Source organism: Halichoerus grypus, chromosome 6, assembly GCF_964656455.1.
Source record: "Halichoerus grypus chromosome 6, mHalGry1.hap1.1, whole genome shotgun sequence".
Classification (NCBI taxonomy): Eukaryota; Metazoa; Chordata; class Mammalia; order Carnivora; family Phocidae; genus Halichoerus; species Halichoerus grypus.
This window is the reverse complement of record NC_135717.1, coordinates 25,191,607-25,335,077: the sequence shown is the minus strand read 5'-3', so window position 1 is coordinate 25,335,077 and position 143,471 is coordinate 25,191,607. Positions and strand designations below refer to the sequence as shown.

The following is a 143,471-nucleotide window of genomic DNA, read 5'->3' as shown; positions in this document are numbered from 1 at the left end:
ATGATATGCATCCCTGCATCATCCCCATATGTCCCCAACTCACGCATAGGAATGTGTGCCTCCCCCACTTGCTGACATTTCTCAACACATTGCCCTCCTCCTACTGGTCTCACCAGTGATGTTGAAGTCCTGTTTGCACTGGCAGCTCCATGTGCCATCATCCGACTTGCAGTCCTCGTCTATACTGCACTCCTCACATGTCCCCAACACGGAGCTGGGGTCTGCAGGATCACAGACACTGTCAGTCAACAGGGATGCTCCCCGGTCTCCCGTGGGGCCCACCCAGGTCTGGAGTGGGGGGTAGGGGGAGACGCCCACTCACCTGTGCAGTAGGCCAGATAGCACTCGGTGGGCGCGCTCAGGTTGTAGACAAAGTAGCCACCAGCACAGGCCTTCACTTGGACAGGTGCGTCCCACAGGCAGCAGTGGCCACTCCAGTGCGCGCAGGCTGTGCGGCTCACTATGCCCTCGTCACTGGACGGGTGCGTGCCGTTGAGCCACATGGGCGCGGCCGTGTTACAGTGCAGGACCGGCACACAGGTCTCCGCCAGGCGCACACCGCCCGGCCCCATGAAGCGGTACCAGCCGCTCAGGCCCACGTCGCAGGTGTAACCCGCCCCGTGCTCGGCACTGCGCCAGTACTCATCCAGGATGCGGTACTCTTGGCATGGGTCCGCGCATACCAGCGTGTCGCCCTCGGGCACGCAGTCCAGTCCCGGCCCACAGGAGCCCGGGGAGCACTCGCAGTGTTTCCCGTCCCCCAGATAGCCCTCAGGACAGACACACGAGTAATTGCCCTTGCTATTGACACAGGTGGCCAGGGCGTGGCAGTGGCTGAGCCCGGGCTCAGCGCACTCATCCACGTCGGTGCAGCCCAGCCCGGGCGTCAGTCGGAAGCCGTCAGGGCAGGTGCACAAGTAGGAGCCCGGCATGTTCACGCAGCTGCTGTCCTCGGAGCAGTTGTGGGCCCCAGGGATGACACATTCATCCAGGTCCACGCACACAAGGCCGTTACCAGTGAAACCCACCTGGCAGGAGCATGTTGTGACAGTCCCGTCCTCCATGCAGGTGGCATTGCTGTGACATTCAGAGCAGTTTCCTGTGGACAGAAGAGTCTGGCCTCAGAGTGGGGGCAGCTGGGCCAGTGGTCACTCAGAGAGTCCTCCTGCATCCATTAGGGCACCATGTTCTTTTAAGACTTGGTCCCTGGATGACTCCCTCCAAAACAACTAAACAAAACTCCCCCGATACTTCCACTGTGCATTCTTCTCTGTTAAGCATTGCTTTCAAAGTATGTCTTCTTTTAAAATATCCACGCTTCCACATCCAGAGGAATAATAAAGAGTTCTTGACACTTTGGTAGGATTTAGGTGACCCTGTCGCCCCTTCCCCACCTTTGAACATTTAATGCCTTTTGCTCAGATCTTCCCTGCCTCCCCTCTGAAGACTTCCCCAACTCTCCCTGACAGTAGCACTTTGTGTGACATCCTCCACGACAATAAACACAGTGAAGATAACGAGCTGTCGTTTATTAAGCACTTACAATATGCCAGACACTGGGATGTATGCTTTTCACTCATTATCTCATTGAATCCTCCCCAATGGCCCTGTGGGATCGCTTTTGTATTTACCCTTATTATAAAGATAAGCAAACTGAGGTTCAGAGGGTTTAAGCCACTTGCTCTGTTGGTAAGCAGCAGAGCCAGGACAGAAACCTAGGTGGCAGGACCACAGAGTATATGCTCTTAACCTCTTTACCATGACACTGAAATGGCATTTACTGTGCCCCAAAGTACTCCAGCTCAGGGGAGACGCCCAGCTCCCTTCCCCAGGGAGAAGCTGAAAGCTAGATGAGGATAATGCAAGACCCAATGGAATGACCTCTTAAGAATGCAGGGGGAGGTGTTTGGGAGCCACTTTGGTGTGTTCAGATCTTGACCTTCCAGTAAATTGCCAGGGGACCTAGTGGTAGTCTCTTGCCTCCAATGTGTGATCCAAGGACCACAGCATCAGTATTACCTGAGAGCTTGTCAGAAACGCAGAATTTCAGGCCCTATGCAGGGCCTACTGAATCAGAATCTGCATTTTAGCAAAACTCCCATGTGAATCCTGTATACGTTAAAGTATAAAAAATGGATTTAGAGGAGCGCCTGGGTGGCTCAGTTGTTAAGCGTCTGCCTTTGGCTCAGGTCGTGATCCCAGGGTCCTGGGATTGAACCCCACATCGGGCTCCCTACTCGGCGGGAAGCCTGCTTCTCCCTCTCCCACTCTCCCTGCTTGTGTTCCCTCTCTTGCTGTGTCTCTCTCTCTGTCAAATAAATAAATAAAATCTTTAAAAAAAAAATAAATTCTAAGCATGATAGGAGAGGAAGCCAGACCTCCTCTGTTAACAGCAGCATTGTTCCCTGCACACACACACACACACACACACACAAACACACAAACACACAAACACCCCCCTCCCCCCCACTTACTTGCTTCCAAGGTGTCAGTGGATGCAGCTGTGATGACCCAAGAGGTTACCATGACTACCATCCACACCGAGATCAGAGAGGAAAGCTGCCCCATTCTTTCTGCTCTTCACAGCTTCTTCTGGTCTGGGAAGAACCTGCCCAAAGGCAAGGACAGATTGACCCCTTGGGATTTCCTCCCTGTCTGTGATGCCTGGAGTCCTGTGGAACAGAGATGGATGGGATAAATGCATGATCTAACTCACTTCCCCAGTTGGGAGGAGTGCTTTGGTCCTGCACTGCACAACTCCAGAAGATGCCATTTATATGAACTACAAGAAGTGTACAGTGTTGTGGCCCTTGCTTTGTTGTTTTTCCCTTCTGTGACCCCACCCATCCTCCCACCCCCATATTAGCCTCTGCTCCCCCAGTCTCAGCGAATCTGGAAGAATGGAGTCTCCTTTGGAACAGGAAGCAGCAAGATGGGGTAGTGTGTTCTGGACTCCTCATCTTACTGGAGGCAGCTTTAGGTTTTCACAGCCACTCCTGATCCCCTGCTGGGATACTTTCAACTTGCCCAGATCCATTTATCCATTCAACAAACATTTACTGAGTAGCTACCATGTGCCAAACAGGGAGCTACACACCGAGGAAGGCCATGAATAGGACAGGCAAGATCCCTGACTTCATGCAACCCATATTGTAAAGAAGTTGCTTTAGATAAGCAACTCCAGAGATGATTAACCTTCACAATGGATTTTGGTGTTTCCAGAGCAGTCACTTATTATTTCACTCAATTGGTGAAATAATCCTAGGTGGGTATTACTATTGCCTCAATTTTTACAGCAGCAAACTAGGGTAGTAAGTGGTGGTTAAATGTGTGGGACCTGGAGCCTGCCACCAGGATCCAAATCCCTGTTTTATTAATCACTGACAGTGTAACACTGGGCAAGGTATTTCAACTTGCTAATAATTAGTTTCCTTATCTATGAAATATGGATCATTGCTTTCACAAACTGAGTGCCTATGATGTGCCAGGCTCAGTTTGAAGTCCCTGTGATCAGAGAACTAGTGTTCTGGAGCTGTGTTTTCCAAGCCTTTATGATCACGATCTGCTATAAGGAAAATACTTTTTGCCATAACCTGGTGTAGTTGCTTGTGTATGTGCATGGGTACACACATGCACGCACACATGCACACACACACACACAAAATATAAGTTTTATAAAAATCTTAGTATTGTATGCATTGCTTACTGACATAGTCTCTAACATTTAATTAAAAGAAAATTTTGGATATAACCCACAAACGATTTCATGATCTACTAATGGGTCGTGAAAACACTGTGGCAGATGATAACTGACTGCATATTGTCATGGGGATTAACTAAGATGATATAAGCAAAGCAGGGCCTGGCACACAGCAAATGCTATTGTTCACTGCTATATCCCCAGTGCCTAGTACACAGTAGGCACTTTGCTAATATTTGTTGAATGAGTGAAGAAATAGTAGTCATTGTTATTAGTAAAGCGCAGCCTCGAAGGGAGGGAGATTGACCAACTGAAGATAATGAAGCCAATAGTCAGCAGAGGAATGACCCAATCTAGGTCTGACCCAGGTGTCCAATCTCTTCATTTCCTTCCCCCCCTCTCCCAAACAGAATGGGAATTAGCAGAGAACTAGGTGGGGGAGAAGTGGCTAGGAGAAGAGAGAGCCATAGATAGCCTTACCTGAAGCCAGAGAGGTAGAATTAGTCCATTTCCAAGTGTGTGCCTCCTATATATACATCTGCCCCTGGCTGGCAGTCTTTCCTCCAATTATTCTCTGGTTCTGTTTCTTGAGATTGTTTTCTTGAGGGTAGAATATTTTCCCCTGTGGGCACAGTGTTTTCCTTTCCTAGGCTGTCAGATTATTGTTCTTTTTCCTAATATGTGGACGCCCCAAATGACTGACAATGGGGGTCAAACTTGTGCCCGCAAATATAAGGCCTCTGTTTTGCACCTTTTGATATAAAGAGATTCCTTAGTTAGAAATTAACCGGAAAAGCAGTGCCAAGGTACTAGGCGTTTTCTTGGTCATTGAGAAGGACAAGGTGGACCTAAGGAGCCAGGCAGAGGCCAGTATCTGAAGCCAGGCTGCGCTGGGGCAAAAGGGGGTTTTTATTGCCCCCATTAGGACATGCACCTGTGGCCATTTGGGTTTCCTGCCCTGGGGAGGGCACCCTGCTGAAGCACACTCCATCCTCATGGGCTCAGCAAGCTCCTCTATGGTCCGGACATGAGCAGGAGAGGAGGTGACAATGATTGAAAGTCAAAGCCTGAAGATAACTGAGACATCACCAGACCAGACCCACTCTGTGAAACAAAGAATCTGAGTTCCCATGAGGATAGGCCCCCTTGGGAGGTGGGTAACTTTGTGACTGAGTAGACTGACTTTTGAGTCCGTCCGCCTGGCTCCTGATCAGCCATTTATTGTGTGCGAGAGGACTCATTTCTTTAATAATCTTCCTGAGGTCATTTTTGTTGTCTGTAAAAGGAAAGCACCCATCTCTTAGAGTTGTTATGGTGGTTAAAGGAGAAGGTGCAAGAACAGAGGTGATGTAACAATTCTACCCGTGGAAGTCACTGTCAGTGCTGCTTTGCTGATGTACGGTCACAGGGGTCGAAATGGCAGAGACTGGGCTCAACCCCATGGCTCCTGACCCAGTCCCATGTAGATGGCAATCCAGTCTAAGAGTCAGTCCCATAGAGAAAAATTGAGTATGTGTAAACTTGGGCTGAGCAGGAAATAGAACAATGACCCATTGCATTTACTTTTTCAGGATCTTTCTTATCCTGTCTCATTTAGTGGTAGGGTAACCATCAGCACTATGCAGTCATCTCCTCAGGATAATTTTGTAGGAGTAAAATTTCTGGGTCAAAGAGGTGGTGCAGTTTTAAGAAGTTTGATACCTCTTCCCAAACAGCACCCCCAGAGAGAGATTTTTTTTTTAAATAAACTAGTTTAGGGGCGCCTGGGTGTCTCAGTCAATTAAGCATCTGACTTCGGCTCAGGCCATGATATTGGGGTCCTGAGATGGAGCTCTGTGTTGGGCTCCCTGCTCAGCGGGGAGTCTGCTTCTCCCTCTCCTTATGCCCCTCCCCCCACTCGTGCTCTCTCTCTCTCTCTCTCTCTCTCTCTCTCTCAAATAAATAAATAAAATCTTAAAAAAAATAAACTAGTTTACAATCCCATAGTACCAATCCTGAGCGTTGTACATTTTCCTTCATCTTTGTCAAAAAAAGAGGTGAGAAATCTCATTGCTTACTTTTGTAATTCTTCAGTGAAAAGGGAAATCATTATCTTTTCATGTGTGTTACTTATTCTTCTTTTCTGAATTGGCTGTGTCCTTTCTTTCTTTCTTTTTTTCCCCCTACTGCTTAAGAAGAAAATAAAAGTTCTTAATATTCTTTTTCTCCATTTTTGGATGGTGAATATAATTTCTGGTTGGTGCATATGAGGCCCTGTCTAAACCCGAGTTCGGGTGTCTTTAAAGGATTAAAATGGAGGCTCCGGGTGGCTCCTGGAGTTGTCTGGGCAAAGGCCATAGGCAGGAATATGGGGCATTTGTGTTATAGATTACTCATAAGTCTAATAACCACATTTTTCCAGTTTCTGTATTTGATGCTTGTACATCTTGGGGCTTTGCTGACCCTGGAGGGATTGCCCCTCCCAGGCTAACTAATTCCTAGAGATTGCCAACAGCTGGCTAGAGATCTGCCTTCTGTATGCAAACCGACCACCCAGAGGGCCCCCCCCCCCCCACCAGCCCTCCTTTGCTGGGGGCTCTCACACTCAGGGCCACTATTCCCCTGCCTTCATCACCCCAGGGCCAGGCACCAGACAACCGGGAACGGTCCCTCATCCCAAGACCTGCTGAAATTATTCAAACTATCCAGTCCTCAACCTGCTTCCCTGCCTCTCCTGTTCCTTCCCATGGGAACCACAAGAAAGGCTCTTGCTCATGTTTCCCCTATCCCTTGGCCTCCTGACTGACCCTGGTACTTCGTGTGCCCCCTCCTCTTGTGATCTGGGAATCTAATCAACTATGTTTTCAATGGCATTCATCTTCTCATCTGTTAGCCTTGTCATATAATAATAACAAAACTTACATTTTAAAACAGTAAGCGTCACCTGCCCTCAACACAGCTGGAGCATCCTGTGGTGTTCCTCTAGTTGGTTGTTTTTCCATTCTTTCTTCAAAATTCCTACCGTCGCCCAGCCCCACACATTTAATGACATCATGGCATTCTCACTGGAGTCACTAAGCATTGCCTCCCTCAACTTCTCTGTCTTCCTGTCTCTGGATTCATCTTCCACTTCTCCTCGCCCCTGATGGAAGCAGCATCCTTCTTCCTGGGCTGATAACCTTTTTTCCTCACCTTCACCTACCCCTTCCTCCTGTAACTTCCTCTTCTCATAAGCACTTGGAGTATTCTCATCTGCTAGTCCTTTCTTTCTTTTTCTTTCTTTCTTTCTTTCTTTCTTTCTTTCCTTTTTCTTTCTTTCTTTCTTTTCTTCTTTCTTTCTTTTTCTTTCTTTTCCTTTCTTTCTCTTTTTCTTTCTTTCTTTCTTCTTTCCTTTTTTAATTATTTTTTTCTGCTAGTCCCTTCTGTAGAAAGCTTCCTTTGACCCCACACTCCCTCCAGCCACCATCGTGTTTTCCATCCTTTCATAGCCGAACTTCACAAAAGATTTATCTGCACACTTTCCACTCACATTCATGCTGGTAAGCTTCCTGAACTGCCAGCTCCGTTGACCTTGCTCATCAGGATCACGAAAGACATCCACGTTGCCAAATTCAATAGCTGTTTTTTTTTCTTTAGCTTACTTCCAGAAAAGTAGCCAAAAAATATTTGTTTCTGAACAAACCTTACTCAGTTTATCAAAAGTTCCCATCTTCTTGGAATGCTCTTCCCCTCTTAACTTTTAAACATGGGTAAGAAACTTGATCTTAATAATCTTGACAGTTGTCACTTACTGAGTGCCTCTCTTGGGTCAGAGACTATGTTGAATGCTTTTACATTTACTGTCTCAGATAATGAGCCACAACACACGTTACCAAGAAGATTGTAGTTCAGAAATATTGAGTAGCTTCCATGAGATTACCCAGCTAGCCCGTGGTAAATCTATACTATAGCCCTTATCTTATTCAGATTTACTTCTATGATGCGTTGCACTCGTTGGGGTAAAAAGCATTCTGTGCTCAGCCATGAGGGATAAATGGTTTCAGGTCTTTTTTTGAGGGAGTGAAGCTAAGGTGTGGAGAAATTTGCTCAACAGAATAGAAAGGATTTTTGTGAGAGTAGTGTGTGTTGGGGCGGGGCGGGGCGGGGGGGGGGTCAAAAATGAGCCAAGGGAGACAACTCTCCCAACAGAAGGGTCATCATTGGCCTTACTTACCTATAACTGCTTATCCCAACCTGAGCCCCCATTTCCTGAGGCCCTAGATACATATGGGGGACCTGCAGGTAGCACATGCATTCTCTGGCTGGTGGCCAGTCAGGGACTCTGTTCCGCGTGATTTATTCTTAACAGTCCCCATGAACCCCTCCTTTGACTAGCAGCCACATAGCCTGAAGGCTGAGGCAGGTGAGCCTCACACCATGTCCTGAATACTAACACCTGCCCCTGTTGGGGCAGTCTGGCTCAGGTGAGTTCCAGCGCCCCAGGGCTTCATCTGGATGTGGTCAGGCCAGGTTTAGGGGGGGAAGAGGGAGGCCCAGGAGCTGGGTCAGGAGGCCTGAAGGAGTACAAACAGCCTTTCTCTTACATGACGGGTGGAAAGTAGAAAGGCCCAGACGGTTTGTAGAGACCTTGGTCTGTAAAATAATAGGCCCCTCTTTTCCCAAGAGGAGCCCTATTATCACTTGGCCAAAATGATTATCACAAATCAGCAGCATGAAATCTGTGGTCAGCTGAATGATGACTTCCCAGTACGTCTACGTCCTAATCCCCAGCAGCTGTGAATGGTACCTGACATGACAAAAGGGGCCTTGCAGTAGGATTTAAGTTCAGGATCGTGATGTAAGGTTGTCTGGGCAGGCCTGTGAACTAAGGAATGCAGGCAGTCTCCAGAGCTAGAAAAGGCAAGTCAAGGGATTCTTCCATAGGGGACCAACCCTGATGACACCTTGACTTTAGCTCAGTGAAATTGGCTTCTGATTTCTGGCCTTCAGAGCTGTAAGAAAGTTGGTACTTCTTCGAGCCACTAAATTTGTGGCAATTTATCAGAGCAATAATAGGAAACTAATACAGAATCTAATTTGTGTCTCCAGGCAACACTGTCAGCACCGCCCCCTTTTGGGATGACAGTGAAATCATGTATCTCAGAGGTGGGGTGCTGCCTGATATGAAATTTCATTTGATCTATGGATACTTATTTACTGAGCATCTAGTGTGTCTAAGCAGTGTTCTAGGCATTGGAAATACAGTGGAATAAAATAGATATGTCTGCTCTCCAGGGACTTACCCACCAGTGGGGGAAGCAAGCAGTATATTAGTGCACAGCAAAATAAGATGCTTTCAAATATTGGTATCTAGGAAGGCCTCTTTAGGTGGTGACATTTGAACTGAGGTTTGAAGGATGAAAAATACATCTGCATGAAGATCTGTGGGAGTGTATTGCGTGTGCATTTAGGCAGAAGTAACAACCATGAGGAGAGAGAGCACTTGAACTGTTCAAAGAATAGACAGGAAGCATGGCTGAAGCCTAGAAAATGAGAGGGAGAGAAGAAAAAGGAGAAGAGATCTGTGGGGCCAGAACTTTCCAGGCCTTGAAGGCATGGTAAAACAGACTGGATCTTATTCTAAAAGCGATCAAGATTCCATTATAGAGTTAAAACAGGTGGTGTTGCAAGCCTTCAAGACTATGGCTTTTTAAAAGATCATTTCAGCAACTTTATGGAATATGGATGGGTGTTAGGCAGGGAGGTACAGAATGGCAGTAGAAGCACACAATTCGGGAGACTTCCAGGGCTGAGAATGGTGGGAGGAGGTGGAAGGAAGTGAGTGGAGTCACATGGAAAGAAGTGGGTGGAGTCATGCGGAGATGCGTGGGGCACGTCACTGGATGGAAGGGGGTGGAGTCAGTGCAAGTGGGTGGAGTCACCTTTATGGTAGTAAACGAAGGGACTTGAGCATTATGCTAGCACGTTGCTGCTTAAGAGAGTGCGTCACTTACTGAGATATAGAAGACTGGGGACATGTTTGGGGCTGGATCTCTTTCTTACTGTGTCAAAATGCAGCATAAATAAATCAGTCCCCACCCTGGGGACTCCAACCTAGTGGAGATGGTGTGTGCATAGTGGTTAAATGCAGTCTCTGGGGTGAGAGTGCCTAGGATCATATCTCAAGGGCTTCCTAACTTGTGTGATCCTGACAAGTTGCTTAACCTCTCTGCCTCAGTTTCCCCATATGTAAAATGGGGGTAATGAAAGTGATGTTGTGAGAATTGCATGACTGAGCAGCATGCTGTAAATACTCATTAATTGTTGCAGTTATGGCTTTGCTTGCAACCCTGTATGAATTCCAGACCAAACGGCTCTTCTAAGGTAGCTCCAACCAGGAAAAAGGCAATGAGCAGAACAGGGCCAAAGACATTCAGGAGTTTTTAATCATCTAGCCTCCATCCACCACAACGATATATAATTTTTCTGGAGTAGATTCCCCTTAGAAAATGATACCAGCATCTGGGAAATGGCTCTTGGCTTTGAAGAAGCTACAGTTCTTCCTTCACTTTTGGTTTCTTCCCTTGTTTTGGAGGTCCCTTTGGCTTAGCCACCTTCTCCTTCTCCTCCTCGGCTGTTTCCTTCTGTCCAGCTGGCTCTTCCAGCACAGTCACATTCTCTAGCTCAGGCAACTTCTGGTCAGGTAACTCTTCCTTGATAAAAGGTACCTTCTTTTCCTTAGCTAATGCCTCCTCTTCTGTCACTTCACTTTGCTCAACAGACAACAGCTATTCAAGAAAAGAAGGGAAGGAGGGAAGAAATAGGATAAAGAAATAAAGAGGCAAGAAATATGTGATAATTGTGATTGTAATTACCAAGTCTTCTTTTACGGGAAATGCCCAGAGAGAGGCACTTGGAGGATCCTCATAGATGCAAAGGCCCATTTGGCTTAGGTGAAGAAGTTCCCAACCATGGTTTTGCCCCTCCAGAAATAGGGCCTTTGGAAAACCCCATTCCTCCACTCGAAGGCCACACGTGTGGCTGCCCCAGGTCTAGCTCCAGGGCTGGATGTGTGACCCAGGCCTCTCATGAAATCCCTATCCAGGACATTTGTTAGGACTACGAAGAAGTAGGTGCTTGCTTTCTTTTCTTTTTCTTTCTCTATTTTTTTTTTTTTTTTTACAGAGAGAGGGAGAGAGAGAGAGACCACCACCCACAAGCACGGGGAGAGGCAGGCAGAGGGAGAAGTAGGCTCTCCGATGAGCAGGGAGCCCGAAGCGGGGCTTGATCCCAGGACCCTGGGATTATGACCCAAACAGAAGGCAGACACTTAGCCGACTGACCCACCCAGGCACCCCAGGTGCTTGCTTTCTAAGCTGGGAGGGTATTAGCTTAAAACTGTGGGGCCATCTTTGATCATCCGTGGGGAAGTGACTGCTTGGGAATAAAGCCAACATACAGGAAAGCAGAGATGGATAGACAGAAAATGAGTTTGAGCTCCTGGATCCACCTGTGCCTGATGTTCTTACCAGTTATGTGGATGAAGTTCCCATTATTGCTTAAACCAAAGAGTATTGTTTCTGACATTTGCAACTGAAAGGGTCCTAACTAATATAGATGGCACCTTCCTGCAGATGGCCTCACTGAGGCATGAATGGGATTGGGGATTCGGAGAGAATGGGGATGGTTATCCCATCCATCAGGAAAATAATGCCAAAGAGCTGGATCCATCAAGACATCTGGTTACCAACTCGGGAACAGTGGACCCAGGGAAGCAGCCTTAGGAGACCTTACAGTCTTTCCGTCTGTTTCTAAAGTCTGCTATTTCTGCTTCCTTGTAGTAAGTGCCCTTGAAATAAAGTCATTCAGTATAGGTCATTGTTCACCCATCGTCAGAGAGCTCCAGAGAGCACAAGATTATGGGACTCTTGGCACACTCTTCCCTAGTTGTTTGAGTTCTTGATGATTCTTTGTGGAACAGAATAATCCTGGGTACTGCCGTTTTTGCCTTACCTCATCCTCATCCTCAATCCTGATCTTGATTTGACTTTCCAGGAAATCAGAAAAGCCCATCAGGGTGTGTTCTCCTGTATACAGTACAGCCTAGGAAGAAAACAGAACAAGGTCAAAATGGTAGCTTCTTCCTGCAAAATATTCAGGGATTGCTACATAAGATAAATCCAGGGTCAAATTCCTAACAACCTGAGTACAATGAGCAGATTCCTTAGCCTCTCCGAGCCTCCATTAGCATGGCTCTAACATAAGGGTAATAAAAATTCCTCCATCATAGGTTCAGAGCATGGACCTCAGAGCCACACTGTCAGGGCTCAAACCCTGTGTAACCTCTCTATGACTCAGTTTCGCTACTGGAATGTAAAGATGATAACATTACCTACGACATATGTTATTATGAGAATTTAATGAGTTACTATATGAAAAGCACTTAAAACAGTACCTGACTCACAGTGAGCACTACATATAGTTATTATTATTATTATGACTAGTTATTATTTTACAAAGCTTCTGATACATGATCATTGCTTAGCCATCCCTAGTTCCCTTTCATCTTTCAGTCTTTAAGAAGATTATGAAGCTGCTTACCACCCACTGGTTCTCTACACTCCTTTTCAGATAATGGGAGATCTGTGACAGCTCCACCCTCTCAACCCAGCCTCATTTTCCACAACTCCCCCACATGCATGTTTTGTACCAGAAGGATGGCCTCTCCTTCACAGTGCTGTGGCCACCCTTCTGCCCACCTTCTCATGTCTATTATACTTCCTGCCTATAGTTCACACCCCTCTGCTAATCTGATTTAAATCTTCAGCATTCTTTAAAATTCCATGTCTGCATGGAATATCTGCGCTCCAGAATCTATCCCCTTCAATTCCAGTTGCAAGTGGAAGTGGGCCCACATCATGACTTCTCTTCCACTCTCAGTCATACTCTTCTTGGGGCAGGAACCTTTGCTTGCAGTGCTTTGATGGACACCCTTCCCCAGGTGCCAAAGCAGCACAGAGAGTATGTTCCATGACACTGGCAAAGCTTGGTGATTGTGATACTGGTATGTAAAAGACATTGACCTGTTTTTCTATCATGTGTTCTTCCTTCTTCTCATAGCACCCCACCCCCAAGATTCACGTGGAGTTCCCCCCACCCCCATCTTATTCCATAGTCTGGGTAGAGCTCAGCCCTAGTACCAGAGGGAACCAGGCCTGACTTATCAAGACACCCACATCTTCCTGATAACAATGACTGGGTCAGGGAAGAACAGCTGACCCAAGCTGGACCCAATTCTAGGAAGTCTTGGGACTTTGGGGGAAGCTAATGGAAAACACTCTTCAAATTGAACACGAGAGGATAATGGGGGCTGGAGCTGAGAATGAAGCTGATTTGGTAGAAGGCAGAGCTGGAGATCAGGAGAAACTGGGTCCATGATAATGACATAATGATATTTTCAGGTATGTGGGTCCCAAGAGCCCCTCACTTGTTGAGAGTCAGTGGGGAAGAGCCTGAAGAAGGGGTACCGGTCTAGGTACATCAGCTGAATGTCATTTGCCGTGATGTCCATCTTGGCAATGGTGACTGTCGAGTGGTTTTGATACTTTTTGCCCAATTCCTCCAACACTGGGAATAGTGCCTTACACTTTTCCGACCAGGGTGCATCTGGAAGAGAAGGGATGTTGTGCAAGCTCACACTAATAAAGACTGAAAGCCAGCGCTACCCCAGAAACACTGTCACCGTGTTCTACTAATGGTCCTGCTATTTTGCAAATTGCATTCCGTCTTTCTTTGAATAGTATATTACCTTATTTTACATTTCAACCACAGTACCTGGTCATTATTAAATAAATTAGAAAAAAAAATAATCTTGTCCCCGCTACCCAGCCACTAACACTTTGAGCATGCTGGGACGTTTTCTTCTGTTTTTTTTTTAACATGGCTTTCCACTCCAGTTGAAGGAAAAAACATTACACTAGACAATTCCTCATGTTCTGCCAGAAATCGTGTGTGTGTGTGTGTGTGTGAGAGAGAGAGAGAGAGAGAGAACACAAGAGTTTTTCAACAGAGGTTAAGCTCACAGCCCAAGGTCACCCAGGTAGTTAAGCAGAGGAAGTGGGATTTGAAGTCAGGCTGCTTTGACTGGTGACCATTATACCACACTGCCTTTTAGTCTTTAGGGGCCATTCCTTTAGCTTTGAGTCAGGCCCAGGCACCTAGGCCTCTGGAGAGAATCAGGGACCAGCTCTAACCTTCCCTGCTCATCATCCTCTTAAAGTTTCTGGCTCTATGGGAGGGGTGGCCTCAAGGGCCCCGACACTCTACATTTGGATGATCATCCCTCCATTTAGAAACCAAGTGCTTCCATGACCATCTGTTCTCCCCACAGCTCCCTTGGAGCCGGATGGGCCTGGGTTGGAGCAGGAGGGGGCATAATGGTCGCAGTCCCAGGGGGCCAATCTGACAAGCCTACTTTCAAGAAAATGAGGCTCCTTTTGCCTTTTACCAGAACCAAATGGGCATTCTCCTAGCTCTGGTGTCAGTTAAGTATAGAAAAGCTGCCCTGCCTCTCACTTAAAGGCAACAGATCATGGTTATTCAACCACATGGACTTTAAACACCTCGCCCTGTAGATGAGAGTCCATTTCAATGAGATTTTTAAAGGCCTGCATGATGCAGTGCAGCCCTCAGGAAGGAATGACATCAGAGCTTGATTTGAACTTTTGCCTTCAAGTTATTTACTGTGTGACTTGAGGTAAGGTAATTAATCTTTCCGAGGCTAAGTTCCTTGATTTGTATCATGGGGAAATACACTGGACCTTCCTAAGAGGCTTGTTTTGAGGAGGAAATAAAAGCAGGTGTGTACACAGCCAACTCATGCCCGGCTTAATGTCAGTGCTCGATAAATGGTAAAATACAAGAGATGTCTGAAGTAACTTCAGCATTATCCTTCTCTGTGTCTCAGGGTGGGAAAGAGGTCCCTGGCTATGACTCTCATGGGCAAATCAGAAACAGCAGAGAAAGGGCAATAGTTCTTAGGCAAGTACTGGAAATAATTACAACAATAGGAATAATAATAGCTGTCATTTATCAAGTACTTGCAATATGCCAGACACTGCTAAGCCCTTTACCTGCATGATTTGAGTCTCCGGCTTGGCCACACCAACTCAGGTAGGTTAAATATGGGCCATTTGATAAGTTACATAAAGCCAGAACTGCTGTTCTTTACAGCAGTGACCAGCCGAAGCACTGGGGTTAGGCTGCCCAGGATCCAATCCCAGTTGCAGCACTTACTTGCTGCCTGACTTTGGAAGTTTCTTCACCTCCCTGAGACTCTGTTTAGTCCTGTGCAAAGTGGGAGCAATAATAGTAGCTACTTTCAAAAGCATGTTGTGAGGATTAAATGAGATAAAGTATAGAATGGCTTAGCAAAAGGCCTGGTATACCATAGCATCGAATCATTGTTAGCCATCAGCATTATTATTGCTATAAAAGCCACAGGACCTGATTATATGGAAGGTATGTTCCAAGAATTAGATTTTCGGGGAGAGTTGCATTGTAGCTGATAGCATCTTGATCCAAACTCTTTGGATGTTTGAAGACCATCCTTGGCATGATGCTTTGATAGATTTTGGAGATTTGGAGGCCCCAGAATTCAGGAGCAGCACTTGAAGAGTAATGTCTGGGCCATTGCCTTCTATGGCCTCTGCAGAGATACTTACAGAACATCACAAATACATCCCTTTCCTTGTCAAAGACCACTATGTTGAAGTTCTTCCCAACGAGCTGCTTAACTGGCCCCTGGTCCCAATATTTTGGAATGTCTTCACTGGATTGATGTTTCTAGGAAGCAAATTTGAGAGGTCTAACAGTCTCCAGAAAGGGGTTGGCATTTGGGGCTCTCTGCCCTGACAGGAAACAATGGAAAATTTTCTCTTGTTCTTATAACCACCTTGGGAAAGAGTTTGAAATGCTTGATGTCCAGACTGGATTATTCAGGGCAAATTGAGATCAGAGGGTTGGGGAGGAGGCAGGGCTTCAAACTGGGATGAATTCTAGAGTGGGGTTCATGTCTTCGACATCTTAACTGGTTTGTCCCTCCCTCCCCCCAAAATTTAGCTGTTCCCAATTACTCCCAGAATCAATTCCAAGATAATTTACATGACCTATAAAGCCTTTATCACACTTTGACTCCTACCAGCCTCACCAAGCTCATTACCATTCTTTCCTTGCTTTCTTCAACCATACTGATCTTCTATTTACCCAAAGGGCTAGCCTTCTTCCACCTCAGGCTTTTGTTTATGCCATTCCTCTGCCTGGAGGGCCTTCCCCACTCCTCATTCCTGCTCTCTGTTCTTTATCCAGTTAACTCAGATTTACAATACTTCCCTCATCCCCACACCAGCCTTTAGAAGGGAAGATTCTTTCTGAGGGAGCATAAAGGAGGGTGGAGGCTGGGCATGGGAGATGGGAAATGATGAAAAAGATGGAAATTAGAAATGGGCCAGATCAGGCATGTGACATCTTGTAAGTCATGTGAAGGGTCATCTCTATTGCAAGAGCATGGGAGGAGGAGACAGACACCTCCTGAGGTAGAGCTCCAGGTAGGTTTGTAGATGTGGTGATGGAAAATGAGGGGCCCCTGTCTTAATGATACATGGTCTTGTACTCAGCTGAGACTGGAATAGGAATGGGGTATGAGGACAAAGACTCGGAGATTCAGAGAATGAACACACTAAGAGAAATTTATACAGAGATGTCAGGACATTTCAGAGAGCCCATGGGAGGTTTGTGATTCTATGAGGCCAGCCTGCCTCATGGTGGTGTTCTTTTTCTCCAGCATTGGCCTGGAAGAAATAGGGACATTAAGTCAGTTCAACCAGAGTTGTGGTTTTGCCTTGTAAATTCTACAGGGTGTAAAGAAGGTAGAAGGTGGATAAAGGAATAAGGAAGTTAAGGGAATCATCAGCAGAGCTGTGAACCGTGGAATCCCAAGTTCATGAAGGAAGGCAGAAAAGAGATTGTGAAAGGGGATCAGGAGATTGGAGGCCATGAGAAGCGCAAAGAATTGTAGCGATGTGGATATTAGAAAAAAGAATTAAGAAGATGGGAAGCTTAAAATCAGATTTTCAGAGGGGCTGCCATCTCTAGTGTGTGGCCACAGAGCAGGTGGCTGGGATGGCATGGACACACCAATTATGAGAAAAGAGAGAAACCAGGGTTTTGGATACTGGCATCTCTGGAAATGATGGCAGAGAAGAGATGGAGGGCAAGTCTGCAATGAGGAACTTAAGTCCCCTGACAGTGAAAGGGACATGACTAGAGGACAGAAATGGAGGGAGGGAGCAGGCGATCTAAAGTCCAAATGCATGGGATCTGGGGTTTTGAAGGGAGGAGGAGGAGAAATGACATGGAAGATACCAGCCTCACCACTTGGCCTGTGATGATGTTGTGCATCAGAGAAAAAACGGCTTTCACTTGAGAAGGAGTATCTGTACAGGAATGGGCAGAAGGTAATGGGAATCCTCAGAGGGAAGGTGACCAAATATTCTGATTTGCTTGGAAAGTTCCAATTTATTCCTGTTGTTCCAGAATACTTTTAAAGAATGCACCCCCCCCCCCCATTAGTCTCAAAAGTGGTCCCATTTGGAAAATAAAAAATATGGTCATCTAATTCAGCAGGGTGGCTGGGGGACATTATAAGTGCTACATAAACAGGAGATACTGTGTTATGTCTGATCCTTCTACAGCCTCTCCTCCCTTTTAGCAAAACAGGCTCCTTTCTAATCTCCCAATAAGAGGTACATGAAACCTTTGAGGCTAAATCCTGATTGCTTAATACCTCGCCACCCTATCTCCTCTCCCCAAAAATCTATCTATCCTTCAAAGGAAGGAGGAAAAGTGTCTTCTTTCAGAGAATGTTGGCCCTGGGAGCTCCTGCATTTCAGTTGGGAGTTCCTGCAAAGGAAATGCCTTTCAAAATAAAGAATTAATGGTAGAATTATAGGGTCAAGAGAGGTCAAAAGTTGAAAAGATTGGCGATGGAGAGATATAGGTATTTCCCCACTTTGAACCATGAGATTCTGCCTCCCCATTCAGATGACCAAAGCCAGCAAAATTACGAAATTTTGAGGTTCTGAGTAAACTTTGTCTAAAAACAAACGTACCTTGGCACTTCTATTCAGGAAGCTGCGGCCAAATTTCTTGAGATTTTCATAGGTTATCTCCTCAGAAGGCATTTTGTACCTTGCATCAGAGCTTAAGTTTAGGATTTGGACACATGGCATATTAACCTCTGTAATCCTGAAGTATTTGAAGATATTTCCATTTCTGCGTTCATCTGCATCCACAAGGATGAAAAGGATCTACCAAATAAAATAAAACCTGAGTCTCTCTGGGATTGGAGGTCATGAAAAGGGTAAAGATTGAAATTAGCTAAGGAATCCCTTACTGAGGGAGAGAAACTTGGGAAACCTTGGGAGAGCACTAAGGGAATGCGAATAGCAGGGTCTATGGCTATTTGCATCTGAAAGACAGAACAAAGAGGCTCCTTTCCATCAGGCAGGGGCAGCCCTGTGCCCCAGGGCACAGACAGGGATTGGCCACCAGCCTGGTTTCACCATCCTTGTGCAGGGTACCATCCACACAACCATAGGAAGTCAGGAGGTGTCCTGAGCTTTCATCAAGGTCCTTGGGCAAAACAGTCACTGACCCTCTCTATGCCTGTTTCCTTACCTGTAATGTGGTGATTATAAGAGTATCCACCTTATAGGGTTGCTGAGAGAATTAAACAGGACAATGTGTATAAAGGCTTGGTTCAGTAACTGGGAGGTAAAAATGCTCAATACATGTCAGCTCATTATTATTCTAGATTATTCTTCTGTCAAGGAAATTCATGACTTCATTCACTCATCATTCAACAAATATTCGCAGAGTGCCTACTAGGCATTTTGCTAAGCACTGGGGATATAAACTGCCCAAGGCAGATAAGATCTGCCCTCATGGAGTTTATGTTCTAGTGGAAAAGACAGGCAACAAAGGAGTAAAAAATTAATAAATTCAGATAGCAATGAGTGTCAATTAGACAGTAAAACAGAGCACCATGATAGAGAATGACCATACAGGTGGAGTGAGGTCAGAGCCTGTTGTTAGGTAGGAAGGTCAGGGGTATCTGAGGAGGTGACATTTTAGCTGGGACCTGGGTGATGAGTTAACAAGTCAGGGGAACATGAATCAGGCAGTGGAAACTGTCAATGCAAAGGCCTAGGGTCGGGGAGCTTAGAATGTTCTAGAATAGAAAGGAAAGGCCAGTGTGGCTTCAGCACCATGAGGGAGAGTCAAGGGAGACAAAGTTAGAGATGTGTGAGATGAGATCAGAGCTCCAGTAAGGAGGCTGGCTTTTATCTGAATAAAATGGAAAACCACTAAAGAATAGTGAGAGCCAGAAAGTGCTACGATAATTTTTAAAAGATGACTCTGGTTGCAGAGAAGAAGTAAGAGAGGAAGCAGGGAGGCCACAGCAAACACTGATACCCTCAGGTCATTCATCAAAATATTAAGGGCCCTATTATGTGCCCAATGCTCTTCCCTCTGCTGTGGAGTGGAAAACAAAGCAAAGCATTAGAACCATCCTTGTATACTTTCAACTAATATTGACTAGCCATGAACAGGATAAGATATGGGGGAATGACCTGTCTGAATAATATTCATCCATTTATCTTTGGCTCTAAAATTGATTACAATCAAATGGCATTCAGGAAGGTAGATAGCTGGGGTAAAGGCTATTTTAGAACCTTATCTCACAATATATGCCCAAACAAACTCCACCTAGATTAAAGAGTTAAATAAAAAAATAATAATCTGGAAGAAATATGTCTACATATTGACTACTATAAGAGAAATAGATGGAAGCAATCAGATCGTGATCAGCTGAATTACATCAAAAATTTAAAATTGAATAAACCAGGAAATTTATTTACAAGAGGTATTTCTGTAATTGGAACAAACTCCCTAGAGAATAGTGTGGTGGGATGTAGCATGAACATTAACTATGTTCACACCCTAGTGGCTTTACTGTGTGTTTATTTTGGGTTTCAAAGTTTTTAATTGTTTCATTTGAATTTTAGAGTAATTTTCATCAAAAGGAAAATAATCTGCCATTACTGTACTTTTTACAAAAAATAAAGAGAAAAGTGAAGTAAATTCCCCCCATAGTCCAGGTGGTGGTACATATAGGTATGGTGCTTGAGAAAAACAGACTTGTTTCTAACGATGATAGCACTGTTCACTGTACATTTGCTCATTGCTTTACCTGTGACACCTCTACTTCTTCCATGAAGTTCTCCATTTTACATTGAAACTCAGTGGCTAAGAAACTCACGAACAAAATGGCTTCTAAGAGGAAGAGAATTTGAACCAGGTCTGTGCAATGCTAAAGCCTTTTGTCTCAGCAGTTACTATCAGACAACCTGTGCTGCTTCACACCTGTAGGCTGTTCATACTCCCTGACCTCAGGCAGGGGTGTTCTCACCTCCCCCTCACGTCCAGGCCAAAGACCACCCACACTACAGCCCCTCACTCCTGCTAGAGCATCGTCCATCAAAAAAGCAGCCAAACTATCCATGTTCCCATAGTAGACTTTTCAAAAAGACGAGGAAAGGGGCGCTTGGGTGGCTCAGTCGTTAAGCGTCTGCCTTTGGTTCAGGTCATAATCCCAGGGTCCTGGGATCGAGCCCCGCATCGGGCTCCCTACTCGGCGGGAAGCCTGCTTCTCCCTCTCCCACTCCCCCTGCTTGTGTTCCCTCTCTCGCTGTGTCTCTCTCTGTCAAATAAATAAAATCTTAAAAAACAAACAAAAAAACCCAAAGAGATGAGGAAAGAAGAAGCATAGGTATGGCAAAAAAAAGGAAGAGACACTGGGCAGGAAGAAGGGAGGGAGCCTGGTTTAAAATTAAGTAGGAAATAATATGTAGCATCAATATGCAAATAAGGAAACTGGTATGCAAATGGATATACAAATCATCCTGGGCTCAATTTACAATCAGCAGGGCAGGCAAATGACATTAGCGTCTCTGGGTCCTGGATACCCATCCAACAAGGGCAATAGCACTTTCTACAAACCTTGTTTGTAAATTCCTTTGATGCCAACTTATAATGCTGCATTATCATACCAAATGACTCTGAGCTTTTGGAGGCGAAGAGCAGCATGTGATTCAGGATGTGCAATTCATAAATCAGGTCCTTGTTCTGAAATTACCAGGGAAACAGGTCATCTATGCACACAGCTGCCCCACCCTACCCTTCTCCCAGGAACCCTTTGGCTCACTGACCTCGGTGTTGTATTCAATAACAAAATCTGTGAGGTGCTCTTTTATGACTTGATTGAGGACATGTTTGTTGGTAATGTCATTAATAAGCTCCTCACGTTTCACAATTTTTCCCTTGGACAAAAGGAGAAAAGTATTGGAGGGTAGTAGCTTCCATAATGTAGGCACTTAATAAATATAAATAGCACAATTTTCCCCATGGACAAAAGGAGAACACCATAGTGACGAGTGTAATCCATAATCTAGGTACTTGGTAAATATGAACGGCCTGGCGGATTAGCCTGTCAGTGGAATATGGGTCTGTGGCGGCTGTGAAAATCTCCAATCTACAAAGCAGGGAGTGTGGTCAATGGGTAGCCAGTTGCTTCGTTTTGAAATCCATCCAAATAGTTGTGCTGATGCAGTTTCTTACACACTGCTCCTAACCAATGACCCTGTGTCAGTGATACTAAGGCAAGCCCATTTCTGGGAGATGCAGGACTTCTCTGGTAGGTGACGTTGACCAGCTTTCTTAGAACTTCTCTGCAGGCAGGGGACCTTCCTTCCTTCCAAAGGGTCAGACCTACATAGTGGCCTGATGAGTCTCCCCCAGCTCCCTCTGTTTCCTTTCACAGGCATTCCCCCTAATCTTTTGCATGTCTAATCCTGCTTGATGACTGCTTCTCAGAAGGACTGGGATTAACACAGGGAAGGAAATAATTCTCTGTAGCTCGGGATCAAAATCTGTGGGGGAAGGAGAAGGAGGGAATCTGTGGGGGAAGGAGCTCTCTCCGGCTGATTTCTCCCTATGCTGTCTCTTTCTCTTCACCTTCACAGAGCCTACCCTCTAGTCCAAACCTCTTTCCTGGACTCCTGCAAAATCTGCCTAATGGTCTTCCAGTTTCTCCCCTTGTTTCCCTCCAACCCACCCCCCACCTTTAGCCAGAGTGATGCTCTTAGAAAGCAACTCATGTCATTGTCTTGCTCAAATACTTCACAGCCCCTGTTGTCCTTTGGACAAAGCTGAAACTCTTTTCTGGTCATGACAATAGTCTGATAATGTTAATCCGACTTATGGAGAGCTCATATTTTACCAACCACAGTTCTAAATATGTTATATGCAAGAACTCATTTAATCCTCATAATATTCCACTGAGTTATGAATCATTATTTCTCGCATTATACAGTTGAGGACATCAAGGCACAGAAAAGTGAAGTGACTTGCCCAAGGTTGCTAAGTGAGTGAGAGGGGGAGCCAAGATTCCAACCCAGTGGTCTGACTCTAGAGCTCATGCTCTTAACCATTAAAATAGACTGACTCTGTCCTAAGTGCATTTTTCAAGTTTGCTCTTTGGTTTTTGATACTGTGATGAGGTTTATTCTGTGGAACTTTTAACTTTTTATGTGGTCCAAATTTATCAGTATTTCTTTTCATAGTTGCTGGGGTTTTTGTCATGCTTTATAAAAGGACTTTCCAGCTCCAAGTTTAGAAAGCAAAGTCTCCTGTTGTTTCTTTGTTATATTTTTAAATCGGAAATCAGTCTTCGATTTAACTCTGTGGAAGGAGGATATACTGATTTAGCTTTATTTTTTTTTTTTTCTAGATGGCTACCCAATCCTCTCAACACTAGTCATTGAATAACATATTTTCCCTACTGATCTAAAATATCATCTTTATCATAGACTAGATTTCCATATGTATTTGGATCTCCTTTGGGACTCTATGCTGTCCCATTCCCAGACACAAATCAGGTTAATTTATTCTCAACTTAAAACCTTGTAATTAATTCTAAGAGCCCAAGTAAAAATGAAGTGGCTCACAGTCTTAAGCAGGTCTGGGTATCACTTTACCCACCTCCTATGTGGCCCTGGGCAAGTAACCTAACCTCTCTAAGCCATATCTATAAATAACATGATTATTGTAAGGATTTGGCTTTGTGTGGTGAGGGAGTAAGGCATGTTCCAGGAACCAGCCTACAGTTTCTAGAGTACACTGTTCAATAGAACTTTCTGTGATGATGGAAATGCTCTGTAAATCTATGCTGTCCAATACAGTAGCCACTATCCACATGTAGCTAGTTTGATTGAGGAGCTAAAATGTTGATTTAATTAGTTTTAATGTAAATAGTCATATGTGACTAGTAGCTGCCCTATTAGACAGCTCGGATGATCTATTCTCAGATCCCAGAGAGGGAGAGAAGGAAGAAGTGTAATAGAGGCTAGACTGAGGAAGGCCTTGTGGGCCTTATTAGGGACTTGAGTCTTTATCCTAAGAATAATAGGAAGCCATTAAAGGGCTTTTGGTGGGAAGGAGGTAGGTGGCCATCACTTTTGAGTTTTGGAAAGATTACTCTTTAGGGGATAAGAGAGAATGTGGTAGACCAGTTGGGTGGATGTTGCATTAAGCTATGGGAGATGATGGTCACTTGACTTAGGATGGTAGCAGGAGAAATAGACTCAAGGGATAGTTTGGATTTAAAACCAATAGGTTTGGGGTGATGGACTGGTTGTGAAGGATGGAGAAGAGGGAGGGGTTAGAATAATGCCTGGGTATTCTGGCTTTGCTCAGATGGGACATTGGAGAAATGGTGACACCATTCATTGAGAGAAAAAGAAAAAACACTGAAAGAGGATTTGGAGGGGAGATTATAATGTTAGGCTTGGTCATGTGGAGACATCTGGTAATGGATATGAAAGTCTGGAGATAGAGCAGTCTGGCTGGAAATGGGAGATTTGTAAGTCATGGGTGTATGGGTGGTAATTGCTGATGGAGGGTGGGTGAGAGAGCAGGGACCAGAAGAAAACACAGGGCAGAGGACTGAGCCTTAATGAATGGCATTTACTGGCTCAGAAAAGAGGAGGAGCTAACAATGGAAGATGTCTAGAAAGGCCAGAGAAACTCTGGGAGACTGTGATCTCACAAAAGCTGCCTAGTCCAATGCCACTTAGCTCACAAGTGGCAGAACCAGAATTTGTACCCAAAGCCTGTAGATACATGCATAGTCCACTATTTTGAGCTGGAGACCCTTCACTAGCAATAAAATCCAAGTCTTACCTTTTTGAACACCAGAACACTGTCAAGGATGACGTGGAAACGTCCAATAGCATTGCTAATTGATATCACTCCAAACGTTAGTTCTGGGAAGTCTTTGATCATATCATAGAACAACTCTGCTACTTCGTCCTCTAAATCCTGTTTGGGGAAGGATGTTTGGTGAGGTTTTGGTAGAAAGCAAAACGTCTGGCTTATTTAAGGTCAAGGTGGAAATGGTGACCAATTTATCTCCTCACCTTTCCAAGTTCTAGGGTTTTCCTGGGTTCCCTAAGTCCCCTTTCATGAATGTTACATACTCAGAATACTTCTGTGGCTATGACTAAAGCCAAAATAGGCAAATCCACAGAGATTAATGAAAAGAATTGATAAATCCAACTTTTTCCAAGTATCTAGAGTAAGGCTGTTCTAACACAGGTTGAGACTTTTAAACATTTATTCCTTAATTGCTTTCAGAAAAGGCAGCTGGTTTGACCACATGGATCACCAAATATAAACTTGGTATCAAGATATGGCTGTAGTCACAGCCTTCATTCTATAACTTGAAAGAAAATTGGGGCTGTCAAAAAGTGAGATGAGACAGAAAGAGGTACATACACTCCCTGTGTAAAAATATAATGCCAAAGTTCTGACTTCTGCTGGGGGAAGGGAGGAGCCATCCAAGTTACAGGAAATGAGTAAAGATGTATAAGAAACTCATTCTCCACAAGGAAAAGCGCTTTGCAAATTATTTATTATTCAGCGATATTTTAAATGGACCTCCACAAGATCAGTTATACTATCAAAACCAATTTAATAAACGTCAATCTCCTCTCCTCTCTCTGCATTCCTGTCCACCTTTCTGGTTAGCTTCTCCTACCACGTCACCTTCCATTCTTTCCTTCTTCATTTTAACACTGCATTTACTTGGAAAACCAGCTCATTGGAAAAGGAAAAATGGGTATGGTATTAACCCAAATGGAAGACCTCTCCTTACCCCACCCCCACGCAGACACAGGACTCCTCACCAGTCAAAAAGCCACCTCCCACCTCTTGACCCCAGTACCTGGAAGAAGCCAATGATGACCAAAGGCCTAGATTTCACAAACTCTACCACCTGCTGGGTGTTATTGAACAAAAATGCTTTCTGGCTAATTTGTCTTCTCAGCCAAACGACCAAGGCAGTAGATTCAACCACTCCTAGAGAGAGAGACAGTTAAATGGATCCCATAGCAGTTTCCTCTTGAATTGGACCAAGGCCTGTTTTCTCCAAGTTTAATGAGCAGAAGCCTCTGGTCTTGGGTTCCCACCCATTGAAGGCCAAGGTCAGTCCTTCCACTCCTTCCCGCTCCAGCCCCAAGGCATGAACATTAACAGCAGCAGCTAACTTCACGGACCACTTACCAAGGACAAGGCATTGTGCTAAGCCATTTGCATATATTACATCCCCGCAACAACCCTACCCTATGGGATATTCTTACTCTCCCCATTTTGCAGATGAGGAAATTGAGGTTAGACTTGCCAATAGCCACCCACTAGTGAACCTCGGAATTAAACCCAGAAGGAAGCATGCTCAGTCTTCTTATCTACCCCTTCCAAAGTGACAGGAAGGTGGATTTATTTTAAGAAATATAAATGGATGAAATGTAAATAAAAATACCAGCTAGCTCTGTGACCTTGGGGAAATTACATTATCGCCTGTTATTATCCTGCTTCCAGTTCCTCAGCTGAGATGCAGATGTCCACTAAGGTCATAGATCCTGACTTCCATTTCTCAGGTATCATATGGGAGGTGCCAAGCACACAAAAATCTTAGCTTTTAAAATTGGGAAACATATACCATATCTGGGGAGATGTAACAGTGTGCTAGAATTACATTAGGCTACAGATGGACATGTGTTTGTTAGGATCATCAATTCCACATGATGGTAGATAATGTAAAATATTATTTTCTATCAAAGACTGCTATAGAATAGAATGGAGGATTTAAACTGAATTTTTGAGATAAAGCAATGTTTATTGTGAGTAGCTTTGGACTTCATCTATAGGACTTTATTCCTTCATTCATCATTCATTCCTTCACTCATTCACTCATTTGACAAATGTACTGAGTGCCTATTATGTTATCAAGTACTGTGCTTGGTCCTGGGGATATAATGGTAAGCAGAAGCAAACACAGTCCCACTGTTTTGCAGCTCTCATTCTTTTGAGTAGGACAGTTGTCAAGTAATTACACAAACAAGTATATAATCACACCCAAAGTAAGTATTCAAAAGCAAAGTTCAATGAGCCTGTAGCAAAGATACGTGACCTAGACTGTGAAGTCAAGGAGGGCTTCCTGGAGGAGATCACTTATGAGCTGAATACTGAAGGATGCATAGGAGTTAATAAGTAGGCAACAATAAGAAGAACGGAATTGAAGAAGGAAGGAGAGCGAAAGGCTTCCAGGCAGAGCAAGCAGCCTGTGCAGGACAAATTGCTGCATGGGGCTTGATGAATGAGAGTGGGTAAATCAACTGCAAAGGACTCTATTTTCAGTGTCTTTGCTTACACTTCCTAAGAACTTAATAAGGCCATTTAAAAAACTTATAATGAGGGGCGCCTGGGTGACTCAGTTAGTTAAGCGTCTGCCTTCAGCTCAGGTCATGACCCCAGGGCCCTGGGATCGAGCCCCACATTGTGCTCCCTGCTCAGTGGGGAGTCTGCTTCTCCCTCTGCCTGCCGCTCCCCCCGCTTGTGCTCGCTCTCTCTCTCACTCTCGCTCTCTATCTCAAATAAATAAATAAATAAAATCTTTTAAAAATAAAAAACTTACAATGAAGTATATTTGCATACAGAAAGGTGTACAAATTATAATGTATAGTTTGGTGAATTTTTGCAGAATGAACACACCTGAGTACCAACCAGATCAAGAGAGACCATTACCAGGCTCTTAGAAGTCCCCTTGTGCCCCCTGCCAGCCCCTCACCCACCCCTACCTGAGTGTAACCACTCTTCTGACTTCTAACAGCAGGCATTAGTCTGCCTGCTCTTGAACTTCACACAAGTGGAATCACACAGTATGTGTTTTGGGGTCTGGCTTTGTTACGTTTGTGAGATTCATCCATATTGTTGCATGTGCTGTGTAGCATTTTGTCGTGTGAATATTCTATAATTTACTTATCCATCCTCTGTTGGTGAGCATTTGGGTTGTTTCCAGTTTGGGACTATTAAGAATTAATTTTCGTGCATGTCTCTGGGGGCACGTTGGATGCATTTCTGTTGGGTACATGCCCAGGAGTAGAATTTCTGGTCATAGGGGATGCTGCATTCAGCTTTAGTAGATACCGATCAGGCCATCTTAAAAGCCACAATGAGTCAGGCCCATAGAAGTTCATAGAAGGATGATGTCCTGGCCTCAAGGGACAGAGAGGGGTGGGGGAGGCTTCATGCCACCCCCAGACCACAGCACTCCACCCTGCTGCAGTCCCCCTCTCCTCCTGGATTCAGCCCCAAAGCTGAGTTTCTATTTTCAGTGTTCCCAGCCATCTTTCAGGAAGAAACAAGCACATAGCAGGGAAACAGTTTCTCTTGTAGGCATTTGTCTGAAAAAAAAATTATAAGTGTTCTGGAAGGAACAGGTTCCAAAGTCCTGAAAATACTAAAAAAGGTGAACAAAACTCCTCCAAATGCATTTGAATTTCAGGTCATCAGAACCATCACTCTGATCTCATTTTGTGCCACTTCTCCTGCGGTCCACAATGCAGCCACACCCCCATCCTCCAGCACACCGGGCTTTGGTGTCCGCCAGGCCCTCTGCCTGAGCTACCTTTTCCTCAGTGGTCAGGGCAACTCCTCTGGCTTATTTCGTTTGAGGTTTGGACTTTTCTTACCACCACCACCCCCCTCCCATCAATCCTATCATTCTCTAGTTTATGACCTGTTGCATTTTCTTCACTGAATCTTTTTCTGAAATTATGATTTTTGGCTCGCTTGTTCACTAGCTCCTGTAATGTCTGGCTCATACTAGATGCTCAAGAAATAATTATAGGATGAATGAGGTGGATGAATCATATCATAAGCTGGCTTGAAGGAACTTGATCTTGGGCCATCTTCTCTGGAATGTCTGAGCTCTCTTTGCCCCTCTGAACCCCGTGGGGCTGAGGTAGCTCTGAATTTGACAAATAATTTGTTCCTGAATGCCTGCAGATTGGTCACTGCCCCCGTTGGGCAGGTGTCTCCCCTGGCACTTGGCTCTGAGCCAGAGGACGCGGTAACAACTGAGGTGTGAACGCTATGTCAATGATTGACTGGGGCTGTCTCTCCACTGCATATTTCCAAGCACAAGCTGGGAATGCATCATTAACTGAGGCCCTGGAGCCAACCTGAGTTTCCCTCGCTCCAGAGAGAGGGGCATGACCAAGTTTCCCATCATCAATCCTTGGGAGACTAGAGGAGAATCAGAACTCTAGCTTTGACCCAACAAGGACTAAACCCTACTTGCCTCCTGGGAAGGTTTTCATAAAAGCTGGTGCAGGGGACCAGTAAAGCTCTGTCGCCCCTCTTAGCTCAGGGAAGCCCTGTCAAGTTGGCAGAACTGGCATTATTCATCCTGTTTAGGAAATGAGAAATTGGAAGGCTGGCTCAAATTCTCATAACTAGTGTTTGTCCTAAATCCAGGCCCTGGCTCCCTCCCAGCACCCCATTGCCTCTCTCCCTGGTTGGAGGTAACACTGAAGAGGAGGAGGGATGGGCAAGCCTAGTAGAAATATGGGCTGGTTCCTTACCCCAAGTCTGCCTGCAGTGGGTCCTTGCAGTTCCATCCCATTCAAACTCAAAAACTATTCATGAAGAACCTAAGTGTTCCAGGCACTGCACAAGGGTCAGAAAACTAATAGTTTGATAATAACAAGAGCCACATTGGCCATTTATTTTGAGTGCAGCACAACGTAGAGCAGGGGTTGGTCAATGACAGCCCATGGGCCAATTTTGACCTGACAGTTGACCTTATAAATAAAGTTTTATTGACACCCATTGGTTTATGTGGGACTGCTTTTCCACTGTATCAGCAGAGTTAAGTAGTTGGGAAAGAGATTGCTTGGCCTTAAGCCCTAAAATATTTATTATCTGGCCCTTCGCAGAAAACACTTGTGGGTCGCAGTGCTTATTAGCTGGGGGGCCTCGAGGAAGTCGTTCCATCTCTCTCTGCAGGTTCCCATCTGTAAAAGCACCTGCCACGCTGGGTTGTTGTGACATGTAAAGGGGCCCAGAAGAGTGATGGAGCACAGTGAATGGTTTAGATCCGTGTCAGGGCTTGTGCCTTACAGACTGGTTTCACCTCATCAGTAAGCCTAGGAGGGAGATACTTCCACCATCTCCATTTCACAGAGGAGAAAAGTAAGATTTGACAAGAGGGAAGCGATGGTCCTTCCTTCAGGCATGTGGTAAGGATATAAAGCCAGGTGGTGTCTGCCAGTTTGGGCAGCCTCTTCCGAGGACCCAGGAGAAGAAGTGACATTGGCTCCTGCCCTGTGCTCTTGCTAGACAACGAAGAACAGAATCAGTTCTGTGAAATGAGGGCCTTGAGGGGGAAGCATAGGTGCTGTGGGACTCCAGAGGAGGGCTGGCACCCTGATCCGGGCAGTCAAAGGGGACTTCCTGGAGGAGGCGGTGATGCAGCTTTCCTGCATTGCAGAGGTGGTCCCGGGCACTGGCTCCTACCAAAAGGGGCTCAGACAGTCTGGAAGTTGCCACATTGTCACCTTTATTGCCTCAAAGAGGAGTCAGACCTCACGTCCCCCCCCCCCGCACCCCCACCCCCCAGGCCACCATTGTCCCACAAGCCCCTTGGGAGCCACTGCACTGCCTGGTTTTGTACCTAATCCGCCTTGAAGTTGGCGCTTTTGCGGCTCCTTCCCCTGCAAGTCTGGCCTGTGTCTCATGCCCCCTTGTGTCCGCTATGAGAACTGCAGCCCCTGCAGGTGGTAGCTCTCTCTCGGCCCTTTAGTTTTTTTTTTTTTTTTTTTAATTTTTTTTATTGTTATGTTAATCCCCATACATTACATCATTAGTTTTAGATATAGTGTTCCATGATTCATTGTTTGTGCATAACACCCAGTGCTCCATGCAGAACGTGCCCTCCTCAATACCCATCACCAGGCTAACCCATCCTCCCAACCCCCTCCCCTCTAGAACCCTCAGTTTGTTTTTCAGAGTCCATCGTCTCTCATGGTTCTTCTCCCCCTCCGATTTCCCCCCCTTCATTCTTCCCCTCCTGCTACATTCTTCTTCTTCTTTTTTTCTTTCTTAACATATATTGCATTATTTGTTTCAGAGGTACAGATCTGAGATTCAACAGTCTTGCACAATTCACAGCGCTTACCAGAACACATACCCTCCCCAGTGTCCATCACCCAGTCACCCCATCCCTCCCACCCCACCCCCCTCTCCAGCAACCCTCAGTTTGTTTCCTGAGATTAAGAATTCCTCATATCAGTGAGGTCATATGATACATGTCTTTCTCTGTTTGACTTATTTCGCTCAGCATAATACCCTCCAGTTCCATCCATGTCGTTGCAAATGGCAAGATCTTATTCCTTTTGATGGCTGCATAATATTCCATTGGCCCTTTAGTTTTTGCAACAAAACTCAAACAGGCTTATTGCAGACTTGCTAAATGCCAGACCCTGCAAAAGACTATCTGTTTCCTGATTCAATCATTCACACATATAATGGGAACATTCTACTAGCATAGAACAGGTTGTAATAGGCACATTGGCATTTGTCAGTTTCGTTCTATCCGTGCATCAGTTTTACACACATTTATGCATTTGTATACTTAGCATTTTTAAAAATTAGGACCTACCATGTGCCACACTGAGTCACATAATTCTTCAAGCATTCTTGACACCGAGATAGGGCCTGACACAGGGTAGTTTCTCAATAAAAGCATTGAATAAGTGAATGAATGAGTTAATGAATGAAATGGATGATGATAAAGCTCAAGTGTTTGGTAGTCACCCTGTCCCAAATCTGTTTCATCATCTCCCAGTGTCCCTTTTCTTGGCCCGCGACCCTGTCAAAACCATTCTAAAGTAGAAGATTGGGGCGGGAGGTAGGAGGTGGAGTTAGGAACTTACTCTCTGGTCTCTGGCAGTTTGTGAGGCATGCATCTCACTTTCCCACCTCATGGTGTTTCTGAGGCCCACCAGCTGAGACGCAAGCTGTGGTGGAGGCAGCTGTGTGTTCACCAAAATTTTATTTTCCTTATGGACACAGATCAGGGCCATATTGCTCAGCCTTTCAGTTGAGTGGGGCCATGTAACAGAATTTTGGTCATTGGAATGAGATGTGATGTTTGCCACTTCCAAGCCTGGGTCATGAGCACCACCAGTGGTGATCCTCTACCTCCTTGACCCAACTGCTGGCTAGATACAGAGAAAATGGCAGGGGGCTCAGAGGCCCTAAGGGAAGGCAGAGCCACAAGCTGGAAGGAACCTGGGTCCTTGAAAGATTGTGTGGAGCTGAGCCACCCACCTCCACCCTCTGGCTGCCAGCTGGGCTCTACATGAGCAAGAAATAATCTCGTAATTCTATTACACCACTGAAATGCTGGTGTTTGTGTTTCCAGAGCTAGCACTGCCTTGACACACAAGGGCTGTTACCTTTGCAACTGATGGGTTCCGACCTGTTGCCCTCAAAAAACAGCTTCAACTCTGGGGCCTTCTTAACGTCAAACTCCTTCTGAAGTTCCTTCTCCACCGTGATGTCCACTTTGCCAAAGCCAAGCCCGTTCTTGCCTTTGCCCACGACTTCCACAGCTTTGCCCAGTTCCTCAGCCAGGTTCCTGGATTGCTTGGAGGATGGGTTGTCTGAAAGAGCCAGTATAAATCAGAACTTGGTAGAGCCTCTCCCGCTCCCCATCTCCTGAGAAGGAGGCTAGGTTTCACCTTCTTAGCTCCCGGGCCTTCTTTGTGCTCTGCTGTACTAGGTAGATTTTCAGAAATGTGGCAGGATGGGAGGCACATGTTTCATGAAATTTGCCATTTGGGAGGCACATCAGGGTTCTTTGGGCTCAGGAACACTGGAAGCAATACAACTTTGGGCAACTCACTCCAACACTGTGAGTCCCACTTTCGTCATGGGTAAAATGAGAAAAATAGTATCTACTATCCCATAGAGTTCTCAGCCAAGTAAGACTTATTTAACAATCAGTTATACAGTGCTTATTAATTTCTAAGACTTTCCATGGATTGAGCCATCTAATCCTCTCAGCACCCCTATGGGGTAGGTATGGTTATTATCTCAATTTTATAGATGAGGAAACTGATGGGAAGCAAAATGTCCTACTTGCCCAGGGTCCTGTGGCAGTGAGAGATAATAGCCAGGATCTGGAACCACTCAGTCGGCTCTCTACCCAGCACTGGTGTGTCAAACCCTCAGCACAGTGCCTGGCACATGATAAGGACATAATGCGTTCTTATTACTGCTGTTATTATTATTGTACAATTTCTATGGTCAGAAGTCAGAGGAGAAGGAATGAGGGAGTATGCGCGCCATCTGGTGGAAAGTTCCGGAGTTACAGGCCAAATTGAGCCACTCCCGTTGCCCTTAGCATGAACACATGAGGGGACTCTCAAGTAAGGAAGGTCAGGTGTGAGAAGCGGTTACGATGCCCCCCACTGTGAGCCTGGCCCCCCTTGGGGTAACTGGTGTCAAAGAGACCTCACACACTCGATTAGGATTCATTGGCCCCTCATATTGCTGGGCAGTGAGGTGGGGGTTACGAGTGGGGAGCCCCTATCTGGAAAACGGCCTCAGGGAGCTGGCGTGGGATTCCTGGCCTAAATGAGAGAGGACTAAAAGGCACTCACATTTGCCTTCCTTTTTCCTGATAACACTGAGAGATTGCAGGCCCCTCACCGCCCTGATGTCTGCAGCAGGTGGGCCAAGCCAGGGCCAGGGGTCACTGATTCCCTTTCAAGTCAGAACGCATGCCCTGTGCCAGTCCCCACCCCTCCGCCCTGTCCATCTGGAGTGCACTTGGAGAAGGTACAAATCACTTCCCCTTCCTGGGCAAGTTCCAAGTTCCAACAGAGAGGGCTTTTGTAAAGCAAAAGCCAGAAAGCCAGCTCCAGGACAGCTGGTACATGCCCCACTGCCAGTCAGCACACCTGCTCCTGCGATGGAGCCCAAAAGTGAATGATTGTTTTCATTAAATTCCCAACCAATGCACAGGAAGTGGGACTTTTTGCCTCCCCACCGCCTGCTTTGTCACCATCATTGTCTTTGATACCGCCAACCCATCACGGCCAGCAGCTGCTGGCCCGGTGCCCCTGCTCCAGCCCTCAGGCCTCTCCCCGGGCTTCCTTGTGGATCTGGCCCTGCCTGGCTTAGGGGGTGGCTGATTGACATGGTGTCCAAATCTGAGTCTCTAAGGGAAGCAGCTCCGGGCAAGAAAAACACATGGAATGATTGTCTAAATGATGGAGCTTGAAGAGGTCCCACACACAGCCCAGTGCTCCTGGGTATCTGGAAAGGACGTGAGAGAAACAGTCTGTGATAACAGGAATGCTGGGCTCCTAAAGCTAGCTGGATAGGATCTAACGATAATAGTAATGGCAATTTATCCACGCATCCGTCCATCCATCCATCCATTCATCCGATCATTCATCATTCATTCGACAAATCTTTTCTAGGATCTGCCACGTGCCAGACACGGTTCTGGGTACTGGGGAGTTAACAATCAATGGACAAAAATCCCTGCTCTTGTTAGAGAGGACAGAAAGTGAACAAGTATATGCTATCTTAGATGCTAAGTGCTACGGAGACAAAAGAAGCAGAGCTGGATGTTAGGAGTGTCAGGGGGATTGAGTTTAAGTAGGGAGGCTGAAGGAAGCCTCACCAAGAAGAAACATTTTAATAAAGACTGAAGGAGGTGAGGGAGCAGGTTATGTGGGTATGTGGAGGAACAGAGTTTCCAGGCAGGGGAACCATAAGTGCAAAGGCCCCCGAGGTGGGAGTATGTGCAGCATGTTTGAGGAATGACAAGAAGTGGAGCAGAATGAGGGGCCTAGGGGTCAGATGACATAGGGCCTTGTCGGCCACTGAATAGATTTTGGCCCCTCTCTGAGGAGTGTGGAAAGATACTGGAGGGTTTGGGGCAGAGTTAGATATGATCCTACTTACTTTTTTTTTTTTTTTTTAAGATTTTATTCATTTTTTGACAGAGAGAGACACAGTGAGAGAGGGAACACAAGCAAGGGGAGTGGGAGAGGGAGAAGCAGGCTTCCTGTGGAGCAAGGAGCCCGGTGCGGGGCTCGGTCCCAGGACCCTGGGATCATGACCTGAGCCGAAGGCAGACGCTTAACGACTGAGCCACCCAGGTGACCCGATCCTACTTACTTTTTAACTGGACTGTACTAAATGTTACATGAACATTAGACCAAAGGGGAAAGAGAGTGGATCCAGGGAGACCAGTTGGAGGCCTCTGTAATAATCCAGGTGAGAGATGGTAATGGCTTGAGCCAGGGTAGTGGCAGTGGAGGGAGTGAGAAGTGGTCAGGGTCTGAGAAATTTTGAAGGAGGAGATGACTGGTGATAGATTGGCTAGATGGGAGGAGATGATAGATTGGATGGGGAGTATGAATGAATGAGAGGAGTCAAGGATGACTCTGAGGTTTTGACCAGAGCAGCTGGATGGCTCCTGCAGCTGATGGTGATGATGGTGGTGGTGACAGTAATGATAACAAGGTAACAACAGTGACAAGTTATTGAGCACTTACTGTGCCAACCCCATTGCTATCCTGGTTAATCCTCAGAACAGCCTCTGAGTTATCTACCATTCCAGGTGAGGAATGTTACGGACAAGAAACAGAAGCCCAGAGGTCTTACAGCTAATATGCGGTTAGGCTGAGATTCAACTCCAAGGCTGACTGACTCCCAGATTCACGCTCTAACTGACCATATGGGTGAGCTGGTCTAAAAAAGTTTCCTTTTTCCTGGAAGGGGGGGATGGGGGTGGGTTTTCCATCTCCCCTGCTCTGGGGTGGTTTCCATCAGAGCAGAGAGAATCTGTAGAGGCAAATTCACTCTTTATGATTTACAGTCCTGTCTTCTGGTTTCTTTTTAAAATTTGCAAATTGGTTTTACCGCTGGGGCTCTGCAAACCCAAGTTTGCAAAGGTGAAATGAATGCATACGCCTCTCAGGTCTTGGTGCCTATGTCCTGCCCTGGCCAACCGGAAATGCCAGTTTGGCTGGGGTGTGGAAACAATTCCGATGTACACTGTTGCTTGGGCAGAGTGGAGCCCAGTGGGTTGTGGATGGGCCGGGAGCCCTCTGCTGGGAGGCGAGAGCTCCTGCAAGTACAGCCTTCCTTGGGTCCTAAGTTCTATCTAGGTAGAGCTCATTGTCTGACTGCCATATGGTATTCAGTGAACTTCATTAGGTTGTCTCATAAAACAGAGGCAGTTATGTGGTTTACAGCACCTGTGGCCTAGGCAGCTTGTTTTTTAAACATCTCTGTACCTCTGTTTCCTCATCTGCTGAATGGGGATACTAATTGATCCCACACCTTAAGATGATCCTACATAGTAAGACAGGGTGTGCAAAGCTCTGGCACAGAAGTGCCCCCAAACCATTAACCATTATGATGGCATAGGTGGAGAACCCTTGATCTTGCCCTGACCAGGTTCTCTCTGTGAAGGGAGGGTCTTAATGGAAATGTCAGGATCCTCTGCAGATATTCTGGTTCTTGGGGAAAGAGAGACAAGGGTGACTAACACCAAGTCATCCAACACAAGCCTGGGCCTATTGTGTGGCTCTCATGTGGGTTTTGGGGTGAGCAAATGGGACCCAGGGTCATATTAGAAGAGGGAATGACTCTCTGAATGTCTACCTGATGTGTAGATGTGTTAATGGCTAACAGACCTAGAATCAATGTTTGCCTGCATCTTTAGTAGATAACCTCACGTTCCCTCTTCTAAGCAGCCAGTGTGAGTCAGGGGAGGGGCTGGTGGACGGGAAAGTGAGACTGTAGGGATTGGAAATTAGCTCTCAGCACAGGGAGCTGGAGTATGCCTTTCTTTAGACATTGTTTCTCAATGGGGGGCATTTGGCCATATCTGGAGACATTTCTGATTGTCACAACTAGAGTGCTACTGACATCTAATGGGTAGAGGTCAGGGATGCCACTAAACATTCTATAATGCATCACACAAGAAAGAATTATCCATCCGGCCAAAGTGTTAATAGCTCTGAGGCTGAGAAACCCTACTTTAGACCAAGCTCTAGATCAGGCTTGGAAGAATATTCTGAGAATAATCCTCTCCCCATCCCATAGGGCCATTATAGTGTATAGAGGTGCTCGCAGATGATAGGAGCTTTAGGATGGTAACCAATCCCTTCTAGTTCCTCAAGCGCCAGCCAACAAATTCCTCTGATCATCGTAATGGCCAGTAAGGCCCTAAAGGACTGTACCTCCTTTCGGATCTTATCTCCCACTTCTCTTCAGCACCTCAGCTTTAGCCATCCTGGCACATTCCCACCCCAGGGCCTTTGCACTTGCTCTTCCCTTTGCCTGAAATGCTCTCCTCCCAGCTATCTGCATAGGTTGCTGCCTTCCTGCCCTCAGGTCCTTGCTGAATTGTCACCTTCCCAGACAACCCTATATAAATTTGCAGCCCCACTTCCACTAACTCTTTGCTCTCTCTGTTGCTCTTCTTTGTTTTTCTCCATAGTGCTTTTAACCCGAAGACATACTACATTCTTTACTTATTTGTTTACCTCAATCTCCCCTCTTTAGGACGTAAGTTCTGTGAAGCAAGGATGTCCATCTGTTTTGTGCCTAGAAGTCTATCTGACACATAAGAGGTATTCAATAAATATTGAGTGAATGAATGAATAAATGATGAATAAATAAATAACTATTCCAGTTATCAGCACAGTCTTGTAAGATGGATTAAATACCAGTCTTGGTGTCAGACCTGGTCTAAAATTCAGCAAATTTTCCAACCTTTCTGAGAAGTCTTTGCCTCATATGTAAGATGGGGACAGTGAGACCAAGTACAGTGCCTGGAATACAGATGCTCAATAAATGGCCACCACCATCATCATCTTCATCACCATCCTCATCCATATCACCATCTTCATCATCACCATGATCATCATGTAACCTGCTCCCTGGACTCTTGCTGTCTCTTCTTTAGGGTACTTCTTAAATGACCCTAGAGACAGCTTCTGATATACCTCATTTTGATTTCTCCCACTAAAGGTAGCTTACTCTTTTCTGCTTGCCTCATTCATGCAGAACATTATGGGCCAAAAGAAAGCTCATTCCATTCCGTCATTCATTCAACATCTCATGCATGCCTACCAAGCACAATGCCAGATGTTAGTAATCAAGAGGTGAATGAGATTTGGCCCCTGTCCCCCATGAAGCCCACAAGTTAGAAAGCAGTTTCAATACAGTGTGAGAAGTGCTATGAAAGGGAGGGTACAGAGGGTTGCGTCATCATGGAAGGGCCTGCTAGCTACTGTAGGTGGGAGTAAGGGTGGACACAGCCTCCTGACAAGGTGGCTTCATGAGCTTAAACCTCACAATCGAGGCAAGGAAATGGAGGAGGACACAATGGTCAGAGGGAATTGTAAGTGCAAAGGCCCTGGGGCTTGAGCCAGTGTGACCTATCCAGCAACTACAAATTACTCAGAAGCTAAAGCATAGCTCTCAAGTGAAGTGGGGAAGCTGGCTGAGGCTAGTCCAAGCAGAGGACACTGTAGCCATGTTAAGGAGTTTGGGGTCTTAGAGAATCACTGAGGGTTTTTAATCAGGAAGTGACCCAATCAGACTTGCATTTTAGGAAAAAAATATCTGGGGCGCCTGGGTGGCTCAGTCGGTTAGGCGGCTGCCTTCGACTCAGGTCATGATCCTGGGGTCCTGGGATTGAGCCCTGCGTCGGGCTCCCTGCTCTGCGGAGAGCCTGCTTCTCCCTCTCCCACTCCCTCTGCCTGCCACTCTGCCTATCTGTGCCCTCTATCTCTCTGTCAAATAAATAAAAAAAAAAGAAAAAATATCTCTGGGTGTGCTGTAAGGACAGCACTGGAGGGGGTGGGCAGATGCTCTAGGAGGCTGCTGCTGTGTTTCAGGTGGGGGCACTGGCTGGAATGAAGGCAGTGGCGAGGGGGTGGGAAGACTGAAGATTGCAGAGGGCTTTAGGAGGTGGTTTAAACAAGGACCTGGTGATAGGTTACATGGGACAATAGAGAGGAGTCAAGAATGACCTTGAGATTTCTGATTTTGACATTGGGTAGAGAGAGGAGCTGTTGGTTAAGGCAGGGCATGAGAAAAAGCAAGTTGTAGGGAGCAAATAAAAAATGCTGAGTTCTGTTTTGAACACATGTGGCATTGGAGACACGTGAGGAACATGCAAGAGGAAAGGTCCCATCGACCATTGACTCTTGAGCCTGGAGTCCTCAGAGAGCTAAGAAAGTGGGCAGCAGCTAAGGATTTGAGAGTTACTATACAGTGTGTTCCTGGGACAATATTGGAAAAATCCTTTTTGTAAAGAGCCTATTTATTCCTAGAAAAAAGAAAACATTTAAAATGCTTTCCCCAAGTGATTAGTTTTTCCAAAGGTCACTTTAGAAGGCCTGCCAGTTTTTGAGAACTCATTTTGATTTAAACATGTATTGGAAGGAATCAGATATTCAAATGTAATGAGCCTGAGTGTCTCTTTTAGATAACAAAATCTCTGCTGGTGTTTACTGCTTTGAAATACCATCAAGTGGGAATGCTTTAAGTTTCAAGTATTCAAATTCGTTGTCATTTAATGTCATTAAAGAATGTAAAATTGGGGGCGCCTGGGTGGCTCAGTTGGTTAAGCGACTGCCTTCGGCTCAGGTCATGATCCTGGAGTCCCTGGATCGAGTCCCGCATCGGGCTCCCTGCTGGGTGGGGAGTCTGCTTCTCCCTCTGACCCTCCTCCCTCTCATATGCTCTCTCTCATTCTCTCTCTCTCTAAAAAAAAAAAAAAAAAAAAAGAATGTAAAATTGGTTGGCTCTCTATGTAGCCCCAGATTCAGCGTCAATCCCCAAGTTATGTCAGTTAAAGCCCTAAAGAGCCATGGACTCCCCCTTCTGCCCTGATTAAAACAGTCACTGGGCAGAGATTTGCATTCTCATGCAAACAGGACAGGTTCCTCTGCCTTGTCCACCTGCTGTGCCATTTTTGGAAGGGTAAATGTGTGTTGAGATGTACCTTGTGTCATGCAAAGCGTGTGGCTCTAGTTCCTTCAACATCGAGGGTCCAGGATCAGAGATTAGGACCGCAGCAAAAAAAAGAAGACGGATGTCTTCTTCTTGGATGTCTGACCTGTGCTAACCATTAGCTTACAGTTCTACAGCAGGTAGAGTAGAGCTGCAGGGTTCTCAGTTCTTCCCTGAAGGGGAGACCATGAAACAGATGTGTAAGTGGTGGCCCACGTCCTGGGGTGGATGAGGGATGTGGGGAATCGGCTGGAGGAGTCAATCAGCAAAGCAGAAGTGCCTGCCCTGGTCACAGGCTTGTATTAAGAAAATGGCCCAAACCAGATCACCCCTATAAGGTCTTGTTCCATAGGCTTGAAGTAAAATCCAGCATGCGCCCTGGCACAATGAAAGAAACCATTAACAGCCTGGGCTAGATGGAGGTCAGAAGCTTGGAACTATTTTGATGGAATTTTATGCATCAGGCATGCTCTATGTTGGATGGAAGCAAAAATGACCCAATCAGATTTTCCCTTCTGGGAACCATCAAGGTTAAGGGCACAAAAAGAATGTTTTTGTTCCACGTTGCTATGAAGAGGCTGCACAAGCCAGCTGAGGAGGCTCTGGGACCCAGGGCAACCGAGCTGCTGAGGCGGTCACATACCCAAACTCCCCCACTGAAGTGACACCACTCGGAGAGACTGCACTAAGAAGAGACTAGGAGACCTGAATTTCAGATGGGGGACACAGACTCAAATGCTACAGGGGCGAGGCAGGGTGTGACTGTGGGGGTTGGCTGGGTAGGGATGTGGCAAACTGACAGGCATGTTTTCTGATCAAAAGAAAAAATCATTACTCAGCTCCAGCTGCTTGTCACATTGCAAGAATGTGGGCCCGTGCCTCTAGATCTTCTGTTTCTTCAAGAGCAGATGTAAATTCAATTTTAATTGTGAAATGTCTCAATTTTTAAAACAGTGCGCGGCCCAAACATAACCACCCTGCTGGCTGTCGTCAGTCCATGGGCTGCCTGTTACATCCTTGATTTCAGGGTTATGGGAAAGAAGAGGAGCCATAAAGACCTGAGAAGTGAGCCAGAGAGATCAAAGGGAACCAGAAGAGAATGGGCTCATGGGCACCAAAGGGCAAAGGGTCTCAGGTTGGGGCTACAAAGAGGTCAAGGAAGGTGAGGACTGACAAGTGCCTATTGGATTTGGGAACCAGGTGTCCTTGGAACGTTAACCTGAGCAAACAGTTCATAAAGTCAGCCTCATGCAGGAAATCGTTGTTGACATTGCTGCCCAGAAGAGAAGCCTATTCCTGGTGGTTTAGTGTCTGGAAGAGCTTACACAGCCCAGCCGCCTCTCAGCCAGCCCAGCTTCAGGTTGTGTTTGAATCAAAGGCCGTGTCAAGGTTCCTTTAAGGTGCGGTGTGATTAAGGCAGAAAATGCCATGTGTTCCCCAAACCCTGCTTCTTTTTCCTTTTCATTCACACTGCCGGACTGAGTTTCCCAGCCTCCCCTGCAGAGCTGCGGCCCATGGAACATGGGCACAAGTTACACATACTCCTCACCCTGTAATGTCCGTGTGAATCCCCTGGGACTCCGACTCAGGAGGTCTAGAATGGGGCCTGGTATTTTGCAATTCTGATGAGCTCCTATGTGATGCTGGCACTGCAGGTCCACAGGCAGCACTTGAAGGAGCACCAATGTGCACCATTTCCAGGGCTGGTCTGGCCCAGAAGCATGTCCTCTGTCTCTCAATCCATTTGCTGGCTGGAAGCAGAGGACTCAGTGGAGTACTCTAGGCCCTAAGTGATGCTTGAGGCACTGGATGGAAGCAGCCTGGCTGACTGAATGACTCTATGGAGCAAAGCTCCTCTGCAGACCTGCCTGGGACTAAGATTTAAGAAGTCAACCTTTACAAATCTAGATTTGGGAGTTGGCATAGCAGTTAGCTTTCCCTAACACAGTGATCTTTAAAATATCTAATCAAAATGAGAACAATGAGGGGCGCCCAGGTGGCTTAGTTGGTTAAGTGTCCAATTCTTGATTTCAGCTCAGGTCATGATCTCAGGGTCCTGAGACTGAGCCCTGCCTTGGGCCCCACGCTGTGCATGGAGTCTGCTTAAGATTCTCTCTCTGTCTCCTTCTGCCCCTCCGCCTGCTTGCACGTATTCTGTCTACATATATATTTTTTTAAAAATCAGAACAACAAAAGAGTTTGGGTACAAAAGTAGGCAACCAGTTTTAGAATTTATTTCATTAAAGGACTTCATTCATCTACCATTAAAAACTGAGCTACAGTATGCAAAGAACTAACAAGATATTTGGCCCATTTAAGTTAGCCTGCAACCTTGGGTCTTGTGGCAAATACTGGGAATCAACCATTCCTGGACCATAGCGATAGAAACCTAAAACATTCTCCGTTTCAGACTCCTCAGGTTGGGAACAGCCACGGCCCAGTTCTAGCCAATAAGGTATAACAAAAGTCACTGGTGGAGCTTCTGGAAAAGTTCTGATTTTTTTTTTTCCAAGGGACATACTTAGCTGATATGTATTTTGTCCTTTTGCTATTTGCCTGTCCCTCTTTTCCCCTAGCAAAATGCACAATACATCACAAGAGGTACCTCAGCCATCTTATGAGCACAAGCTACAACGTGTCAGGGGTGATGCAAGAAGATAGATGGAGCCTGCATCCTTAACACCATGAAGCTGCTAGGACAGCCATTGACTGCCTGTCCCTGGTCTGCATTTAAGTCGTCATTAGCAGATTCTTTATTCCTTGAAGCTGAACCCAGTCCTAACTGACAGAAAGTTGATGACCTGTTTTGTGCCCCAGGGCCACGGGAGGATGAGTACTCATTTACTGAACATCTTCCCTGTGTCGGATCCTTCATAGATACCCTCAGTCAATCCCTACAATGACTCCACCACTTCTGTTATTCCCACTCCACAGATGAAGCTGAGACACAAAGAAATGTACCCAAGGCCACCTATCTAGGTCATGGCAGTATTGGGTTTCACACTCAGGCTGGCCTGGCTCCCAAACTTGTATACTTTACTCCAAACCTTGATGTCACTTACAGACAAAAGTGTGTGGGTGATTCAAGTTAAAAAACAAATAAACAAACAAAAAAACCCACAAAAAAACACTTTAGGATTTACCAGTGCTTGGCATGTGGTCTTTGATAATTATTGATGTCAGCAATAATAGATTTCAGAGTGCTCACTCCACTGCTCTGGCTGCAGATTGTCCATCACTGGGCACCACTGGGGGGCCAAATAACAAAGATTTCTCTCACTTCAAGCCAAACTTCAAGCTTCAAGATGCATTTGCATTGACCTGGAGACCCATGTGCATTCCAGGATGCAAGGATGCAGGAGCCAAGACCAAGGAGGCTGCCCAACTGGTTTGTAGCCAAAACCACCCTTTCTGAGGACAAGTCCAAGCTGTCACTTCTCCGTGGGGCACCCAATGTATACCGTTTTAGACTCTTCTAATGGCATGAATATCATTTTAAAGAGTTTCTCCTGCTTTGTGACAGTCCTGACTTCTGACAAAGTCTTTGAGAGCAGAAACCAAGACCCCTTTTCTCTGGGGCTCCCAAAGAGCCCACCCAAGGCCTGGCACTGAGTAAGCTGAGTAAAAGTGGGGTGAATTAGAATGCAGTAATAACAGTTTCTGCCCAATGAATGCTCACTAGGCACTAATGACTGCATGTTTGAGCCCATTTTCATCACCACAACAACCAGCAAGGGAAAAATCATTAACGCTTTTGTGCAGAGGAGGAATCTCAAAATGATGATAAAAAGAATGACAGCCAATATATTCTTAAGCTCTTACTATGCACCAGGCACTGTGCTAAGCACCCTAGGAATTATATCATATTATTAAATTCCCCATTTTACAGCCAAGTAAAGAGAGGCTCAGAGCGATCAAGGTCACCTGCTCAAGGTCACCTCGCCAATAAGTGGCAGAGCCCAGCATTTGAGCCTAGGACCGTGAACCTCTCATCCCAGTACATGCACTGGTCAGACTGGAGAGAAAAGGAAGCCTGTGAAGGGTCAGTGTTTGAGGAAGGCAAACTGACAGACGGGAGAAAAGGCTACACCAGAGCATCAGCCAAGAAGAGGGGAGGAGAGGCTGCCTGGAAATGGGCAGCACCCACCCTGCACTGCCCGGCCCAGCTCTGGAACCTCAGGCACTGCCTGGCCTCCAGGAACCTGGGTGCTAGTCAGGCCAGGTACAACCTGGAAGCAGGCCTTGGGGACTGACACGGATCCAGACACTCCCCAGGAGAGGCTCTGAAGGCTTCTGGAATCCAGTGTTCACATCTGCTTTCTGCACCCTTGCAATCCTTGCAGGTGGGAAGTGGTGTAGCACAGGGTCTGCGGTCCCCACTTGTGAGCTGTGTGACTTTGGGCAAATTGCTTGGCCTCTTTGAGCTTCTGTCTCCTCAGCTATAAAATAGGGAGACAAATGGTGCCACCACACTGGCTTGTTGTGAGGATTAACTGACTTAACATGTAGTGGGGCACTCAGGACAATGCCCAGCACACACTAAGTGCTGACTATGTGAAAGCTGACGTGAAAATCCCTCCTACCCTGCCCCAAGGCACAGCTCTGTGCCCAGGGCCTAAGGAAAAGAAGAAATGTCTACTGATGCAAAGAACAACAGTCCAAAGAACAAAAGTGGACAGGCAGAGTTCAGATGAAGGTGATGGTCTGCAAAATTTTGCTTAAGAGCTTGCCCATAACTGCCACCATTTATTGTTCTCTGGTTGCATTCCAGCTACTTGACATATTACCTCATTTCGTCTTTACAACAGCCCAGTATGGTCATGATGCTCATGCCCATTTTACGGAGGGGAAAATTGAGTTTCAGAATATAAAGATACCTAAGAGTAAAGCTTGACTTTTTACCTTCAGTGGGACTGAGGAGCAACATATAAATCAAGACTAAAGTGGCAACATCATATCTTGCAAATTGCTTAACCTCCCTGGACCTCAGTATTCTCATCCAGAAATTGGGAATGAGAGTATATACATACTATTTTAAAATATGTTAATAATATGTGTTCTTGTGTGTTTAGCAATATATAAAATTCCCCTGGCTGCCAGGAGCAAGGAGGCAGATCTCACCCCACCCATCGCCCACCACCCAGGAGTGGGGGACACTCACGAAAAAGCACCATGAGGAAGCGGGTCTGGTTCAGCATCTGGGTCAGGCCAGCAGGTGTTAGCACTAGCAGGTTGCCTTCCTCCACGATATGCAAGGGCTGGGATATGTTGATGCTGTCTTCTTTGACGTCCTCTGGCAAGCTCTGGACAGTGGAGACGCAAGAGGCCGCTAGCAGCAGGGACATCCATAGCAGCTTCATGGCTGTCCTTTAGGGGCACAAAGAGGAACAGGAGCCCTTATCAGTGCAGGTGGCAGGTGCCACATCATCACTCCCTGCCCAGCCAGTTTATGTATGGAGAACATGGCCTGAGCATGGCCCACTCCTCCCTAGTGGTGCTCACAGCTTGGCAGTGGCACTGGAAGAGAGGCAAAGTATTAGCTTAACTTCAGCCCCTGTGTAAATTGCACAGGAATAGCTCAGAACAGCAGGGCCCCAATCAGAGCAGCAAGAATCCAAATTGCACTCCAGCCACTTGAGCCCACTGGCTCCCCCAGACAATAGGGAGACTTTTGCAGAGATGAGTCCCACTCCAGAGTCCTAGGGTGAGCCTCTGAGCCTCAGAGATAACTGGTCCAATTCCCTATCACAGCCTCTGCTTCATGCTCCTGCAGCTCCTACTTGAATGCCCCTTTATGATGGGAAGCTTACTACCTCATTTCCCATTAATGTACCCCATTTGCTATTTGAACAGATTTTCTCAACTGTAAATATTTCTTTTAAAAGTCATAACAAAAAGTGACATAAAAAGTCACACTTGTAAAAATCCCAAACAGTACAATAAAAATGTTAAGTAGAAAATAAAATCTCTCTCATAATCCCACCTCTGAGAAAGCTACTATTAACAGTTTGGAATGAATTCCTATACATGTTGAAAATTCCTATATAAATGCACATTTGAATGTACAATTTTAAACACAAATGGAGTCAGCTAATGCATATTGTTCAGCGTTCTGATTTTCTTAATAATATGAAATATATCCTATATATATGAAATATACCCTGTATATATCCTATAAAAGTATAAAAGTACATTTTAGATCTATGACATGATTTCCTTTCCTAATTCTTTTCCTTTATTTTATTTATTTATTTATTTATTTATTTATTTATTTATTTTGCAATTTTTAACTGTTAGAATGGTCTGGGTCAGAAGCTTCCTTTCTGACTTTCCCTCATTATGTCTTCCCTAACAATTTAGAGCATGGACTCACCTCCTCAGATCTTCGCAAGTATTCCTCAAGCATAGAGCTGTTTCTCTGTGTGGCACAGACTATATGAGTGTCTTAAATAGGAAGACCTATAGCAGTATATTCTAGGTAACACCTTCATATTAAATTTATAAGGATCTCAACTTCTTTGTTGACTGCTGGCATTTATGGTAGGAAAATGAACAAGTGGCATGAATAAATACGTGAATGAATGAATGAATACTTGATATTTGCCTGGGAAGTATGTTTGTCAAACTATCTGAAGGTTTTTAAAAAATAGATCTAATGTAATTTTTTGGCCTAAAATGTAGAGAATCGTGACCAATTCTAGCACTAAATTTTCTAAGTACCTATAGCTTAATGTGCTTGTCATGTGCCAGGCACTGTTCTAGCACTTTTCCATACTGTTGTATCTCTTACAACAACCCTATGACGTAGGGATAGTACTATTGTAATCCTCATTTAATGAGTGTAGTAAGGCACAGAGAGGTTAAGTAATTTGCCCAAGGCCACACAGCTAGTAGGTGTAAAGGCCATATTTATTTATTTACTATTATTTTTAAAATTCTTTTTTTTTTTTTTTTTTAATATTTTATTTATTTATTTGACAGAGAGAGACACAGTGAGAGAGGGAACACAAGCAGGGGGAGTGGGAGAGGGAGAAGCAGGCTTCCTGTGGAGCAGGGAGCCTGGTGCGGGGCTCAATCCCAGAACTCTGGGATCATGACCTGAGCCGAAGGCAGACGCTTAACGACTGAGCCACCCAGGCGCCCCTATTTTTAAAATTCTTTATTGAAATTCAATTTAGTTAACATATACTGCATTATTAATTTCAGGGGTAGAATTTAGTGATTTATCGGTTTGCATATAACACCCAGTGCTCATTCCATCAAGTGCCCTCCTTAATGCCCATCACCCAGTTACCCCCCACCCACCTCCTCTCCGGCAACCCTCAGTTTATTTCGTAGAGTTCAGTGTCTCCTATGGTTTGCCTCCCTCTCTGTTTTCATCTTATTTTATTTTTCCTTCCCTTCTCCTATGTTCATCTGTTTTGTTTCTTAAATTCCACATATGAGTGAAATCATATGGTATCTGTCTTTCTCTGACTGACTTATTTCACTCAGCATAATGCGCTCCAGTTCCATCCACCTTGTTGCAAATGGCAAGATTTCATTCTTTTTGGTGGCTGAGTAATATTCCATTATATATATATACCACATCTTCTTTATCCATTCATCTGTCAATGAACATCTGGGCTCTTTCCATATCTTGGCTATTGTGGACATTGCTGCTATAAACATTGGGGTGCAGTGCCCCTTGAGGCCCCTTTTAGGCAAACAGCCTTGAGCAATAGAGTGTAGACAGAGCCCGTAGTGACCCCCTGGCTGAATACAGACAGGCCCATTAGATGACCCATCTTAAAATATCCATAGGCCCTAACTAATCAATGGGCTACTTACAACCAGGCACCGTTACCAAACAAGGGGGAATTCCTTACATCGCCATACCTCATAGTTCCCCTTTTAAAACAGCCCCCACCCACCACCTCCTTGCAGACAGCCTCTTCGCTGCTGTCCTGCCTGCCACTCCCTTGTGGTGTATTCAGTAAACTTCGGTCTCTTTTGTTCTGCTTAGGGTGAGTCCTTTCAACCCCTGTGCCACCAGCTTCCACTCCATCGTTGCCCCACATTTGGGGGCAGATAGTCTAGCTATAGAACCATGCCCCTAACCACAATGATGTATTGCCTTTCTAGTGCCCCACTGCAAAATGGACGTAGTGAACAGGGGCACCCGGGTGGCACAGTCAGTTAAGCGTCTGACTCTTGGTTTCAGCTCAGGTCATGATCTCATGGGTTGTGAGATTGAGTCCCACGTGGGGCATCAAGCTCAGCATGGAGTCTGCTTGTCCCTCTCTCTCCCCCTCTGCCCCTCCCCTTCTACCCCTCCCCTCCCCCCACCACGTGCATGCTCTCTAAAATAAATAAGTAAAATCTTTTTTTAAAAAATGGATGCTGTGAACAATATTTTGAGACCTTAATGGAAGCTCCCCACCCTGATACACTTTACCCTCCATCTTTCAATGGAGTCCTGCCTCAGGACGGGCGGGCTGAGACTGCAGCAGAGAACAGAATCAGATTTTTGATTTGGGGTTGTGAAATGGGCTTTTGAAACTCATAGCAGGGACCAGGCACTTGCAAGCCAGGGCTTCAATTGCAAAAATGGGTTGTGTTTTTTGTTTTTGTTTTTGTTTTGAAAGAAAGAGGTTCTGAGTCCCCCATGGTTTATGCTCTGAAGCATTTTTTTCAGGAACTGAGGACAAGAGACCAAATGCTGTAACAAAAGATGCTCCATTGCTCTTATTTTATTGTTTAGGAAATTCCAAGGTTTTGAGAGCTGTGAGCCAGGAACTATGGATAAAGACCAAATCTACATGAGAAATATATTTGGTCATCTGAATGCCCAAATATATATATTTCTAATGTTAAAACATTAGAAAATTTTAAAAAAAGCCCCAAATTGAATCATTTGAGTCCCTCCCCTCTCCAATGGCAAATAAGACTTAATTACAGTTTCAACCTATCCCAGGAATATGACCTTCCAAAAGTCAACCTGAAATTTCCTGTTCAGCAGTGGTAAGATAATCTGCTTGATGAAAAAACCCCCCAAAAACAAACAAACCCCTGCTTTTCCCTTCTCCCACAAAAGATGTCCTTGCCTGAAAAAATCCTTTCTTTTCTTTTACTAATAACATCTTCCCACATCCTCCTGCCTATAACCACCTTCCATTTTGTACAGCCCCTGGGGGCATCTCTCTACTGGCTGGATTGGATGCTGTCCAATTCATGAATTGCTTAATAAAGCCAACTAGATCTTCAAATTTACTAGGTTGAATTTTGTTGTTTAACACTTACAAATCACAGTATCACAGGGGCCCTACCCTGTTTCTCCTCTGCACTGAAACCCCAACTTCGACTCTTTGCTGACCATTTTAGACCCAATACCATGCTAGCCCACAATACTAAGTACAAATCACTATGTATTAAGCTAGTGTTTGAGCTTTACACTTACCATCTTGTTAACCATCACAGCATGTCTATGAGGTAGGTGATGTGGGAAGCAAAGGCAAAAGAAAAATGAAATCTCCTTACTACTTACAGCCCATTAACAAGTCCTTGAAACAGACAGAGTGACCTTCCTCTAGGAACTCAGCTGCCTTTGTGTTACTGTTTTGCTCAGGGCAAAAGGCAATCTTAGCCCGATCCCCAGGATCCTGTGAGTCTACTTTAACATACAAAAATTACTTTGGGAACTTCCTTTATCTCTGCCCCCCAAGATATATGTTGACAATCATCCTCCAAGCATATGACCCACTGATATACATCTGAAGGGTCTCATGACTAAGGTTTTACCAGACAGTAATAAATGACCTTTTCCTAACAATAGCTAGCCCCCTCAAGGTCCTGGAATCCTTGCTTCCAAAATTCTTTAGAGACTTAAGCTATCCCTAACCTCCTCCCAGCTTGAAAATATATAATTGACCACTCCTCATGACCCCAGTGCAGTTTTTTTTTGCCAATGGGTCCTGTCCCCATGCTTTAATAAAACCACCTTTTTGCACCAAAGACACCTCAAGAATTCCTTCTTGGCCGTTGGTTCCAAACCCAACATTTCCTACATCAGTAGGTATAATTATGATGCCCCGTTCATGAAGGTGGAGATTCCTACAAGACCACCCAGCAGGTAAATGAAGGAGCACATGGGCTCAGGTACCAATGTCTATGTTCTAAACCAGAGTTCCGCAAACTGGCCCGCTGCCTGTTGTTGTAAATACAGTGTTATTGGATCACAGCCACGCCCATTCTTTTGCTGTTGTATGGCTGCTTTTATTACAATGGCCAAGTTAAATAGTTGCAACAGAGACCATTTGTGGGCCAGCGATGCCAAAAATATTTATCACCTGGCCCTCTCCCAGAAAAGTTTGCAAACCTCAGGTCTAAGTCACCATACCACACTGCCCACGTGCCCACACCTCACACTCACCCCTCAGATCTTAGACTCCTCAAATTTGTGAGTCCACTATTAGAGCTTAGCATCTCCATCTGTAGAATGGGTGAATAGTGCCTGCCTCCCAGGGTAGTTGCAAGGATATGATAAAAAACTTGTATTCCATTAGCACTTCTTATCCCGGGATACACGTTAAAATCCCACTGGGAGCTTTTTTAAACAGTAGTGATGCCAGGCCTCAACCCAGACCAATTAATTCAGAATCACTCGGTGTGGCCCAGTTATCTGTATGTTTTAAAAGCTCCCCAAATGATCTTTTTCTTTTAACTTTCTACTTGAAAAAATTTGAATGTAAGCAAAAATAGAGAAAATGGTTAATGCTTCCCAACGTACCTGTTACTCAACTTGTGTTACTGTCACCACCAGTCTGTCTTACTCTTGTCACTCCCTGTCCTGGACTATTTTGAAGCCAGTCCCATGGATTACATTAGTTCATCCATAAATAATCCACTATGAATCACTGAAAGATAGGTGTTTTTTTTTTTTAATAAAACATAACCACCATACCATTGTCCTACTTAACAGAATGAACGACAACCTCTTATCAAATATCCAGACAGTATGAGAATTACCCTAGTTATCTCATAATTTAAGGTTTGTTTGAATTGGGATCCAAATGAGATCCATGCGTTGTCATTGATAACCCCAGGTAATTCTGTCTTGCAGTCTGTAGGTTGAGAACCACACAGTCAAATGAAATCAGTGCAGGCAAGTCATCTAGCCAGAATGGACAGTAAAACATTTAAGTGTCAGCCCGGCCAGCCACGGCTACTTTGGGCTCTCCCTCCCATTCTCCCCTCACAGGCCTTTGACAAGAATATTCCCACATACAAATGGCCAACAGACACATGAAAAGATGCTCAACATCACTCATAGTCAGGGAAATACAAATCAAAACCACAAGGAAATATCACCTCTCCCCTGTCAGAATGGCTAGAATCAAAAAGACAAGAAACAGCAGGTGTTGGTGAGGATGTGGAGCAAAAGGAACCCTTGTGAACTGTTGGTGGGAATGTGCACTGGTGCAGCCACTGTGGAAGACAATATGGAGGTTCCTCAAGAAGTTGAAACTGGAATTACCATGTGATCCAGTAACTCCACTACTGGGTATTTACCCAAAGAAAATGAAAACACTAATTTGAAAAGATAATGCAACCCTATGTTTACTGCAGCATTATTTATAATAGCCAAGATCTGGAAGCAGCCCAAATGTCCATCCATAGATGAATGGATAAAGAAGATGTGGTGTATATATACATATATATACACAATGGAATATTAGCCACAAAAAAGAATGAAATCTTGCCATTTGCGACAAAATGGATGGAGCTAGAGGGTATCATGCTAAGTGAAATAAGTCAGAAAAAGACAAATACCATAAGATTTCACTCATATGTACAATTTAAGAGACAAAACAAATGAATAAACAAAGAAAAAGAAAAGACAAACAAAAAAATAGACTCTTAAATACAGAGAACAAACAGATGGTTCCCAGAGGGGAGGTTGGTGGGGGGATGGGTGAAACAGGTGATGGGGATTAAGAGTACCCTTATGATGAGCACTGAATAATGTACAGAAATGTTGAATCATATTGTACACCAGAAACTAATATAATACTGTAAGTTAATTATACTTAAAATAATGTAAAAATAAAAAACTTACAAATACTTATAAAAAAACAAACAGGGATGGCTGGGTGGCTCAGTTGGTTAAGCGTCTGCCTTTGGCTCATGTCATGATCCCAGAGTCCTGGGATTGAGTCCCACAGCAGGCTCCTTGCTTGGTGGGGAGCCTGCTTCTCTCTCTGCTTGCCCCTCCCCCTGCTTGTGCTCTTTCTCTCTCTCGGTCTCTCTGACAAATAAATAAAAATCTTTAAACAAACAGAGTATTCTCAGGGGTTCCTGATCAATTCATGGAGATGGGGCAATGGGAGGGCCCTGAGGAGGTAGCAGGTTTCCTGCTAACCTGGGCAGGTTTGAGTACAAGCCTAGAAGGCTTCCAGTGCTTCAGGCCTCACAGGATGGAGACTTCTCCACCAGGTCCCCGCCTGGTGGAGAAATCCCTCCATGGTCAAATTCCTGTGGACCCTGGTGACAACTTCTATTCATTCACTCATTCACTTACTAATTCATTCATTCATATATATATAACAAGGTCAAATATATCCTGAGGTCTTAATAAATACATGCTAAGTACCATTCTAGGCACTGGGGATAGAGAAGTGAACAAAATAGACAATACCCCTTGTGTTCGCAGAGCTTACACCCTGCAAGAGGGGGAACATAGTGAATGAGATAAAGAAATAATACATGACTATCTGTCAGATGCTGATGAGCACTAAGGACAAAAAGCCCATCAGGGAAGATTTGAAATTGAGCATGTGAAAGGGGGCACGTTGACACTTTAAATAGGGCGACCATGAGAACTTCACTCAGAAGTTGCTGTTTGACTCATTAAAAGCAAGACAACAGGCCCCAAATGGAGTCACTTGTGGTGAGTCCCATGTCACCAAACTGAGACTTAACTTAGTTACAGTCTTCGGCTCTCCCAGAAATGGAATATTAAACCACTCAATCAGCAGTCACCTGATCAGCACTAGTTAGATCATCTGCCACCCCCTAAAGGAAGGCGACCTTGTAATTACCAACCAGACTTTTTGTCTAGTATAATTTCCTTGTTCCTGTTCCCTTTAGCCTATAAAAGTCTTTCGTTTTGTACAGCTCCTCAGAGCTCCTTTCCATCTCCTAGATGGGATGCTGCCTGATTCATGAATCACTGAACAAAGCCAATAAGGTCTTTAAAATTTATTTTGTTCAACAGACTGAAGGGAGCAAGGAAGTGAATTATATGCATTTCTGGGAAAAGAGTGCGAGGGGGCAGGTTCTCTCTCTCTCTCTCTCTCTCTCTGCCCCCCCCGCCCCCTTTCCACACACAACCCTTGCTCTCTCTGCTGAGACCCTCTCTGGCCACAGCTCAGCTCATCACAGGGCTCCCCCTCAAACTCTGGACCCCATTCTGATTCCAACCCCTGTCGCTGTGCCCTCAGCCCCACCCAGACCCCTGCCCCTGCCCAGGAACCCAGCCTCTCCCTGCACCCACCCCTCTGGCCTGATGACCCAGTGGCTCCTCTGTGTCCCTCTGAGGAAAGCTCAGCCCCAGCCACACACATTCCAAGCCTAGTTCCAGCAACTCTACCCCCCACCCCCACAAACGGAGGAGGGCCATGATAGGAAACTTTTGTGAGTAAGAATAAATAAGAGTAGCTAAGGCAGAAGGGCTTGCTACCACCTGCCACTGCTCTGGGCACAAAATGTCCCTGGTCTCCACCACCAACAGCCCTCTGTCCCGGCCACCATTGTGTCTGGTCCGGTCAGAACAGTGGCCTCCTCTCTGCTTATTCTTTTTGCCTTCCCCCAACCCATTCCTCACACAGAATTTAGAGATTTCCTTCTGAAACATAGCTTAGATCACATCACTCTCTTATGGAAGAGTCCAGGGGCCTGCCATCATATACAGTCCGCTGCAGCTCTGCACCCCATCATCCTCACCCTCTGACCTCAGCTCTCTGCTCTCCCTCCCACTCACAGCATGTCAGCCATGCTGGTTCCTTCCCTTTCCTCAGGCACACCCTGCCTGGGACCTTTGCTTCTGCCTGGAACACCCTTACCCTGATCTGCAGCCTTTTTTGGTCATTTAGGTCCCAGCAAAAACACCAGCTCCTCCGAGGAAGGGTCTTCCCAGGCCACCCTGTCCCCCCACCGCCACCTCTGCCTCCAGCACTCTCGGCCACATCACCCCTGTTTGCTTCAAATCCTGTATTATTCTTTCTGAGTATCCAGTGTGTCTGTTTCTAAACTTCTTCATGTGAGTGTCTTTGTTCACAGCTGTTTCCCCACCCCCTAGAACAGTGCCTGGTCCAGATCTGGAGCTTAGTGAATGTTTTTGAATTTATGAATGAACAAAATGACCTAATTTAATTCTCACACAAACCCCACAGTCCATTTCAGTGATTCTCAACCATGACTGCACATTAGGATCTCTTCGGGAACCTCAAAAAAATACTGATGCTCAAGCCCAAACATTCTAGGTTCTGATTTCATTGGTCTGTATGGGGTGAGTCTGGGCACCTTTCTTTTTTAAAGCCCCTTAGGTAATACTAATGTGTAGCCATCTACACAGTAAACTACACTTAAATTTGTAACCACCTTGGCAGAAGGAAGGCGGCCTGGGCAGGGCCCGGTGGTCAGAATTGCCATTTTCACTCAAGCGCATACCTGTAGGAAGCCTAGTTACACTCAGGCCTGCTGGGGCCCAGCTAGGCAGCAAACTCCAGGGCACCTGAGGAGGGAGGTCAGGTCGTGGCCTGAAGAGCAGGCTCCTGGCTTCCCTTTGCGACAGAGAAGGAGCCACAGGCCGCTGGGTGTTATAAAGAAATCCAGAGGCAGAAATGAAGTCCCTCTTTCCTGGACACACTGGGGCTGCCACGGACTGAGCAGCAGTGTTCCAAGTTCTGGGGTTCTGGAGGACCAGGGTGGCCCTGGGGAAGAATGGCCATTGTTGGGTAAGAAGACCCTGCCCTGCCTGTGCTGAGAGGAGCGTGCCCAAGGACAGGGGTGGGGCTGGAGGTCACAGGGGGCATCAGGAACAAAACACACCCGGGGGTGCTGGGACTGGCACAGGAGGAGGGGCTCAGAACTTGGGGCCTAAACATTAGAATTGGAATCCCAGCTCCATCCCTAATCAGCTATGTGGCCTTGGACATGTCACTGACCCTTTCTGAGTCATTTTCTCACGTGTAAAATGGTTGAACTCACAGGGCTGTCGGAAGGGTTAGCCAAGCTGGCATGAGCCAAGTGAGCCACAGGGTACCCGGAGGGCAGAAGGCCGGCCCTCGTCCCACCTCCTAGCCTCTGTCCCACTCCCTGCTCCAGCCACACTGGCCTTCCTGTCGTTCCTCCAGTGTGACAGTCACACTCCCACCTCAGGGGCACTTGTGGTTTCCTCTGCTGACAGCTCTTCACCCAGCTGTATTCAGGTTTACTCTCTCAATCTCCTGCAAGTCTTTGCTCAAATATCACTTTCTCAGGCTGGGTCTTTCCGATCACTTTGCTTAAAACCATTAACTTCCCCAACCCACTCTCGGGTACTTTCTGTCTCTTTCTCGGCTTTATTTTTCTTCACAGGACCTTCTAAATTCCTTATAATTTACTTTGCCTGGCAGGTAACAGATGCTCCAGAATCTTTGTTGAATGACTAAATGGAAGGCAGTTATTGTTATTGTTAGCATCATCATCATTTTTGTCAGTCTGCAGCCCGACCCCCCGCCCCGCCCCAGTTCTGTGCTGCCTGATTCTTACCAAATACTGATGGACAGCAGTGATGTTGAGACCAGGCTGCCTGAAGAGCAGGTCATCTGTCCATCCACCTCCCTGAGAGTAGAGATTGTATCTTTAGATCTGGCTGCAGATTTGCAGATGAGAATGGTTGCCTGGGACCCAGTAGAGAGGTCTGGGCACTGAGGGGAAATGGAATTTGAAGGCCAAAGAGATGATTCTCTGTGGCCACCCTTGGTGGGGAGGGAGAGGAGCTGCTGCCTCCATGGAAATGGGCCACCCTGGCCTGGCCAGGAAATGAGCCAGAGCCACAGGGGAACAAAACACAGCGGAGGACCAACACCCAGTGTGTTGCTAACTACTGCAGAGCGAGGCGGCTGATACGTAAGCATCCTCTCCGTGAGGCACCCATAGCCTCTCTTCCATCGGAAGGACTCTGAGCCACTTCTAAGGATAGGTAAGGAAGGTGCTCTGAAGAGTAAGTGAGCCTGGAGTTCCCACAGATCCTGGAGACGGAGAGCTTACACCAGCCTAGGTGTGATTCTGGGGAGAAAAAAACAAACAAACTTTGTACCTAGAATGCTGGAGGTTAGTTTTTACCTCCTACACATAGCAATGTCTGGCAGATAAAAACTGTTCACTAACTTTTAGTTCTCATTTACTCTTCACTGGCTCAGTAAATATTTACTGAACTCTCACTCTGTGGCAGGGCACTGTCCTGAAGATAGAGCTGTACTGAAAATCTAAGATCTCCGTCCTTGTGGAGTTTATATTCTAGCGTACATGTGTGGCAGGGGATGACACAGTGAGTTAATAGAAAATATTGAACAGCAAGTATAAGAGGTGATGGTTGTATTAATTAGCTTAACTGCGTAATGTACATGTCGTATACCTTAAATATATGGAATTTTATCTGTCAATCATACCACAATAAAACTGGAAAAAAATAAATTTTTTTTTTTTTTTAATAAAATACATTGAATGAACGCTAAGGAGGAAAATCAAGGAGAGAAGGGAGGGTGGGCAGTGTCAGATGGGAGAAGGTTCTAGTTGGGGTTGGGGCGGTGGCCCAAGGCACACTGAATAGGGCCTGTGTGTGAGTGGTGAGGCGGTGAACCGTGTGGAAGGAACGTCCTGGCAGAGAAGCCAACAAGGACAAAGGCTTGAAGCAGCCCTGGCTGGAGCCAGCTCACAGGGGCGTACCAGGGACCATTAGTAATCAGGAATTTTGCAAGCCAGTTGTTAAAACTTTGGGTGTTTGAAATTGGCTTGGCCACCATGGGACAATTTAACCGCAGATATAGGCAAACACTGTGAGACAGGATCTTTTTTGCTGTTCTCAGAGATTCAGTTTACCAGCAGCAGGGAGAACAAAGGGCAGGCAGACCAGTGCAGTGTGGCTGGAGCAGAGCTAGGAGGTGGGTAGGAGTGGAGAGCCAGGAAATCATGTAGGCCTTGCAGACTGCTCTTGGAACATTGGCTTGGACTGTGAGCCAGATAGTGGGCCATAGGAGGCTTACAAAAAAACAAATTTTTTTTAGGTTTAATTTTACATACCATAAATTCATTCAAATATGCCATCATCATCATCGTTATTATTATTATCAGTAGTAGTAATACATTTACAGATTTGTGCAGCCATGACCACAGTCCAAATTTAAAACATTTCTGTCCCCTCGAAGAGAGCCTCTGTGTCCATTTGCAGTCATTCCCTGTTCACATACCCAGCCCCAGGCAACTACTAATCTACTTTCTGTCTATACGCATTGGAGGGTTTGGAGGAGAAAAGGAACATGGTTAGCTTATGTTATTGTTACTATTGTATCCTTTCCGGTAAAACATAATGAAATTCCTGTTCTCTCTTCAGACGAGGTGGTGACCTGAATTTTCAGGGGAGACGTCCACCAGAGCCACCGCGAGCTGTGAGAATAGCTTGGCGGGGCCGCTCGCGCTGGCTCCAAGTGAGCTGGCCAGTTGAAGCCACTGTGTCATCTGCTGGCTTCTGGCTCTTCTCTCTCTTGGCTGCATTTGGGGCCAAAGTTCCAGGTGGGAGGCCGAGTCAGCAAATTGCCTTCTCCAGTGTCCTGGAGGAACTTGAATGTTTAAGGCCTGCATTCAGATGAAACAGAACGTTGAAGCCCTTTTGCATTTCTTGGGTTCAAGAGCAAGGTAATGTAGAGAGAAATCTTTTCAAGGACAGGTGTCAGCTGCCTCTGAGGCCTTTGCTGCTTCAAACAAGGGGCATGCCTGAAATAGCCTTGGGTTAGCAGGGAGGCCAGGGGATTCTAATTATCAGCTGTCAAGGGGCAGAGGAATCGAGGGGAGGGAGGCAGAGGAAAAGGCTTGGGGCAGGGTTGAGGGGAGGGGAGGAGTGGGGGAGGGTCAGAGAAGGGGAGTCTGAGGCCCCAGAGCTGGTAGCCACAACAGAGGCCGGGGCCTAGGCATTTCTGGGAAGTGAGACCTGCGAGTCGCCTGTCCTCTTAAAACCTGACTTTCTTTATCTGTAAAACAGAGAAAATAGCATTTATATCATAGAGTTGTTGTAAGGATTTAAGGAAATAACATCTACAAAGCTTGGTACACGGTAAGCCTTCTGTAGATGGCGATTATTTTTGTTTTTCTCGTTACTGCGACACATTATCATTGTTGGTTACTGTCTTAGTCTGTTTGGGCAGCTGTGGTTTAAACAACATTTATTTCTCACAGTTCTAGGGACTGGGAATTCCAAGATCAAATTGCGGCAGGCAGATTCGTGTCTGCTGAGAGCCCGCTTCTGGTTCATAGACACCGTCTTTTTGCTCTGTCCTCCCCATGCAGAAGGAGCAAGCCAGCTCTCTGAGGTCTCAGGACCTAATCACCTCCCAAAGGCCCCACCTCCTGCTACGATCACATTGGGGGTTAGGATTTAATAAAAGAATCTGGGGGAAGCTCAAACTTTTAATCTCTGGCAGTTACAGTACCATATCCTGTTATTATTATTATGACCAAGAGGAATTTGGTGGAAAGAACCTGCATCTGCTTCTCAGTGCTCTTTAACCAAAGCGCACACAACTCCCTCGGGCTCCTTGTTGAAGTGCAGAGTCTAATTCCACGTGTCTGGGGTGGGATCTGGGGTTCTGCAGGTGTCACAAGCTCCCAGGTGATGCTGATGCTGCTGTCCCATAGACCAGACTTTGAATAGCAGGACACTGAGACTGCCCTGTCCAGTACGGTAGCCACTAGCCACCTACGGCTGTTGAGCCCTTGGTATGTGGCTAGTCCAAACTGAGGTGTGCGCTAAGTGTGAAATAAATGTTGGATTGTGAGGACTTAGTACAAAAAAAAAAAAAAAAAAAGAACGTAAAATATCTCTTTAGTAATTTCTTTTTACATTGATTACATGCTGAAATTGTAGGATATAACCGGTGCTGACCAAGAAAAGAGGGAAAGCTAAAAGAAAAAGAAAAGAAAACGTTTATTTGGGGTCTCAGAATTGCCATTCAGAGAACGCAGATTTGGGCAGCAACTCAAATAGTGCCACCCACCCCCACCCCCTACTCCAGGGAACAAAAGGCAAGGTTTGTTTTTGTTTTAAGAGAGAGGGGAAGTGGTCAGGAGAAGGAGAAAGAGAATCTTAAATAGGCTTACACCCAGCATGGAGCCACTGCAGGGGGCCGAGGCGGGGCTTGATCTCATGACCCTGAGATCATGACCTGAGCTGGAATCAAGAGTCGGACGCTTAACCGATGGAGCCCCCCAGGTGCCCCCAAAAGCATGGGTTTTTAAAGACAAAAGGGAATGTTTGTATATGTTGCTTACAAAGAATTTTGATTGATGTTGGTGGCAGAAAACTAATCCTGACTGAATATAGTTGATGGCTAAGGCTATCACTGAACAAAGTCTCCTACTGCAGCAAGTTGCAGGTATTGAGGCTGCGTCCTCGGAGTGTCTGTGGTTTGGCACAGTTCAAAAGTTCATGGTTCTACTGATGAGGAGCCCACCTCCCTCATGGCTCATTTTAAAACCCATTGACATATATGACCGCATTTTATTTCATCTTTCATACTGGCTAAGTAAAATATTATTTTAATTCATTTCACCTGTTTCTTTTAATTTTTTTTTTTTTGAATGAAGCTACTAGAAAATTGTACATTACGGGTGTGGCTCACATTACATTTCCATTGGCTAGTGTTGCCCTAGAGCTTTCTTTGGCTTTGTCAGGCCAGTTCAGGATTTACCTTGGGAAAGTGGGCTTGGGAAGCCTTGAGAAGTGGGCTCTGAGACCCACAGAGATCCCTAGGCAGTGAGAGGTGGAAGGGATGGCTCTCAGGCTCAGAGAGAAGAAATGATCAAAATCACACTGTGGTGGATTTAAGACTAAGGCCCAATAAGCGCTGTGAATTGTGCAAGACTGTTGAATCTCAGATCTGTACCTCTGAAACAAATAATGCAATATATGTTAAGAAAGAAAAAAAGAAGAAGAATGTAGCAGGAGGGGAAGAATGAAGGGGGGAAATCGGAGGGAGAGAAGAACCATGAGAGACAATGGACTCTGAAAAACAAACTGAGGGTTCTAGAGGGGAGGGGGGTGGGAGGATGGGTTAGCCTGGTGATGGGTATTGAGGAGGGCACGTTCTGCATGGAGCACTGGGTGTTATGCACAAACAATGAATCATGGAACACTATATCTAAAACTAATGATGTAATATATGGGGATTAACATAACAATAAAAAAATTAAAAAAAAAAAAAAGACTAAGGCCCAAGACTATGTTTACAAGTCAGTGTGTACTGTAGTCACCATTGGGGCTGACTACAGGTTTCTCCTCCAGCTCAATCTCTCCACAGAGCCCAGAATTCAGGATCGTGTTCTCTCTCTTCTCTTTGGTGATAGGCTGCAGGCAATAACATGATGCCATGGCTAAGAGGATGGGTCCTCAAGGTGCTGAGAAATGCCCGGGGATTCTGTGGGCCTCGTGGGCAGCAACCAGCTCTCCCTGACCCTCAGAAAATTGTGGCTGCCTGGGAAGCCATCAGCCTGGGGAGGCAGCCAGTGCCTGAGTACTTCAACTTTGCCCATGATGTGCTGGACATGTGGAGTCAGCTGGAAAAGGTGAAGCCCACTGTGTCCTAGTGTCCCTCTTGGGCCTCAGAGGCTGCCCTCAGTTACCGCAGTGTGACTAAAGGCTACAACACCCCATTTTGACCTGGGAATTTTGCAAATCCTAAAACTTAAATGGTTAGCATTTAAGCCTTAGGGAGAAAAAAGAATTATGACCAAGTTTCGTGAGCCTTAGACACTTAGCCCAATCTCTGATGTGTCTCATATTCCTGAACACAAATCACATAGTTGAGACAATTATGTCCCCTTTGATTCCCTTTCCATCATTCTGATCAAGCAAAAGAGAAAATTCTGTTCTGATTCTACTCTTCGTTAATATTTCTCCCACTGTTGTGTACTTCCCTTTTTTCTGAGAGAGAGAGCACAGAGGTGAGGGGCAGAGGGAGAGAGAGAATCTTAAGAAGGCTCCACACCCCATGCGGAGCCCACATGGGGCTCAATCTCACGACCCTGAGATCATGACCTGAGCCGAAATCAAGAGTCAGATACCTAACCGACTGAGTCACCCAGGTGTCCCTGGACTTCCCTTTTAAATAAGGAGAGAGCATGGCTGAGGCTCAAAGCTTTATTTACAGATCACAGCAGATATGTAGAATTGAATTAAAATTATCTTGATTTCTTTGTGTGTCTCTGAGCATATACTTCCTTTTTTTCCCCTCTTCTTTAGGTGTCTGCTGTGTATCTCTCTGTATTTTATAGTCACTTTTTATTTATGTTAAAGATGCTAACCTTTTATTTTATAGTAGGAGACTATAAACTTTATCTCAACACAATTTACTTATGTTAATTTTAAGAAGAGCTTGTATAAAGAAAAACAATGAGGAAAATAATACTATTAGTAGATTCAGTAAAAGTATACTGTTAGTGGATATAGTAAAGTATGAAGGTGGCTTTGTAGTCAGATAGACATGGTTCCTTGTACAAATGCCCTAAGCTCTTTGGATCTCAGTTTTCTCATCTATAAAATGGAAGTCATACTATCTGCCACCGGGAGTTGTTGTGAGAATAAAATGAGAAGCGTGTGTAAGAGATGGAGCTGGGGTGCCCCATTCCTGTCTACAAAATCTGAGCTCTTTTCCCACACTGGGATCGTCCTTGGAGGACTTCTCCTAAAGATAAATACAAATAGGCTTATATCAGCAAAAATGGTGGAATAAGGACTTTCTAAAATTTTATCTTCTCTAAAAACAACAACAATAAAAAACCTTGGAAAAATTGCCAGAATCTACTTCTTAGAACTCTGGAAATTAACCAAAGGCTGGAATAGCTCAGGGAGTGTTTATTAAAGAAGCACTCATTAAAGATTTGGGTGAATCTCAGAATGCTCCTGAGATATTACCTTGTTATGCAAAAGTAACGTATCCCTTAGTGACAATTTTGGGAAAAGTCTAAAACACATCTGAGGAAGTTCAACTTTCAGAAACAGGAACCACCAGAAAATATTAGCCTCTCCATTATGTATGCATTTAGCAGCTTACTGAAGTCTGCCCTTGACAAAGTTGAACTGTACGTTTTTTAGACTTGATTGCCATTGAAGGAAAAATTATAAAGTTGCAAAAAAATGATTACATATCCCAAACTGATCTAGATACTCAAAGTAATCTTTATTAAAATCCCAGTAGACTTCTTTGCAGAAATAGATAAGCTTGTCCAAAGTTTCACGTGGAAAGGCAAGGGACCCATAATAACCACATCAGTCTTGATAAAGAAACACAACAGGACTCACACTTCCCTATTTCAAAACCTACTACTAAGTGACATTAATAAAGACTGTATGAGAAAAAAAAAGGCACTGTGACACTGGTAAAAAGACAGATAGGGATGAATGGGATAGAATTGAGAGTCCAGAAATAAACCCATAAATCTACGGTCAGTTGATTTTCAACAAAGGTGCCAGTAAATTCAAGGGGGAAAGAATCATCTTTCCAGGGCGCCTGGGTGGCTCAGTTGGTTAAGCGACTGCCTTCGGATCAGGTCATGATCCCGGAGTCCTGGGATCGAGCCCCACATCGGGCTTCCGGCTCAGCGGGGGAGCCTGCTTCTCCCTCTGACCCTCTCCCCTCTCATGCTGTTTCTCTCTCACTTGCTCTCTAATAAATAAATAAATAAAATCTTTAAAAAAAAATCATCTTTCCAGCTAGTGGTGCTGGCACATATTATATGATTCCATTCATATGAAATATCCAGAATAGGTAAATCCATAGAGACAGAAAGTAGATTAGTGGTTGCCAAGGGCTAGGGAGAGGGGGGAATAGGGAATGCCTGCTAATCTGTATGGTATTTCTTTTCAGGGTAGTGAAAGTGTTCTGGAATTAGGTTGTGGCAATGATTATACCACTTTGTGAATATACTAAAAACCATTGAATTGACCTTAAGGGTTCCCTATTGAGAATGATATTCACTGTGGGCTTTTCATAGATGGCTTTTATGATACTGAAGTGTGTTCCTTCTATCCCTACACTCTGAAGAGTTTTAATCAAGAAAGGATGCTGTATTTTGTCAAATGCTTTTTCTGCATCAATTGAGAGGACCATATGGTTCTTGTCTTTTATTAATGTGATCTATCACATTGATTGATTTGCGAATATTGAACCACCCTTGCATCCCATGAATAAATCCCACCTGGTCGTAATGGATAATCCTTTTAATGGACTGTTGGATCCTATTGGCTAGGATCTTGTTGAGTATTTTGGCATCCATGTTCATCAGGGATATTGGTCTGTAATTTTCCTTTTTGATGGGGTCTTTGCCTGGTTTTGGGATCATGGTAATGCTGGCTTCATCGAACAAGTTTGGAAGTTTTCCGTCTATTTCTATTTTTTGAAATAGCTTCAGTAGAGTAGGTATTACTTCTTCTTTAAATGTTTGGTAGGATTCCCCTGGGAAGCCATCTGGCCCTGGACTCTTGCTTATTGGGAGGTTTTTGATTACTGCTTCAATTTCGTTACTGGTTATTGGTCTATTCAGATTGTCTATTTCTTCCTGTTTCAGTCTTGGTAGTTTATAAGTTTCCAGGAAAGCATCCATTTCTTCCACGTTGCTTAATTTGTTGGCATATAGTTGCTGGTAATAATTTCTAATAACTGTTTCTATTTCCTTGGTGTTAGTCGTGATCTCTCCCCTTTCATCCATGATTTTATTAATTTGGGTCCTTTCCCTTTTCTTTTGAATAAGTCTGGCTAGAGGTTTATCGATCTTATTGATTCTTTCAAAGAACCAACTTCTAGTTTTATTGATTTGTTCTACTGTTTTTCTGGTTTCTATTTCATTGATATCTGCTCTAATCTTTATTATTTCTCTTCTCCTGCTCGGTTTAGGCTTTATTTGCTGTTCTTTCTCCAGCTCTTTTAGGTGTAAGGTTAGCTTGTGCATTTGGGATTTTTCTACTTTTTTGAGAGAGGCTTGGATGGCTATGTATTTCCCCCTTAGGACAGCCTTTGCAGTATCCCATAGATTTTGGACCGAAGTGCTTTCATTCTCATTAGTTTCCATGAATTGTTTAAGTTCTTTAATTTCCTGGTTGACCCAATCATTCTTTAGCAGGATGCTCTTTAACTTCCAAGTGTTTGAATTCCTTCCAAATTTTTCTTGTGATTGAGTTCTAGTTTCAAAGCATTGTGGTCTGATAACAGGCAGGGAATAATCTCAATCTTTTGATATCTGCTGAGACCTGATTTGTAACTCAGTATGTGGTCCATTCTGGAGAAAGTTCCGTGTGCACTCAAGAAGAATGAGTATTCTGTTGTTTTAGGATGGAATGTTCTGTATATATCTACAAGTCCATCTGGTCCAATGTGTCATTCAAAGCTCTTGTTTCTTTGTTGATCTTTTGCTTAGATGATCTGTCCATTGCTGAGAGGGGAGTGTTGAGGTCTCCTGCTATTAATGTATTATTATCAATATGTTTCTTTATTTTGGTTATTAATTGGTTTATATAATTGGCTGCTCCCATGTTGGGGGCATAGATATTTATAATTGTTAGATCTTGTATCATTGAACACTACATCAAAAACTAATGATGTACTCTATGTTGGCTAACAGAACATAATTAGAAAATTTAAAAAATAAAGCAAAAAAAACCCATTGTAAGTTGAAAATATCATAATTGGAAAATGCATTTAATATACCTAACCTACTGAGCATCATAGCATAGCCTCGCCTACTTTCAACATGCTCAGAACACTTATGTTAGTTAGATGGCAAAACTATCTAACACAAAGGCTACTTTATAATAAAGTGTTAAAAATCTCAAAAAAAAAAGCCCATTAAATTGTGCACTTCAGAAAAGTGAATTTTATGGCATGAGAATTATATCTCAAGAAGAGAGGAGGATACAGAACAGTATGAATCATATGCTACCTTTTGCATTAAAAAGGTGGTACAGAAAACAGAATATACTTACTGTTTGCCTAAAGAAACACTGAATGGATATGCAAGAAACTAATAATATTGGTTACACATTGAAGCAGGTGAAGTGGAGAACAGGATAGATGGGCGCAAGGATGGGAGTAAGCCTTCTCAATGCATCTTTTTGTTGTTTTGAATTGGAACCCCGTGACTGTAATAACTACAGAAAAATAAAATTAAAAAAAACAACAAGCAAACAAAAATCCTCAACAAATGTTTTCTATTTCTTTTCTGCCAACACTGCTGTCTAGGCTGGGCACCGGCCCCGGATCCCCGCATTCTGGTGGGTCAATGGCAAGGGAACAGAGGTCAAGTGGAACTTTGAGGAGCTGGGGGAGCAGTCCAGGAAGGTGGCTAATGTGCTCCAGGACATGTGTGGCCTTCAGCCTGGGGACAGGATGATGCTGGTGCTCCCGCGGCTCCCAGAGTGGTGGCTGGTCAGCGTGGCATGCATACGGACAGGTCAGTGAGCGGGGCTGAGACTACCAGTTGGGGTGGACACACCTGCCAGAGTTTTGCATAGTCCACATGGTTTGGGAGATGGAACAAAGAGAACCGTGTGGAGTTTTGTTTACCTCCCCTTTGCCCCACAATCACAAATTTGAGCACAAGGGTCAGATGGTAATGTAACTGATGAAAGTAGGTCAGTGTGAGGCAGTAGGGAGCAGTGGGGACTGCAGTAAACTGGAGCTCACATGCCTCATCACACAGGGACAAGTGCTTCTCGACCCAGCCAGATGTTTCCAGGTGTGAAGGAGGGACAGTATTGCCAGCACTTCTGACTTTGTGATAGAAAACTGGATTTTTATGAAAAAAAACAAACAAACAAAACAACTTCTAATCTTTTACTGTTGAGAACTAAATAAACTTTTAAAAAATTCTGAGTAGACAAACCAAACATATTTTTTTTTTGCTGGTTTTGGTTTAGAAGCCACTAGTGTGTGGAGAGTAATGCAATTATGGATAAGAGATCTTCATAATCAATCTACATTAGTTTCACTCTTAGACTTTATGGCTCTCACCACCACAGCATCTACCAGCTCCCAAGGGAAAGAAGAGAAGGACAAAATAATCAAAGCAATAAGATTAGCCCTTGAGGGTTCCTCCTCCTGCTGTTATGAATGGCCAAAGCAGTGGGCCATTGATCTTCCTGGGATGATTCTTCCAGCAGAGGAGGCAAAAGGACACAGTCCATAGAACTCAGAGAGCCTCTGCTGACCCTGTCTGATGCTCTTATTGGAAGGGCTGGGCGTTTTTTTTGCTGATTTTACAAAAGCAAGACAACTACTTTTGGTGGAGAGCTGGTTTCTCCATCCACTGGGAACTTTCCACCACTTGAAATGTCCACCCCCTCCCAATCATGTCCACAGAACAATCTACCTGAAATACAGCTGTTTTCACAAATAATGTTTGCAAAACAGAGGGATACAAACTTACACCAGAGAATTAGCTTTTTTATATGAACAAGTTTAGTCAACCATTTTGTGACTGGATTGTCAAAAAAAAAAAAAAAAAAAGCAGGAACTTTCATTTTATTTTTATATATTTTTGCACAATATATAAAAGTGAACACCATTCTAGTGTATCCAGCTAGAGGAAAAGAAAGAGGCACACAGGTTTAGGGAGTTCTCCATATTCTTCCATGACATATAAGGTTTATTTAAATGAGGGCCAAGGTAAGGGAGCCCTCATACTTTTCTTGAGGCCTACTATATGCTAGGCACTGTGTTGGGCACTTTGCATGATCAAAACTTCCTTTTGGGGTATTATTTTCATTCTTTTCCCTATTACCTAAATGTCCCCAGTTCCCCCAGTTAGGCAGCTTCACCCATTTCTTTGATGTCCAAATAAAATAACTCAAGACAACAACACATATGACTATGTCAAGCCCAGCATCCTCTCCAACATCTTAGAGGATACCCAAGCTGGATGTCCTCACATTCTCACATTCTCCTGATGTGCACTGATCACCTCTCTTCCAGTCTAAGGTATTGGACTCATTTCTCTTGCTGACAGCCCCAGCTCTCCACCCTCTGACTGGGCTCCCAAAGCACCACACACAACTCTGGTGGGACAGACTTGTTCTGGAAATAGCTAAAGCAGAGAGATGAACCAAAGAAACACCGTTTAGCTCCAAAAGTGTTCATGCTGGGGTTTAAATCCTGTAAAAGTTTAGGAAATAAAGGGAAGGGTAATGAGAACTCTGGTTTGGCTCCTACACCATTTGGGATTGGTCTCTTCCTCTGTTTACTGGCCTCGCTCACTGGCCATGGCAGGATGATCGATTCCTTTAGGATCTCTTCTCATCTGTGAAATGAGAGTGCTGGGTTCCATGGGGGTGTTTACATCCTCCGTTCTGAGATACACAGGTGGTTTTTCAGGTGTCTGATTAAAATTTGTTCCTGCTTTCCACTTCCTCATCCTTTCCCCTTGGGAAAAGATGGACTCAGCTACCTTCAGCATGGCTTTGGTTGAAGTTATATGAGTCCTGGAGCTCCCACCTACTATATCTGCCCTCCTGCCTCCCACCCCAAGAGATCCACTCTCAACACTAGGATTTGTTGTAGCCTTTTGTTTGCAGGCAGGGAAAACCATTGAGCTAGGTCATCTCTAAGGCAATAAAATATAATATTCGAGATCATGGACGCCTAGGCTTACTACCTCCTGGATTCACTATCCCAGCTCTACAAAATGTTAGCCATGTGACCTTGGGCAAGTTATCCCATTTAATTAAGGCATCAGGGTCTGTCTTAATTGTTGCTGTTGTTGTTGTTGTTTTAATCTGCAAAATGGGTGAAATAATAGCATCTACTCTCCAGGGTTGCGAGAATTAAATAAAATAAGGCATGTATAGTTCTTAGCATGTGTAAGTGCTCCATAAACATAGTCTGGATTTCATTATTATCATTATTGTTACCTTTGCCAGTTCAGGCATTCCATCTCTTTCTAGTCCCTTCCTGTTCCTATCTCTGATGGGGAAATCTGGTCTGGACCTCTTCACAGGGGTCTTCCCCTGTCGTCCAGTCAACATCCCTTCTCTGTGTGATTCCAGGGGCTGTCATGATCCCAGGTGTCTCTCAGCTGACAGAGAAGGACCTCAGATATCGGCTGCAGGTGTCCGGGGCCAAGTCCATTATCACCAGTGACTCCCTGGCTCCGTGGGTGGACGCCATTAGCGCCGACTGTCCCTCCCTCCGGTCCAAGCTACTGGTGTCAGACGGCAGTCAGCCAGGCTGGATGAACTTCAGGGAACTCCTCCAGTAAGTTGGGGCTCTCCAGAGAACAACATAAAGACGAGGCCAAGGCTTTTCCCCTTTAAGTAATAGGAGATGGAATGCATCACTGATTGTTCAGGAAGAGAGTAAACCAGAAAGGAGCACTCACTGGGGCCAGATGGACCTGAGACCTAATCCTGGTGACCACTTTAAGATCCTTCAAAGTCACTCGCTGAGGCAGTACTAGAATCATCATTAGCTTTTCTGGGCGTCATTTACTTCAATAATGGTGGTGGTGGTTGCAGAGCTATTAGCCAGAGTAAACAAGATAACCCATAGGATGCATTTAGGACATAGTAGGTGATCAATTAATAATATAATAATAGCTACCATGCATCGTGTGCTTAGTGTATGCCAGGCATAGTGCTAGGTAAGCATTTATTTACATTCATTCATGCACCAAGGTGTAATGAACATCTATTTTGTTATAAGCATTGTGTTTAGTGCTCAGAGCCCAGTAATGAATCAGACTTCGTCTTATTTAATCCTTGGAAAAAACCCTATGAAATGCACTTTAACCCAATTTTACAGGTGAAGAACTGATAAGTAAAGTGACTTATGCAAGATGCTAACAAGTAGTTACATCAGATTGGGACAGAACCAAAAGCCCTTTGCCCTTGAGCAATGCCCTGGTGGAAGCCTACCGGGGAATTTGAGATTTTGTCTTGATCAGAAGCAGAAGCAAAAAGGGGCCCTGTCAGGGGCCTGCACCATTAAGTCACAAATGCCCATCCCACAGACCAGCTGTCTCACATTCACCTGGGTGTTGTTCTACTTTGTTTTATTTATTTATTTTTTACTAATATCAACATTTGTCTCTTATCAGTAGCTTCATTTGAAAAAGAACTATGTGCCACATTCTCTTAAATGTGTCACAGTTTTTAGGATAAGACCCACAAGCATGCATTATAAATAATGTATCCTGTATTTTCCAAAATATTCTATTTCCAACATATGGCTTTTTAAAAATCCTATATTATTATATTTCAATGTAGTGATTAGCAGCAGAAACTGAAACAGAAGATACTTAACATGTGTAGGTAATAAAGTTAAGTACAAAAGATATATTTCTAAGTTTGCCGACATGGTAAATACTCTTCAGATTGTTCTTGCCTACCCTAGAATGCAAACTTTCTACCCTAAGATTATGGAAAATTCTCTTTTTAAAATTTTATTTAGCTATTTATCTTCAGGTGCTGTTTTAAATTCAGGTTCTAAGGCCCCCCCATCTGACTTATGTAACCAGACATACCTGAGCTAAGGCCCTGGGACTCTGTGTTGTAAGAGATCTGCCCAGATGATTTCTGTGAGCTGTCAGGTTGGCCTAGACCAGTGATTCTCAATTTCGACTGTCATCAGAATTAACTGAGGAGCTTTAAAAAAAAAAAAACACACACACAAAAAAACCACAGGGGCACCCAGGTGGCTCAGTCAGTTAAGCATCCAACTCTTGATTTCAGCTCAGGTCATGATCTCAGGGTTCATGGGACAGAGCCCTGTGTTGCATTCTGCGCTGGGCATGGAGCCTGCTTAACATTCTCTCTCTCCCTCTCCCCCTACCACCTCCCCCTGCCACTGCCCTTCAAGTGCTCATGCGCACTCTCTGTCTCAAAAACAAAAAGCAAAAAACAAAACCACAAAAAAACCCCCAATGCCTAGGCCCACCATTGAAGATTCTGGTTTTTCTCCAGGGTGGGGCCTAAGCAATGGTATTTCTTTTAAAAACTCACCTGGTGCTCCTATGGTGTAGCCAGGGTTGAGAACCAGTCGGTGAGAAGATTCTCCAGATCACAGAACTTTAGGAATTATGCAGATCTCAAATGTCTGAATTTAGGGAACCCTTCAGCCCTAAACTATTGGGAATTGAGGTGGGCGTGAGGCTGTGCCCCATTGTGCAGAAGCATAGGCACGGAAACGTGCGTGTTCCACCAGAAAGTCCTCCTGCCCTGGTGGAGGAGCACAGGCTCTTTTGAGTGAGTCACTGCACCATTTTTGAGCCTCCATTTCCTTATTTACAAAGGCTTCTAATGAGAGTAGTACCTATGCCGGGAGGTCATCGTAGGGCCCAGAGATGCAAGCTGGAGCTTCCAGCACAGTGCCTCACATGGAGTATTTATTAAAATGGCAGCCAGTATTGTTATAAATATTATTATTATGACTATTTTTACTAGTTGTAATGCTACCGGGGATTTTTATATTTTACAGTGAGGCATCCACAGAGCACAACTGTGTGAGGACCAAGAGTCAAGACCCTCTGGCCATCTACTTCACAAGTGGCACCACCGGGGCCCCCAAGATGGTTGAGCACTCCCAGGCCAGCTACGGACTGGGTTTTGTGGCCAGTGGAAGGTACCAGGGGACAGTTCATGTGCTGGGTCCAAGGAAAGAAAGTAGGGAGTGAGCTGGAGGAATGTGAGTAAGGTGCACAGTGGCAAGAGTGAGGTCAGAGAGCTAACAAAGTGGCAAATCCAGTAGAATCTGAAGGCTTTGGGCTTTACTTTGAGAGAGGTGAGAAGCCATTGGAGGTTTTTTGTTTCTATTTTTGTTTTTAATTGTGGTAAAAGATACTTCACATAAAATTAACCATTTTTAAGTGTAGACTTCAGTGTCATTAAGGACATTCACGTTGTGCAGTCATCCCCACCGTCCATCTCGGGAACGTTTCCATTTTGCAAATCTGAATCCACATTACCTAATACACATTACACAATAATTCCCCATTCCCTCCCTGCTCCCCCCTGACAACCGCCATTCTACTTTCTGTCTCTATGAACTTGACTACTCTGGGAACTGCCTATAGGTGGAATTATACAGTATTTTTCCTTTGATGTCTGACTCATTTCACTTAGCATAATGTCCTCAAGTTTCATCCACGTTGTAGCAGGTGTCAGAATTTCCTTCCTTGTTAAGGCTCAACAATATTACCATGTGTGTGACGTACCAGTGTTGTTTACCCAGTCACCCATGGATGGACACTTGGGGTGCTCCCCAACTTTTCGGCTGTTGTGACTAGTCCTGCTCTTAACATGGGTATATAAGCATGTCTTTCCAAAACTCTGCCTTCAGTTCTTTTGAGCATATACCCAGAAGTGGCATTGCTGGATTGTACGGTGATTCTATGTTTAATTTTCTGAGGAACACTGGAGTATTTTGAGCAGAGGATTGACGTGATCTGATTTTTTTTTTTTTTAAAGGATCTCGCAGGAGTTTGGGTTGAGAATAAACTGTAGGGGGCAAGAGATGAAGCAGAGGCCCACCTCAGAGAACAGTCGTGTTAAGAGGCAAAGGTGGAGGCTTCCCCGGGGCAGGGAGTGAGAGGAGCTAAGATTCTGAATGTATTGTGAACGTAGGCCTGATAAGGTCTCCTGACAGATTTGACATGAAGCAAGAGAGAAAGTGAAGAGTCAGGGATGATGCCAGGTTTTATGGCCTGAACAACCAGAAGCATTAACTGATAGCAGGAGGACTGGGATGAGCTGTCTGGTGGGAGGAACATGAGTCTGTGTTTGGCGTTCTGAGTTTGAGATGCTTAGTAGACATCTCCATACCCTGAGTTAAGAATGGAGATACTGGGGAGGCAGTTGGAGAGATTCATGTGTAGAGTAGTGGGAAAGATTCATGCTGGAATTATCAGCAAGGTGGTCCTTAATGCCATGAGATTGGATGAGATCGGTGAAAAAGTAATGGACACCGAGAAGAGAAGAGGCCTCAGCGCTGAATGCCTGAGGCCTTTCCACAACGAAGGGAGAAGCAAGGAAAACTCAGAGGAGAAGACCAAGAAGGAGCAGCCATTGAGTAGGTTGAGGACCAGGAGACCATGTGTCCCAGAATCCAGGTGCAGAACATGATCACTTTTCTATGCTCACAAGCACTGCTTCCCCTTCCTGGGATGTCCTTCCTTCTCAGCCTCCCCTGGGTAGCTCCTATGCATCATTACATCTCGCTCAGACCTCACCTCCTCTGGGGAAGCATTTCTCAGACCCCATCTCCAACTTTTCTCTGGGTTAGGTGCCCGTTCTCTGTAATTGCATAAAGCTCTGTGTTTAACTCTACGAAAGCTTGCTCTCCACCAGCCTCCTGGATGTTGATACTTATTAACCTATAAGCCCCCCAAAGCAACACTAATCATTCTTTCCTAGACTCTGATGACAAGTCCAGAATAAGTGTTGAATAAAGAATGTGCCCTCATCACATTGTATGGAGCTAATGTGTTCCCTTACTAGTGATCACTCCCACTAGACTGTGAACTCTTAAAAGCATGGGAGCTGTCTTTTTAATTCTATATCCTTCACCTCGGGCATAAATACCTAGAATATGTTCAATAAATGCTTGTTGAGACAAAGATTGACTTTATGGTTCTTGTACAGATTTGATAACTATAAGTGAGTACCCACTATGGGCAAGGTTCCAAATAAAGTAACATGGGTAATGTAATCCTTTTTAAAGGTAGAAGCATTGCTGAAGGTTCTGACTTTCTTTAATTTTTGGCAGACGGTGGGTGGACTTGACCAAATCGGACATCTTCTGGAACACGTCTGACACTGGCTGGGTAAAGGCAGCTTGGACCCTCTTCTCTGCCTGGTCTAATGGATCTTGCATTTTTGTGCATGAGCTGCCCCGAGTCGATGCCAAGATTATTCTGAATGTAAGAAACAACATGGCTTATGTGTTGGATGTAAATGAGATGAATAGAATATAGTTTTTGAATTTGCAGGAGAAAAGGCATGGATAAGTGACCCTAAGCCTTCTTTAGTGTGGATATTAAAAAAATGGCTCCCAGGACGTTCAGTAATCTGATTCCTGCCCACCTGTCTACCTTCAATTATTGCCTATCCTCTAACTAGATCCCTAGACATAAGACCATTTCATATCTCTAAACATCTGCATAATCTATTTTTTCTGCATTGGGTGCCTCTCCTTCCACCACTTTCTTCCCTATGCTTCTGTTAAAACCCTAGTTATTTTTCAAAACTTTGGGGAAAATCATAATCAGAGTGGGTTCTTAACACATATTGATTATTATTGCCACTGTCAAGCTCACCATCATCATTATTCAACTGAGGGCTTTATCAGCCAGTGTGTGCCTTGTCCCTCTACTGGCCCCCCGCCCTTACATGGTGTATTAGTTATCTATGGTAGTCAGTTACCCCAAAACCTAACAGCTTAAAACAAACATTTATCATCTCAGTGTCTGGTGGTCAGGAGGCTGGGAGCAACCTAATAGCTGGTTCTGAATTAGGACCTCTCATGAGGTTGTAGTCAAGATGTCAGCTAGGTATATCCATGTTCAGAGCAGCATTATTACTAATAGCCCAAAGGTGGAAGCAACCCAAGTCCCATCGGCAGATAAATGAATAAACAAGATGTGGTACATACATACAATGGAATATTATTCAGCCTTTATTTTTTTAAATTTAATTTTATTATGTTATGTTAATCACCATACATCATTAGTTTTTGATGTAGTGTTCCACGCTTCATTGTTTTCGTATAACACCCAGTGCTCCATGCAGTACATGCCCTCCTTAATACCCATCACCAGGCTAATCCATCTCCCCACCTCCCTCCCCTCTAACACCCTCAGTTTGTTTCTCAGAGTCCATCGTCTCTCATGGTTCATCTCTCCCTCTGATTTCCCCCCCTTCTCTTTTCCGTTCCTTCTACTAATGTCCTCCCGGCTATTCCTTATGTTCCACAAATAAGTGAAACCATATAATTGACTGTCTCTGCTTGACTTATTTCATTTAGCATAATCTCCTCTAGTCCCATCCATGTTGATGTAAAAGTTGGGTATTCATCCTTTCTGGTGGCTGAGTAATATTCCACTGTATATATGGACCACATCTTCTTTATCCATTCATCTGTTGAAGGGCATCTCAGCTCTTTCCACAGTTTGGCTATTGCAGACATTGCTGCTATGAATGTTGGGGTACGTATGGCCCTTCTTTTCACTACATCTGTGTCTTTGGGGTAAATACCCAGTAATGCAATTGCTGGGTCATAGGGTAGCTCTATTTTTAATTTTTTGAGGCACCTCCACACTGTTTTCCAAAGTGGCTGTACCAACTTGCATTCCCACCAACAGTGTAAGAGGGTTCCCCTTTCTCCACAACCTCTCCAGCATTTGTTGTTTCTTGCCTTGTCAATTTTTGCCTTTCTAAGGTGGTATCTCAATGTGGTTTTGATTTGAATTTCCCTGATGGCTAATGATGATGAACACTTTTTCATGTGTCTGTTAGCCATTTGTATGTCTTCTTTGGAGAAGTGTCTGTTTTTGACTTGATTATTTATTTTTTGGGTGTTGAGTTTGAGAAGTTCTTTATAGATCTTGGATACCAGCCCTTTATCTGTAGTGTCATTTGCAAATATCTTCTCCCATTCCGTGGGTTGCCTCTTTGTTTTGTTGACTGTTTCCTTTGCTGTGCAGAAGCTTTTTATCTTGATGAAGTCCCAAAAGTTCATTTTTGCTTTTGTTTCACTAGCCTTTGGAGATGTATCTTGAAAGAAGTTGCTGTGGCCGATGTCAAAGAGGTTACTGCCTGTGTTCTCCTCTAGGATTTTGATGGATTCCTATCTCACATTGAGGTCTTTCATCCATTTTGAGTTTATCTTTGTGTATGGTGTTAGAGAATGGTCGAGTTTCATTCTTCTGCATGTGGCTGTCCAATTTTCCCAGCACCATTTATTGAAGAGACTGTCTTTTTTCCATTGCATATTTTTTCCTGCTTTGTTGAAGATTATTTGACCATAGAGTTGAGGGTCCATATCTGGGTTCTCTATTCCGTTCCATTGGTCTATATGTCTGTTTTTGTGCCAGTACCATGCTGTCTTGGTGATCACTGCTTTGTAATATAGCTTGAAATCGGGCAACGTGATGCCCCCAGCTTTGTTTTTCTTTTTCAACATTTCCTTGGCGATTCGGGGTCTTTTCTGATTCTGTACAGATTTTAGGATTGTTTGTTCCAGCACTTTGAAAAATGTCATTGGAATTTTGATCGGGATGGTATTGAAGGTATAGATTGCTCTGGGTAGATAGACATTTTAACAATGTTTATTCTTCCGATCTATGAGCATGGAATATTTTTCCATCTTTTTGTGTCTTCTTCAATTTCTTTCATGAGTGTTCTGTAGTTCCTAGAGTATAGATCCTTTACCTCTTTGGTTAGGTTTATTCCGAGGTATCTTATGGTTTTTGGTGCTATTGTAAAGGGAATTGTTTCTCTAATTTCTCTTTCTACAGTTGCGTTGTTAGTGTATAAGAAAGCAACTGATTTCTGTGCATTGATTTTGTATCCTGCCACATTACTGAATTGCTGGATGAGTTCTAGTAATTTGGGGGTGGAGTCTTTTGGATTTTCCACATAAAGTATCATGTCGTCTGCGAAAAGAGAGAGTTTGACTTCTTCATTGCCAATTTGAATACCTTTTATTTCTTTTTGTTGTCTGATTGTGGTTGCTAGGACTTCTAGTACTATGTTGAACAATAGTGGCGAGAGTGGGCATCCTTGACGTGTTCCTGATCTTAAGGGAAAGGCTCTCAGCTTTTCCCCATTGAGGATGATATTCACTGTGGGTTTTTCATAGATGGATTTTATGAACTTGAGGAATGTTCCCTCTATCCCTCTACTCTGAAGAGTTTTAATCAGGAAAGGATGTTGTATTTTGTCAAATGCTTTTTCTGCATCAATTGAGAGGACCATATGGTTCTTCTCCCTCCTCTGATTAATGTGTTCTATCACACTGAATGATTTCCGAATGTTGAACCACCCTTGCATCCCAGGGATAAATCCCACTTGGTCACGGTGGATGATCCTTTTAATGTATTGTTGGATCCTATTAGCTAGGATTTTGTTGAGGATTTTGGAATCCATATTCATCAAGGATATTGGTCTGAAATTCTCCTTTTTGATGGGGTCTTTGCCTGGTTTGGGGATTAAGGTAATGCTGGCCTCATAGAATGAGTCTGGAAGCTTTCTTTCTGTTTCTATTTTTTGAAACAGCTTCAGGGGAATAGGTATTATTTCTTTTTTGAATGTTTGGTAGAATTCCCCACGGAATCCATCAGGCCCTGGACTCTTGTTTTTTGGGAGGTTTTTGATCACTGCTTCAATTTCGTTATTGGTTATTGGCCTATTCAGGTTGTCAATTTCTCCCTGTTTCAGTCTTGGGAGTTTATTATAGGTTTCCAGGAAGGCATCCATTTCATCTAGGTTGCTCAATTTTTTGGCATATAGTTGTTGATAATAATTTCTAATAATTGTTTCTATTTCCTTGGTGTTAGTCGTGATCTCTCCCCTTTCATTCATGATTTTATTGATTTGGGGCCTTTCTCTTTTCTTTTGCATAAGTCTGGCCAGTGGTTTATCGATCTTATTAATTCTTTCAAAGAACCAGCTTCTAGTTTCGTTGATCTGATCTACTGTGTTTCTGGTTTCTAATTCATTGATCTCTGCTCTAATCTTAATTATTTCTCTTCTAATGCGTGGTTTAGGCATCGTTTGTTGCTTTTTCTCTAGTTCTTTAAGGTGTAGAGTTAGTTGGTGAATTCGGGATTTTTCTATTTTTTTGAGTGAGGCTTGGATGGCTATGACTTTCCCCCCTAGGACCGCCTTTGCAGTATCCCGTAGGTTTTGGACCAATGTGTTTTTGTTCTCATTGGTTTCCATGAATTGTTTAAGTTCTTCTTTGATTTCCTGGTTGACCCAAACATTCTTGAGCAGAGTGGTCTTTAGCTTCCAAGTGTTTGAATTTCTTCCAAATTTTTTCTTGTGTTTGAGTTCCAGTTTTAAAGCATTACCGTCTGAGAATATGCAGGGAATAATCTCAGTCTTTTGGTATCGGTTGAGACCTGATTTGTGACCTAGTATGTGGTCTATTCTGGAGAAAGTTCCATGTGCACTCGAGAAGAATGAGTATTCTGTAGTTTTAGGGTGGAATGTTCTATATATAACTATGACGTCCATCTGGTCCAGTGTGTCATTCAAAGCTCTTTTTCTTTGTTGATTTTCTGCTTAGATGATCTGTCCATTGCTGAGAGTGGAGTATTGAGGTCTCCTACAATTAACATACTGTTATCAATATGACTCTTTATTTTGGTTAACAGTTGGCTTATGTAGATGGCTGGTCCCATGTTGGGGGCATAGATATTTACAATTGTTAGATCTTCTTGTTGGATAGACCCTTTAAGAATGATATAGTGTCCTTCTGTGTCTCTAACTACAGTCTTTAGTTTAAAATCTAATTTGTCTGATATAAGAATTGCTATCCCAGCTTTCTTTTGAGGTCTGTTGGCATGGAAGATGGATCTCCATCCCTTCACTTTCAGTCTGGATGTATCTTTAGGTTCAGAATGAGTCTCTTGCCGGCAGCATATGGATGGGTCCTGTCTTTTTATCCAATCTGCAGCCCTGTGCCATTTTATGGGAGCGTTTAGGCCACTCACTTTGAGAGTGATTATTGAAAGATATGAATTTATTGTCATCATGTTGCCTGTGAAGACCTTGTTTCTATAGTTTGTCTCTGTAAATTTCTGTTGTATATGACTCTTGGGGTCTTTCTCCTTTTATAGAACCCCCCTTAATATTTCTTGCAGGGCTGGCTTAGTGGTCACATATTCTTTCAGTTTCTGCCGGTCTTGGAAGCTCTGCATTTCTTCATCCATTCTAAATGACAGCCTTGCTGGATAAAGTATTCTTGGCTGCATGTTCTTCTCATTTAGTACCCTGAATATGTCTTGCCAGGCCTTTCTGGCTTGCCAGGTCTCTGTGGATAGGTCTGACGTTATTCTGATGTTCCTCCCTCTGTACGTAAGGAATTTCTTCCCCCTAACTGCCCTTAAGATGGTTTCCTTGGTTCTAAAGATTTGCAAGTTTTACTATTACATGCTGGGGTGTTGGCCTCTTTTCCTTGATCTTGGGATGGGTCCTCTCTGCCTCTAGGACACAAATGTTTGTATCATTCCCCAGATTAAGGAAGTTCTCAGCTATGATTTGCTCAAATATATCTTCTAGTCCTCTCTCTCTCTCTCCACCCCCTTCAGGGATCCCAATAATTCTGACATTGGAACATTTCATGGTGTCACTTATTTCTCTGATTCTATTTTCATGGATTCTGAGTTGTTTTTCCCTGGCCTCTTCTTTTCCCTTCTTGTCTATTAATTGGTCTTCTAAAGCACTAATTCATTCTTCTGCCTCACTTACCCTAGCTGTTAGATTATCTAGATTAGATTGGATCTCATTGATAGCATTTTTAAGTTCTGCCAGTTCAGCTTTCATTTCTGCCCTTAGAGACTCTATGTTGCCATTAATTGATTTCTCCATTCTAGCTATCGTCTTCACAGTTGCTACCCTGAATTTCAGCTCCAACATCTTGGTTATATCTGAATCCATTTGTAAATCTGCTGCATAAGTCATAGTCTCTGAATCTTTCCTATTTTGGGGGTTCCTCCTCCTAGTCATTCTGTTGAGTGGTGGTTGAGGGAATGTACAGAGTCCCAATTATTGACCACAACCCAAGCAAGATGCACCTGTTTTCTTGGGAACTTAGGGTTGCTGGCCTCTTGTTTTCCCAGCCTGTCTTCTGGGGGAGGGGCCTGCCGCGCTGTTACTCAGGCAACCCTGTTTGGGCAGAGTTGCCGTGACCCCTGTGGCGGGGGATGGGCTCAGTGGAAACTGGTTTTTTGGGGCTTTTGTTCCCTGGTGGCTTTCCCTGGCTACTTTCTGCATCTCTTCTGAGAGTCAGAGCAGAAGAGACCGTTTCCAACCCTCTGCCTCAGAGCGGAGAGATCACAGCCTGTTTTTCAGTGAGCTCTCGAGGCCACACTATCTCCGTTTCTGTCTGTGCTGCTATAAACTGCAGTCCTGGGTTGTGTGCCCTCTGCAGCGCTCCCAGTCCTCGCCTCCAGGTCCGGGCACGTCTCTGCCCTTTGTGCTTCTAAAACCACCAGCCACCCCCAGTTCGCATGCCTGGCCCTGCCGCTCCAGGTTTCCATCCGGGGGGGCTGCCCTAAAGTCCTTTCCCCACCGCTACCAGTCTGCGAGTCTGTGCCCAGTCCCCAGCGCGGGAGGCTATGGCTCACTGGTGGTGTAGGATCCCAATGGCTCGGCTCCCTCCCCCTTCCTTTTATCCTCCCATATGTGCCCACGGAATCACGGTTCCCTGCTTCATACCTCGAAACCAAATACCTGCAATATTCTGTTTGTAGAGATCCAGATCTATCTTTTTACATCTCAAGCTGATTTCGTGGGTGTTCAGAGTGATCTGGTAGATATCCAGCTCAATTCCGGGGACCGGTTGGAATAGGGTTCCCTACTCCGTCATCTTTTCCCTCCTCATTATTCAGCCTTTAAAAAGAAGGAATGACACATGCTATATCATGGATGAATCTTGACAACATTATGTTGAGTGAGCTAATAAGCTAGCCACAAAAGGATGGATACAGTATGGTTCACTTATATGATGTATCTAGAGTAGTTAAAGTCATAGAGACAGAAAGTAGAATGGTCAGGAACTGGGGGAAAGAAGAAACGGGGAGGTATCATGTAATGGGTACAGAGTTTCCGTTTGGGAAGATTTTTTGAAGTTCTGGAGATGGATAGTGGTGATGGTTGCACAACAATGTAAATGTATTTATTGCCATTAGAGTGTACATTTTATGTAATGGTTAAAATGGTAAATTTTATGTGGTGTGTATTTTACCATAATGTAAAAGAAAGATGTCTGCCAGGACTGCAATTATCTTAAGGTTTGACCGGGAATAGAGAATCTATTTAAAAACCCACTCATGTGGTTTTTAGAAGTCTTAAGTTTCTCATTGGCTATTGGCCAAAGGTTTCAGTTTCTTACTGTGTACACTCAAGTATACTCACAACATGGTGGCCTGTTTTCCCCAGAGCAAGTAACTCAAGATAGGTAGTCTTTGTATAATCTCAAAAGCGGCATCTGTCACTTCTGTGGTATGCTATTGGTCACACAGACCAACTTGGTTCAATGTGGGAAGGGGCCCCACAAGAGTGCAAATATTAGGAAGTGACATCACTCAGGGCCATCTTGGACTGGAAGGCACACACAGTTTTCACCTTCTCTCCTCTGGTATTGAGAGTATGAAGATCCAGTTCACCTCCTCCATCTCCACAAAGTCCCACCCCAGTACCTCTAAGAAGATCTTCTACCCGTTGTTTCTGTTTAGACTCTCTCCAGATTCCCGATCACCACCCTCTGCTGTGTCCCCACCATCTTCCGGCTGCTGGTACAGGAGGATCTCACCAGGTACAGCCAGCCCATCTGTTTGGCGCTTTGGGGACCTAAGTATGTGGATATACAGCAGTTTATGTACACACGCATACCCATCCTCTCGACCAACTCTGTCTCTGTCTCATCTCTCTCTCTCTCTCTCTCTATATATATATATACACACACACACATATACACACATACATCTGTGATTCTTTCTATACAGAATATATATCTAGAATATTATATATATCTGTGTTCCTCTATCTCACACACACACATACTCAAGCATACACATCTCTATCCTTTGCAGATGCCCCCCAAAAATGAACTTCTGCACCACCACCTCCTGCCCAGGAATTTGCATCCAGATGGAATTGGATAGATTTAAGATAGTCTGAAATTTTAGCACTTGAGGTGGGCTGTCTCTCCACAAGGGCATCTCTCAGCAGTATGTCTTCTACTTCTGTGAGGTTGGAGAAATTGTTGGATAATTGTTAGCCACCCGTGGAGTGGGATTTGTGGCCAGGGCCTTAGGTTTGGGGGACCAGCAAGCCCACCGTAGTAGATGTTCCATCCCTCAGGCCCAGACTAACTCCATTCAGCCACTCTCTGAGTGAATGCCATTGGATATCCCACTGAAGGCAACAAGACTGTGTACGTGTGGCTCCCATCCTGGGTGAATCCAAAGGAACATCTGCTAGCAGGACAAGTCTAGTTGCTGAGGTGTATGGACAGAGACCTATGACCCTTCAGTAGCTTACTGACTCTGATCTATGTTTGCCTCTTCTATTCTCTCCCCTCATCCCATGTATCTGTCCATGAAGCACCTAAGGGGGAGTTCTTACATGATTCCCCTGGTGAATTCTTCTCTAATGTAAGAATTTATCCCATTCATTGATCTGTCATGTATACCTTAAGATCAAGATTTTAACTGCAAGCAGACTCTGAATAACTTGTTGAAGAATAGTTTGGTTGAAAGGTACTAGGTAATACTAATTAATAGTCAAACCAAGTTTATCCAAAGGAAAAAAAATGGTTGAAATGTATTTGCAACCGCCAATTTTTTACATTTTGGATAATTTGTTGAATGGAGGGGTAGTTTTACAACATATGTTGGAATTTTTGGCCCATTTGTCAGAATTGTCAGATTCCTAGGGGGCTACTTCCTACCTTTTAAATTTGTAATCAGCTGATCTTTTCTTCTTAAAAAAATTTTATTTATTTATTTGAGAGAGAGAGAACACAAGCCGGAAGGGGAGGGGCAGAGAGAGAGGGATAAGCACGTTCCCCCACTGAGCGGGGAGCCAGGTGCAATGCGGGGCTCGATCCCAGGACCTTGAGATCATGATCCGAGCCGAAGACAGACGCTTAACTGACTGAGTCACCCAGGTGCCCCATGTAATTGGCTTATCTTTTTTAACCAGGTGGTTGTCCTAACCAATTTATTTTTGGCCAGTTCACCTGGAGTTCGCTATGTTATGCCAAAACCTACTTATATGAGGTTCCAATTTTATTCCAAAATCAGATAGGATTGATTTTTAAAAAAATTATCCGCCCATGAGGAATATGCCTGCAAAGCCAGAGGATGGGGCACTTGGAACAGATGATAAAGCCTGGACTTTACCCTGCAGTGGCTTTAGATGTGTAGACCTGAGCAGCATTGTTGGGTCCCGTGGGGGGTGGAGGGATCCTGACACGGGTGGTCTTGTTTTCCAACTGAGAAAGGTACCAGTTTCAGAGCCTGAGGCACTGTTTGACTGGAGGAGAGGCACTGAATCCTGACGTGAGAGAGAAGTGGAAGAGCCAGGTGGGCCTGGAGCTGCATGAAGGCTATGGCCAGTCTGAAACAGTGAGTGCTACTGGGGCCCGGGTCCCTGCCACAGGTCATCTCCACCTGCACCCTCAGCCACTTGGTGGAGATGACCAGCCCGAAGAGCCTCCTGCCTTCCTGGCTGTGACACCCATCAGGGACTGCCCTGCCCCCTGGGAGAAGCTGATAACAAAATCCCATCAGCTTTTCTTCCCTTTTGGTTTAAAAGATAAAGTGATTTCACAATGACACCATAGCCAGCAAACCTACTCTCACGACTGTAGGTACCATTTGTCTCCACCAGGACAGCCTCCATCTGTCTCTGGTCAGAGCCCAGGATCTTACCCAGTATTCCCCACAGCCATCCAGGCAGCAGAGAGTTGGGGGTCAACTGAGTCTTTTGGCTTAGCGACACATTTGGTTCTTTATGTGTCAGTGTCCAGTAGGGCATTCAATAAATGTTTGTTGACTATGGAAAGAAGAGAAGGAAGGAAGGGAGGCAGAAGGAAGGGAGAGAAACGAAGAGCAGGTAGGAGAGGGGAGAGAGAAGGAGCGGTAGAAGGCAGAGTGAGAGAAAAGGTGGACACCAGGAAGGGGAAGAAGCTACAGGGATACGTCTCCACCTTTCTGGACCTGCTTTCTCTCCAGGTTTTAATCTGTGCCAATTCAAAAGGCATGAAAATCAAGTCTGGATCCATGGGGAAAGCATCTCCACCTTATGATGTGCAGGTAGGCAGCCTCCCCCAACTGTTATTGAGGCTTGGCTCAAAGAGGAGAGCAAAATGCATGTCCTGGTTAGCATCAGCCGGCTCAGCTGGTGGGGTGGTCTGGCTGTGCAGATATCCAGACACGGCCCTGTGATCTCTCTGCCAGATCGTGGATGATGAGGGCAACATCCTATCTCCAGGAGAAGAGGGGAATATTGCTGTCCGAGTCAGGCCCACCCGGCCCTTCTGTTTCTTCAGTTGCTATTTGGTAAGTGGCAGGGAATGGCCATTTTCACAGTGATTTCTGTGTGTCGAGTGTTGTGTTCTAATATTTATAAATACTTACTTGTTTAACCCTTGTAATAACTGCATGAGGTAGGTTGGCACTATTATTGATAAGGTGCTATTATTGATAAGGAAATGAGAAAGATTGACTTACCCAATGTCAGGCAACTAGTATGTCCAGGACGTGAATTTAAGCATGGGTATGTCTGAGAGAGCAAATTTATAACACGGGACACCCCATCATTTTAATGATGAGAATTTTTTTAAAAGATTTTATTTATTTGAGAGAGGGAGAGTGAGCACAAGAGAGCACAAGCAGGGGGTAGGGGCAGGCAGAGGGAGAAGCAGACTCCCCACCGAGCAAGGAGCCCGATGTGGAGCTGGATCTCAGGATCCCGAGATCATGACTTGAGCTGAAGGCAGCCATTTAACCACCTCAGCCACCCAGGTGCCCCTAATGATGAGAAATTGCAGCTCAGAGAAGAGAAGGGACTTCACGAAAGTCAAACTGCAATTTGTGTCAGAGCCTAATTTCAGGATTCTTTGTGTCTTAAGTCTTGTGTGGCTCAGAAGGGGTCTGTTGGCAGGGCTGTGTCCTAGGATTCTAGTCTAAGTTTCTGTGATAATCCAGGAATGACCTCTCCCTTGTGCCTGCTTTGGTGGGTGTTTATGATGCGCTTTCTTTTTGTTAGACCCTTCTCTATAAAGCTCTACTGACATGGTTTTCAACTTGGTGGCACATTAGAAAACCTTGGAAACTTCAAAACATGACTGGTATTCAAGCCCCACTTGATGAGATTAAACTTTCTGATGATGTGGATCAGTTCCCCTGGTGATTCGAAAGTGCAGCCAAGGTTGAGAACCATGGCTTTGTAAGGAATTCCATCTGGCATGTATATGATGCCATCCATCAGCTACAACACTAGAAGGAAGAGATAAAGATAAGTCCATTTGTTTTTAGAATGGTGAGTATGTATTTTAGTGGCTTTTTTGTGACTACAAGAGAGATAAGTCTTTCATGGTATTTCATTTAAAGTCACAGAAACTTACCTACCAGAATAAACAAACAAACAAACAACTCCCCTCCCAAAAAACCCCGAACAACAACACAGTAATACACCAAGCAGAGATAATTTTCAAATTTTAGTGTATTTCCATCTAATCATTTTTTAAAAATTTTTATTGTTATGTTAATCACCATACATTACACCATTAGTTTTTGATGTAGTGTTCCATGATTCATTGTTTGTGCCGTCTAATCGTTTTTGTAAGCAATAGCAAATCCTTGACTTTTCTGAATAATTCATTCATTATTTATTGAGTGGCTACTTCATGCCATTAAGTCTATAGCAATGACAGAAAGACAAGACCTGGTCCTCACAGGGCTCACATACAGGACCTTTGTGGGTCTGTGATCGTTCCATTGAGAGAGTCAAGTAATTTGTAGAGTTATTTGCTGGACAGGAATCTTTACTTTTTTCAACTTTTTCTTTTCAGCACCAGCTGTTGGTTTTCTTCTTGGGTCATTTTTAACCAAGGAAAAAAAAAAACCATTAAATCTCAGTATTATGCTAAGCAAAGTAAGTCAGTCAGAGAACAACAAATACCATATGATTTCACTCCTATGTGGAATTTAAGAAACAAAACAGACGAACATAGGGGGAAAAAAGAGGGAAACCATAAAACAGACTCATAACTATAGAGAACAAACAGGGTTGATGGAGGGGAAGTGGATGGGGAATGGAGATGGGTATTAAGGAGGGCACTTGTAAGCACTGGGTGTTGTAGATAAGTGATGAATCACTAAATTCCATTCCTGAAACTAATATTATACTATATGTTAACTGGAATTTAAATAAAAACTAAAAACTAATAAAAATAAAAAGATAAAAAAATCTCAATGAGAAAAAAGTGATCTGTCATGTCAACTTGGTCAGAAATAAAAGTTTGATATATTCATACATAGCTAAGTTTTGGCAGTTTCTTCTATTTAGTTGGTCATTTGTTTTATCCCTGTACTGATACCATAGAGCCTCATCCAGGAAAACATTCTCATAACTCTTAATGTCTACTAAAGCAAGCCTCTCCTTCTTCCTCAACTTCTTTAGAAATATTTTACCTACTCTCGGCTCTCTACTGTCTCATGTACATTTTAGAATCAAATTGTCAAATTCCATGGAAAATGGTTAATGAGTGTCACTAAGTCTGTAGATCAATTTGGGAGAATTAACATATTTATGATATTAAGTCTTTCTATCCTTCCATTTATATCTTCTTTACTGTTTTGTAGAGTTTTTTTTTTTTTAAGATTTTATTTATTTATTTGACAGAGAGATAGCACAAGTAGGCAGAGTGGCAGGCAGAGGGAGAGGGAGAAGCAGGCTCCCCGCTGAGCAGGGAGCCTGATGTGGGGCTCAATCCTAGGACCCTGGGATCATGACCTGAGCTGAAGGCAGATGCTTAACTGACTGAGCCACCCAGGCGCCCTGTTTTGTAGAGTTTTAAGTTTTCTTTTTATACTTCTTTCAGATTTTGTGTGAGATTTATTTTAAGGTTTTTTTTTTTTTTTAAGTGTAACTCTTTTTTTTTTTTTTTAAGATTTTATTTATTTATTTGACAGAGAGAGAGAGATAGCGAGAGCAGGAACACAAGCAGGGGGAGTGGGAGAGGGAGAAGCAGGCTTCCCGCCGAGCAGGGAGCCCGATGTGGGACTTGATCCCAGGACCCTGGGATCATGACCTGAGTTGAAGGCAGACGCTTAACAACTGAGCCACCCAGGTGCCCTATTTTAAGGTATTGACAGCTTAGTTTTTTGCTTTTTTCTCTGAATGCAGTTTTAAAATTGAGGCATAATTTACATACAGTAAGTGTACCTACGTTACATGTATATAGGTCAATGACTTTTGACCCATGTATACACTTGTGTGACCATCACCACAATCAAGATATAGAACATTCTTATCACCCCAAAGAGTTCCCTTGTGCCCCCCAGCAGTCATTCCCCAAGCCATTGGCAATTGCTAAATTATTTGGTGTTGCTAATAGAATACTTTTGCCTTTTTTTTTTTAAAGAACTTTATGTAAATGGAATCATAAAGCATTCATATTTGTGTGTCTGGTTTCTTTTTTTTTTTTTAAGATATTTATTTATTTGACAGAGAGAGAAAGCATAGAAGCAGGGGGAGAGGCAGGGGGAGGGGGAGAAGCAGGCTCCCTACTGAGCAGGGAGCCAGCATGGGGCTCGATTCCAGGACCCTGGGATCATGACCTGAGCCAAAGGCAGACGCTTAACCAACTAAGCCACCCAGGCACCCCTGGTTTCTTTTTTCTTTTTCTTTTTTTAAAGATTCATTTATTTGAGAGAGAGAGAGAGAGAGAACACAAGCAGGGGGAGCGGCAGGCAGAGGGAGAGGGAGAAACAGGCTCCCCGCTGAGCAGAAGACCTGACGTGGGGCTTGATCCCATGACCCTGGAATCCTGACCTAAGCCGAAGGCAGATGCTTAACCGACTGAGCCACCCAGGCGCCCCCTGGTTTCTTTTTTTTTTTTAATTCATTTCTTATTTTATTTTTTAACTTAAATTTTACTTAGTTAACATACAGTGCAATATTGGTTTCTGGAGCAGAATTCAGTGATTCATCACTTACATACAACACCCAATGCTCATCACACGTGCCCTCCTCAGTACCCATCGCCCATCTAGCCCATCCCCGATCCACCTCCCTCCATCAACCCTCAGTTTATTCCCTATCATTTAGAGTCACTTAATGATTCATTTCCCTCTCTTCTTTTTTTCTTCCCCCCCTTCCCTTATGTTCATCTGTTTTCTGTCTTAAATTCCACATATGAGTGAGATCTATGGTATTTGTCTTTCTCTGACTTATTTCACTTAGCATAATACACTCTAGCTCCATCCATGTCATTGCACATGGCAAGATTTCATTTTTTGATGGCTGAGTAATATACCATTATATATACATACCATATATACATACCAAATATACATGTATACATAGATACATAGATGTGATAGATACACACACATACACACACACACACACACACACACACACATACATACATACATACCACATCTTTTTATCCATTCATTAGTCAGTGGACACTTGGGCTCTTTCCATAGTTTGGCTATTGTTGATAATGCTGCTATAAACACTGGGATGCATGTAACCCTTTAAATTTGTATTTTTGTGTCCTTTGGGTAAATACCTAGTAGCACAATTGCTGGATCATAGGGTAGTTCTGTTTTTAACTTTTTGAGGCACCTCTATACTGTTCTCCAGAGTGGCCATACGAGTTTGCATTCCCACCAATAGTGTAAGAGGGTTCCCCTTTCTCCACATCCTCGCCAACACCTGATGTGTCCTGTGTTGTTAATTTTAGCCATTCTGACAGATGTGTGGTATCTCATTGTGGTTTTGATTTGTATTTCCCTGACCAGTGATGTTGAGCATCTTTACATGTGTCTGTTAGCCATCTGGATGTCCTCTTTGGAAAAGTGTCTATTCATGTCTTCTGCCCATTTCTTAACTGGATTGTTTGTTTTTTGGGTGTTGAGTTTGGTAAGTTCTTTATAGATTTTGGATACTAACCCTTCATCACATATATCATTTGCCACTATCTTCTCCCATTCCGTAAGCTGCCTTTTAGTTTTGTTGATAGTTTCCTTCGTTGTGCAGAAGCTTTTTATCTTGATGAAGTCCCAATAGTTCATTTTTGCTTTTGTTTTCCTTTCTGGCATTGTCTAGTAAGAAACTGTTACGGCCGAGTCAAAGAGGTTTCTGCCTGTGTTCTCCTCGAGGATTTTGATGGTTTCCTATCTCACATTGAGGTCTTTCATCCATTTTGAATTTATTTTTGTGTGTGGTGTAAGAAAGTTTCACTCTTTGCATATTGCTGTACAGTTTTCCCAACACCATTTGTTGAAGAGACTGTCTTTTTTCCATTGGAAATTCTTTCCTGCTTTATCGAAGATTAGTTGACCATATAGTTTTGGGTCCATTTCTGGGTTCTCTATTCTGTTCCATTGATTTATTTGTCTGTTTTTGTGCCCGTACCATACTGTCTTGATGACTACAGCTTTTTAACATAGCTTGAAATATGGAATCGTGATGCCTCATTTTGTTTTTCTTTTTCAGGATTGCTTTGGCTATTTAGGGTGTTTGTGGTTCCATACACATTTTAGTATTGTTTGTTCTAGGTCTGTGAAAAATGCTGGTGGTATTTTGATAGGGATACATTAACTGGGTAGTTTGTTTTGGGTAGTATAGACATTTTAACAATGTTCTTCTAATCCATGAGCATGGAATGTTTTTCCATTTCGTTGTGTCCTCTTCAATTTCTTTCATAAGTGTTCTATAGTTTTCAGAGTACAGATCTTTTTCCTCTTTAGTTAGGCTTATTCCTAGGTATCTTATTATTTTTGGTACAATTGCAAATGGGATCGATTCTTTGATTTATTTTTCTGCTGCTTCGTTATTGGTATATAGAAATGCAACAGGTTTGTGGACAATGATTTTGTATCTTGCAACTTTGCTGAATTCATGTATGAGTTCTAGCAATTTTTTGGTGGAGTCTTTCAGGTTTTCTACATAGAGTATTATGTCATCTGCAAGAGAAAGTTTGACTTCTTCCTTGCCAATTTTGATACCTTTTATTTCTGTTTGTTGTCTGATTGCTGAGGCTAAGATAAGATGTCCAGTACTATGTTAAATAGTAATGGTGAGAGTGGACTTCCTTGTCTTATTCCTGACCATGTGGGAAAGGTTGTCAGTTTTACCCCATTGAGGATATTTGCTGTGGATTTTCTGTACATGGCCTTTATGATGTTGAGGTATGTTCCATCTACCCCTACTTTGTTAAGTGTTTTTATCAGGAAAGGATTCTGTATTTGATCAAATGCTTTTTCTGCATCTACTGAGGATCATATGGTTCTTATTCTTTCTTTTATTAATGTGGTGTATCATGTTGATTGATTTTGCAAATATTGAACCATCCCTGCAGCCCAGCAATAAATCCCACTTGATCGTGGTGAATAATTATTTTAATGTACTGTTGAATTTGATTTGCTGGTATTTTATTGAGACTTTTTGCGTCCATGTTCATCAGGGATATTGGCCTATAATTCTCCTTTTTCGTGGGCTCTTTGTCTAGTTTTGGAGTTAAGGTAATGCTGGCTTTGTAGAATGAGTTCAGAAGTTTTCCTTCCATTTCTTTCTTTTTTTTTTTTAACAGTTTGAGGAGAATAGTTATTAACTCTTCTTCAAATGTCTGGTAGAATTCCCCATGGAAACTATCTGGCCCTGGACTTTTGTTTGTTGGGAGATTTTTTTTTTTTTTTTAAAGATTTTATTTATTTATTTGAGAGAGAGAGAATGAGAGACAGAGAGCATGAGAGGGAGGAGGGTCAGAGGGAGAAGCAGACTCCCTGCCGAGCAGGGAGCCCGATGCGGGACTCGATCCCGGGACTCCAGGATCATGACCTGAGCTGAAGGCAGTTGCTTAACCAACTGAGCCACCCAGGCGCCCTGTTGGGAGATTTTTGATTACTGATTCAATTTATTTGCTGGTTATGGGTCCATTCAAATTTTGTTTCTTCCTGTTTCAGTTTTGGTAGTTTGTAGGTTTCTAAGAATTTGTCCATTTCGTCCAGGTTGCCCAGTTTGTTGGCATATAATTTTTCATAGTATTCTCTTATAATTGTTTGTATTTCTGTGGTGTTGGTTATGATCTCTTCTATTTGTGATTTTTCTCTATTTGGGTCCTTTCTCTTTTCTTTTTGATAAGTCTGGCTGGGGTTTATCAATTTTATTAATTCATTCGAAGAACCAGCTCTTGGTTTTGCTAATCCGTTCTACTGGGGTTTTTTGTTTGTTTCTATATCATTTATTTCTGCTCTAATCTTTATTATTTTCCTTCTTCTACTGGCGTTAGGCTTTATTTGCTATTCTTTTTCTAGCTTCTTTAGGTGTAAGATTAGGTTGTGTATTTGAGACTTCTTTTGCTTCTTGAGGTGGGCCTGTATTGCAGTATACTTCCCTCAAGGACTGCCTTTGCTGCATCCCAAAGGTTTTGGACTATTGTGTTTTCATTTACATTCATTTCCATGTATTTTTTAATTTCTTCCTTAATTTCCTGGTTAACCCATTCATTCTTTAGTAGGATGTTCTTTAACCTCCATGTATTTGTGGTCTTTGCAAATTTTTTCTTGTGGTTGACTTCTTAGTTTCTTAGCATTGTGATCAGAAAATAGGTATGGTATGATCTCAATCTTTTTGTACTTGTTGAGGGCTGATTTGTGACTAGTATGTGATCTATTCTGGAGAATGTCCCATGTGCACTCGAAAAGAATGTGTATTCTGCTGCTTTAGGATGAAATGTTCTGAATATATCTGTTAAGTCCATCTGGTGCAGTGTGTCATTCAAAGCCATTGTTTCCTTGAATATTACTATGTTTTAATAAGTTGCTGAGTTCCCTAAATCTACCTTCATGGTCCATCACCTTTCTTTCCCTCTTCTTTTCAACTTCATTATTTTCCATAATTTTATCTTCTGATTCACTGATTCACTCTTCTGTTTCATCCATCTTCATTTTTATGCCCTCCATTTGGAATTGCATCTCAGTTATAACATTTTAAATTTTGGTCTAACTAGATTTTAGTTCTTTTATCTCTGCAGTAAGTGATTCTCTACTGTCTTGTATGTTTTTTTCAAGCCCAGCTAGTATCCTGTTAATTGTTGTTTTAAATTCTAGTTCAGACATCTTACTTATATCATATTGATTAAATTCCTGGCCATGAGTTCTACCTCCTCTTCTTTCTTTTGGGGTGAATTTCTCCATATCATCATTTTGTCCAGAAAAGAAAAGAAAAAAGAAAAAGAAAAAAGAAAACAACAACAACAAACCAAAAACCTAGATCCTGGGTGTGTCTTGGTCTGCTTGTCAAAAGAATCTAGATCCCAAAATAAGAAAGGAAAAAAATAAAATATAATGAAAGTAAACAAAAAAATAGTATATATATATGGTATATATAAAAACAAAAATTTTAAAAATTAATAAATTTTTAAAAAGAATTGAAAAAATAAGAAAATAAATGAAAAATAATAAAGAATAAAAGTACAAAGGAGGCTAGATACTATTTTCCCCTAGAGCTGAAGCTTTGCAGCCCTCTCTGATCAGAAGACTTTGTGTGAGTGAGTTGTTTGTGCTGGTCTTCTGGGGGGGGGGGCCTGTTGCACGATTCTCAGGTGGACTTACTTAGTGGAAATGGGTCTCCAGTTTGCAGGGAGGCAGGGCTTGGTGTAAGCAGCTCTGGACTCCACTAGGTGGTGCTGTTTTGCTCCCTGAAGGCTTTCAGTGATGATGGGCAGGTTAAATATGGCAGCCCCCCTCCCCCTTCCAGTCCCACAGTTGAAAGTTCATGCCCCCAACTCTTCAGTGAGCCCTCACAGAAGAGCAGTCAATCACTCTTGTGTCCCCGGTTTCCATCAGAACCCTGCATTCACCCTGCCTGTGTCTGAGCTTTTTATCTCAGGCATGCAACTGAATTTCAAAACTCCAAATTTTAGGGACTCCTGCAGGTCGGACTGTACTGTTCCTCCCCCACGCTTCTGCTGTTTGCCAGGCCTGTCCCAGGAAAGAGGTCACGGGACCTCGGAGTGATTCGCAGTTTATGGCAAAACAGAGCAGAAAGCCAGCACCTAGACTGGCTGTTCTCAGCCGGCTTCCACACTCCTGTGCCTGGGAACAGTGCAGCACTTAGGTGCCATCTGTTCTTCTTGCGACCCAGAGAATCCTGAGACCACAGTGTCACATGTGAGTTCTGCCCTGCTTCGCCACCTGAGCACCCTTAAGCCAGGCATGTACCCATGGTAGCAGACTTCTAAAAGTTCTGATTTTGTGCTCCACTGCTTATAATACCTTGTGGTAGCCTCCACCGTGGGCTCCCTCCCTGCCGCCGTATCCACAGCTATGTCTCCCCAAATTCAAGCCTCTGCACCTCCTACCTACCAAAAGGTGGCCCCTTTTCTACTTGTGGACTTGCAGTTTTTGTTCTCTCAGACCTCTGATTGATTTCTTAGGTGTTCCAAATGATTTATAGCTATCTAGCTGTATTCGAGGGACGAGACAAGCTTAGGGTGCCCCTGATCCTCTGCCGTCTTAACTCCCTGTCTGGTTTCATTTATTCAGCATAACTGTGTGTTTTGAGACATACCCGGATAGTTGCACACAGCAGTAATTTGTTTTTTTCTTGTTGAGTAGTAGCTTCTTGAAAGCTTTGAGACTCAGAGTTTGATTAGTTTTTCCTCTTTCCTCTCCTCTTGTCTTTTGGACAACTGCTCAGTTTCTACCTTCAGTGATTCCTGAGCACAAATAGTATCAGTGTGTTCTTTTATCCTAAAAAACAGAGCCAATGGCCCTGTGTCCACCCTCCTGCATTCAACTATGCTTCCTCGGACCCTTCCAAGGGATGGTAGCAAGTGGCTGTCCTTAATCATTTCCTGGCATCTCCTTCCATTTAAAAGAGAGAAAAATGCACAAATTCACACCTCCTCGTCCAGTGGGAAATTCTGGCCAGCATGGTCTCTTGGAACTGCTTTTAGGGGTCCCCAGCCTCCTGCACGGGCCTTCGAGGGCTGTAGCTGGCTTGAGTGGCTGTGCCAAGATGGCCCTTCACAGACTTACTTTGTCCTCCAGAACAATCCTCAGAAGACAGAGGCATCAGAACGAGGGGACTTTTACATCACGGGGGACCGAGCCCACAAGGACAAGGATGGCTACTTTTGGTTCACGGGAAGAAATGATGATGTGATCAATTCCTCAAGGTCAAGCTGACTGCTCTGTCCTTCTGTTTTTGAAGCTTCATTGGGGGGGAGGTGGGAAGCAGTCACTTGGAAGGGTTTGTTTTTCTCTTCCAGCTACCGGATTGGGCCCGTTGAAGTGGAAAATGCCCTTGCTGAGCACCCTGCTATTCTGGAGGCTGCTGTGGTCAGCAGCCCAGACCCCATCAGAGGGGAGGTAACTAGTCCAGCCAGGAACATTGCCTCCTGGTTCTATACCTGTTTGCACCCAGCAGAGTATTTCTGAGCCTGCATGTAGTACCGAGGTACTACAAAGTCTGAAATGCCACCATCGGGCACACATTCCTTTTGGTTAAGCATTACCCTCATGTCTTTAGAGACATACTTTTGGGTCAAATGGACCCAGAACTGGGTCCAAAAGAGGTGGACTGTTGGAAAGAGATCTCGGCAGTGGGTGCAGGCTCTGTCATCCAACCTGGCCAATGAAGAGTCCTTTCCCATTTGCAGATGAGGATATAGCAAGCACACCAGACATGGCTGCTGCTGATGGTTCTAACCTGGGAGGAATATCCACCTTAAGGGATGACAAAATAAGTATCCAAAGTGACCCTGATGTATCAGAAGGATGGGCCAAATTTAATAAGCTGACCTTTCTCAGGAGAAATGCAAATTCCTTCCCATGGGTCCCAGAGGAATAGATAGAATGGGAGAAATGAAGCTCATAGGCAGGCCTGTGTGCTTTTCACTGGCTGTAAATCCAACATAATCCTACAGTATAGTGTAGTTACCTTATGAAAGTTAGTACAACATCAGGCAGTGTTCTCAGAAGCACCAGGGCCAGAGGAGTGGGTCTCTAAGTCAGGGCCCTAGACTACTCATAGCTGCATCATCTGGGATTCTTATTTAAAATACAGATTTCTAGACCTCAAATCAGTCTTGCTGAATTAGAGTGAGTGAGGATGCAGCCCAAGGCTTCTTCATTTTGACCAGAAGCCCCTATCCAAGTGATTCTGATGCCAATTAAACTTTGAGGCCAATGATGTAGAATAAGGAAGGTGGGAGCCCTATGTATATTCTGGAGAAATCACACCTGGAAAAGTACACCTAGCTTTGTATACCCCAAATTAGCTGGGGTTGTGACAAATGGCTGTGTGTGGTTAATCTACATATAGTACTCAGAACAGAGCCTGGCACATAGAAAATACTCAATAAATGTTTGGTAGTTTTAACAATCAGAGAGAGCCTTTCCTAATAACCAGATCTATCTGAAAATGAAATGTAGTGAGATGCCCACCTTTAGGAAGCATGCAAAGATGGTGAACCCCCACCTAACAGGATGTTGTTGACAGAGCTGTATGCTGAGGTGGGTAGCAGGCTACTGGCCTTTGAATTCTTCCACTCCTGTCAGAAACCATGTTCTGTTGTACTCCTCGTCCTTGGTGGGAGGCAGCCTGCAAAGAAAGGCTCAGGCAGAAACAACCAAGGTACAGAATGTCCCCTCAGGACAGAGGGCACTGAAGCTGTGCAGCAAAATGTTTGCTGGTTGCAAACACTTGTACATGCAGGCTCAGAAATACACACCTCCCCTTGGAAGTGGTGTGCATTATTCCCAATCCTGCCTATTCAAGCCTCTGCTAGCTAATTTTCCAGTGAGAAAGATTTGGAAGTAATGGACCCTGAGGAGTTTGTGAAGCTCCTTTCTCCACAAAGTATTTGCATCAGAAAAGAAGCTCATTGGCTACTCATGTTGTTATATCAGGAGAGGGGAGCAGTATGGGGAATAGGTAGAATCCTGGAATCATTCCACAAAAGCCAGTGTTTCCAATAGTTGGTCCCGGAATGGAGGCAACAGGGGAAAAAAAATGGTGTTGTCCATTTTGCTGGCTGAGCCAGAGGAGCTGGTAGGACTTTCATGCTTAGGTGGCAAAAGGAAGAAAACGTTGTTATAAAGGGCCTGATTCTTTCTGATTTTGGAGGGTTTGTTTTTGTTTTCTTCTGGCAGGTGGTGAAGGCATTTATTGTCCTTTCTCCAGCTTACTCCTCTCAAGATCCTAAGAAACTAACCCAGGAGCTCCAGGAGCATGTGAAAAGGGTGACCGCTCCATACAAGTACCCCAGGAAGGTAAACATCAGGGGTTCTAGGACTTGATGAGCTGAGAAATCCCCTGAGCACACACTACGTTGGCTCTCAGTCAGGGCCAAGCCCGGGGTGGGGGGTGGGTGATGAAGGTACAAATAACCAAGCTTCTCCTTCAGCCTTTTCTCCCTGTTTCCTCACTGGACCCTCCCCAAACCACATTTTATTCCTACTCTAAGAAGTGACAGACACCGGATTTGGGGGGTGGGAGGGTGGGGGGGATGGTGCTGAATCTCTGCGGGCAAGGTCATGTGCCCCAGACTAGCCATTTTGGTCATTGCCATTTAGAGAAAACTGAGTCATGCAGGCTTTCCAACAAAGTGACAGAGGGTATGAAGTCAGAAGTCTTTCTAGGAAATGATGATTTCAAACTGTTTTTGTTTTATGGTCACTAGGTGGCCTTTGTTTCAGAATTGCCCAAGACGGTTTCTGGAAAGATCCAAAGGAATAAATTGAGAAGCCAAGAGTGGGGGGAGTTGAGAGACAACCCCCGGAAGGCCCGATAGGCCTCTGAAGCTTCTAAGAGGAACTGTTGGGATCACTGGTTAGTCCTTGTTTGGAGCATCATCCCTTCAACCCTATGGACATCAAAGGCTTTCAGTTTCAAATGGGCATCTCCAAAATCGCTGGGAGGAGCCTGGAAGAGAGTGGAAGAATGTCACTAGCCCAGAGTGCACAGCCCCTGCCAGTCTAGCATATGTTTGATGCCTTGACTTCCCCCTCCTCTCTCTGAAGGCAACCTCAGCAGCTGATGCTCTGAAGGACAGGTCACCATAACGTCAGGGCTCCTGTGATCTCATTCACTGCCGGTCATTCAGGGCCGGTGGGGGTGTAACCACTTGATCCTTTTGATAAAACCATTTGATAATCATATCCAGGGCCATGAAAAATTGGTCCTACCCTTTTGCTCAGAAATTCCATCTTTGGTAATCACTACAAAAGACAGGATTTAAGGATATTTACTTGAACATTGTTTAAAACTGTAAAAAAAAAAAAAAGGAAAAAGGAAAAAAAATCAATGTCCAACCAATAGGACAATGATTAAGTTGTAGTAGATTAACTCAATAACATATTATGTGACCTTTAAAAATATGCCTTGGGGCCACCTTGAGCTAAATTAATTTTAAGTCATAATAAAAATAATATATGTGTAGTGGAGAACCATAACTTTGAAAGGTAAAGGAAAAACTATGGGAAAAAAGCCTGAAAGGAAATACTTACGTTAAAAGTATTGAAAATAGTGGATGATAGTTTTCTCCTTTCCTCTGCGTTTCTCTATTTTCCAAGCTTTCTCAGTGAGCATGTGTAACTATTGTAATGAAAAAATTATCTTAAAGAAACAATTCCCCCAAACCACACTCTGCCTCCATCACATCATCCCTCAAAGACTAGTGTATTACGTTGTGACCACAAAATACACAAGGACCCAAAACCACATCTCAGTCCCAGAAACAGAAAGAGGCGGCTCTGGGCCTCTGAGACCAGCCATGCGGAGACGAAGCAGATGGAAACTCAACGTGATCTTCAGTGCTGCTTAGCCAAACCCCAAGATCTCCATTCACCCACCAATCAATATTTATTGAGCACCTACTCAGTGCTGGGCTCTGGGAATGCAACAATAAGCAAAAGCCAACCCAGTCAGCACCTGTATTAATCTGTTTGGACTGACAAAGTACCACAGACTGGGAGGCTTGCTTGCTTGCTTCCTCTCTCTCTCTTTCCTTCCTTCCTTCCTTCCTTCCTTCCTTCCTTCCTTCCTTCCTTCCTTCCTTCCTTCCTTCTTTCCTTCCTTCCTTCTTTCCTTGGTTCTGGACGTTGGAAGTCCAAGATCAAGGTGTCAGCAGGGTTAGTTTAATTCTGAGGCTTCTCTCTTTGGTTTGTAGACGGCTGTCTTCTCCTGTGTCCTCACATGATCTTCCCTCTGTATATGTCTGTCTCCTGATCTCCTCTTCTTATAAGAACACCAGTCAGATTGGATGAGGGCCTGATGACCTCATTGTAACTTAATCACCTCTTTGAAGGATCCGTCTCCAAATACAACCATATTTTGAGGTACTGGGGATTAGGACTTAAGCATATGAATTTGGGGGGACACGATTCAGCCCATGACACTACCCTTGTGGAGTTTACAGTTGAGTGGGGAGGCTGATGTTATTCATCAAAGAGTAAGGCAAATAATGTACCACTGTGATAAATGCCATGAAGGAAAGAATTTAGTTAAAGTTGGACTGACCAAGACTGGGGGGACTCAAGGTAAAAGCACAGCCTTTCATAAGGAAGTCCCTGGTGAACTGGGATTGAAAGAAAAGTGGAAGTAAACTAAGTAAAGAGATTGGGGCCCAGCATTCTGAACAAAGGATACAGCGTGTGCAAAGGCCCTGATGGGGGGAGAAACAGGTTTGTGTTTCTAAGAACAGCACACTCAGCACCAGCTACAGTCAGGCACAGTTCTAAATATTTTAACTCTCAACTATCTTGTTGAACAGGTACTGATGACATTCTCATTTTACAGGTAGAACAAAGGGGTTAAGCAATTTGTAGTTCAGAATGACTGGGTTTAGGAATTTTGTCTTCAATGAGTGCTAGGGAGCCACTGAAGGTTTATGGCAGAGAAATGATCCTTAAAGTTTCAATAGCCCTTAAAAAGAAAAAAAAAAAAACTTCTCAAAATGATTTAGTTGTTCTTTAAGTCTTTTGTCTTTGTGGCCTTCCTGGGCTGAGTAAATTTTCTTTTTTTTTTTTTTTTTAAAGATTTTATTTATTTATTTGACAGAGACACAGTGAGAGAGGGAACACAAGCAGGGGGAGTGGGAGAGGGAGAAGCAGGCTTCCCGCTGAGCAGGGAGCCCGATGTGGGGCTTGATCCCAGGACTCTGGGATCATGACCTGAGCCGAAGGCAGACGCTTAACGACTGAGCCACCCAGGTGCCCCGAGTAAATTTTCTTTATGTTAAAAGTGGAAATTCAGAGGGCTTTGGTATTTAGCCCAGACCCCATAGGCCTGACTCTGAAACCTCTTTAGTGCTCTTGGACTGGGGTTTGGAGTTGTGCATCAGACGCTGCGGGAATTCCTAATGAGCCCCCCAAAATGTCAGTTCCTTGAAAGCCAGGGGCTTGGATGGAAATGCCCCCGGGGGAAGTGGCCCCTGCCATCACCATGTCATTGTGGTTACATTGCTCCCTTCTCTTAGACTTAATCTTAGATGCAAGGCAGATGATCCCTTGCCTCTCCTCCTCTTAGCCCCTGGGCTGAACCTGTCTGTTCTTCTCCAGCTATAATCAGAGCTCCCTACCCTGGCCTTTGTCCAGACTTCAGTCAGCATAAGCCAAGGGTGATGAAGGGTGGGAGTGGGGGTGGGGAGGCCCACCCACCCCCAGCCCTCCCTGTCCACCCTCCCCCAATTTTCCCTCAAGCCCTCTCCCCACTCCACTGATGCACTTGGCCAACCTCCCCACCCCAAGCCAGCTCTCCACAGTTGCCTCAGCCCAGCCCAGCTCAGCTCCAAAAGGAAAAAGGCTGAACTCCCAGCTGCAGCTGAACAGTTGGGAGCCAGGCACTACTAATCCACACTTCCCCACCAGCAGCCCCAGCCCTGGAAGTGCTGACAAGAACTGTTACCATCCCTCTCTTGACAATGTATTCCATGCCTGGCATTGTACTACATGCTCTGCTGAGGTCCTCTCACTCTGTTATTCCCCGCCTTCACTCACTCCCATGCTGCCTTTGGGATTGTGACTCTCTCCACATACCATCTGTGCTATAAATCAACTCACTTTTAAAAGAAAGCATCTTTGCCCTAAGCTATATATATATATATATATATATATATATATATATATATATATGGAATGAGTCTGGAGTTCTGTTCATTTTTTTCCCCCAATGCACACCAAAAGAACCGTGAATGTGAATGCTGCTCAACCAAAATCACCTTGCAAAACCCACGTTGGGGAAAACAGATCCAACCAATTTCTCACTCAAATCCTGAGAAGAAAGTATTAGAATCTCCACTTAACAGTTGGAAAGACTGAAGCTGGGGATGTCTTGCATAGCAGCCCCGCCCTGGGTCTCCATCCCTCTCCAGTCTCTGCCAAGACCCCTGCCCACCTTCTCCAGGTTCCCATCTCTTTCTCCTTCTCACACCCTTCACCCCATTCCTTTTCCTTTTTTGTAGGTTTTTATTTAATTCCAGGTAGTTAACGTGCAGTGTTGTATTCCTTTCAAGTGTACAATATAGTGATTCAACACTTGCATACAGCACCTGGTGCTCATTACCACAAGTGTCCTTCTTAATCCCCATCACCTGTTTAACCCATCCCCCCACCGACCTTCCCTCTGGTAACCATCAATGTGTTCTCTGTAGTTAAGAATGTGTTTCTTGGTTTATTTCTCTCTCTCTTTTTTCCTTTGCTTGTTTTGTTTCTTAAATTCCACATGTGAGTGTAGTCATGTGGTCTTTTCTCTGACTGACTTATTTCACTTAGCATGATACTTTTTAGTTCTAGCTGTGTCCTTGCAAATGGCAAGATTTCATTCGTTTTTATGGAATAATATTCTATTGTATATCTGTACCACATCTTCTTTATCCATTCATCTAGCCATGGACACTTGGGGTGCTTCCATATCTTGGCTATTGTAAACAATGCTGCTATCATACTGCTTTGAATTAGCGTTGTTGTATTCTTTGGGTAAATACCCAGTAGTGTGATTGCTGGTTCCTAAGGTAATTCTATTTTTAATGTTTTGAGGAAACTCCATACTGTTTTCCACAGTGGCTGTACCAGTTTGCATTCCCACCAACAGTGTAGGAAGGTTCCTTTTCCTTTTTCTCCACATCCTCACCAACACCTGTTGTTTCTTGTGTTGCTGATTTTAGCTGTTCTGACTGGTGTGAGGTGGTATCTCATTGCAGTTTTGATTTGCATTTCCCTGATGATAAGTGATGATGAGCATCTTTGCGTGTGTCTGTTGGCCATCTGTGTGTTTTCTTTGGAGAAATGTCTGTTCATGTCTTATGCCCATTTTTAATTGGATTATTTGTTTTTTGGGTTTGATTTGTTTAAGGTATTTACGTATTTTTTATAATAACCCTTTTTTTGATATGTCATTTGCAAATATCTTCTCCCATTCAGTAGGTTCTCTTTTAATTTTGTTGATTGTTTCCTTTGCTGTGCAGAAGCTTTTTATTTTGATGTAATCCCAATAGTTACTTTTGCTTTTGCTTGGGGAGACATATCTAGAAAAAAGTTGCAACAGCTGATGTCAAAGAGGTTACTACCTGTGTTCCCTTCTAGGATTTTTATGGTTTCAGGTTTCACATTTAGGTCTTTAATCCATTTTGAATTTATTTTTGTGTATGGTGTAAGGAAGTGGTCCCTTTGTTCACCCACTTTGCCTCTTCCTGGCCTGAGGGCTCAACAGTACTAAGGCTCAGCTTTTAAGTCATTTCTCTTGCAAAGCTTTCATTGCTGCCCATCATAGGGATCTTTTTGAGGGATCCCAGGATACCCTGCCTAACCATATGGTAGCAGAAATAATGGAGTTGCTGAGTAGGCTGGGCCTGATGGCCTACAGTCAGACAATAGCTTTGTATTTTTTTCCTCCTGCCACTGATATTCAGACCCACTATGTCCACTCTCTCTTCCTCACCCAAAGGGCTGCATGCCCTTGGACATATTCCTTATCATTTTATTCCTTCTCATACCTCATTTTCAGGCATTAAAATGTTTAGTCCAATCTAAATCTAAACTGAAATTCAGCTTAGAGCTGGCTCCTCTTCCCCAGCCCAGCCTCATCCAAGGTGTGTTTGGTGTTTTTTCATACTTCTGCAATCTGTGTTTGTCTTTGTAGTCCTTATTCATTCACTGTAATGTTTACGGAGTACCTACTGTATGCTAGATACAGTTCTAAGTTCTCGAGCTGAATCACCTCCAAAACAGGCAAAGATCTCCTTCCTCGTGCATTTTAGATTCTAATGGAAGAATACGGAGGCAAAAAATAATGAATAAGTAAATTCTGTAATATGTTAGAAAGTGATGAGTTTTCAAGAAAAAGTAATACTGCATAGGGGTCGGGGAGGGAAAAGAGAACCACTTCAGGGGTGGACTGCTCTTTGAAGTAGGTGGTGAAGGTAAGGTTCACTGAGAAGGTGAGAAAAATCTTTGGCAAAGATTTGAAGGAGGAGAGGGGGTTATCCATAGATACCTGGGGGAGAGTGGTCTGAGAAGAAACAGCAGGTGCAGTAATCCTGAGGCAGGGTGTGCCATTGGGCCTGGATGTGGGAGGGTGTGGTAAATGGACAGGACATCAAGCCAGAGAGGACAGGAACGTGTGTGAAGACCATGCAGGAACTTGGATACTGTGGTAAACACTTGGGCATTTCTTTTGCATGATCCGGGATTCACTGGTAGGTACTGAGTAGAGGTGTGACATGATTTGACCTCTGACCTAACCTGAACAGCATCTAAAATGAACATCATCATTTTTCATGTCATTAGCTATCTCGCCTCCAAACTGGGAGAGATCTGTATCAGTCACCTTTGTGACCATCTGAGAACAGCAGTCAGTAAATATCTGTTGACTAATTAGCAAAACCAGATATTTCCAGGGAATATGGTATTCCGTGGCTTATCTAAAGGAACTTGGCTCCAGAACTTCCAAACCAAACAGGTCTGTTGGTTCTTTTGCCCCTATTTCTGGGAGAATGAATTACTTTTTCTTGAGCTTCCTTCAATTTGTGGACCCTAATTACGATTCCAAGACCACAACCCTCATTCCCCAAATCTGCTGCAACCAGGTGATCAATAGGAATGGTCAGTGACTCCCAGACCCTCCATCCATGCAGGTGTGTGGAGTCCAAAGACTGTTCTCCAAGTATCCCATTCTAGCCTTGCTATAATTTGCTGAGTGTTTTACTATATGAGTGCATTTTTTTTTTAAAGATTTTATTTATTTATTTGAGAGAGAGAGAATGAGAGACAGAGAGCATGAGAGGGAGGAGGGTCAGAGGGAGAAGCAGACTCCCTGCTGAGCAGGGAGCCCGATGCGGGACTCGATCCCGGGACTCCAGGATCATGACCTGAGCCGAAGGCAGTCGCTTAACTAACTGAGCCACCCAGGCGCCCTATATGAGTGCATTTTTTAAGAAAAACTTTTACGTATTAATTTTTTGAAACTTTTACGTATTAATTTTTTGAAAAAAAAAAAAATCAGTGTAGCTAGGGCAAAGGCGTGCAAGGGCACCTGGCTCTGGGGGTCCCAAACAGACCAGGTTCAGCCACTCACTGCTGACAAAATCCAAAGGCAGAGAGATGAGTGGTGGTGAATGAGAAAGGAATTTATTTCAGTGAGGCCAACACCGGGAAGACAGCAGACTAGCATCTCAAAGACAGTCTCCAAAGTGTTGAAAATATTTCCAGGCTTATAGAAGGAAAATGTGGGACAAAGTTCAGTGAGTATAGGCAGGGGGGGCAGTAAAGGTCAGGTAGATCATTGCCTTGAAGTCAGTCACGCGTGGTCTTCGTACATCAGGGCAGTCATTATTGCTTGAGGGGGTAGTTTCCGTTCAGTCAGGGGATGCTTTGCCCACAAGGTCTTTTGTCCTAGTTAAAAGGTAAGCTGGAAAGAAGGTTGAAGTCCTCTTTCATAAGTAAAAATTTAATTTGAAGGAGTTAATAATAAAACCCACTTTGATCTGTTTAAGTCAAACTGGCTCCTCTCTCCAGAAGCAACTGAGGTGACCAGTTTCTAGCGCTCCCTACCAGAGGTATCCTAAACAGCTTTATGTGCTGAGTGTTTGATGTGCACCATCAAGTTCAATCCTCACACGTCTAAATGGTCTCCTAGGACTATCCCCATTTTCAAGTAAGAAGATTGAAATTTGGGGCAGGATTAACAACTTCTTCAAGAGCACACAGCTCAGTAGCAGGGGAAGCCAAATTCAAATCCAAACAGACTTCAGGTTCTCAGTCCTTAACCATGAACTTCTATAGCTTCTATATAGCTGTACTGTATAGTCATGGATAAAGAGGTTGCTAACCACTGGAGCTGAAGAACCAGAGGGTATTTTTACAGGGAAGAGGGAGTCACTGGTGCAGGAGAAAGCACAAACAGACTTCAGAAGAGAGCTGTGTAAGGCAGGGAGAGTAGCAATGAACAGGAATGGATGGGATGGGGTAAAGTTGGTACCCCTGCCCTAAACCAGGGAAGTAAATGAAGCAGAGGTGAACAGCTTTGATGTCTCTAATAGGCGTTCAAGAAAGGATGCAACAAGAAGAATAGCTGGTCATTCGGGACTCCTCGTAGACCAGGAGAGAGCCTGAGATTCCTAGGAACCAACCAGGAGGTAAATCCTTATTTCTTGCCACCAGATTCCTTCGAAAAACATCATCTCCCTTTCCCAAGCAGATACAACTATTTCTTCTTTCCTCCTCCTCCTCTTCCTCCTCCTCCTCCTCTTTCATTTTTGGCTGTTTTATTTTTAGCCCTTGGCAACTTGTTTCAAGAAAAAGACGCTGTCATCAACATGAGACACTGGTTCACTGTTAGGAAATTATTAACATTGCAGTTTTCAAATGAGATCTCAGGTACTCCCAGTAAGCAGTTAAGCCTCTGGTAAGTATTTCCTACTGTGATCTGCAGCACATTATCATACACAACTATTTCTTAAAGTCCTTTAACAGAGCCTTAGAGAGGGCCAGCAACTCAGGTACCTAGTTCTGCAGGATTTAGGTCTCTTTGTGCTGGGGTTCTGTTTTCCTCCCCTCTGTGGCAAAGTGATCAAGATAAAAGAAGTGACTGGACAGAAGGGAAAGGGTTGTCCAGCTGATTTCCTGTTCCTAGTGCTCTGAAGCCCCATTGTAGGTAGGTGGTGAGAGGGCACAGAACAGCAACAGCAAGAGGTGTTTAGGGCAGACACTGGGGAGAACTTCCTGGAAGAAAATTAAGAGACTCATGACAGTGTGATTCTGAGATATTTAGGAATAGCTATTGCAGGGATATTTAAGAAGGGACAGATACTTTCAGGGCCAGAGGGGCTAGGTGGTAGAATCCTGTGAATTTTCCTGGGGTAGTTAAGGAATTCTCCCCAGGACATGATGGCTGCTCAACATCAGCAGGTGTTTCGAGCCATATCATTTCTAGGTTGCCCAGAGAAAAGCATAAAAAGGGACCAAATTGCTTCTAGTATCCTCTCTAGGTATATCTCCCCAGACTCTCACCTTGGATCATGGCTTCTAGTGTCTTTAAGTCCTCTGGCTTCCTCAAATGTCTCCTGATGTGGGTCTCTGTTACTTTGTGCCCTCAGTGATTAGTCATTGACAGGTAACTGGCACCCTAATCTTGTCCATTTCCAAAGCTCATGTCTCCAACAGAGACCTCTGCATTTAGGGAGCCCCAGTACCTGCTGGTCATGGGGACCCTTTTAGCATATGAACCACTGATGGTCAGCACCTCAAAGGACTAACTCTTTAAGAGTGGATCCTTGGGGTGCATAATGGCCAGAGTGAGAGCAGACAGGCAAGCTCTGTGGCATTGGGGCACTCTCTCCATCTGGGAGGATACAAGATCTGAGGTGACCTGTAATGTCAGAAGTCTCTTATTCAGCTGCAATATTTTTTCTCTTAGGTGAGTGTTTCTGGAAAACAGCTTGTCTCAGAGGATAAGAGCCCTCTGCTTTCCAGCTCTTGTCTCAGGGTCTGAGGATCCACTGCCAGTCAGCAGCTTCGGCAGGTGAGAGCCATTCTACTGGATTAGGGTTCTAGGCCTGGGTCTGGGATTGATTTGCTATGTGACCTTAAGGAAGTATTGTTCCACTCTGGGCTTTCATCTTAACCCCTCGATGACCTGGGAAGGTCTTTGTTTTTCTGACCCTATGACCCAAACAGAACTGCAGAAGAGCTAATATTCATCGACTTGGGCAAGACAATATAGGTGGAGTGGGATAATTTGCAGAGACAGAGAATATTAGGTGCTCAGCTTTGGGCAAAGTATGTTTGAAATGCATGATGGATCTCCAAGGGGAGAAGTCAAGCAGACTGGGATGCAACAGAGAGATCCAGGCTGGAGACACATGTGAGGGTAATCAGCAAGGCATTTGGGGTCCAAGCTACCATACTGGGTGAGATCTTGTATGGAGTGAGTGTGGATAAAGGAGATGAGGCAAATCATCAAGAGAAGGTGAAGAAAGGGTGAAAGGAGCTGAAAGAAAGTACATCAAGCCCATGGGAGCTCTGTTTCTCTCTCCCTAGTTGGAGCTAGAACTTGCTGTCAGTCCTGGGCATAAATCTCCTCTTTGCCCCCTGGATTAAAAGAACTGTCCCTGATGCCTGCCAAGGCTCTGGGGCCGTGCATTCCATAAACACAGCAGGGAGGATTGCCATCACCCCAGGTAAGGCCCTGGAGTCGTCCACAGTTAATGATTAGTTCTGCTCTCCATGAAGACCACAGGGACTCTGGAGTTATCTTCTTGATTAGCTGCCTTCCTCCCAAAGGTGGTAGGGATTCAGGAGCTGTCTTCTCAGGAGGAGGGTGGACCAAGAGATACCCAGAGAAACTTCCCAAAGGACTTGGCAGGTGAGCACTATTGTCAGGAATGGTGGACTGATGGGTCACTAACTGATCTCTAGAAGTCAGGGCTATGGAGGAGAGTGAAAATCTCCAGGGAAAAGCAATCTGCAATCCCTAGGAACCTTGAAAGGGCCAGTCTTAGTGAGGAGGCAGCACTGGGCAAAGGAAAAGTGTCTTTAGCACAGCAAAGGGAGGGACTGAGGTGGCTGGGAGAAGGGCAGTCAAAGGGGGTGGGAGTTGGATGGCAGGAAAGGAGGCCTGTCTGAGGAGGTGAGTCCAGAAGGACGAGCAAGAGCCAGCCAAGGAAAGAGAGAGGGACCAGAAGGTACAAAAGCAATAACTATTCCTGCCTAGGAGCTGGTAAGGGTATCTTCACTTGTTTGTATAGAAAATAGGAGAGGAGACACAAGTGTTTAGAGACCTTGAGTATTCTGTCTGCTGCCGCCTAGAAAGTGGGGGATGGGAATTCAGCCATTGGCAGGACTCCTAGCCAGATTCCTTGAATCAAAGGTCCTAGAGTTAAATTCTGCAACCCCCATCAAGGTACACATGTTGGAACTCAGACACCAGGCTACATAGCCTTGGAACTACTTTCCCTGGAGCCAAACCATAGATGAAAACAATAATTATAACAGTTGTAATTTCTAAAGTGATTCTAGGTATAGGCCCCATGTGCTAGGTGCATAGTATTCAAGATACCTCAGTTAATTAAAAAGTTTTAATGTCACTGGTTTAGATAGCCACCTGAGAGACTAATGGATAATAGAGACTTGCTTATTTATGATTATTAATAAGTAGGGTAAATAACAGATCCTTTATATTATTAGTAAAGTGCTTTATTGCTTTGAGGTATACCTGTAATGAATGTTTCACTCCCCAAATTAAATTTTTCTTTGCCTGGAAAAAGAGATATCTCAGTTAAGATTCAGTTGAAGGAAATAGACACTGTTTGTATTAGTCAGCATATACTATAGTAACAAACATCCCAAATACCTCAGAAGCTTATACCCATACATATTTTTTCTCATGGGCCTGTGTGTTGGCTGTGGCTGTTAGGGCTCAGCTCAGCTCTACATGTGCTATCATCCAGGGACCCAGGCTGAAGGTACAGCACCTATCTGGGATATGTTACTCTCATAATAGAAAGCAGAAATGCAAGAGTTCCTGACCAACTACACAATCTCATCCATTCACATCTCGACCAAAGCATATCCCACAAACCAAGCTAAAGCCAATGAGAAGTGGATACATCCTCTTCCCCAGAATGCACTGGACAAGTCACGTGAAAATGAATGGGAACACATAATCCTACTATAGGGAGGAGGCAATTGTTGGAAAAAGCAATTTAATCTACCACACCACAGTATTTTAAACATAAAGGTATTTATTGCATGAAATTGGGTGTTTATAGGACTGTCAGAAGGGCTGGAGAGAGAGGATTTAGACTGGGTGTTGTGCTTTTGGAGAATGGCACACCAGAGGGAAACAGGACTGAATGCTGAGTGCCAATTCACTCATAACCACCACAAATTCCTTTCTGGAAGAACCCTGTAAGGTTGCGATGAGTCTCCTTAAGCAGCTGACCTAGAGTAGTCTATACCAGAAAGACTCACCACTGTGACCTCTTTGCTTCACAGGTCTGACCATGCATTGGCTGCGGAAACTCCAGCAGGTTTGCATCCGATGGGGGACCCAGATGTCTGGTCGCACTGTCCACCTTCATACCAAGCAACTGGCATCCCTGCAGTGGGGTCACCAGGAGGTCCCTGCCAAATTTAACTTCGCTAGTGATGTGATAGATCACTGGGCTGGCATGGAGAAGGTAATGGGGTGGAAAAGGGGCACAAAGTTGAACAAAGTTCATTAATTCATCCATTCATTCCGTAAGTATTCATTGAGCACTTATGTGTCAAGTACTATGATGAGCTATGAAAATGTCCATCTTCCATGAAGGCAGCATGGGTAGGAGCAAGAGAGCATGGGCTTGGCAGAAAGGAGCTCTCGGGGGCTGGTGCTGGATGGGTCGACCTGGAACACTTCCCCACCCCAGCCCTGGCAGCTGACACACAGTTTGCCTATATACATGCTCTCTTGTGACCTCCCAGGGTAAAATAAGGAAAAGGGAGCTGTGGTCATAGAGAAAGTAGATTGGAGTTTAGTAAGAGAAAGTCAGCACTGACCAAAGACTGAGTCAGTCTTCTCAGAAAATTATGTGTCCTTGTCATTAGGGGTGTGTAAACAGGGTGGCCACTAGGCAGGGATTGTTCAAAAGGGCTCCATCATGAGATATCAGAGAAAGAAAGCAACATGGAAATTTCCCTCCCTGGACTTCTGGAATTCCACCCCATTCATTGCCAATTCCACCATTGCCTTTGCCTGAAGTTCTGCGCACCATTCTAGAGCATGGAAGATGAATGAAGAGGTGGAGCATGGTGCTCAAAGGGAGTCATACCATGATGTTGGCCTGAGGTCCCAGCACCATGATACAACCTTGATGTGCAGATCACAAATGCTGGGCCTCTAGGTGAAGATGGCCCATGGTGCAGGCACTCTTAAAAAATAATAATAGTAGGGGCACCTGGGTGGCTCAGTCAGTTAAGTGTTTGCCTTTGGCTCAGGTCATGATCCCAGGGTCCTGGGATCGAGCCCCGTATCAGATTCCCTGCTCAGTGGGGAGCCTGCTTCTCCCTCTGTCCCTCTTACTGCTTGTGGGTGGGCACTTGCACAAGCGCTCTCTTTTAAATAAATAAATAAAATATTGAAAAATAATAATAAGTCAACATTTTAAAATTGAAATTTTTCAGATAAAAATTTAGATTTCTGGCTTTTCTTTGAAAGTTATACCTCCTTAGAATAATGAGGAAGGTCTTTACTACCATGACTCAAGAATCCTGAATCCATAAAAGAAATGATTTAATAAATTAGTTACATAAACATCAAAAAACCACCACATTGACAATGCCATAAACAAAATAAAGAAACTAGTGACAACTGAGGGAAGATATTCAATTCCTATGACAGCATAAGAGTTAATAGTCCCAACATAAAAAGAGCTCCTTGAAATCAAGAATAAAGAGACACAACCAAATATACAAGTGGGCAAGGTATATGAATGGACAGTTTACAGACAAGTGAACTCAGGGGCTCCTGGCTGGTTCAGTCGGTAGAGCATGTGACTCTTGATCTTGGGGTTATGAGTTCAAGCCCCATATTGGGCATAGAGATTACTTTAAAAATAAAATCTTAAAAAAAAAGAAAAGTGAACTCCAATGGTTCTTAAATGCTCAACCCCACTCATAGTAAGAGTAATGTAAGTTAAAACTTCACTGAAATAATATTTTTACCTACTAGTTTAGTTAAATACAGGAGTTTGACAACATACTGTGTTGACAGGACTATGAGGAAAATGACACTTTTACACAATCCTGGTCAAAGTGCAAAAGGATACAACTCTGAGGAATTTTTAAATATCTAACACAATTACTATTAAATTTTCTCTGACTTTGTAGTACTGCTTTCAAACTATGATATGGAACCCTGAGGATACCTGAGACTCAGGGTAATCTGTGAAAACAAAACTAAGACAAATTGGAATCCTTATGCATCACCAGTGGGTATGTAAAATGGTACAGCTTCTATGAAAAACAGTGTGGCAGCTCCTCAAAAAAATTTCAGGTAGAATTACTATATAATCTAACAATTCCACTCTTAGATATATATCCCAGAGAATCAAAAGCAGGGTTTTGCTTAGGGAACTCAGTGACTCCATCAAACATAATAACTTTTCTATTATAGGAGTCCCAGAAGAATAAGAGAGAGAAAAGGGGGCAGAAAATTTATTTGAGAAAATAATAGCTGAAAACTTCCCTAATCTGGGGAAGGAGGCAGATATCCAAATCCAAGAGGCACAGAGAACGCCCATTAAATCAATAATAGCAGGCCAACACTAAGACATATTATAATTAAATTTGCAAACTATAGTGATAAAGAAAAAATCCTAAAAGCAGCAAGACAAAAGAAGTCCCTAACTTACAAGGGAAAACCCATAAGGCTAGCTGCAGATTTCTCAACAGAAACTTGGCAAACCAGAAGGGAGTGGCTCGATATATTCAACATGTAATGGACAAATCAGCAACCAAGAATACTCTTTCCAGCAAGGCTGTCATTCAGAATAGAAGGAGAGGTAAATAGTCTCCCAGACAAATGAAAATTAAGGAGCTCGTGACCACTAAACCAGCTCTGCAAGAAATATTAAAGAGTACTCTTTGAGTGCAAAGGAGAGACCCAAAGTGACAAAGACGAGAAAGGAACAGAGAAAATCTCCAGAAACAATGAAAAAACAAGTAAGAAAATGGCACCAAATTCATATCTATCAATAATTACTCAGAATGTAAATGGACTAAATGCTCTAATCAAAAGACATAGGCTATCAGAATGGATAAAAAACAAGACCCATCTGTATGCTGCCTACAAGAGATTCGTTTTAGCCCTAAAGACACCTGCAGACTGAAAGTGAGGGGATGGAGAACCATTTATCATGCTAATGGATGTCAAAAGAAAGCAGGAATAGCCTTACTTATATCAGACAAACTGGATTTTAAACCAAAGACTGTAACAAAAGATGAAAAAGGGTACTATATCATAATAAAGGGATCTATCCAACAAGAAGATCTAACAACTGTGAATATTTATGCCCTCAACATGGGAGCACCCAAATATATAAAACAATTAATAACAAACATAAAGAAGCTCATTGATAATAATACAATACTAGTAGGGAACTTTAACACCCCACTTACAGCAATGGACAGATCATCTAAGCAGAAAATCAACAAGGAAACAATGGCTTTGAATGTCACACTGGACCGGATGGACTTAACAGATATATTCAGAACATTTCATTCCAATGCAGCAGAATAGACATTCTTTTCAAGTGCACATGGGACATTCTCCAGAATAGATCACATACTAGTCACAAATCAGCCCTCAACAAGTACAAAAAGATTGAGATCATACCATGCCTATTTTCTGACCACAATGCTATGAATGGGTCAACCAGGAAATCAAAGAAGAAATGAAAAAATACGGGGTGCCTGGGTGGCTCAGTCAGTTAAGCATCTGCCTTTGGCTCAGGTCATTATCTTGGGGTCCTGGGATCAAGTGCTGCATTGAGCTCCCTGCTCAGCAGGGAGCCTGCTTCTCTCTCTCTCTGCTCATGCTCTTTCTCTCTGTCTCTCTCAAATAAATAAATAAATTCTTTAAAAAAAATTTAAAAAAAGAAATTAAAAAATACATGGAAATGAATGAAAATGAAGAGCATGGTCTTGAAGAGATACTTGTACACCCATGTTCATAGCAGGATTATTCACAATAGCCAAAAGGTAGGTTCAGTGGATGAATGGATAAACAGAATGGGGCACATCCATAAAATGGAATATTGTTCAGCCTTTAAAAAAAATGAAATTTGTGTCGTATGCTACAACATGGATGAACCTTGAAGATACTATGTTAAGTGAAATAAGCCAGTCACAGAAGGACAAATGTTGTATGTTTCCATTTATATGAGGTTCCTAGAGCAGTCAAATTCATAGAGACAGAAAGTAGAATGCTGGTTGCCAGGTGCTGGGAGGGTAGTGAACTGGGGAGATCTTGTATAATGAGGACAGAGTTTCCGTCTAGAAAGATGAGAAAGTTGTGGCGATGGATGGTGGTGATGATTGCACAGTAATGCAAATGCACTTAATACCACTGAACTGTATGCTTAAAAATGGTTAAAATGATGGACATCTAGGCTCTTTCCATAGTTTGGCTATTGTGGACATTGCTGCTATAAACATTGGGGTGCATGTGCCCTTTCAGATCACTACATTTGTATCTTTGGGGTAAATACCCAGTAGTGCAATTGCTGGGTCGTAGGTTGCTCTATTTTCAAATTTTTGAGGAACCTCCATGAATGGATAAAGAAGATGTGGTATATATATACAATGGAATATTATGCAGCTATCAAAAAAATGAAATCTTGCCATTTGCAATGACGTGGATGGAACTAGAGGGTATTATGCTAAGCGAAATAAGTCAATCAGAGAAAGGCAAGTATCATATGATCTCACTGATATGAGGAATTTTAGAAACGAGACAGAGGATCATAGGGGAGGGGAGGGAAAAATGAAACAAGATGAAACCAGAGAGGGAGACAAACCATAAGAGACTCTTAATCTCAGGAAACAAACTGAGGGTTGCTGGAGTGGAGGGGGGTGGGAAGGATAGGATGGCTGGGTGATGGACATTGGGGAGGGTATGTGCTATGGTGAGCACTGTGAATTGTGTAAGACTGATGAATCACAGACCTGTACCCCTGAAACAAATAATACATTATATGTTAATTAAAAAATGGAAAAAAACCCCACAAAAAATGGTTAAAATGGTAAATTTTATGGTATGTATATTTGACCATAATAAAAAAGAAAAACAAAAAATAAATACCTAGAGAGGGGAAAACAAATAAATAAATCTAAGATAAATTTGCCTTTTTTGCTGTCATGCTCTGACAAGTATATAGTGGTATTTTCCAGAGACTACATGGCAGGTAACACTGCAACATAGTGGTAGAAACAAATAAAAGAATCCAACTATCTTCTAGTAAGGAAGATGTGAAAGAGATTTGCAAAAATGTAAAACAAAGCTACTCTTTTCCTTTTTTTGTTTTAGAAAATATACTTACCTCTTTATTAAAACATATCATATTTGTGGTAATGTATAATGGTTTGCATCTGTTATTTGTAAAAGCACACATTTGTAAAATTTCTCTATTTTAATTTCTAATGTAGTAAATAGAGATAGATAGAACCCATATAAATAAAAGTTCTTTGGAGTGTAGAGGGGATCCTGAGATCAACAAGTCTACTAAGCATTGATGTGACAATTCCAAGACATGATTTATTCTACATGCATGTTTGTGCCAGCCCACCCTGAGCAGCAGATCTTCTCTTTCTTCAGGCTGGCAGGCGACCTCCAGGCCCAGCCCTGTGGTGGGTGAGTGGTGATGGGGATGAAATAGTGTGGAACTTCAGCCAACTGAGGGAACTCAGCCATCAGGCAGCCAATGTCCTTTCGGGGGCATGCGGCCTGCAGCCTGGGGACCGTGTGGCGGTGGTGCTGCCCCGAGTACCTGAGTGGTGGCTGGTGACCCTGGGCTGCATGCGAGCAGGTTGGTAATTGATTGCCTGGCCTGGTCACTATCTCCCTTGTGAAGCTGTTGGCAGAGAAATTCCACCACCCTTCCCAAAAGATGTCCCCTCTACATAGCATGCTGTCTCTCCTCATATGGAAATACCACCCTTTGTTCAATTATTAAGTAAACTGTGCACCAAGCACTGTGCTAGAGGTTGCTAATTCTCAGATTAGCATAAAGAATCTCAGATTCTTTATCTGAGAAAAGCCGGGATGGGTGGCTGGACTTTAAGACACTACTACAGTGAGTTTCTACATGTCTCAGCCTGTGTTTTCACCAAAAGTGGAAACTGAACAAACCACTTATGTGTATGTGCTTTATTTGGGAGCTCCAGCGAGCAGAGTGTGGGACTGGGGAGTGTGAGACAAAACATGGTCTATACATTCATCTTTTTTTTTTTGTCTTTTTGACGAATGACATATGATAGAGAAAGAAAGCCAGGGAGATGGAGAAGTCATAGAAACTCTGGCAACTGGATGGATGCTTCAGGCTTTCACTAAAGTGAGGACCACAGGGAGAAGCAGATATGGGGCTATCAGGGTAAAATGGCAGGTTCAATTTGGGAACTGTTGAGTTAGAGGTACCCATGTGATGTTCAAGAAGGGATGAGAAGTTCCAGTTACAATATAGATAGGTCCTGGGGATGTAATGGACAGCATGGGAACTATAGTTAACAATACTGTATTGTGTATTTGAAAGCCGCTAAGAGAGTAGATCTTAAAAGTTGTTATCACCAGAAAAGAAAATTTGTAATTATGTGTGGTGATGGATGTTAGCAAAGCGTGGTAATCATTTAATAATATATCCATATATCAAATTATTATGTGGTACACCTAAACTTAGTACAGTGTTATATGTCTATTATATACCAATTAAAATATGTATGGGAAAAAGAAAAGAAGGGATGGAAAGTGAGATGTTGCACTGAAGGGCACAATATCTGAGATGGAGACAGAAATTCAAGAATCATCAGCCTTTAGATTCAAGAGATGAGAAGTGGAGAGGTGTAAGAAGAGTCACAGAAACACCTGCACAACCTACCCTCATTCCCACCCGACCCTTCCTGGCTTCTCTCACATGTAACAGGTATTCTCATCAATAAGGAGGAAGATATAAGTATGGTCAAGACGTAGGAGTAATCAGAGGAAGTAGAAAGTAGGAACTTGAGGTCCCATGGAGAAAGTGAACAGGCCACACAAGGAAGATGACACCCTGAGAGATTACCGTCTGAAGGGAAGGAGAACTTAGTGTGGGACATGTGTCTGTTTTTCTGCGGGCCTGACTCAACATGGCCATTGTGTTGGAGACACACTGGAGTTGGTTAACAGGTCTGCAGTGTGGATCCTGAAGGTTAAGAGTGGGAAGAAAGTGAGCCAGGGGTAAAAGCTGTGCATGAGGAGGAACATGTGAAATAAGCTTTGTAAATGGTGAAATATAAGTCTAGTTATTCTCCAGAAGAATAAACAAAATCACACGGGTCTAATCAAGATAGAAGACAAAATCAAAGCTAAGAGCACTCTTGCCCAAGAAAATTCCGTGTTCCAGGTTTGGGAGAAGTAACCAGGCCCTAGAGCAGGACCTGTGTTTCAGGATGGAGAAATTCTAAGAGCCTTTCCGTAGTTTAATTACGGTATGAAAGTCTTCGGATACGTGAAACTTCCGTAGGGCATTGTGTGTGTGGGAGGCGCTTAGACTGTCCATGGCATGACATCAGGCAACTCAGTTTCTCTCCTTAGTCCTGGTTGACCCCTTACAGTTCTAACATACCCAGGAAATTGGTGGTCAAATCACTCTCTGATCTTTGGTGCCTTGCTACTGATATTCTCCATTGGTCATCCCTTCCTCAACCCATCTTCCCCCATTTGCTCCCTACTGGTTGATTACATCAAGCTTCTCTAGGGAAGAAGATAACCATCCCTCCCAGTTCTCTCTAAGACATTTGGCTTCTCTAGGCCTCGTCTTCATGCCTGGGACTATCCAGATGAAAGCCAAGGACATTCTCTATAGGCTGCAGGTGTCTAAAGCCAGGGCCATCGTGGCTGGGGATGAAGTGGCCCAGGTAGTGGACACTGTGGCCTCTGACTGCCCTTCTCTGAAAATGAAGCTACTCGTATCTGAGAAAAGCCGGGATGGGTGGCTGGACTTTAAGACACTACTACGGTGAGTTTCTACATGTCTCAGCCTGTGTTTTCACCAAAAGTGGAAACTGAACAAACCACTTATGTGTATGTGCTTTATTTGGGAGCTCCAGCGAGCAGAGTGTGGGACTGGGGAGTGTGAAGCAGGGATGAAGGAAAAGCTAATTTAAGAGTTTATTATTGAGTCACTGCATGCGATAAGTGGGCTTGATCTGCAGGGACCTCACAGAATGCCTCTCAGCAGTATCCACTGAAGGACTGACAATCTTTGAGCCATCAGCCTCTGAGCCCCATTGGTGGACGGTTGTATGGGGGGTGGGTATCATCTACCCCATACTTCCAGGCTGCATATGCATGCATGCAGAGCAGGCTCAGAGTCCCATGCCATCATGGCAACAGAGAAATCCTGGGGCACAAGTGAATCAGCCATAGTCCACACCAGAAGCACCACCAAGTGGATTGAAATGCCCAGAGCTGTTTACTGCAAACCTGGCAGGAATCAGAGGTGCGGCCAAGAGCATCTGAGGTAAAACGCAGAGGATGATATAGTGAATATCCTCCTCTCACCCTCTGTATCTCTAAGCTAGGCTTCTAAAGCAGAGGACTCTATTAGTCCTTCCAGCAGTGTATGGCATGCTTGGCTGTAAGAATGCATTTCCCTGTCACATGTCTGGACTCCCTCCATTAGAGACACAGACCTTAAGAAACCCCTAGGGAGAACAAAAGCTTTTTCTAATGCCATGGTCTTTAAGATAACTGTCAGAGAAGTTGACAACATGCAACCAGCTTTGAAAGACTTGAAATTGGGACGCTAGAGGAGATGTTCAAGAGAGGGAAGTCAAGGGAATAGAGGAGGTTGTATTGTGAAAACTGATACTAAATGAGCACCTACTATTAACTGGTATCCTGTGAGGGCTCCCAACAGCAATCAGGTTAACATTTATGGAGTTTTTGCCAAGCAAGTTGCTCATTTTCTTTGTTACAGTTAATTTTCTCAGTAACTCTGTGAGATGGATATTATTGATAACATTTCACAGATACAGAAAGTGAAACTCAAAGAAGTTAAATAAATAGTCTGAAGTCACATCAAGTGCCAAATCTGAGTGGGTTTTGAGCCCAAGTGTGACTGACTCAGAATCCCTTGATCTTAATCATTCATAAGCACCCCTTCTGAAGTGGGTTGGCTGACTTGCCAGCATGGGGGAAGATGGGAAGAGATGAGTCGCCGGGACATCTAGTGTCCCAGGGAGATCTGAGAATGTGACAGTCTGTGTCTTTGTCAGAGAAGCATCTACGACTCATTGCTGTGTAGAGACTGGAAGCCAAGAAGCAGCTGCCATCTACTTCACCAGTGGGACTAGTGGCCTTCCCAAGATGGCAGAACACTCCCACTCAAGCCTGGGCATCAAGGCCAAGATGGATGCTGGGTAAGAGAAACCCTTTCTCTCTACAGAAAACTACATGACCAGGGCTTGAGACTTTTCTGAGCTCAAATCCAGTTCTCTTTGCATGGGCTACCATCTGCTGCTTCTGAGAAAGACAGTTGGGAAGCCGGGCAAGAGGGAGCATGGCTTAGCAAGCTGGGTATCTAGTGACCTTTGGTGGGACATTTTTGTTCCAGATAACTTGGGATCTCTAAACCTCTTCAGTGCTTTGAGCCATGTGTCTAATAGGATTAGCACAAGGTCTATGTGCATTTCCCCCTCCAGTCCATCTATATCTTGTCCTTTGGAATGCTGGTAATTTGCTTTGATGCCACCCACATTCCAAGAGGGCATTTTGGCTGTCAGCATCAAATTACTTTTCAAATCTGTTGAGGTGGAAGCTATAATTGCATTAGAGTTTACCCTTGAACAATACAAGGGTTAGGGGCACTGGCCCCTGTGCTGCTGAAATCCAGGTATAACTTTTGACTACCCCAAAACTTAACTACTAATAACCTACTGTTGACCAGAAGCCTTACTGATAACATAATCAATTAACACCTATGTTGTATGTTATATGCATTATATACTGTATTCTACAATAAAGTATGCATGAGAAAAGAGCATTTTATTAAGAAAATCATAAGGTAGAGAAAATACATTTACAGTACTATACTGTATTGAAAAAAATCTGCATGTAAATGGACCCATGCAGTTCAAACCCATGTTGTTCAAGGGTCAACTGTAATGAAATGAACTGAGATCTCAGAATTTCTGAATCTCAGATCCCATAATTCAGAATTTTCTTTTACAATATATCAACCTCATCAATGGAATCAAAATACTGTGCCAAGGTTGTCATGCAATAATAAGAGATATTCAGGGTCTTTTTTTTTTTTTCAGGATATCCTGCTTATCATGTTAAGTCTATTATTAGAACTGGAAAAATATTTTAATGCAAAAAATGTAAAAAACTTAAATGCCCCATCTATGAGTCTGTAGTACCAGAAAATTAAATTATTTAATAGAAATTATTTAATAGAAGAGCTATAGTAAAATGCAGTTTCAAAAAAATGGGATGATAAATCACTTAAATGTAAGTAAGATATTAAATTTCCACCCCTCACCCCAAAATTTGGTCCCAATATGCCAAATAGACCCAATTTCCCTACAGAGCTGAAAATATTAATCATCTTTGGTAAGAGACACATATTATGATGATTCCCAGCCACAGGGAAGTTCTTTGTGTCTAGCCTAAATCATTTTTGCTTTAAGACAGGGCTAATAACTTTTATTCTGGCCTGAAGAGAGGAGGGAGACACATTTCACCCTGTATAGGACCTTCAACTGTGCGTAGGCAGTTCATGATTCTTCAAGAAAAGAGAACCAAAGCTCTATCCAACCAAACTAGAACTTAGCAAGGCCACTTTTTAAAATTTTTTTTGATTAAAAAAATTTTTTATTATATTATGTTAGTCACCATAGAATACATCATTAGTTTTTGATGTGCCGATCCACGACCCATTGTTTTCATATAACACCCAGTGCTCCATGCAGTACATGCCCTCCTTAATACCCGTCACCGGGCTAACCAATCTCCCCTCCCCCCTCCTATCTAAAACCCTGTTTGTTTCTCAGAGTCCATAGTCACTCATGGTTCATCTCTCCCTCCGATTTCCGTCCCTTCATTTTTCCCTTCCTTCTCCTAATGTCCTCCATGCTATTCCTTATGTTCCACGAATAAGTGAAACCATATGATTATTGACTTTCTCTGCTTGACTTATTTCATTTAGCATAATCTCCTCCAGTCCCATCCATGTCGATGTAAAAGTTGGGTATTCATCCTTTCTGATGGCTGAGTAATATTCCATTGTATTTATGGACCACATCTTCTTTATCCATTCATCTGTTGAAGGGCATCTCAGCTCTTTCCACAGTTTGGCTATTGCAGACATTGCTGCTATGAACATTAGGGTGCATATGGCCCTTCTTTTCACTACATCTGTGTCTTTGGGGTAAATACCCAGTAGTGCAATTGCTGGGTCATAGGGTAGCTCTATTTTTAATTTTTTGAGGCACCTCCACACTGTTTTCCAAAGTGGCTGTACCAACTTGCATTCCCACCAACAGTGTAAGAGGGTTCCCCTTTCTCCACAACCTCTCCAACATTTGTTGTTTCTCTCCCTGTCCATTTTTGCCATTCTAACTGGTGTAAGGTGGTATCTCAATGTGGTTTTGATTTGAATTTCCCTGATGGCTAATAATGATGAACATTTTTTCATGTGTCTGTTAGCCATTTGTATGTCTTCTTTGGAGAAGTGTCGGTTTTTGACTTGATTATTTGTTTTTTGGGTGTTGAGTTTGAGAAGTTCTTTATAGATCTTGGATACCAGCCCTTTATCTGTAGTGTCGCTTGCAAATATCTTCTCCCATTCCGTGGGTTGCCTCTTTGTTTTGTTGACTGTTTCCTTTGCTGTGCAGAAGCTTTTTATCTTGATGAAGTCCCAAAAGTTCATTTTTGCTTTTGTTTCACTAGCCTTTGGAGATGTATCTTGAAAGAAGTTGCTGTGGCCGATGTCAAAGAGGTTACTGCCTGTGTTCTCCTCTAGGATTTTGATGGATTCCTATCTCACATTGAGGTCTTTCATCCATTTTGAGTTTATCTTTGTGAATGGTGTTAGAGAATGGTCGAGTTTCATTCTTCTGCATGTGGCTGTCCAATTTTCCCAGCACCATTTATTGAAGAGACTGTCTTTTTTCCATTGCATGTTTTTTCCTGCTTTGTCGAAGATTATTTGACCATAGAGTTGAGGGTCCATATCTGGGTTCTCTATTCCATTCCATTGGTCTATATGTCTGTTTTTGTGCCAGTACCATGCTGTCTTGGTGATCACAGCTTTGTAATATAGCTTGAAATCGGGCAACGTGATGCCCCCAGCTTTGTTTTTCTTTTTCAACATTTCCTTGGTGATTCAGGGTCTTTTCTGATTCCATACAAATTTTAGGATTGTTTGTTCCAGCACTTTGAAAAATGTCATTGGAATTTTGATCGGGATGGCATTGACGGTATAGATTGCTCTGGGTAGCATAGACATTTTAACAATGTTTATTCTTCCGATCCATGAGCATGGAATATTTTTCCATCTTTTTGTGTCTTCTTCAATTTCTTTCATGCGTGTTCTGTAGTTCCTAGAGTATAGATCCTTTACCTCTTTGGTTAGGTTTATTCCGAGGTATCTATGGTTTTTGGTGCTATTGTAAAGGGAATCGTTTCTCTAATTTCTCTTTCTACAGTTGCGTTGTTAGTGTATAAGAAAGCAACTGATTTCTGTGCATTTATTTTGTATCCTGCCACATTACTGAATTGCTGGATGAGTTCTAGTAATTTGGGGGTGGAGTCTTTTGGATTTTCCACATAAAGTATCATGTTGTCTGCGAAAAGAGAGAGTTTGACTTCTTCATTGCCAATTTGAATACCTTTTATTTCTTTTTGTTGTCTGATTGCGGTTGCTAGGACTTCTAGTACTATGTTGAACAATAGTGGCGAGAGTGGGCATCCTTGACGTGTTCCTGATCTTAAGGGAAAGGCTCTCAGCTTTCCCCATTGAGGATGATATTCACTGTGGGTTTTTCATAGATGGATTTTATGAACTTGAGGAATGTTCCCTCTATCCCTCTACTCTGAAGAGTTTTAATCAGGAAAGGATGTTGTATTTTGTCAAATGCTTTTTCTGCATCAATTGAGAGGACCATATGGTTCTTCTCCCTCCTCTGATTAATGTGTTCTATCACACTGAATGATTTCCGAATGTTGAACCACCCTTGCATCCCGGGGATAAATCCCACTTGGTCGTGGTGGATGATCCTTTTAATGTATTGTTGGATCCTATTAGCTAGGATTTTGTTGAGGATTTTGGAATCCATATTCATCAGGGATATTGGTCTGAAATTCTCCTTTTTGATGGGGTCTTTGCTTTGTTTGGGGATTAAGGTAATGCTGGCCTCATAGAATGAGTTTGGAAGTTTTCCTTCTGTTTCTATTTGTTGAAACAGCTTCAGTAGAATAGGTATTATTTCTTCTTTGAATGTTTGGTAGAATTCTCCAGGGAATCCATCAGGCCCTGGACTCTTGTTTTTTGGGAGGTTTTTGATCACTGCTTCAATCTTGTTACTGGTTATTGGCCTATTCAGGTTGTCAATTTCTTCCTGTTTCAGTCTTGGCAGCTTATAGGTTTCCAGGAAGGCCTCCATTTCATCCAGATTGCTCAGTTTATTGGCATATAGTTGTTGATAATAATTTCTAATAATTGTTTCTATTTCCTTGGTGTTAGTCGTGATCTCTCCCCTTTCATTCATAATTTTATTAATTTGGGTGCTTTCTCTTTTCTTTTGCATAAGTCTGGCCAGTGGTTTATCGATCTTATTAATTCTTTCAAAGAACCAGCTTCTAGTTTCGTTGATCTGATCTACTGTGTTTTTGGTTTCTAATTCATTGATCTCTGCTCTAATTTTAATTATTTCTCTTCTAATGCGTGGCTCAGGCATCGTTTGTTGCTTTTTCTCTAGTTCTTTAAGGTGTAGAGTTAGTTGGTGAATTCAGAATTTTTCTATTTTTTTGAGTGAGGCTTGGATGGGTATGAATTTCCCCCTTAGGACCGCCTTTGCAGTATCCCATAGGTTTTGGACCGATGTGTTTTCGTTCTCATTGATTTCCATGAATTGTTTAAGTTCTTCTTTGATTTCCTGGTTGACCCAAACATTCTTGAGCAGAGTGGTCTTTAGCTTCCAAGTGTTTGAATTTCTTCCAAATTTTTTCTTGTGATTGAGTTCCAGTTTTAAAGCATTACCGTCTGAGAATTTGCAGGGAATAATCTCAGTCTTTTGGTATCGGTTGAGACCTATTTGTGACCCAGTATGTGGTCTATTCTGGAGAAAGCTTCATGTGTGCTCGAGAAGAATGAGTATTCTGTTGTTTTAGGGTGGAATGTTCTGTAAATATCTATGAGGTCCATCTTGTCCAATGTATCATTCAAAGCTCTTGTTTCCTTGTTGATTTTCTGCTTAGATGATCTGTCCGTTGCTGAGAGTGGAGTATTGAGGTCTCCTACAATTAACATATTGTTATCAATAGGACTCTTTATTTTGGTTAACAGTTGGCTTATGTAGATGGCTGCTCCTATTTTGGGGGCATAGATATTTACAATTGTTAGATCTTCTTGTTGGATAGACCCTTTAAGAATGATATAGTGTCCTTCTGTGTCTCTAATTACAGACTTTAGTTTAAAATCTAATTTGTCTGATATAAGAACTGATACCCTAGCTTTCTTTTGAGGTCCGCTGGCATGGAAGGTGGATCTCCATCCCTTCACTTTCAGTCTGGATGTATCTTTAGGTTCAAAATGAGTCTCTTGTAGGCAGCATATGGAAGAGTCCTGTCTTTTTATCCAATCTGCAACCCTGTGCCGTTTTATGGGAGCGTTTAGGCCATTCACGTTGAGAGTGATTATTGAAAGATATGAATTAATTGTCATCATGTTGCCTGTGAAGACGTTGTTTTTATAGATTGACCCTGTAAATTTCTGTTGTATATGACTCTTAGGGTCTTTCTCCTTTTATAGAACCCCCCCTTAATATTTTTTGCAGGGCCGGCTTAGTGGTCACGTATTCTTTCAGTTTCTGCCGGTCGTGGAAGCTCTGCATCTCTCCATCCATTCTAAATGACAGCCTTGCTGGATAAAGTATTCTTGGCTGCATGTTCTTCTCATTTAGTACCCTGAATATGTCTTGCCAGGCCTTTCTGGCTTGCCAGGTCTCTGTGGATAGGTCTGACGTTATTCTGATATTCCTCCCTCTGTACGTAAGGAATCTCTTCCCCCTAACTGCCCTTAAGATGGTTTCCTTGGTTCTAAGATTTGCAAGTTTTACTATTACATGCCGGGGTGTTGGCCTCTTTTCGTTGATCTTGGGAGGGGTCCTCTCTGCCTCTAGGACACGAATATTTGTTTCATTCCCCAGATTAGGGAAGTTCTCAGCTACGATTTGCTCAAATACATCTTCTAGTCCTCTCTCTCTCTCCACTCCCTCCAGGATTCCAATTATTCTGACATTGGAACGCTTCATGGTGTCACTTATTTCTCTGATTCTATTTTCATGGATTCTGAGTTGTTTTTCCCTGGCCTCCTCTTTTCCCTTTTTATCTATTATATTGTCTTCCAGGTCGCTTATTCATTCTTCTGCCTCACTTACCCTAGCTCTTCGATTATCTAGATTGGATTGGATCTCATTGATAGCATTTTTAAGTTCTGCCAATTCAGCTTTCATTTCTGCCCTTAGAGACTCTATGTTGCCATTAATTGATTTCTCCATTCTAGCCATTGTCTTCACAATTGCTAGCCTGAATTCCATCTCCCACATCTTGGTTATATCTGCATTCATTTGTAAATCTGCAGCATAAGTCATAATCTCTGAGTCTTTTCTATTTTGGGGGTTCCTCCTCCTAGTCATTCTGTTGATGGATGTTTGAAGGAATGTATAGAGTCCAAATTATTGACCAGAACCCAAGCAAGATGCGCCTGTTTTCTTGGGACCTTAGGGTTGCTGGCCTCTTGTTTTCCCAGCCTGTCTTCTGGGGGAGGGGCCTGCTGCGCTGTTACTCAGGCAACCCTGTTTGGGTGGAGTTGCCATGACCCCTGTGGCGGGGGATGGGCTCAGCAGGAATCAGTCTTTGGGGCTTTTGTTCTCTGGCGCCTTTCCCTGGCAGCTTTCCGCGTCTCTTCCGCGTCTCTTCTGCGAGTCAGAGCAGAAGAGACCGTTTCCAACCCTCTGCCTCAGAGCAGAGAGACCGCAGTCTGTTCTTCAATGAGCTCTCCAGGCCACACTGTCTCCATTTCTGTCCCTGCTGCTATAAACTGCAGCGGCCTGGGTTGTGCGCCCCTCCACAGCGCCCCCAGTCCTGCCTCCAGGTCGGGGCACGTCTCTGCCCTTTGTGCTTCTAAAACCACCAGCCGCTCCCAGTCCGCACGCGCGACCCCGCTGCTGTGGGTTTCTGCCCCCGGGGGCTGCCCTAAAGTCCTTCCCCCCCCCCCCCCCCCCCCGCTGCTGGTCTGTGAGTCTGTGCCCCGTCCCCAGCACGTGAGGCTGTCGCTCACCGGCAGTGTAGGGTCCCCATGGACAGGCTCCCTCCCGCTGCCGTTTATCCTCCGATATCTGCCCGCAGAATCATGGCTCCCCGCTTCATACCTCGAAACCAACCGCCTGCGATATTCTGTTTGTAAAGATCCAGATCTTCTTACATCTCAGGCTGGTTTCGTGGGTGCTCAGAATGGTCTGGTAGATATCCAGCTCAATTCCGGGGACCAGTTGAAATAGGGTCCCCTACTCCTCCGCCATCTTTTCTTCTCCAAGGTGTCGCAAGGCCACTTTTTAGAATATTCACTTAGATGTCTTTTGTTGGTAAACATTTTCTGGGTGGTTACCTCATGCCAAAAACTTTATTAAGTTCTGGGGATAAAATGAGAATGAGACCCAATTATCTGTTAGGTCATGTCAACTGAGGTCACACCTTCTGAATACTCGCTCCTTCTTGAAATAGGACATGTGGCTAGAACAACTCTCCTTACCTCCGCCTGCTTATACTTATGTATAAGTGCTACAAACACACACACACACTTGCACACACTCACCCCACCCCCCAATACATACTCGTGCTCCGCCCACCCCATCATGCACTCATGTATTTGTATGTACATGTATTTCTTCTATATTCTCAGCATATGGACAGACCTGCAAACCTCTGACATAATGTGGACCATATCAGACACAGCTTGGATACTGAACATCTTGAGTTCATTTCTGGAACCTTGGACAGCAGGAGCATGCACATTTATCCATCTCTTGCCAAAGTTTGACCCAGTAGTCATTCTAAAGGTAAGACAGGATCCAGTTTGCACCAGAAGGTCAGAGGTAGCCCAAGGTTTGCACACTCCAGTTTATTTCAGTTTCTTTTCAATTCAGCAAATATTTACTAACTCTTGCCACATGGATGGACAGTATTTGGTAAGTAAGATGGAAATAGTCCCTGCCCTCCTTGAGCTCCTGGTCCAGGAAAGGAGAGAGACCCATATACAGATAAAAGGAATATATTTAGGAGGCAGTTATCATTGGCCATTCGTTCACTCAAAACATTTAATGGGCTCTTGCTTTGGTGTTGAGTATCAGATTTTTTCCTGTGGAACTTAATGGGACAGCCATTAAATAAAATCTACATGTTACATGACCCTGGAGGAACAAAGCAATGGAAATGGGTTTATTTTGCTTGAAAATGCACACCCTGTGTTGGATTCTACAACATAGATGGGGAGTTGGGCCATTGATGTCCTGGGGCCTCCAGGTCTCTGAAGCAGTTGATGGTCCACTCAGACTTCTGTTTGGCTGGCAACAGAGACCCTGGGAGCAAACTGAGGCATGGTTGGCATACTTAAAGGTCAAAAGGTCAGGCATGGTCTGGATCCTCTCAAGAGATTCTCTTCAGATGGTTCCATCATTCTCTGTTTTAAACAAATTTAAACAGAGCAAGTGCCTTCTTCTGAAAAGGATTTGAAGTGGCTTTTATTAAATGACACAAGTGGAAAACAGCAACATGAAAACAGATGTAAAATTGTAAAGCATATTAGGAAAATATAGGGTGGAGATGTCAGTGGGTTGGGAGTAAGGAGAAGTATAGCAAATAAGTAGCCGATTGTTTGTTGGGCTTCCTGTAAGGCAAAGCAATAAGGGAAATGAGAAAATTTTCATCACTTATACCAGTTCATCATGAACACTCAGAGGAGGGACACCTGGGTGGCTCAGATGGTTAAGCGTCTGCGTTCGGCTCAGGTCATGATCCCCAGGGTCCTGGAATAGAGTCCCGCACTGGGCTCCTTGCTCAGCGGGGAGCCTGCTTCTCCCTCTGCCCCTCCCACTGCTTGTCCTCATGCTTGCGCTCTCTCTCTCTCTGACAAATAAATAAAATCGTTTTTTTTAAAAGGACACTCAGAGGAAATAATTGTGTGATGTGCTAATGTTAATCCTTTTTTTCTAGACATTTTTGCCTGAATCACTCTTTGTAATAAATTATGCACAAAGCAAAACATGGGATAGAGGTGGTGTTGCATCACAGTTAAAAGTATGGGCCAGAAATGCTGATTCCACTCCCTGCTGGTTGTATGACCTTGGGCAAATTATTTAACCCTCTGACTCACAGTTTTCCCTTCTTAAAATGTGGGTGTTAATATACACTCCATGAGGTTATCGTGAGAATTCAATGAGATAGCACAGGGCTGACAAGTATTCAGTACTACCTATTTTTAATAACACTTTTACTGAATTGTTTATAGGCACTTCTGACTTTTTTCTTTAAAATTTATTTATTTGAGAGAGAGAGAGCGTGTGTGTGTGGCCAGGGGGAGGGGCAAAGGGAGAGGGAGAGAAAGAATCCTCAAGCAGACTCCCTGCTGAGTATGGAGCCCAACGAGGGGCTGGATCTGAGGACCCTGAGATCATGACCCAAGCCAAGACCAAGAGTCGGCTGCTTAACTGACTGAGCTACCCAGATGCCCTGGTGCTTTTAACTTTTCAAAGCACGTTTATACCTGAATTATGTCGGAATTAATCTGTTAACAAAGCTAGTCCTGGAAGGTTAAGTGACTTAACCAAGACCATACGTCCAATTTGCAACACTGACTGAGCTCCTTCCCTTGGTGACTAGAGGTTTACATAATTCTAGAGGTGTGTTAATGGGGGCGAGTCTTTAAAGTGGCAGGAACAGTAAGCCAGGATTTGACAAAAATGTTCCAAATGAGTCCTGGACCCTTCTCTGTAATGATAGGTGGTTATTTCTTTGTTATTTTTGGCTTGAGGATTTGGCCTGAAATAGACAGAATAAAAAAGGTAAGATTTAAATCCAGAGACCAACTCCAGGGCCCATGCTTGCAACCACTGTGTATGCTGATAAGTTCAGCACCTAATCTGGTAGTTAGTGTCAGCCAGCTCTCTCCCTCTAGGTGCTGTCCAGCTACCCAATCAACAACATGGTAGGAGCACCCATCGTTTACCGGATGTTGGTACAACAGGATCTTTCTAGGTGATGGGGCTTTGGGGGTTGGTTTGAGCCTCCGGGTTTATTGGTCCATCCTCCTGCCTCCACCACATACACATATGCTCATCTCTCTGACCTGTTAAGCATGGGTTGCCCCATGAAGCCTACCTCATCATTAAAGTACCTGGAATCCTCTTTAGGCCTGGACAGAGTTTGGTTCCAGGGAGGCTCAGGGGGAACATTTACCTCCTTTCTCTCCTTCAGTTACAAGTTCCCGCATCTCCAGAACTGCTTCAGTGGAGGAGAGACCCTCCTTTCAGACACTTTGGAGAACTGGAGGGCCCAGACAGGACTGGACATCCGAGAACTCTATGGCCAGACAGAAACGGTACCTGCTCCTAGGGCAACCATGGGCTGGTGCACCCGGTGGGCTTCAAAAGGCTCTCTGATAATAAAAATATGAGCCACCACTTATTCATGCACTTATTCAATAAATATTTATTGAGCACCTGCTGTGGAATAGGTATTGACAATTGAATAGAAACGAAGTAGCCAGAGCTCCTCCTCTCCTGGACATTACATTCTAGTGGTATTGGGGGGCTGAGACGTAAACTAATAGATACATGACATGGCAGACAGTGAGATGTTCTATGGAGGAAAGTAAAGCAGGTGACATGAGGTGACGTGGGATGAGGGACTGGTATTTCCGATATGGTTGTCAGGAAAGTCCTCTGTAATGGGGTAACATTTTAGCAGAGACCCAAATTTATCAAGAATGTCAGACTCTGTCCTAAGCTGCTCAGACTAAAGTGAGGAATGGGAAGAAGAACGCACTAAGCCCCCCACCTTACCTGCTGAGATGTCTTCTTGGAACTCTTGGGGCCCCCTCTTGGGGCCCCCCAAAATTTACTTTGTACTGCTCTAAACTCTGCTGCTTTATCAAAACAACCTGAGGAATAGTTTCCCCAGCAAATTTTCCCCAGCAACCTTGCCTCTTACCTGTGACTCTCAGTACCTCTGGCCTCCTCTCCACTCTTTTATCCTACACCCCTCTACCGCTAATGGGTCCCTCTGGCAGGATTCCTGAGAGGGCTTATGGATGAGAGCACTGTGATGGGGAAGAACTTTGCAAATGTGGGTGAGGACAGTGGATGTGTGGCAAGGGCTTCTAGCCTTTCAGAAAAAGCCATGTTTAGGGAATGTTCCTTTAAACACCAGCATCTCTGTAGGATTCATTTTAGGATTCAAGCAGAACTAGCTCTCTTATGGGAAGTAATTTAATCCCATACAGTTTTAAAGGACTTTTGTGGTCTATGGACCCTTATTAAAGTATAGCTCCCTCAAAATAGATTAAAATGTGGCTGTCAGTTCCTTTTCCCTGGGTAGGGGTCAGTTGGAATGCTTTCTAAACAATGTAGTGCAACCCCCAGGGTGAGGGTTCCAGTAAAGTGGAGGAAGCCAGGAACAGGACTATGTTAAGATCTGCTCTGCTCTGCTAAATCTTTTTTTGTTTTTTTCTGTGACTGCTCCTGAGGTTTGCCAATCTGTCTACCAATCTTTTGCAGGGACTCACTTGCAGAGTTTCCAAGACCATGAAAATCAAACCTGGTTACCTGGGAACTGCTATTCCCCATTATGATGTGCAGGTTTGTTAGGGGCTCTAAGGAGGGAGGGAAAAATAGGGAATGCACTAATTTTTCAGGAATTTATTTATTACACTGTTCACTGAGGAAAAATCATGGAAATTAAAGATATTTAAATAATATTTAAAAAGGAAGGGTAATGATGAAAAGAAGGAAGGGAGGGAGGGAGGAAAGACGAAAGAAAATTAATCATATCCTTTTTTTTAATTATGTTATGTTAATCACCATACATCATTAGTTTTTGATGTAGTGTTCCATGATTCATTATTTGCGTATAACACCCAGTGCTCCGTGCAGAACGTGCCCTCTTTAATATCCATCACCAGGCTAACCCATCCTCCCACCCCCCTTCCCTCTAGAACCCTCAGTTTGTTTTTCAGAGTCCATCGTCTCTCATGGTTCATCTCCCCCTCTGATTCCCCCCCTTCATTCTTCCCCTCCTGCTATCTTCTTCTTCTTCTTCTTTTTTTTTTTAACATTTAATGTATTATTTGTTTCTGAGGTACAGATCTGATTCAACAGTCTTGCACAATTAACAGCGCTCACCATAGCACATACCCTCCCCAATGTCTATCACCCAGCCGCCCCATCCCTCCCAGCCCCCACCACTCCAGCAACCCTCAGTTTGTTTCCTGAGATTAAGAATTCCTCATATCAGTGAGGTCATATTATACATGTATTTCTCTGATTGACTTATTTCGCTCAGCATAACACCCTCCAGTTCCATCCATGTCATTGCAAATGGCAAGATTTCATTCCTTTTGATGGCTGCATAATATTCCATTGTATATATATACCACATCTTCTTTATCCGTTCATCTGTCGATGGACATCTTGGCTCTTTCCACAGTTTGGCTATTGTGGACATTGCTGCTATAAACATTGGGGTGCACATACCCCTTCGGATCCCTACATTTGTATCTTTGGGGTAAATACCCAGTAGTGCAATTGCTGGATCGTATGGTAGCTCTATTTCCAACTTTTTGAAGAACCTCCATACTGTTTTCCAGAGTGGCTGCACCAGCTTGCATTCCCACCAACAGTGTAGGAGGGTTCCCCTTTCCCCGCATTCCCGCCAACATCTGTCATTTCCTGACTTGTTAATTTCAGCCATTCTGACTGGTGTGAGGTGGTATCTCGTTGAGGTTTTGATTTGGATTTCCCTGATGCCAAGCAATGTTGAGCACTATTTCGTGTGTCTGTTGGCCATTTGGATGTCTTCTTTGGAAAAATGTCTGTTCATGTCTTCTGCCCATTTCTTGATTGGATCATTTGTTCTTTGGGTGTTGAGTTTCAGAAGTTCTTTATAGATTTTGGATACTAGCCCTTTATCTGATATGTCATTTGCAAATATCTTCTCCCATTCTGTCGGTTGTCTTTTGGTTTTGTTGACTGTTTCCTTTGCTTTGCAAAAGCTTTTTATCTTGATGAAGTCCCAATGTTCATTTTTGCCCTTGCTTCCCTTGCCTTTGGCGATGTTTCTAGGAAGAAGTTGCTGCGGCTGAGGTCGAAGAGGTTGCTGCCTGTGTTCTCCTTTAGGATTTTGATGGACTCCTGTCTCACATTGAGGTCTTTCAACCATTTTGAGTCTCTTTTTGTGTGTGGTGTAAGGAAATGGTCCAGTTTCATTCTTCTCCATGTGGCTGTCCAATTTTCCCAACACCATTTGTTGAAGAGACTTTTTTCCATTGGACATTCTTTCCTGCTTTGTCGAAGATAAGTTGACCATAGAGTTGAGGGTCCATTTCTGGGCTCTCTATTCTGTTCCATTGATCTGTGTGTCTGTTTTTGTGCTGGTACCATACTGTCTTGAGGATGACAGCTTTGTAATAGAGCTTGAAGTCTGGAATTGTGATGCCGCCAGCTTTTCTTTTCTTTTTCAACATTCCTCTGGCTATGCGGGGTCTCTTCTGGTTCCATACAAATTTTAGGATTATTTGTTCCATTTCTTCGAAAAAAGTGGATGGTATTTTGATGGGGATTGCATTGAATGTGTAGATTGCTCTAGGTAGCATTGACATCTTCACAATATTTGTTCTTCCAATCCATGAGCATGGAACATTTTTCCATTTCTTTGTGTCTTCCATTTCTTTGTGTCTTCAATTTCTTTCATGAGTATTTTATAGTTTTCTGAGTACAGATCCTTTGCCTCTTTGGTTAGATTTATTCCTAGGTATCTTATGGTTTTGGGTGCAATTGTAAATGGGATCGACTCCTTAATTTCTCTTTCTTCTGTCTTGTTGTTGGTGTATAGGAATGCCACTGATTTCTGTGCATTGATTTTATATCCTGCCACTTGACTGAATTCCTGTATGAGTTCTAGCAGTTTTGGGGTGGAGTCTTTTGGGTTTTCCACATAAAGTATCATATCATCTGCAAAGAGTGAGAGTTTGACTTCTTCTTTGCCGATTTGGATGCCTTTTATTTTCTTTTGTTGTCTGATTTCTGTGGCTAGGACTTCTAATACTATGTTGAATAGCAGTGGTGATAGTGGACATCCCTGCCGCGTTCCTGACCTTAGGGGGAAAGCTCTCAGTTTTTCCCCATTGAGAATGATATTCGCTGTGGGTTTTTCATAGATGGCTTTTATGATATTGAGGTATGTACCCTCTATCCCTATATTCTGAAGAGTTTTGATCAAGAAAGGATGCTGTACTTTGTCAAATGGTTTTTCTGCATCTATTGAGAGGATCATATGATTCTTGTTCTTTCTTTTATTAATGTATTGTATTCCATTGATTGATTTGCAGATGTTGAACCAATCTTGCAGCCCAGGGATAAATCCCACTTGGTCGTGGTGAATAATCCATTTAATGCACTGTTGGATCCTATTGGCTAGTATTTTGGTGCGAATTTTTGCATCCATGTTCATCAAGGATATTGGTCTGTAATTCTCCTTTTTAATGGGGTCTTTGTCTGGTTTGGGGATCAAGGTAATGATGGCCTCATAAAACGAGTTTGGAAGTTTTCCTTCCATTTCTATTTTTTGGAACAGTTTCAGAAGAATACATATTAATTCTTCTTTAAATGTTTGGTAGAATTCCCCTGGGAAGCCATCTGGCCCTGGCCTTTTGTTTGTTGGGAGATTTTTGATGACTGCTTCAATTTCCTTAGTGGTTATAGGTCTGTTCAGGTTTTCTATTTCTTCCTGGTTCAGTTTTGGTAGTTGATACATCTCTAGGAATGCATCCATTTCTTCCAGATTATCTAATTTGCTGGCATAGAGTTGCTCATAATATGTTCTTATAATTGTTTGTATTTCTTTGGTGTTGGTTGTGATCTCTCCTCTTTCATTCATGATTTTGTTGATTTGGGTCATTTCTCTTTTCTTTTTGATAAGTCTGGCCAGGGGTTTATCAATCTTGTTAATTCTTTCAAAGAACCAGCTCCTAGTTTCATTGATCTGTTTTACTATTCTTTTGGTTTCTATTTCATTGATTTCTGCTCTGATCTCTATTATTTCTCTTCTCCTGTTGGGTTTAGGCTTTATTTGCTGTTCTTTCTTCAGTTCCTTTAGATGTAGGGTTAGGTTGTGTATTTGAGACCTTTCTTGTTTCTTGAGAAAGGCTTGTATTGCTATATACTTTCCTCTTAGGACTGCCTTTGCTATATCCCAAAGATTTTGAATAGTTGTGTTTTCATTTCCATTGGTTTCCATGAATTTTTTTAATTCTTCTTTAATTTCCTGGTTGACCCATTCATTCTATAGTAGGATGCTCTTTAGCCTCTATGTACTTGAGTTCTTTCTGACTTTCCTCTTGTGATTGAGTTCTAGTTTCAAAGCATTGTGGTCTGAAAATATGCAGGGAATGATCCCAATCTTTTGGTACCGGTTGAGACCTGATTTGTGACCTAGGATGTGATCTATTCTGCAGAATGTTCCATGGACACTAGAGAAAAATGTGTATTCTGTTGGTTTGGGATGGAATGTTCTGAATATATCTGTGAAGTCCATTTGATCCAGTGTGTCATTTAAAGTCTTTATTTCCTTGTTGATCTTTTGCTTAGATGATCTGTCCATTTCAGTGAGGGGGGTGTTAAAGTCCCTCACTATTATTGTATTATTGTCGATGTGTTTCTGTGCTTTTGTTATTAAGTTCCTTATATAATTGGCTGCTCCCATGTTAGGGGCATAGATATTTAAATTGTTAGATCTTCTTGTTGGATAGACCCTTTAAGTAGGATATAGTGTCCTTCCTCATCTCTTATTACCGTCTTTGGTTTAAAATCTAATTTGTCTGATATAAGGATTGCCACCCCAGCTCTTTTTTGGTGTCCATTAGCATGGTAAATGGTTTTCCACCCCTTCACTTTCAATCTGGGGGTGTCTTTGGGTCTAAAATGAGTCTCTTGCAGACAGCATATCGATGGGTCTTGTTTTTTTATCCAATCTGATAGCCTGTGTCTTTTGATTGGGGCATTTAGCCCATTTACATTCAGGGTAACTATTGAAAGATACTAATTTAGTGCCATTGTATTGCCTGTAAGGTGACTGTTACTGTATATTGTCTGTGTTCCTTTCTGGTCTATGTTGCTTTTAGGGTCTCTCTTTGCTTAGAGAACCCCTTTCAATATTTCTTGTAGGGCTGGTTTTGTGTTTGCAAATTCCTTTAGTTTTTGTTTGTCCTGGAAGCTTTTTATCTCTCCTATTTTCAATGACAGCCTAGCTGGATATAGTATTCTTGGCTGCATATTTTTCTCATTTAGTGCTTTGAATATATCATGCCAGTCCTTTCTGGCCTGCCAGGTCTCTGTGGATAGGTCTGTTGCCAATCTAATGTTTCTACCATTGTAGGTTACATATCTCTTCCCCCGAGTTGCTTTCAGGATTTTCTCTTTGTCTCTGAGACTCATAAGTTTTACTATTAGATGTCAGGGTGTTGACCTATTTTTATTGTATTGTAGAGACCTAGATTTTGTGTATATTTTGGTCTGTTAGAAGAAAGATTTTGAGAGGGGTTCTCTGTGCCTCCTGGATTTTGATGCCTGTTTCCTTCCCCAAATTAGGGAAGGTCTCTGCTATAATTTGCTCCAATATACCTTCTGCTCCTCTCTCTCTTTCTTCTTCTTCTGAGATCCCAATTATTCTAATGTTGTTTCATCTTATGGTATCACTTATATCTAGAATTCTGCCCTCGTGATCCAGTAGTTGTTTATCTCTCTTTTTGTCAGCTTCTTTATTTTCCATCATTTGGTCTTCTATATCACTGATTCTGTCTTCTGCCTCATTTATCCTAGCAGTTAGCTCCCCCATATTTGATTGCACCTCATTAATAGCCTTTTTGATTTCAACTTGGTTAGATTTTATTTTTTATTTTTTTATTTTTTTTATTATTTTTTTAAATAGTAAATGTATTATTTTTATTAAAGTCTTTCAATGCCTAGAAACAATAAAGGGTACATTATAAATGTGGATACAAAATAAGTAGGTCAAAGCATCACTTGAAATAGAAAAGTTTGTATGTTATTTTTAAAAGTATATCAATGAAAAAAATGTAAATTTGTTAACTTTTAATGCCATTATATGTATTGTAAGAATGTAAAACTTTAAAATATTCTTATTTAAATTCTTAAATAACTACAGAATGACTAAATATGTTCAGGATCCTTTGGGTATAAAAATTAATTATTTAGAGTCACTTAGCAAGCCACATACATCAACTTGGTTAGATTTTAGTTCTTTTATTTCTCCAGAAAGGATTTCTCTAATAACTTCCATGCTTTTTTCAAGCCCAGCTAGTATCTTTAAAATCATTCTGAGCTCTAGTTCCGACATCGTACTAATGTCCGTATTGATTAGGTCCCTGGCAGTCGGTACTGCCTCTTGTTCTTTTTGTTGAGGTGACTTTTTCCGTCTTATCATTTTGTCCAGAGGAGAATAGATGAATGAGAGAACAAAATGCTAACCAGGGTAACAACGTCCCCAGAAAATATACACTAAACAAATCAGAAAAGACCTGAAACCGGGGGAAAAGAAAGGGAAAGAAAGAAAAAAGAAAAAGATAAAAACCATCTAAAACAAAACAAAAAAAAACAGAATATGATCAAATATGATCAGGCTGGTACACAGATCAGTGCCACACACTAGATTTTGTGTATATTTTGGTCTGTTAGAAGAAAGTGCCTCCCAAAATTTTAAAGACAGAAAAACTTATATATGTACAAAAATAAGGGTTAATACGATGAAGGGATGGAATATGACTATAAAGATGAAAATTATAAAAGATTTTATAAAAGGAATTGATAAGAAGTTGGTTGAAAAAAGAAAGAAGAGGATTTTAAAAAAAAAGCGGGGGAGAGAATGTGATCAGGCAGGAGACTAGAACAAAGCCATACACTAGAGATTTAGGGTATATTTTGATGTGTTACAAGAAACTGTATCTCAAAATTTTAAAGAGAGAACAACTTATATATATACCAAAAATAAGGGTAACTACTATGAAGGGATAGAATATGACTCTAAAAATGAGAAATAAAAAATATTTTTTAAAAAAAGGGATTGATAAGATGTTGGTTGAAAAAGGGAAAAAGAAAAATTCAAAAAAAAAAAAAGACAGTTAAAAAAAAATTAACTTTGAAAGACTAAAGAATCATGGTAAAAAAGCCATGAATTCTATGTGCAGTATTCCCCTAGCACTGGAGTTCTGCCATTCTCACTGATCGGTAAACCTGGTCTTGGCTGGCTGTTCTCGCTGATCTTCTGGGGGAGGGGCCTGTTGCCGTGGTTCCCAAATGTCTTTGCTGGAGGCGGAATTGCCTCGCCCTTGCTGGGTCCAGGGTAAGTAATCTGCTCGGGTTTGCTCTGGGGAGCTTTTGTTCCCTGAAAACTTTCCCTACGGCTTTGGAGGAGGAGAGTGAAAATGGCGGCCTCCCAATCTCCGCCCCGGCGGAGCCGAGAACTCGGGGCCCCACTCCTCAGTGCACCCCCAGAGAAAAGCAGTCAGTCACTCCTGTCTCCCTGGCCTCCAGCCGCACTCCGTGCTCACCCGGCCTGTGACCGCGCGTTTCTATCTCTGGCACACGACCCCATGTGGAGTCTCCAAACCCAGCAGATCCCTGCAGTGTGCTCCCGCGCCGCTCCTCCCGGGGGAGGAAGGGGAGTCTCCTTGGATCTGCCGCTTGTTGGGTCCCTGCTGGAGGAGCAGTGGCCCGACTGTACTGCAGATCACGGTTTATGACAACCCCGAGCTGAGAGCCCGTGCCTCAGCTCCGTCTCTGCAGCCGGCTTACCTGCTCCGATACCTGGGAGCTCTGCCACACTCAGGCACCCCCGGTCTTTCTGTTACCCTGAGGGTCTTGAGACCACACTGTCCCACGAGGGTTCCAGCCCCTGCTTAGCCACTGGAGCGACGTTCCTCAGCAGAGCAGACTTCTAACAGTTCCGATTTTGTGCTCCGCTGCTCTATCACTTGCCAGAAGCGGCCAATGGAGGCCTCCTCCCCCGCCATCTACCCTCCCGAATATCGCCTCGGATTCACTTCTCCACACGTCCTACCTTCCAGAAAGTGGTCACTTTTCTGTTCAGGGAGTTGTTGCTATTCTTTTCTTTGATCTCTGTTCAGTTTGTAGGTGTTCAGAATGGTTTGATCCCTATCCAGCTGAATTCCTGGGACCAGACGAAATCCAGATCTCCTACACCTCTGCCATTTTGCTTCCAACCTAAATTACTCATATTCTTATCCAGAGAAAACCACTTTGAATAGCCAGCAAATTAAGTAGCTAGCCATTTCTATAAATATATGCATTTTTGAAAAATAAGGGTGAATCTTGACATATCATTTTGTAACTTTTTTATCTTGAACAATCTTGGATGACCATCTTTCCAGGTCAAATAATACCTACCTACAACATGAATTTTAATGACTATATAGTAGTAGATTGTATGGCTCCACTACTCTTTATGCCTTTTGTTGGTCATTGGATGATTTCCAAAATTTTCACTAGTAAAAACAACAAGCAAGATGTCTTAGTTAAAATTTTGCTCTTTTCCCTTATTATTTCGTTGGGCTAAATTCCAAGAGATAGAATTTGTATCTATGGTTATGTGCATAGGTATATGTATCTGACGTATAATAACTTATACTCTATTCAGTGTTATTTCTAATTGCCTGCTTCTCCCTCCCCCTGACTACTATAAATACCTTTTAAAAAATATCTTCCTTCATTCTCATACAGTTCTGTGACATAAGCTGTTATCGTCCCTGTTAAGACAAATGAAGGCACTGAAACATAGAGCTCAGGCAGCTCAAAGTCAACTGGTAGGGTAGCAGGGCATACTTTGAGTTTTGATCTGTCTGATGTTCAAGTTCATGGCCCTCAAAGATAATGAGGCTATTACAGGAGGCTATTACATTTACTGAGCTCCTACAGACAGAAGATTCTTCCCAAGCTCATCTGGTCCAGTCTCCGTAGGGGGCTTTACCTCATCCATCCCAGGCAGATGGATTAGAAGTTGAGGTGTAAGATTCTTTGCTCTCCTTGGTTTCTGGTTCTTGTTTTCAGTCACCACTGGAGCAAGAGGGTGTTCCATCAGACCAGCTCAGCTCTTCACTCCAGCCACCTCCTGTTATGCAGAATCTTCTTCCTATCTGCTTCCTCCTTCAGGTCTTAGACGACAAGGGCAAGGTCTTGCCCCCTGGCGTGGAGGGAGACTTGGGCATCCGGGTAAAGCCCATCAGGCCTATAGGCATCTTCTCTGGCTATGTGGTGAGGAACCCACTCCTCTCCTCTGTTCCCTGTGGGGATAGTGGACTCTGAGAGGGTTGGTGGGGGGCAAAGTTATGTACCTCCCAAGAGGTAAACCATGACAGGACATGGGACAAAGGGTGTTCAGTGTCCAAGAATGGGCACTTTGCAGAGAGAAAAAACTGGGTATTCATCCCTGCCATCCTTAACCTACCCCTAAGATTCCTTTTGAAGAATTAATCTTTCTCCCATTACCCTTTTCCACCCCCCCAAAAACTGTTTCATGCCAAAAAAATTTATTGCCCCCATACTACATACAGCAGTACTCTCCCAAGGGCAACTCTGCCCCTCTCCAAGTATCTCTCCCCTACTCTATGTCATCGATTTCCTTTAGAGCCATGTTAGACATGACATTGAGACTTACCATATAGTTGAAAGCATCCCTATCTTCAGACCTTGGAATGTTAGAAATAGATGATCCTTACTTCCAACCGCCTTGCTGTACAGGTGAGGATGGATGGTGAAGTCAGAGATTATAAGAGTCAGCCAAGACCGCTACTATTGAAAAAATGGACAGGGAAGACCTCAAACACACACCTTCTGATACCAAGATGATGAAATAATCACTTAAATAATAAATGCAGTGCTAATAGTCCCTGCCATTTACTGTGTGCTTACTACAAGGTAATGCCCTAGAGCATAGGTGAATAAATGCATCAATATTATCCATCAGACTGGACCCTGGGGAATAGGTGAGAGACACTGGGTACAATAATTGAAATAAAGGAGAAAGTTCAGGTCCATCTGAGGGCTGAGGTTGGCAGGTCCAGGGCAAGATCATCATGTGAAGTTGTTCAATCTACACATCTGTTCATGCCAGCCCTGGGGCAGAGGAGTTCAGCTTTGCAGTTACAGTGACTATGACTTGGTATGGTCACTAGGACAATCTTGAGAAGACAGCAGCCAACATTCGAGGAGATTTTTGGATCCTTGGAGATCGGGCAATCAAGGATCAAGATGGCTATTTCCAGTACCTAGGGCGGGCAGATGACATCATTAACTCCAGTGGGTGAGCTTGGTTTCTGGGCTGGGAAGGGTAACCCGGATCTTTATTCTGGCTGGCTCTGAACTTTTGGGCTGGCCTAGAGGTTGCGTGTCCAGTGTTCTCTGAAAGACAGGCTCTTCTGCAGGTACCGGATTGGGCCTTCAGAGGTGGAGAATGCCCTGATGGAGCATCCTGCTGTGGTTGAGACAGCTGTAATCAGCAGCCCAGACCCTGTCCGAGGAGAGGTGACATGGGAGCAGCAGCCTGGAGGTGCAAGGGTGGGAGGTGGGGTGTGCAGATTTTGGAGACAAGGGCACATTGCATGGTGGTTAAGATCATGGGGCTGGAAAGCCCTGCCACTTACCAGCGGTGTGACCTTGGGCAAGTTACTCAGCCTCTTTGAGCATCAGTTTCCCATCTGTAAGATGAGGTGTTATTGTGAGAATTGAATGTGTTAATATTCATAAAGTGCTTGCAACAAGGCCTGGCACATAGCAAGCACCATATGTGGTCTATTATTATGAGGCCACAGGGATTCCTTCCATTCTGCTGGTTGGCATTTGAATCAGAATTTGATTCCTGACCAGAACAGAGGAGGGATTTGAGGCAAGAGATAGAGCCCCTGAAGGGGAAGAATGAAGGGGGGGAAATCGGAGGGGGAGAAGAACCATGAGAGACGATGGACTCTGAAAAACAAACTGAGGGTTCTAGAGGGGAGGGGGTTGGGAGGATGGGTTAGCCTGGTGATGGGTATTGAGGAGGGCACGTTCTGCATGGAGCACTGGGTGTTATGCATAAACAATGAATCATGGAACACTATATCTAAAACTAATGATGTAATGTATGGGGATTAACATAACAATAAAAAAATTAAAAAAAAAAAAAAAAAAAAAAAAAAAAGAGATAGAGCCCCTGAGCCATGGGCTTTACAATGAGAATATAAGGAAGAAGAAAGACCTTTCTAGGGTTATAGAAACAGGCCCAGATGGAGTCCAACAGAACTTGGTATATGTGTAGAGAAAGGTAAGGTACAGAGGTGCGAGTTAATGTCCAAGTACATTTCGACAGGGTACAAGTTGAATAACATCCTATCTCTGGCAGGTATGGGCCATATCAGCATGGAAATCACAGGAGCCACTAGGCAAGGGAAGCCCAAAGGGATCCCCTATTGAAAATCCCTCTGTGCCAAGCACTGAGCTAAGGCTTGCTATATATGATTTCATTTTATTTCCCATGAATTAAGTATGACAATTGGATCACCCTTTTATAGATGTACAAACTGTAGTTTGGATTGGTTAAACAAATCATTTAGATTTATGATCCCAGTCTTTATTTTTTGCTCTTCTCTTATAAGAAGTTTCTCCCTATCACTCTCTATTATCCCTGGATATGAGGTGGGAGTGGTTTCAATTTACAGTCCTACCTGCCCATCCAATAAGCCACTTGAGAGAGAGCTGGGACCTTAGCCATTGTTATCACTACTGTCTCCCTTTCTCTCACCTAGGTATCTGGAGACACAGTGGAGGAGATATAAAGGGGGTAGCTGTGTTGGAAGCCTTAACCCTGCTACTGCATTATTCCAGGAGATGACAACACACTGATGCCTTCTGTCTTGGCCCTCATCTTTGCTGCAGGTGGTGAAGGCATTTGTGGTCCTGGCCCCCCAGTTTCTGTCCGATGACCCAGACCAGCTCACCAAGGAGCTGCAGCAGCATGTGAAGTCAGTAACAGCCCCATACAAGTACCCAAGGAAGGTGAGACCTCTGAGCTCCCTTGTTCCCCCAACTTGAGGAAGGAGAGCTATTTCTCTTCTTGTATTTCTCTTCTTCAGGCTCTGGATGAGGCCTATAATTCCGAAGTTCTGCCTGATTATCACCATCCAGGAGCTGTCTGGAGGCTTGAAATTTTGCCTCAGCCTTTAGCTTGCTTTGAATTGAAAGTTGGGTGCTCCCATGGGAATAAGTTCTAGTCAATACCTCACCAAATTCCTACTCTCTGCATTGGGGTCTCACTATTTTTATTCAGGATTCATTCAGTTGTCAGCAACAGAAATCCAACACGAACTTTATTGCTTGCACAGTTGTCCAGGGGTGGGAGCAGCTTTAGTTGTGGCTGGTATCAGGCATTCAAATGATGTAGTCAGGGATGCTTCTTTCACCCCTTGACCTTCTTTCTGTATTGTCTTCATTTCTTAAAATGCTCCCCCTTTGTAATGGCCACCAGCAGCTCCAAACACAGGTTTTTAGCAATTTAGTAAATCGCAGTAATAAAAGAGCATCTTTCCCCGCAAAGGCACCAGCAAAAGTCTTCAGATTGATTCTCATTGGACCAGTTTAGGTCATGGGCCCATCATTAAATAATCCCTAGAACCAGGGTGATGGAACATTCTGATTGGCCAGTTCTGGGTCATGTGCAGGAAAGACGGAGAGAAGACTGCTCTATACCTATGATATGGACTGAAGGGGAGAAGGGTGGCTTCCCACAGGAAAATGGAAGTGCTCTTACCGGAAAAGGCAAAAGGCATAGAATCTCCTCTACCTGTTTTCGCTCTGGGGCAGGGAACTAAGGCATGGAAGTTGACACTGAAGGGGGACCCAGTTTTTGGAAGTGGGTACAAGATAGGAGCTTGCCCCAGGGGAAAGGAAAAAAATCTATATTTCTGAGTCTCGGGTAGAGATGAGAGTAACTATGTTAAGCCTAAAGCTACTGAGATGTGTACAGAACCCAGAAGTTCACTGATGCTTTGTTAGCATAGGCTAATTGTCATAGACGGATTTTCTGAGAAAAAGACTCTGGGAAGGAGATTAACATACAAGAGGTTTATTAGGGAGTGCTTTGGGATCAACAACTGGGGAAAGAAAGAGAAGGGAAGGGAAGAGAAGGGGGCAGGATTGGGCAGAAGGTGAAGGTGCACTGTGATGTAGTCTCACCAGGGGGCTTCAGCCAACCCCATGGGGAGTTCTGCAGCTAGGACAACCTTTCAGAGTTTCCTGAGCTACAGGCAAGGTTGGGAGGGTGCTTTATAGCCCCATGTCGATCAGGCTTGGATGCAGCCTGTGCTGGGATGGGGATGTGGCCCTGGGAAGGGCAGCTCTCCTTGGCTGCAGCAGTCTGGCAGTGGGGGGTGGGGGGGGTGGGAGGGTTAAATCATTCTTGTAGGGAGCTCTGAGCAGCACATCAGAGAGTCCACCACACAGACTTTCAGCCTCAAACTCATAGTGAGGCAGTCAATATAGCACAGTCTCTGGAATTAGACAGTTGCATTCCAAATTCATCCTCATCACTTACTTAACAGTCTCTCTGTGCCTCAGTTTCCTTATCTGTGAATAGGGAAAATGGTGTTACCCCTTTCCAGGTTGTTACTAAGAAGAGTTAATAATATTTGTAAGACATAAGGCACTCAGAAGACTAGCATATAATAAGCATTTAATAAGTACTTTAAATGGAAACTAGAACACTAATCACCCAAAGTATTATGAATTTCGAGTGTAACTGAATATTTTGGAGGACCCAGGAGATCTACAATATAACATTATATTACTCAATAGATGTGTCTCTTTTTAAAAGTCTCCCCCCTAGAATGCTTTGGGCAGCATTCTTTCTATCTCTTCCCTCCTTCCTGAGATCAAACACTTCCTAGATCTCCCCTGTGGCTTCTCTTTACCCTCTATCTACACCCTTTACCCTCCATCTACTCAGTTCGGCCTTGTAGTGCTGAAGCATCCAGAGACCATTGGGAATGAATGAGTGTAGCTGTGTTGAAATAAAACTTCCTTTACAAACATAGGAGGAGGGCTGGATTTTGCCAATCCCTGCTTCATTCCACTGTGATTTTTAACAAACCTGTTCCTCAACAAAGTCCAGTCTTGCCTGTGGAAGACCCCCACATCAGCTTTTAAGAAGATAACTTTTTCTATATTGGTATCCCTATTATTATTATTTTTATCAAACCCATGACCATCTGAGTCCTAGACCAATGCCCTGGCAAGCCGAGCCTTGTAACAGGAAGTCTCAGTGAACTGTCTTCATCGTCCATATCTTAGGATTCAGGAATATTAGAGATGGAGGGGTCCTCGACGTCAAACATTTTTTCCCCATAGATATGAAAAATGAAATTGGAGAGATTTTATAGTTCTGCCAACAGGAAATGACTGAGCTGGAATTCAAAGTCAGGTTTCCTAACTCTTAAATATTTACTGTCTGTAGTCCAAGTTAATAACCACAGCTAATATTTTTGAGTGTTTACCCATCAAGAATTTAGCCTGCATAATTTCGTTTTTATCCTCAAATAACCCAACAAAGTTGTTGCTGCCCTCCAGTTAACTCAGTGGGGAACTGTCTCAGAAAAGCCAAGTGACCTGTCCAAAGCCAGGCAGGTGGTAGAGGAGAGACTGCAGCCCAGGGAGTCTGATGTCAAAACTCAGGTGTCTGAGGACTGCGTCATGTCGTGTTTACTGTGCTGCTTCTCCCTTGTCCTAGGGTATGTCAAACACCATTGATTAGACCTTTATGTCCCATTCCAGCCATTCTCATCTTGCCTTGGTCCCAGAGCACTTTCCAAAGCTTCTTACTGACTAGGGGCTGCCCTGGGAGTGTTCCAGGCTCAGTCCTCACTCACCTGGAGCCTCTGCCTCAAGAGCTTTTTTCACCCTATAGCAGTTCTTCTGAAAAATCCAACCCCACTGAGGTTAGAGATGGCCCACCCTGGACTAACTTTTCCCAACAGGTGGAGTTTGTCTCAGAACTGCCCAAGACTGTCACAGGGAAAATCCAGCGGAAGAAGCTTCGAGACAAGGAGTGGAAGACATCTAGGCAAGCTGTGGCCCAGTGACACCTGCACGGGCATCCCTTTGGGTGCAGTACTTCTACTTACTTCCATTTCCCTTTGGGCCTTTTGCCTTCCCTTGGGGATATGAGGTTCCTTATGACAAGACAACTGATTTCTGTCTTTCCCTGGTTATTAGCACAAAATCTTGCCATATTAGATGTTGGAAGAAGAAAGGGAGGGAATAGAGGAAAGGAGAGGGGAAGAGAGAAAAAAAGAAAGAAAAATTAGAGAAAGAATGAAACAGCAAAAGAAAGCCATTAGGAACGAAAAGGAGGGAGGGCAGGAAGGCGGGATGGAGGAAAGAAAATTGGAGGAAGGGAGAGAAAGAGAAGAAGGAAGGGAGGGAAGGAGGAAATAAAAAAGCTCAATAAATCATCAAAAGGAATGAGATCTTGCCATTTGCAACGACGTGGATGGAACTGGAGGGTATTATGCTGAGCGAAATAAGTCAAACAGAGAAAGACATGTATCATATGACCTCACTGATATGAGGAATTCTTAATCTCAGGAAACAAACTGAGGGTTGCTGGAGTGGGGGGTGGGGTGGGAGGGATGGGGTGACTGGGTGATAGACACTGGGGAGGGTATATGCTCTGGTAAGCGCTGTGAATTGTGCAAGACTGTTGAATCTCAGATCTGTACCTCTGAAACAAATAATGCAATATATGTTAAGAAAAAAAAAAAGAAGATAGCAGGAGGGGAAGAATGAAGGGGGGGAATCGGAGGGGGAGACGAACCATGAGAGACGATGGACTCTGAAAAACAAACTGAGGGTTCTAGAGGGGAGGGGGGTGGGAGGATGGGTTAGCCTGGTGATGGGTATTAAAGAGGGCACGTTCTGCATGGAGCACTGGGTGTTATGCACAAACAATGAATCATGGAACACTACATCAAAAACTAATGATGTAATGTATGGTGATTAACATAACAATAAAAAAATTTTTAAAAAAAGCTCAATAAAAATAGTAAGAGAGACTGAAAAAGAAAAATGATGGAAAACAGGAGAAGGGGGAGCAACTAATGATTACTTCTACAGATAGATAAACAGACAGTGG

General features: G+C 43.7%; 4 protein-coding genes across 5 annotated transcripts in view; 2 read left to right on the top strand and 2 right to left on the bottom strand.

Annotated features, from left to right (window-relative positions):
• UMOD (uromodulin) overlaps window positions 1–2,568 on the bottom strand; it is a 12,465-nt gene extending 9,897 nt beyond the window's left edge. Inside the window, exons 1-3 of the mRNA XM_036080832.2 lie at window positions 2,475–2,568; window positions 323–1,099; window positions 114–221 (exon numbers count right to left, since the gene is read on the bottom strand). Of these exons, the coding sequence (XP_035936725.2) occupies window positions 114–221; window positions 323–1,099; window positions 2,475–2,568 (979 nt within the window). The remainder of the gene's footprint in view (window positions 1–113; window positions 222–322; window positions 1,100–2,474) is intronic.
• Window positions 2,569–10,186: 7,618 nt separating this feature from the next.
• PDILT (protein disulfide isomerase like, testis expressed) lies at window positions 10,187–44,598 on the bottom strand. The gene is made up of 11 exons (XM_036080821.2): window positions 44,400–44,598; window positions 31,639–31,845; window positions 25,062–25,195; window positions 24,020–24,157; window positions 20,989–21,099; window positions 20,780–20,905; window positions 17,827–18,024; window positions 15,382–15,502; window positions 13,146–13,324; window positions 11,672–11,761; window positions 10,187–10,446 (listed from the first exon to the last, which is right to left on the bottom strand). Exons 1-11 carry the CDS (start codon window positions 44,596–44,598, stop codon window positions 10,210–10,212), a joined length of 1,740 nt encoding a protein of 579 aa, XP_035936714.2. The 3' UTR covers window positions 10,187–10,209.
• Window positions 44,599–59,893: 15,295 nt separating this feature from the next.
• ACSM5 (acyl-CoA synthetase medium chain family member 5) lies at window positions 59,894–95,933 on the top strand. 2 transcript variants are annotated; one of them, XM_078074074.1, is made up of 13 exons: window positions 59,894–60,097; window positions 64,765–64,975; window positions 67,566–67,773; window positions 69,994–70,137; window positions 72,280–72,433; window positions 79,976–80,055; window positions 81,748–81,871; window positions 82,481–82,561; window positions 82,706–82,807; window positions 92,540–92,667; window positions 92,761–92,860; window positions 94,646–94,765; window positions 95,192–95,933. In XM_078074074.1, exons 1-13 carry the CDS (start codon window positions 59,894–59,896, stop codon window positions 95,234–95,236), a joined length of 1,701 nt encoding a protein of 566 aa, XP_077930200.1. In that variant the 3' UTR covers window positions 95,237–95,933. The 2 variants fall into 2 exon arrangements, with proteins under 2 accessions (XP_077930200.1, XP_077930199.1); XM_078074073.1 differs by having other exon boundaries at window positions 95,176–95,933.
• Window positions 95,934–106,992: 11,059 nt separating this feature from the next.
• On the top strand, window positions 106,993–142,835 carry LOC118528415 (acyl-coenzyme A synthetase ACSM2B, mitochondrial). The gene is made up of 13 exons (XM_036080826.2): window positions 106,993–107,169; window positions 112,344–112,554; window positions 114,531–114,738; window positions 116,000–116,143; window positions 123,910–124,066; window positions 126,181–126,260; window positions 126,480–126,603; window positions 127,781–127,861; window positions 136,463–136,564; window positions 137,485–137,612; window positions 137,734–137,833; window positions 139,223–139,342; window positions 142,315–142,835. Exons 1-13 carry the CDS (start codon window positions 106,993–106,995, stop codon window positions 142,417–142,419), a joined length of 1,737 nt encoding a protein of 578 aa, XP_035936719.1. The 3' UTR covers window positions 142,420–142,835.
• Window positions 142,836–143,471: the final 636 nt, after the last annotated feature.

Bases quoted from the DNA above. Each gene is read 5' to 3' on its own strand.
- ACSM5 (XM_078074073.1), top strand. From the start codon at position 59,894: ATGATGCCATGGCTAAGAGGATGGGTCCTCAAGGTGCTGAGAAATGCC. The intron at 72,434-79,975 runs GTAAGAAACAAC...GTTTCTGTTTAG, and splicing joins ATGCCAAGATTATTCTGAAT to ACTCTCTCCAGATTCCCGAT. The intron at 94,766-95,175 runs GTAAACATCAGG...TATGGTCACTAG, and splicing joins CATACAAGTACCCCAGGAAG to GTGGCCTTTGTTTCAGAATT.
- PDILT (XM_036080821.2), bottom strand. From the start codon at position 44,598: ATGAAGCTGCTATGGATGTCCCTGCTGCTAGCGGCCTCTTGCGTCTCC. The intron at 25,196-31,638 runs GTAACAGCCCTT...CTCTCTCTCTAG, and splicing joins GGAACCCATCAGTTGCAAAG to GAGTGGTTGAATCTACTGCC. The intron at 21,100-24,019 runs GTAAGACTTGGA...CTTTTGTCCAAG, and splicing joins GTGTTCTGGTGTTCAAAAAG to GGAAAAATTGTGAAACGTGA.
- LOC118528415 (XM_036080826.2), top strand. From the start codon at position 106,993: ATGCATTGGCTGCGGAAACTCCAGCAGGTTTGCATCCGATGGGGGACC. The intron at 107,170-112,343 runs GTAATGGGGTGG...CTCTTTCTTCAG, and splicing joins ACTGGGCTGGCATGGAGAAG to GCTGGCAGGCGACCTCCAGG. The intron at 124,067-126,180 runs GTAAGACAGGAT...CTCTCCCTCTAG, and splicing joins ACCCAGTAGTCATTCTAAAG to GTGCTGTCCAGCTACCCAAT.